At 47.2% G+C, this 110,550-nt stretch overlaps 7 protein-coding genes across 18 annotated transcripts; 1 reads left to right on the top strand and 6 right to left on the bottom strand.

Moving 5' to 3' along the window:
- The first annotated feature begins 1,095 nt into the window (after positions 1-1,095).
- Positions 1,096-2,930, top strand: INKA1 (inka box actin regulator 1). Of its 2 annotated transcripts, XM_081301865.1 has the most exons (3): positions 1,096-1,337; positions 1,703-1,891; positions 2,086-2,930. In XM_081301865.1, exons 1-3 carry the CDS (start codon positions 1,122-1,124, stop codon positions 2,887-2,889), a joined length of 1,209 nt encoding a protein of 402 aa, XP_081157991.1. In that variant the 5' UTR covers positions 1,096-1,121; the 3' UTR covers positions 2,890-2,930. The 2 variants fall into 2 exon arrangements, with proteins under 2 accessions (XP_081157991.1, XP_081157990.1); XM_081301864.1 differs by lacking the exon at positions 1,703-1,891 and having other exon boundaries at positions 1,097-1,337.
- Positions 2,931-2,957: 27 nt separating this feature from the next.
- On the bottom strand, positions 2,958-12,326 carry UBA7 (ubiquitin like modifier activating enzyme 7). Its single transcript, XM_081301863.1, has 24 exons — positions 12,145-12,326; positions 11,891-12,059; positions 11,661-11,795; positions 11,450-11,556; positions 11,067-11,157; positions 10,823-10,958; positions 10,531-10,628; positions 10,308-10,454; positions 9,428-9,598; positions 9,149-9,250; positions 8,920-9,000; positions 8,686-8,841; positions 8,435-8,600; positions 8,153-8,358; positions 8,007-8,065; positions 7,748-7,925; positions 7,600-7,674; positions 7,179-7,359; positions 6,406-6,488; positions 5,852-5,941; positions 5,568-5,759; positions 3,971-4,063; positions 3,795-3,895; positions 2,958-3,334 (listed from the first exon to the last, which is right to left on the bottom strand). The coding sequence occupies exons 1-24, from the start codon at positions 12,198-12,200 to the stop codon at positions 3,205-3,207; spliced, it is 3,003 nt and encodes a 1,000-aa protein (XP_081157989.1). The 5' UTR covers positions 12,201-12,326; the 3' UTR covers positions 2,958-3,204.
- A 13,588-nt stretch (positions 12,327-25,914) lies between these two features.
- Positions 25,915-55,580, bottom strand: TRAIP (TRAF interacting protein). The gene is made up of 15 exons (XM_081302235.1): positions 55,376-55,580; positions 43,197-43,254; positions 41,984-42,067; positions 40,048-40,087; positions 39,320-39,447; positions 38,001-38,095; positions 37,397-37,510; positions 36,427-36,514; positions 35,887-35,976; positions 34,775-34,863; positions 28,276-28,431; positions 27,236-27,284; positions 26,818-26,967; positions 26,663-26,713; positions 25,915-26,453 (listed from the first exon to the last, which is right to left on the bottom strand). The coding sequence occupies exons 1-15, from the start codon at positions 55,471-55,473 to the stop codon at positions 26,331-26,333; spliced, it is 1,413 nt and encodes a 470-aa protein (XP_081158361.1). The 5' UTR covers positions 55,474-55,580; the 3' UTR covers positions 25,915-26,330.
- Positions 55,581-56,375: 795 nt separating this feature from the next.
- Positions 56,376-73,230, bottom strand: CAMKV (CaM kinase like vesicle associated). 5 transcript variants are annotated; one of them, XM_081302416.1, is made up of 11 exons: positions 69,573-69,671; positions 61,219-61,322; positions 60,979-61,110; positions 60,735-60,809; positions 60,382-60,520; positions 60,115-60,235; positions 59,904-59,979; positions 59,679-59,815; positions 59,437-59,515; positions 59,129-59,216; positions 56,378-58,848 (listed from the first exon to the last, which is right to left on the bottom strand). In XM_081302416.1, the coding sequence occupies exons 2-11, from the start codon at positions 61,311-61,313 to the stop codon at positions 58,300-58,302; spliced, it is 1,491 nt and encodes a 496-aa protein (XP_081158542.1). In that variant the 5' UTR covers positions 61,314-61,322; positions 69,573-69,671; the 3' UTR covers positions 56,378-58,299. The 5 variants fall into 5 exon arrangements, with proteins under 5 accessions (XP_081158539.1, XP_081158540.1, XP_081158538.1 ...); XM_081302415.1 differs by having other exon boundaries at positions 56,379-58,848; positions 61,219-61,327; positions 69,573-69,985; XM_081302413.1 differs by lacking the exon at positions 69,573-69,671 and adding an exon at positions 73,101-73,230 and having other exon boundaries at positions 56,376-58,848; positions 59,904-60,235; positions 61,219-61,327.
- LOC308652693 (uncharacterized protein) lies at positions 72,906-76,703 on the bottom strand (the record flags this gene model as incomplete). The annotated part of the gene is made up of 1 exon (XM_081300730.1): positions 72,906-76,703. One exon carries the CDS (start codon positions 76,701-76,703, stop codon positions 72,906-72,908), a length of 3,798 nt encoding a protein of 1,265 aa, XP_081156856.1.
- Positions 76,704-83,607: 6,904 nt separating this feature from the next.
- On the bottom strand, positions 83,608-100,322 carry MST1R (macrophage stimulating 1 receptor). Of its 7 annotated transcripts, none has more exons than XM_081301868.1 (20): positions 100,135-100,322; positions 98,695-99,976; positions 94,970-95,158; positions 94,762-94,890; positions 94,426-94,596; positions 93,742-93,902; positions 93,215-93,380; positions 92,970-93,106; positions 92,221-92,382; positions 92,032-92,125; positions 91,662-91,871; positions 91,428-91,574; positions 91,183-91,348; positions 90,915-91,016; positions 90,632-90,838; positions 89,908-90,299; positions 89,697-89,806; positions 89,260-89,425; positions 88,710-88,846; positions 83,608-85,362 (listed from the first exon to the last, which is right to left on the bottom strand). In XM_081301868.1, the coding sequence occupies exons 2-20, from the start codon at positions 99,928-99,930 to the stop codon at positions 85,107-85,109; spliced, it is 4,338 nt and encodes a 1,445-aa protein (XP_081157994.1). In that variant the 5' UTR covers positions 99,931-99,976; positions 100,135-100,322; the 3' UTR covers positions 83,608-85,106. The 7 variants fall into 7 exon arrangements, with proteins under 7 accessions (XP_081157994.1, XP_081157993.1, XP_081157997.1 ...); XM_081301867.1 differs by having other exon boundaries at positions 98,695-99,995; XM_081301871.1 differs by having other exon boundaries at positions 89,908-90,089; positions 90,219-90,299; positions 98,695-100,322.
- A 3,656-nt stretch (positions 100,323-103,978) lies between these two features.
- MON1A (MON1 homolog A, secretory trafficking associated) lies at positions 103,979-108,864 on the bottom strand. The gene is made up of 5 exons (XM_081302082.1): positions 108,725-108,864; positions 106,831-107,316; positions 105,142-105,907; positions 104,308-104,455; positions 103,979-104,209 (listed from the first exon to the last, which is right to left on the bottom strand). The coding sequence occupies exons 1-5, from the start codon at positions 108,849-108,851 to the stop codon at positions 104,069-104,071; spliced, it is 1,668 nt and encodes a 555-aa protein (XP_081158208.1). The 5' UTR covers positions 108,852-108,864; the 3' UTR covers positions 103,979-104,068.
- Between the last annotated feature and the right edge of the window lie 1,686 nt (positions 108,865-110,550).

The following is a 110,550-nucleotide window of genomic DNA, read 5'->3' on the forward strand; positions in this document are numbered from 1 at the left end:
TTGATAAAGGCAGGAGCCTCCACTCTTATTACAGAGTTGTTCTCTCAAAGCAGCTGATATTATCAAACAGGAACCAGTCCAGGTCATTCACTACAAAAGAACTTGTTCTCCCTCTATTACTGAGCTATATCCTCAGCTCTTTTTAAAATCTTATTTTGAGATACGATCTCACTAAGTTGCCCAGGCTGGCCTCCAACTTGCCACCCTTTTGCCTCAGCATCCCAAGTAGTCAGGACTGGAGAAGAATGCCACCCCTACCGGCTAGAATGCCTGTCTTCTTGACCTCCTCACAATGACTAAGGTTGCACCCTGATGTCACTTGCTCTGAGAGACCTCTTCTTCAAACTACTCCATTGCCCCATATTTTCCTGTCTGCTGAAAGGTACAGTCGGTTTCCTGTTACACTATACCCTTGAACCTAGCCTGTGATTATGGAGTAATCTCAGCGGACAGGTTCTGATCATTCTCGCTAAAGAAGATCGTCGCTGTCTCCCTCAGTCTTTACACGGTGACAGTCACAGGGCTTGCGGATGGTCCGAAGTCGCTTCTGAACTGAAGCTAGGCGCGCGCTCCCCACTAGAGGGCGATCAAACCTAGCACAACACAAAGCGGGACCGCACTCGGGTGGGATTTCTGAAGCCTGGTTCTTTACGCTGCTATGAAGTCCTGCAATCCCTGAGTACTCAGTGGGGCCGAACCTCGCTCCTGTCATTTCCAGGGATTGTCGAGGCCAGCCTAAGGAACAGGTCATACCCCTAATGGGCCACAACATTGTCGAGTACAGGATCTGGCCCTCTGCTCACATGTGGTCGCCCCACGAGGCCCTGGTGGGAGGGACTGCTATTTCACGAGGGAACATATGGGGAAGGGGAGACCACCCTGGGGAAGGGACCTGTACTTCGTTACGCAACGAACACAGGGTTAGCTAAACCTTCCAAGGCATCAGGGGTCGCGGAATGGGCACCGTCCAGTTTCCAATTACAGCCTCTCCCCTCCCCGCAGAGCTAGTGCAGAAACGGGACGCCCAATTCACTCATCCCGCCAGGCTTCGGGGGCGGGGCCGTTTCAACTTCGCCCCGCCCCCATTGGCTGCGGCGCCGGGGGCGGGGCGTGGCTGCCAGATGTTGGGGCGGCGGCGGCGGCGGCGGGAGTTCAGCAGTGTGAGGATTCTCTTAGCAAGGCGCAGGGCGAGGGCGCCGCTGGCTGGCCACCCGAGCCTTCTCCGCGTCGCTCCTGCCCGGAGTCGAGGAGGAATTGGCAGGGCTGGCGGGAGCTCCGGCACCAACATGCACAGCGCTCGACTTGACAGCTTCCTGAGCCAGCTCCGCTGGGAACTGGTGAGGCTTGGGAGTGGGCGTGGTCGTGAGGACCTATGTGGGGTGCCCAGCTGCTGCCCTGCCAGGAAAACAAACGGGTGCGGGGTCGTTCGAGTGCCCATCCAGGCGGGATGGGGGCGGGGCGGGGCGGTGCAGTGTAGCTGGCCCAGATGGCCCGCCTTGAGTTTCTGGACAGTTGAGAGCTGTTCTGGGCATCAGGTAACAGCCGCCCCGCTGGCTGTGCCGCTGGGCAGCGGGGGAGGAGGATAGTGAGGAGGACTTCTTTTGAGGTGGGGCAGAGGCGCCAAGGATCTAAAGAGGTTCCAGCGTTGCTGTGGACGCCCCCTACCTCTGACCTGTACCTTGTTCCTCCACCCCTAACTTAGAAAGCACCAAGTCTTTCTTTGAAAGACGCTTTGGGGATATGCATCATCCAAAAGGCACGGGATGCCTCCCCTCCAGACCCTGGGCAGGACTTACTTCCCGATGCAGGCCCACAACCCTGCCGGCCCGCCCCAGTGGCGGGTGCCGACTTGCCCAGCTCTGCGTGCTGCAGCCTGCCAGACTGCCACCAGGTCTGCAATGGAAGCCACACGAGCTTCGTGTTTCTGTGCCCCCATGCCAGCCCTGTGCTCACTTTCTGCCTTGTTGCCCAGGCCAGCACACCTATCAAGCTCTCTTGGATGCTCTATTTTCATGGCTGGCCTGGCCAGGCAGGCAGGGGTGACAAATGATACCCCTATGACTTGTACCCTTTCTTCCCCTTCAGTTGTGCGGTCGGGATACAGGCTCATCCCCTATGCCTGGCCCCTTGCAGCCACCCCCTAAAACTGATCCTGGTGTGCAGTCTGGCCATCAACTTAGGGTTTCAGATGCCTTGGAAGAGGATTCTGTCTGCTGTGTGGAAGAGGAAGAGGAGGAGGAAGCCTTGGTGGCAGAAGATAGGGGTGCAGCCTTGAGGGGCCCAAGGGAGCATGCCCTAGACTGGGACTCTGGCTTCTCAGAAGTGTCAGGCAGCACATGGCGAGAGGAAGAGCTTTCTGTACTCGCGCGCCCTGCACTCCCAGCACGGCTCCCTCATACCCAGCGCCTCTCAGTCAGTGATCTCCCCCTGCTTAACAGGGCATCTGTAGCCAGCATACCACCTGCCCACCACCGTCCACGGCCCAAGTCTACTCCAGATGCCTGCCTGGAGCACTGGCAGGGATTGGAAGCAGAGGACTGGACAGCAGCCCTGCTGAACAGGGGACGTAGTCGCCAGCCCCTGGTGCTGGGGGACAACTGTTTTGCTGACTTAGTTCACAACTGGATGGAACTGCCTGAAGCAGCAAGTGAGGGGGGTGATGGAGGCATACCCCGTGCCCGAGCTCGACCCCCGCAATTTCTGCTTGGTCTCTCTGAGCAGTTGCGGCGCAGGCTGTCCAGGGCTCGTAGGGCAGCTATGGCAGGAAAGCGGCTGTCATGCCCACCTCGCGCAGAATCTGAACTGCCTGCGGACCTATCACGCTTTGCAGCCCTCATGAGCTGCCGCAGTCGCCAGCCCATCATTTACAATGATGTCAGTTATCTCTGACCCTGCCTTCTAGCCTGGGACAATAAAGGCCTTTTTCTAGACTGTTGGTTCCATACCCCTGAGGCTTGAGGAGGTGGTCCCAGCCTTGTGAGGCACAGTCCATGGAGGCAAATCTAAAGCCTTTTCCTCACTCTCCAGAGTGTTGTCTTGCCCGTGTCACTTGCCCATGTGATTTATTGCCCTGTGTTCTGTCATCCATGTTTTCCACTATGCCTTCCTTCAACAAGCATTTATTGTGTGTCTGCTGTAGGCTCAAGATGCAGCGCTTTTGGGCAGATCTCCATAGAGCCAAGTGGTAGGGCAGTGGCTGCCTTGTTACAATTCATAGTGCAGAGGTGGGAAGGCCATTTCTTCTTCCTCACCCTCACAGCTCAGCTCCAGTACTAGTACCTGAAGTCCAGGTTCAGGCACCTGGCCGGTCACCTGCTGAACCAGTTCTGTCACCCTGGTGTGTGTGGGGGGGGAAGCAGGTTAGTGGAGATTGGGTAGGTGAGCTGAGGTAGACAGAGGATAACTTGGCATGGACTAGAGGGTGCTACAGAGCCTTCAGGAGCCCAGACCACAAGCAGGAGCAGCTCAAGACAGGAAACATCTGAAACTATTTTAGGAGCAGCTGGTGGGCGGGCAAGAGGCAGGAAGCTGTAGGTCCCCTGGGAGTGGGCTGTGAAAGGGCAGCTGAGCAGAAAGGGTTGGGGGCTGGTGGAGCTGGCTAAGAGAGCTCCCAAAGGCCCCTCCTTAGGCTCTCGCCCTGCCCCCAGTCCATTTGCTTGCCCCATTTGGTGAAAGAATGCTTCAGGAAGGTGTGAGGGGCCTAGAATGGGGTTAGGAAAAAGAAAGGCTGTGTGTACCCCATCCTCAACCTCCAGGGGCAGGCAGGGCCTAGCTAGAGCTGGCTGTGGGCTCACCTGAGGGACAGGCGCTGGGCCTGCTTTTGAGATGACCATCGTGCCGAATAGAGCAGGGCTTGGTCATACAGAAGCATCCTTACCCTTAGTCCATATTGTTCCTAGACAGATACAGGTCAGATACCCACTGGGCCAGGCTGGGTTGGACTTGGGGGCAGGGTGGGGTCAGGGCACACCTGGAGATGGGCCAGCAGTGACTCCAGTGTCCTCTCAGGCTGTCCAGCAGGCACCTTCAGGCGGTCCCAAGAAGTCCACTTCAGGCAATTGAACTAGGGGGTGGGGGTGAGGATGAGTGAGAGTTTTCACATAAATGGATAACCCCTGTCCCAGTTACTAGCAGCCTTTTCTAGGGGAGGAGCTAGACTAGAAGCAGGAAGTGAGGGGGGGCAGAGGGTGGGATCTGGGCCCAGAGTCTCAGCCCCCTCCCTGCCCAGGCTGAGGCCAGCACAGGAAATGGGGCTATGGGGCCCACACAGGGAAACAGACTGATCCATCATACAGGCCAGTTGTTGGAGGGGGACTAAGGGGGTGGTGCTTCCTGAGGAAGCCAGAGCTAGGCTACTGGAGTCTCTGATAAAGCTGCTTGTTCCTCAAATGCAAGGCTAGGAGCGGGAGGATACATCCTATTCCCTCATCCTTACTTTTAGAGCCTTTGACTAGTTTTAGGCACACAGGAGTACATAGTACAGTGACTACTGGAGCCCTACTGGCCCAGAGATCCCAGCAGAGACACAGTCTATAGAAGCCTCCTGTTCCTGTCCAGTTGAGTTTCTGATGTCTAGAGTTGAGGACAGAAGAGTGGCGGACAGCCAGAGTCTAGGATGGGGGACCTTGCCAGCCCCTAAGAAAACATACTGGGGTCAAGATGAGACTAGGTTAGAGACTCTTCCTCCATTCCACAGACAAAGCAGCCTGTGTGCTGGTTAGAGGTGGGGTGTCTCACTAAAGGGCTCTACGTGTTGTGTCCAGAGGGACCCTAGGGCTGCTTGGCAAAGGCTAGGGCCTTTGTCAGTGACCTTTGACCTTTGGCTTCTCCCCTGACAACAGCATTCCCTCTATCCTCTTTCTTATGCCCCAAGGAAATACCACTACTACAAAGTCTGGGCACACAATTTGGAGATAGTCCCTGTCCTGCACTCACAGGAACATATGCACACAAGCCCAGGAACACCCACATGTATACCCACATACACATCCATGCATGTCCACATCGAGGAGAGCCTTGCATTCCCATCTGGCTCACAGATGTGCAAGCTTTCTCCCTTCACACCTACACACCAGGGAAGCCCAGACTCTGGTGCACTCACATCTGTGACAATCACACACACAGGGCTGTTGTTCCACATTGCTAGTGGCAAATCTAGTGCCCTTTAATTCACCTTGGAGGGGGCAGGCCAGGGCCCTACATCTTTCTAGGGGTGGGGCCATGATTCCCCTTACCTACAAATTCCCCCTCCCCACTATCTACCCCCTCAGGAAAACTTCTGGGAAGGAGGAGGTTGGGAGGATGTCTGGCTCCACTAATGAGTTAAAGCTGCACCACCCCCCCCAGACCCTGGATTGGAGTGGGGTGGGAGGAAAGGCTGATGGCTGCTTCCTGTGTCTGACAGGTCTCAGCCTGGCCTCATAGCAGGAAGGGGGCTGGAGGGAGTCTTGAGAACTCCTCCACAGTCTGGGTTCTGGAGTGAGGCCACAGCTAGAGTAGGGCCTGTTTGGGAAGATGCAGGAAAGCCCAAAATTAGCAGGGGTAAGGGTAAGATATCAAGGGCTCACCATCTGGGTAGCTGGAGCAGAAGGCACCCAACGCATGAAGTTGTTTTCAGCCAGGTGCAGATAGCTATGACGAAAGGCACTAAGGGGCCGTGCCCCATACACTACCTTATACAATTCCAGGCCCACCAGACCTGCCACAGCTGCTGTAGTGGTGGCAATGGCTGGTATAATCTGGCCCACAATTCGTTTGCTCTGTTAAGGACAGGAGATTTGGTTAGAAAATAAGCTGTAGAGCTAAAGTTTAGCCTCTACTTCCAGGACTGAGCCCTAAGGGGTCGGGTTACCTGAGAACAGTTGACTGGTATGATCCCATAGTTTTGAGATCGAAGGCTGGCTGCGGCTGTCACAAAGTCCATGTGAAAGTTGCTGTCATCCTGTGAGGCCCAAATCACAGTAGCATTAATACTAAAATGTGCCCATTCCCTTGGTCAACTGTGTGCCACTGTAGATGCACAGTTTTATTTTTTTGTAGTACTGTGGAGTACCCAGAAGTGCTTTATTCCGAGCTATATTCCCAGCCCTTTTTACTTTACATTAAGACAGGGTTTCTCTAAATTGCCCAGGCTGGCCTCAAACTTATGATCCCTGCCTCAGCTTCTTGAGTTGCTGGGACTACAGGTGTGTGAAGTGAGGCCCAGGAGGTCTTTACACAGTTTTGTAGGTAGGAAGGAGCTCACCATCTCCCCCTTGTCACACAGTGAGGCTGAGGTTCAAGGAAGGTGAGCTGCTTCCAGGTACCTACTGGAAGAGAACTCAGGGATTCTCAATCAACCCTCTGTTCCTCACCTTCGCCCACAACTTCCCTAGCCCAATACCTTACACCAACTTAAGATCCCACCTTCTCAAACATCAGAGGCTTCAGGGGAGGAAACTTGCCCCAGACTTCCAGAGCTTCTTGCAGTTTCTTCAACATCTCAGGGCCTATGAGGGGAGGGGATGTTGGGGTAGTCCTTAGCCCCTGTCTCCTACACTCTTCCTGGAGTCTAGTGCCTATTCTTGGTTTTTGCTAAGTCTGCCAGTTACTACACTCTTTTTTTCGAGGGGGGGGCATGGGGGGATACCAGGGATGGAACCCAAGGGCACTTAACCTATGAGCCCTTTTATTTTTTATTTTGAAGCAAGGTCTCACTAAGTTGCATAGGGCCTCACTAAGTTGCATAGGGCCTCGATAAGTTGCTGAGGCTGGGTTTAAAGAGTCTCAGTGTAAAAAAAAGAATTGGGATATGGAGTAGGCAGCAGGGAAAGGATCTACCGAGGGGCTAGAGAATGTGGCTAAGCCTAGAGGAGAGCATGGAAAGAGGGCTTGAGGGCTGGGGATGTGGCTCAAGCGGTAGTGCGCTCGCCTGGCATGCGTGCGGCCCGGGTTCGATCCTCAGCACCACATACCAACAAAGATGTTGTGTCCGCAGAGAACTAAAAAATAAATATTAAAAAATTCTCTCTCTCTCTCTCTCTCACTCTCTCTTTAAATAAAAAAGAAAAGGAAAGAGGGCTTGAGATGTACTAAGTTGGCTATAGGGCTCTCAAGCCCTATCTTGCTTCTCTAGGATAGGCTAAAGTCAGGGTCAAGCCTTTTAATGACAGTATGGGGGCCAGGGCCAAGGGTCTCACCAAACTCAGCAGAAGCCCAAGTCAGCTCTAGGTTATTAGTGAAGATGAGGGACAGGTGCTGGGGATCAGGCTGTGGTAACTTCAGCAGCTCCCTGAGTGCAGTTTGATCTGATGAGCCAGGAATCCCGTGCATCTGAGCATATAGGTTGGCAGCTGCCAGCACATAGAGGAGGTGCATATCCTGCAGCAAGACCAAGAGTAGCAGCAGAGACATGGCTGTGAGTGAGCATGTATGGGTAAATACAGGTGGTTCATTGTCCATTTGTGAATCTGTTTGAGCACCTGCTTGCCACACATATAGATACCCAAAAATACACAAACATGGCCATCAGAATCTGCATTTCTACAGAATGCAGAGATGACTTCCTCTGCTCTGAGGGCCATATCTCTATCTCAAGGCTCCCCAAGGATTCCCACTCACCTGGTTGGCATCAAATTCCAAGGGCTGGGGACACTGTTTGGGACTTGACCAGAATGGAGTTCCATCCTCAAGCACCTAGAAAAAGATAGGCTATTGGGCTGAGTCTGGTGCCCATGAACCCTCGACCACCCAACCCCTTGCCACCTACTTTATCAGGTGGGAAGTGTTTCAGTAGCTGTGTGATGCCATAATGGAAGCAGAATTGCCATTGGCCAAGGGCCCACACCACGCAGTCTTGCCAGATCTGTGGGCGCTGTCCTAGGACACCCAGCCGTAGTAAAGTCAGTATCTGTTGCCTATCCATGTCTGCCAGGGAAGTACGTGCCCTGTGGAGAAAGGAGGAAGTTTGAAGCTGAGCCCTGTGCTTGGAGCCCTAAACCTTCTTCCACCTCGCTGTGTGGCCTTACTGTAGGTTGATAGTCTTTGCAGATAGTTGAAAGAGTGCTTCAAATTCATTCCGGGCCCACTGTGGTGGAGGGAAGGACAATAAAGTGTCAGATAAAGAACATATATGCAGTTGAGAGCTGAGCTTAGTGGAGTGAGGTGTGCTCACCTGCAGGGAGTGCTCAGCTGTGCTTGGGAAGTATCGCCCAGTACAGACAGGGTGGGGGGCATCCTCAGAAGCTGAAGCTGAGACAGGGCCATTGTAGACCTCAGTTAAATGTGGTATAAACACTGAAGCACTGCCCCAGGTGCCCTGTGTACCTGCCTCCAACAGTGGCTTCAGATAGTGGGTACAGCGAGCAGCCACATAGTGCCCTGACAAGGGAGCAAAGGGTCAGGAATGAGGCTGACCTGCCTGGGCAAGGGGCTGAGCTCCAAATGAGGCACTCACGAGCTGGAAAACTGTCCAGAGCAGCAACCACACCATCTACATTGGAGAAGAAGTTGTCCCCAAAGATGTGCTCTGTGGTGGGATCTAGTGACCGAATGAGTGGAGTTACCCGTAAGTCTGGGTTCAGTTTTTGAGCAGCTTCAGCAGCCACCTCTGCCTTGGGCCTCTGGGAAGAAGGGAAGAAGATGTTGGGTATGGGATATTATGAGAGGGCAGTCTGGGACACGAGTGTGGGAGGGGCCAGCACTTACTCCAACATCGTGGGTCCTGAAGAGAAACTGACGGCTGAGATTGGAGCGCTCTACATGGTCCATGTCAGCAATAGTCACACCACCACAGCCTCCTGCTCCTAGGCCCACTAGAGCAAAGTCTTTGAGCAGCTCACAGCCAATGGCACCAGTGCCCACCTGCAGGTAGAAGCAACTTTAGCCTAAGGGCCTGACCTGGCCTCCCAAAGACACTCCCACCCCCATTCCACAGCTCACCAAGAAGTAGTGCTGGAGGCTCAGTTTCTTCTGAAAACCAGCCCCAAACACTGCGATTTGCCCATCATAACGGCAGCCTCTCTGGAGGACACAGACTGGGGTCAGTGATGGCTGCTGGCTTATGCTGCATCTCCTTCTTTCACTGAATCAGGACCTAAGATCCATTCTTCACATTTCTTCCCTAGCCATGATTTTGAACAAGGTTTGCACCCCTACCCCAGGAACTCACCGGAGCACAATCCTCAGGATTGGGAAGAGAATCTTCTGGAAGGCAATCAAGGGCGTCAAAGTATAGCCACTGGTCCAGGGGCATGAACTTCCTGGAGATTGCCTAGGGGACAGCACTTTACACCAAGGGTTTCTGCCAACTTCTAACCCCCTCAGATTACAGTTGAAGGCTGTACCTAGATTGGTGAAGCCTCCAGGGCCATGGTCTGGTAACTGGGTGTTTCACTGACCCACATACCTCCCCGTCTCCTTCCTCATCCCTGCCTGTGACTGTGCCCACCTTCAGGACTTCCTGGGCAGCCACTGCTCCCAGAATGGCTGCCATGGGACTCAAGTCACCAGCACTACTCAGGGCAATTGTCCGCAGTAGGGCCTCATCCAGTGGCTCTTCTTCTCGGCCCTTCAGGGGTTCCAGGGCCTGTGCCAGACCTACCACAATCTCTGCATCAGCCTGTGGGGTGGAAATCTATGGGCATTGCAATCCAGCCTGACTTGGAAACCCCCACACCTAAAGCCTTTAGGTAGCTATCACCCTGTTCTACAGAAGAGGAAGCAGAAGCCTAAGTGGGAAGGCCTAGTCTTATTTCTAGCCTGGGCAGCATAACCAGAGGATGCCCTGCACCAGAGAAAGGCCCAAGAGGCTTTACCAATTTGAGTGGAGCTTCCAACTTGGTTCTGATGGATTAGGACACAGCAGGGGTCCCCAGGCTGTGTGCCTGGCACTTCTGTGGACTCAGCCTCTAGTTTAAAGATAGTGATTTTCATCTCCTCCTTTTTTTCCCCCCTTTGGTACTAAGATTAAACTCAGGGATGCTCTCCACTGAGCTACATCCTTAGTCCTTCTTATATTTTATTTTAAGATAGGGTCTCCTTAAATTATCAAGTCCCCATCACAGAAGGAGAGTCTATTGTCCTCTTTTCTCAGAGTGAGAATGCCAGGGGAGCCCTGACCTTGAATTTGCAATCCTCCTGCCTCAGCCTCCTAAGTAGCTGGGATTTTAACTGTCTGTCACTGTACCCAGCTTCTTCTTCCTTTTTTAAATTTTTTTTTAAGTGGGGATATTGTTTCTGGGGTTCAAACTTGAATCTGTGAATTGTCACTGAGGTGAGGTCTCAAGTGAAACTCCAATAAGGCTAGGGGGTATAGTGGGACCACTCACATGATCCCAGGGTTGGGGCAGCCGGCCATGGAGTTGCTGGAATTTGTGCAGTGCACAGAAGGCCTGATGTAGGCAGTGGGCACGATGGGCTTGCTGGTGATTCTGAGCCACCATCCGGGGCTGGTGCAGGGCTATGTTCAGGGGCTCCTGCAATGGATACTTGGTTTAGGGTCAGGTCTAGAACACTTCAGAACACTCCCATCTCAGATGCACTTGAACTTACATGTATCACAGTCTTGGATCTCTTGACTTCAATAATAATCCCACCATGCAAGTAACGGGAAAAAGTTGTTGTGTCCCCGATCTCCAAGGACCCATCCTCTGAAAGAGATCTAACCTAGTAAATTATGATCCCTGAACCTGGGTAGTTTCCATATCCCATCCTGACTTCTGTGTCCCAGACCTTATTGCACCCTGGGAAAGGTGAAAGGAAAACCTATCCCCCAGGACCAGACTATATTTACTATCAATGAGGTCTTGGGCATTGAGCCCAGGGTGGGATGGGGTTGGCTTACCTTGTACATGGATGGGCCGGGGAGAACAGCCATTGAGTTCAACCATGCCCTCAATGCCTGAGAAAGTTACTAAGTTCCCATCACAGAAGGAGTTTCTATTATCCTCTCTTCTCAGAGTGAGAATGCCAGGAGAGCCCTGGGTGGAAGGTGGCTTGTCTCAGGTGTGCCTATTCCTGTTTTCCACAGGCTTTGGCAACCAACAATTCCCTAGACAGCAGGTAAATACCCACTTCTCAGTACTCACCTGGGAGATGTGCTGGATAGCAGCTGTCAGGGGCTCTGACTCTGTAGGGTCCTGCACAATGAAGTCCTCACCAAAGTCACAGAATAACTGCCTAGTGTAAATGGCCAGGATCACAGGTTGTAGTTAAGGATAGGGGATACTAGGAATGCTGGGAGAGGTTTGGAAACTAGATTTTTTTGTTTTTGTTTTTGTTTGTTACTAAGGCAGGTCTGGAGTCTGGATTAGAAGAACCACAGGGGTGGGACTGAAGACCAGAATTGCAGGAAGTTCTGGGACAGGCCTGAGGTTGGGTGGAGGGGCACTGGAACAAGCTTAGAATTGGGGACAGCACTGAGACCAATTGTTGGCTGTGATATATAGGCTGGGCAGATAATCTCACTCACCCCACAAGGCCCCGAGTATCAGCCACTACAAAGCAGATTCCATGCTTGTGGCACAAGGTGCCCACCTTCAGCTGTTCCTCCAACTTTGAGGCAGTTAGCACTACCACCTGGATAAACACCATGATCAGCAGGCCAGAACCACTGCCAAGGCCTCCCTTCTGTTGAGCGTAGAGCTGGAAACTGGCCTAGAAACTGGGACTGGAGAAGTTACCTGGAAGTTCAGCAGTAGGTCCTCCGTGATGTCACCTGTATGGACAAAGACCTGGACAGCTTCATTGAGTTGAGCCAAGTGTTTTTGAGAGGCATCAGCCCTGTTCTTTTCCAAGTCGTTCTCTGAAAGGAAAACCTAAGGAGAGATCCAGTGCAGAATGAGCAAAGAGATTTCCCTTGGGTCCTGTCCCCATCCTGGTCTGAGAGCCTGGAGCCCCTCAGGACCCTTACCTGGGCAGCCAGGTCAGACCAGCAGGTGGGATGGGGATCATGCAGAGTGAGACTGCCAATCCCCATCAGGACCAGGTTCTTGGCCACCTCAGCCCCCAGGCCTTTCAGGCCAGATAGCAGGACTTTGGCTTTCTGAATCCTCTGCATGGCAAGTGGGCCCAGCACATACCTGTGGATGGGAAGTAGGAGGACAGGCATCTAGAGATCAGAGAGGTCTGAAGGCCACCCCACTCCCTATCCACCTCAAGGCTCACAGCTGCCGGGAGTATATCTCCTCATCCAGCAACATGGAAGGCTCTGGGATATTCATCTTCAGGCCTGGCGCTTACAACTATAGTCTCTGTGTGGGAAGTGGCACCACACAGGTCTCAGGGGTTGTAACTAGAGCAAACAGGCAGCAAAGCCAAGGGACTAAAGAAAGCTGCTGGTTACCACCTCCTTCCTGATTCCTCTGTCATTTCAGGGAAAGCAAAAGTGAAAGTGAGAATATACTCTGAGCAGACTCCTGCCCAGCCTCCAGGCTAGGACAGATGCCCAACCTCAGTGGGCCAATTGCCAGGTCTATTGCCTGGGATGAGTCCCAGGATTATAAGAGGGTAGGCAGTCTGAACTGAAGGTAGGAAGCACAGAGCAGCCACAATCACACCATTTTTCTTTTAAACTTCTCTTTTGAAATAATTGTAGATTGATTAAAAGAAGTTACAAAAATAGGATAGAGAATTCCAGTGTATCCTTTATAGGTTTGTATTTTTTGTCTTAGCAATTTGGGGACAGTTGTCTGGAGAATGAACCACAACTACCGAAAAAACTCCACAACAGCTAAATCAAGGGCTGACATAAGTTTTTTTTTTTTTTTAAAGAGACAGATAATTTTAATATTTATTTTTTAGTTATTGGCGGACACAACATCTTTGTTTGTATGTGGTGCTGAGAATCGAACCCGGGCCGCACGCATGCCAGGCGAGCGCGCTACCGCTTGAGCCACATCCCCAGCCCCAAGTTTTTGGTTTTGCTTTTGTTTCAATTGAGGTGAAATTCAGATGGACTCTGGAGTACATGCCTATAATTCCAGTGACTTGGTAGTTGAGGCAGGAGGATTGAAAGTTCAAGGCCAGCCTCAGCAACTTAGCAAGATACTATCTGTTTCAAAATAAAAAATAAAAATAAAAAGGGATGGGGATTTATTTCAGTGATAGAGCATCCCTGGGTTCAATCTCCAATACAAAAACAAAAACAACAAAGAATTGAGGTGAAATTTGTATAACAAAATTAACTATTTTAGGGGCTAGGGGTATAGCTCAGTGCCTAGCATGCATAAGGTCCCTGGGTTCAATCCCTAAGATTACCAGAAAAAAAATTAACCAACTATTTTAAAGCATATAATTAGGTGGCATTGAGTGTACCCACAATATTAATATTATGCAACCTATACCTTTCTTTTTTTTTTTTAAACATTCATCTTTTTTTTTTTAAGAGAGAGAGAGAGAGAGAATTTATTTATTTACTTTAGTTTTTTCAGCGGACACAACACCCTTGCTTGCATGTGGTGCCGAGGATCGAACCCGGGCGGCACGCATGCCAGGCCAGCGCGCTACCGCCTGAGCCACATCCCCAGCCCCTCCTATACCTTTCTTTAGCTTCAAGGTTTTTCATCATCTCAAACACATTAAGTAATTACCACTCTTTCCCTCCACTCCCACTGTGATCCTCTAGCAAACACTATTACGCTTTCTGTTTCTAGGGGTCTGCCTATTTGGGATATTTCTTATAAAAGGAATCATAAAAAATGCCGAGCGCAGAGGCGCATATCTATAATCCAGTTACTTGGAAGGCTGAGACAGGAGAATCTCAAATTCAAGGCCAGCCTCAGCAATTGAGCAAGGCTAAGCAACTTAGTGAGACCCTGTCTCAAAAATAACAAAATAAAAAGGGATGAGGGTGTGACTCAGTGGTTAAGCACCTCTGGGTTCCATCCCTGGTACCAAAATAAATAAATAAATAGAAAAATAAAAAGGGCTAGGGAGGGCTAGGGTTGTAGCTTAGTGGTCGATCACTTGCCTAGCATGTGTGAGGCCCTGGGTTCAATTCTTAGCACCACATATAAATAAATAAATAAAAGGTTTACTGACAACTAAAAAAAAAAAAAAAAAAAAAACAGGGCTAGGGATGTAGCTCAGTGGTACCTGAGTTAAATTGTCCTGGGTTAAATCGTCCAGTACCCTACCCCCAAAATACAACTTTTTATGTCTGCTTCCCTTCATTTAGCATAATTTTTTTAGGTTCATCCAAGTTGTACCCTATATCAGTATTTCATTTCTTTTCATGGCTGGATAATATTCCATTGCATCTGTATATCACATAATGTTTGTCCATTCATCTGTAGATGAACATTTGAGTAGTTTTCACCTCTTGTCCACTATAAATAATGCTTCTGTGATCATTCTTTGTTTTTATTATTACATCTGTATTTCAGCATTTGTTTCTTTTTTTTTTAGAGAGAGAGAGAGAGAGAATGAATTTTTAATATTTATTTTTTTAGTTTTCAGCAGACACAACATCTTTGTTTGTATGTGGTGCTGAGGATTGAACCCGGGCCGCACGCATGCCAGGCGAGTGCGCTACCGCTTGAGCCACATCTCCAGCCCCAGCATTTGTTTCTAAAAGACAAGAACCCCAATTTTTTAAATATTTTTTTTTGTTTTGGTTATAGTTGGACATAATACCTTTATTTTATTTTATTTTTTTTAAAGAGAGAGAGAGAAGAGAGAGAATTTTTTAATATTTATTTTTCAGTTTTTGGCAGACACAACATCTTTATTTCTTTATTTTTATGTGGTGCTGAGGATTGAACCCAGAGCCCTGCACGTGCTAGGTGAACACTCTACCGCTGAGACACAACCCCAGCAAGAGCCCCAATTTTAAATATAAATACAATACAATGACCCACTCCACTTTCTACCCCTAGTCCCTCCAAATCAACAATTTCTTAGAATCACCAAATATCCAGTGAGATTCATATTTTAATGTGATCATTTTTGAACAAGTACTTGTTTGAGTATTTTTTCAATTATTTTGAGTGTATATTTAGGAACAACATTGCTAGGTCTTATGATAATTCTATGTTAAACTTTTTGAGGGACACCAAACTATTTTCCACAGCAACTATTTTCCACAGCAGCTATACCATTTTACATTCCCACTAATGTATACAAATTCCTATTTATCTCCATCATGGGCAACTAGCTATGTTTCTTTCCTTCTAAAAAAAATTATAATACTATAGAGTATAAACAGGTAGGTCATTGTGGTTTTCCTTCAATAGACATTTATTGGATGAGTCAGATGTATCAGGAACAGAAACCAGAGCCAGATTCTGAAATAAATTTCTGTCTTCAACATCTATTTTTAAATTTTAAAACATTAAAATAGGCCCGGGGCTGAAGTTGTGGCTCAGTAGTAAAGCGCTTGCCTGGCATATGTGAGGCACTGGGTTCGATTCTCAGCACCAATAAAAATAAATAAAGGACCACCACCAACTAATAAAATATCTTTAAAAATAAAAAAAGTAAAATAGGCCTGGTACAGTGGCACATGCCTGTAACTTCAGCATTTCTGGAAGCTGAAGTGGGAAGGTTGCTAGTTTGAGGCCACACATCGTCTTGGTAACTTAGTGAAACCCAGTCTCTCTCTTTTTTTGGTCCTGACAAGGTCCTCTTTATTTTGAGACCTTGTCACAAAATAAAAAAATATATAAAAAGGGCTGAGGAATTAGCTCCATGGTTGATTGCTTGCCTAATATGTGTGAGACCCTAGGTTTGATCTCCAGTCTCTAAATATAAAAAAAGGTTGGGGATGTAGTTCAGTGGTTGAGTGATACTGAGTTCAATCCCCAGTTAAAAAAAAAAAAAAGTCCCTGGTAACCTGTTCCTCTCCTACCCCATTATATTAAGCCCTTTTATGTTGCAATAAAAAAAATACCTGAAGCTAGGTTCTTATAAAGAAATTTATTTAGCTCACAGTTCTTGCAGGTCTTAGAGTGTAGTACCAGCTTTTGTACAGCTCCAGTGACGCCTTCATGGGGGGGGGATGGCATCACCTTGGTGGGAGATTATGAAGATTATACAGAAGACATCACATGGTATGGAAGCCAGGGAGATTCAGGGATCAGTCCTTGCTTTTTTTTTTTTTTTTTTTTGGGTGGTGCCGGGGATTGAACCCATGGCCTTACACATGCTAGGCAAGTGCTCTACCACTGAGTTACTTCCCAGTCAGTCTTGCTGATTCATTTTCTATGGAACTAACTGGGGTCCCCAAAAAACTACATTAATCCATTTGCAAAGCAACAACCCCAATGACCAAATCACGTTTCGTGTTAGTCAGTTTTCTGTCACTGTGACAAAATTCCTGACACAAACAACTTATAAGGAGAAAAGTTTTATTTTGGCTCATGGTTTCAGAGATTTCAGTCCATGGTTGCTTGGCCCTGTGGCTTTGGGCCTATAGTGAAGAGCAGGAGCATGTGGTGAAGGAGGCCTGCTCACCTCATCACAGCCAGGAAGCAAAGACTTGGAAGCCTGAAGCAGGAAAATCTCATTTGAGGCTAACCTGGGTAACATGTGAAACCCTGTCACAAAATAAGAAAAAAATATAAAAAGGGCTGAGGATTTAGCTCCATGGATGATTGCTTGTCTAGTATGTGTGGGGTCCTGGGTTTGATCCCCAGTTCAAGGTGGTAAAGAGAGAAGAGAGGCTAGGGTCCTGATAACTCCTTCAAGGGCATGTCCCCAAATGATCTAACTTCCTTCCACTAGGCTACACCTCTTAGAAGCTCCAATAGCACCATGGCGGGGTACTAAGCCTATAACATATGGGCCTTTGGGGGACATATTAGATCCAAATTATAGCCTGCTACTAGGCCCTACCTCTTAAAAGTTCCAACATTTCTTAATACCACCACACTGGGGACCAAGTTTCTAGTGCATGAATCTTTGGGGGACAAATCACATTCAAACTGCAATACTTATCCCTGGAAACCACCATTGTACTTTTCATGTCTGTGAATTGACTACTCCAGGTGGCTCTCATAACTAAAACCATACAGTATTTATTCTTTTGTGTCTGGCTTATTTCACTTAGCATGTGTCTTCTGGTGTAGCTTGTATCAGAATTTCATTCCTTTTTATAGTTAAAGAGTATTTTTCATTGTATGTGTGTGCCACATTTTGTTTATCAATCCATGGACCCTTAGGTTCCTTCTATCTTTAGGCTATTGTAAATAATGTTTATATGAACATTGGTATACAAATACCTGTTGAAATTCTTGCTTTCAATTCTTTTAGGTATATATCTATAAATGGAATTGCAGGATCATATGGTAATTCTGTTTAACTTTTGTTTTGTTGTGCTGGGGATTTAACACAAACCCTCACACAACAGGTAAGCACTCTATCACTGGGATACATCCACAATCCTTTTTATTTTTAAAATTTTGAAACACAGTCTTGCTAAGTAGCCCAGGCTGACCTCAAACTTATAATTCTTCTGCCTCAGCCTCTGGAGTAGTTGAGATTACAGGTATGTTCCACCATGCCCAGTTGTTTTTCTTCTTTATTATAATAGCTATTTTTTATATTTATTTTTTAGGTGTAGTTGGACACAATGCCTTTATTTTATTTACTTATTTTTATGTGGTGCTGAGGATCGAGGCCCAGGGCCTCGCACGTGCTGGGTGAGTGCTCTACCACTGAGCCTGAGCCTGAGCCCCAGCCCCAGCCCCATATGATAATAGCTATTCCAGTGTAAAGTAGTATTTCATTGAGGTTCTGATTTGCATTTCTCTAATGACTGTATTGAATTTTTTCATGTGTTTATGGTTATTTGTATATCCATTTGTTGAAATCCTTGGACCATTGTTTTTGTTTTGGTACTAAGGATTGAACCCAGGGATTCTTTACCACTGAGCTACATCCCCAACCCTTTTTTTTTTTTTTAAAGAGAGAGTGAGAGAGGAGAGAGTGAGAGAGAGAGAATTTTTAATATTTATTTTTTAGTTCTCGGCGGACACAACATCTTTGTTGGTATGTGGTGCTGAGGATCGAACCCGGGCCGCACGCATGCGAGGCGAGCGCGCTACCGCTTGAGCCACATCCCCAGCCCCCCTTTTTGTTTTTTATTTTGAGACAGAGCCTTGCTACATTGCTTAGGGCCTCATAAGTTACTGAGACTGGTAAAACTTGCAATCCTCCTGCCTCAACCCCCAAATTTCTGGGGTTACAGGAGTGCATCACTGCAACCAGCATTGGACCCTTTTCTTTTTGTGAGGGGTAACCAGGAATTGAACCCAGAGGCACTCAACCACTGAGCCACCTCCTCAGCCCTTTCAATTTTTTATTTTGAGACAAAGTCTTGTTAAGTTACTGAGATTGGCTTTGAACTTGGAATCCTCTTGCCTCAGCTTCTCAGGCCACTGGGATTACAGTGCAACACCATGCCCGGCTAATAAAGTCCATTTTATCTTTTTTCTTTTGTTATGTGTGCTTTAATGTTCTATTTAAGAAGTCATTGGCATGAAGCTTTACCCCTGTTTTGTTATAAGAGTTGTGTGTAGTCTCAGTTTTTACATTTAGGTTTCTGATCCATTAAAATAATTTTTTTTTTGACTGGGGATTGAACCCAGGGACACTCTACCACTGAGCTATGTCCCAGACTTTTTTATTTTCTGAGACAGGTTCTAACTAAGTTGCTGAAGTTGGCTTTGAACTTGAAATTCTCCTGCCTCCCACTCCTGAGCCCCTGGGATTACAGGTGTGTGCCACTACATTGGGGTCATTTTAATTTTTGAGCATAATGTAAGATAAGGATAAACTTCACCTTGTTTTTTTTTTGGTACTGGGTATTGAACCACGTTCTCACTCTCTTTATTTTTTTGAGACAGGGTCTCACTAAGTTGCTAAGGCTGGCTTTGAACTTGGAATCCTCCTGCCACAGCCTCCCCAGCCATTGGGATCACAAGCTTCAACTTCATCTTTTGCATGTGACTCTAGTTTTCCCAGCATCACTTGTTGAAAAGACTGTCCTTTCCCATATTGAATGTTCTTGGCATTCTTGTTGAAAATCAATGGACTATACATGTGAGGTTTATTTCTGGGTTCTCTATTATATTCCCATGTTCTATATAAGTATACTTATGCTAGTACTACACTGTTTTGATTATTTTGGCTTTGGAGTAGATTTTCAACTTACATTTTGTTTTGTTATTTGGTGTTGGGGATTAAAACCAGGGCCTTGCAAGTATTAGGGAAGTATTCTGAATAAATTTAGCTTTCTGAATCCTCTTGGTTCTTATTTTTCTAGGTTGTTTTAGCCATTAAGAATCTTTGGTATTCCATAAGAATTTTAGTATGGACTTTTCTATTTCTTAAAAAAAAAAAACAAAAAAACTAGGCATGGTGGCACACACCTATAATTTTAGTGATTCCAGAGCCTAAGGCAGAGAGAGAGGACTACAAGTTCAAGAACAGTCTGGGTAATTTAGTGAGAACACATCTCAAAATAAAAAAATAAAAAGAGCAGCTGGGCATTGGTGGCACACATCTATAATCCCAGAGGCTTGGAAGGCTGAAGCAGGAGGATTGCAAGTTTGAGGCAGCCTCAGCAACTTAGTGAGACCCTGTCTCAAAAGAAAAAAAGAACAAAGGTTAGGGATGTAGCTATAGGTAAAGCACCTCTGGCTTCAGTCCCTAGTACTACAACTTAATCACTCCATCAATTAATTAAATACAAAGAGCTATAGATGCAGCTCCATGGTGGAGCACTTGCTTAACATTCATGAGGCTCTGGGTTCAATCCCCAGCACTGCAAAATATTTTTTTTTTTTGAGAGAGAGAGAGAGAGAGAGAGAGAGAGAGAGAGAGAGAGAGTTTTTAATATTTATTTTTTTAGTTTTTGGCGGACACAACATCTTTGTATGTGGTGCTGAGGATCGAACCTGGGCCGCACGCATGCCAGGCGAGTGCGCTACCGCTTGAGCCACATCCCCAGCCCAAATAAAATTTTTTTTAAGTGGAAAAATTTTAAAACATCATTGGTTTTGATAGTGATTACATTCTGTCTATAGATCACTTTTTCTTATAATCATCTAAATATTAAGTGTGTGAGACCAACCTTGCACGTGACTGGGTCACACTCCCCAGCTGGGTGCTGAGGCGCTCAGTCACAGAAATGTGGCAGAGCTTTCCCCACCCTTCTTGGGTTTGAGGGTCGGTGTCTTGTGCATGGGTGTGTCTTGCTATAGCCCCATGGGTGAAGCTATGCTCACCTGTTCCTTTGTAATATAATCTCTTGCCCTGTTTAGGATAGAATCTTCCATGGAAGTGCGTGGTGTGTGTCCCCTTCTCTTACTGTGCCCTTGGGTGTGGCCTACCCAGGTGTCAGTCAACCTGCTGACAGTGGACATCATGAAGATAGATTCAGCCCCCTGAAACCTGACCCTTTGCCTCACTTGACTAGCTTCTCCTCAATAAAAGGGTCCTGCGGACCCTTAAGGTCAGAGGAGCCGTCACAGCAACCCCAAACAAAAAGGTATTTGTGTCTCTTGTGTGGTTATTTTGCGCAGCCCAGTTAGCCCAGTTTAACTGGAGTGACCCCTGAGCCTTTTAGTCACGAGAACAGAAACCCGGCAATTAAGTCTTCAGATTCACGCACATGTGATATCTTTCCAATTTTTTTTTTCTCTTTAACTTTTTTCAGTAGTGTTTTGGAGTTTTCAGTCTTTGTATACTGTATAAAAGTCACTTTTTTGGTTAAATTCATGACAAAATATTTCATTCTTTTTGATGCTAATGTAAATAGTTTCCTGAATTTCCTTTCAGATCTTTCATTAGTCTATAAAAATGCAACTGGATATTTTTATACCTTTATTTTATTTAGTTTTTTTTTTAATGTGGTGATGGAGATCAAACTCAGTGCCTTATGCATGCTAGGCAAGCGCTCTACCATCAAGCCACAACCCCAGCCCAATGCAACAGAATTGTTAATTTTGTATACTGCAACTTTGCTAAATTCATTAACACTTAACTTTTTCTGTGACTTTCTTTAGGGTTTTTCTATATTTAAGATTATATCATATGCAAATAGATATAATATTGTTTCTCCAATTCAAATAGATTGGAAGATTGGATTTTTTTGGGGGGGTACTGGGGATTGAATCCAAGAGCCCATTCAACTGAGCTACATCTCCATCCCTTTTTATTTATTTATTTTTGTAGGGTCTTACTAAGTTGTTTAGGACCTTGCTAAGTTGCTGAGGCTGCTTTAAATTTGCAATCCTTCTGCCACAGTCTCCTGAATTAGTTGGATTACAGGTGTGCATCACCATAGCTGGCTCCTTATTCTTGATTTCTTGATCTTAGGGAAAAGGTTTCAGTTTTTTAGCATCACATATGATGTTAGTTATGGGTTTTTCCAATTTGACTTTTCCAAATTCAGAATTCCTCTTCCAATTCTATATATATATATATAATTTTTTTTTTTAACCGTGAAATGGTGTTGAACTTGTCAAATGCCTTTCTGTGTCAGTTGAGATGATTCTATTTTTCCTTTATTTTACTAATGACACTTTTTTTCTTATGTTGAAACACCTTTGAATTCTGATAGAATCCTCTTGGTCTTGGTGTAAAATCTTCATGTGCTACTGGATTTAGTTGCTAATATTTTGTTGAGGATTTCTGTATTCATATTTTGAAGGCATATTGGCTTACAGTTTTCTGATCTTGCTGTTGGGGCAATGTTGCCTCATAAAATTGGTTTAGAAGTGTTTTCTTGAATTTTTTGAAAGAGTTTGAACAGAATGGTATTCTTTTTAAAATGTATGATAGAATGAAGTCATGTAGTCCTGGACTTTCTTTTTTGGGAGACTTGATTACTGATTCAATACACTTACTAGTTAAACTTCTATTCAGATTTATTCATTTGTAATTGTAATACACCTATTACAATTGCTTAAATCCAAAACATTGACAACACCAAATGCTGAACTCTCATTCAATGCTAGTTATTTTATTTTGGGGGGTACCAGGGATTGAATTCAGGGGCACTTGACCACTGAGCCACATCCTCATTGCTGAGGATGGTTTTGAATTTGTAATCTTCCTGCCTCAGACTTCTGAGCTGCTGGGATTACAGGCGTGTGCTCCCATGCCCAACCAGATTTTTTTAAAAAATATTTTTAGTTGTAAATGGACACAATACCTTTATTTATTTTTATGTGGTGATGAGGATCGAACCCAGTACCTCCCACATGCCAGGCAAGTGCTCTACCACTGAGCTATAGCTCCAGCCCAAGGTCTTTCTTTTAATTTAAGGTTTTATAGCTATAATTTTCTCTCTAAGCACATCTTTTATTGCATGCTACAAATTTTGGTGTATTATTTTAATTCATCTGAAGGTATTCTATAATTTCTTCTTTGACCCATTGATTGTTTAAGGTTGTGTTGTTTGAAAGTCATACCAAGACAAATGAAGGACTATAAAGTTCCACTAATCCATCCCTTTCTTGAAATAGTTGAGCATAATGGTATTACTTTCAAGTTCAAATTCCCATTGTTTGCTGCAGTATATAAGAAAGCAACCACCTTTTGTGACTCTAATGTATTTTTCACTTCAGGTATTTTATTTTACCCTTTTGTCAAGGATAGTTTTGGTTAAACTTTTTTTTTTCTTGTGAATGGATTGTAGATTCCTGTTTCATCATATACATTATAACTTTTTGTTGTTGTTGTTAAGAACTGGATATTCTGAATAGTGGCTTATCCATCATGAAGGAAAAAAAAAAAGAACTGGATATTCTGAGTATTATACTGTGTTAACTCTGGAAATTATATTTTTCTTTCCCCTCAGATTGCTAAATGTTTCTGTGCCATCTGTGACTTCTACAAACTATTTATATATATATATATTTTTAATTGTCAATAGACCTTTATTTATTTATTTATATGTGGTGCTGAGAATCAAACCCAGTGCCTCACACATGCCAAGGCAAGAGCTCCACCGCTGAGCTACAAACCAGCCCCTACAAACTATTTTTGTTCTTGTTGTGTGTGGTCACTGAAGTTCATGATATCACTGCAGTCAACTAGTGACCTAACAAAGACTTACAAAAAAAAAAAAAAAGGAACTGTCAAAATTCTGAGATATGGAGGGCAGGGGCAGACAGGAAAACTAAGATAACATCTCAGGGTACTACCAGGCCCACCAAAGTGCACAACCCAAATTTTGAAAAGATAAGGTCTCCCCTGCCTGCCTAGCATCAGCCAGTTGCTTTAGGAACTGGGACTGCTATCCCACAACCATGGTAGAGCTGAGGAATGGAGATGGTAGCTGCTTGACTCACACTCTTACAAAGAATAGCATTCTGTCACTTCACCCAGTACCCCCTGTTGTTAAATGTTTGATCAGAGTCTAGAGATCCGGGATAGTTGGATACAACTGCTTTTTTCCAGCTCAATGGTTGCTTTCATCAAAGGACTGACCCCTAGAGCTTCTGACTCCACTGCTATATATGATTGCATTCCATAGTGTTTGGATTACTAGAGCTTTATAGTATTTTTTTTTTCCTTCTAGTATTGGGGATTGAACCCAAGGGCATTCTAACACTGAGCTACATCTGGCCCTTTTTAAAATCTTTTGTTTTGAGACACGATCTTGCTAAATTGTTGAGGCTAGCCTCACAATTTGTGATCCTCCTACCTTAGCCTCAAATAGCTGGGTTTACAGGTATGTGACTGCCATGCGTGGATGTAGTAAGTTTATTAATTTGGGAAGATACTTTTCTTTTTAAAATCCTCTTGGCTATTTAGGACCTCTTTTAATTCATATGAATTTAAAGATCAGCTTTTCCATTTCTGTAAAACAAAGCCATTGAAATTTTGATAAGAATTATATTGAGGGCTGGGGATGTGGCTCAAGTGGTAGTGCGCTCTCCTGGCATGCGTGCGGCCTGGGTTCGATCCTCAGCACCACATACAAACAAAAATGTTGTGTCCGCCGAAAGCTAAAAAAAATAAATATTAAAATTCTCTCTCTCTCTTTGAAAAAAAAAAGAATTATATTGAATATGTAGATTGCTTTGGAGGAGTATTGCCATCTTAATACTGCTAACTAACTCACAAATACAGATGTCTTTTCATGTGTTTAGGTCTTTCACAAGTCTTTTTTTGGCGGGGAGGGAGGTAACCATTACGCCTATTTTTCATCATCCCAAATAGAAACTCTGATCATTAAGCAGTATTTCCCTAGTTTCCCTTCCTTTTAGCTCCTGGCAGCCTCTATTTTATTTCTGTCTCTATAAACTTACCTATTCTAACTACTTCATATAAGTGGAATCATACAGTAGTAGTTGTTTTTTTTTAAATTTTTTTCTTTACTTCTGGTTGGACATAATTCTTTTTTTTTTTTTTTTGGTGTGGGGGAGAATTTTTTAATATTTATTTAGTTTTAGTTTTTCAGCAGACACAGCATCTTTGTTTATATGTGGCGCTGAGGATCGAACCCAGGGCTTTGCACATGCTAGGTGAGTGCTCTACCGCTGAGCCACAATCCCAGCCCCAAGTAGTTGTTCTTTTTTATCTGACTTATTTCATTTAGTTGTTATAAATACTTAATCTAGCCAGGTGCAGTGGTGTACTCTTATAATCCCAGTGGCACAGGAGACTGAGGCAGGATGATCATAAGTTCAGAGCCAGCCTCAGCAATTTAGCAAGGCCCTATCTCAAAAAGGGCGGGGTGGGGGGGTGGGTGGCGGCATGCTGGGAATGTGGCTTAGTGGTTAGGCCCCCGTGGGTTCAATCCCTAGTACCAAAACATATATATATATATATATATATATATACTTATTTATTCTATTTCCTGACTCATCGGATCCCCAATAGTTGGCACTGTTATCCCAACCCTATAGATTAAACTGAGCACAGAAGGCTAGTTAATTCTAAGACCACTCAGTAGGTAAAAAGGGTGCTAGTAGCCAGCCTCTACTCTTTTCAACAAGATGCTGCACTTCCCCTCCCTAAAACTCCTGGCTCATGTCAGTCCCAGACATGTCCAACACACAAAAATCAAGGGCATCACATCCCTCCGTAAAGCCTCATGCTCCTTCAGATTTGGTGTCAAGCTGCTGAGGTAATAGTGGGAGAAGGAAGTTTAGGGGGCCTCACCCAGAACAGGGCCTCAGCCAGGCTAGGGCCACTACAGAAAATGCCCTTGGGGGCTGGGGGTGTGACTCAGCCGTAAAGTGCTCACCTAGCATGTGCCAGGCACTGGGTTTGATCCTCAGCAACACATAAAAACAAATAAATAAAATACTGTTTCTAACTACAACTAAAAAAATGTATGCTATATATTTAAAAAAAAAAAAAAAAAAAAGAAAGAAAGAAAGAAATGTCCTTGAATGCCAGGCACAGTGGTGCATGCCTGTAATTCCAGCGGCTCCAGAGGCAGGAAGATTGTGAGTTCAAAGCCAGCCTCAGCAAAAACAAGGTATTAAGCAACTTAGTGAGACTCTGTCGCTCAATAAAATACAAAATAGGGCTGGGGCGTGGCTCAGTGGTTGAGTGCCCCTCAATTCAATTCCCAGTACAAAAAAAAAAAAAAAAAAAAAAAAGTCCTTGAATGACCCAAAGGTTAGCAATTTGGTCACCAGTTATTTGTTGTGCTTGTTTTGAGTTCCCTTTAGGGACAGATCTTGGTTTACCCATTCATGTTCTTACTTATGGCTTTTGGGCTTTTCCCAAGTTACAGAATGTGGACAAAGCTGCAGTGATCTCATTTTGCTATAGTCTCTCTGTGCCCTTTAGAAGGCACATGCTCAGGAATGAAATGGCTGAGTCGGTGGCTAAAAGATGTTCCTGCTTTAGAAAACTATGCCAGTTTTTCCAGGTGTAAATTTATATTCCGAGAGCCAGAAAAAAATTATTTTTTATTTTACATGGAAATCTTTCCCTGTCCTCCCCAATCCATCATTCCCCATTCCCTACCCCCCACCGTGCTTGGACCAGGCCATGTTGGGATCAGGCCATGCCCAGCAGTGAGGGAGGCAGGCAGAAGCTCAGACTCAGGCTGAGAAAATCTCAAGCACTTTTATGCATACAGTCAACAAGTGATCCTGGTTTCCAGGACCAGAAAGAACCTGGCCACATTAGATTGTGGTTCTAAACAAGAGGCTGCAACCAGGAGCAGGCACTTGCTGATGGAAACGGTAAGCTGGTAGTGTCAGCATTACGTGACAGAACAGGGCAAGGTGGACAAAGGAAGTGCACAATCTCTGTCACTCTACCATTCATCTGCTTTCTGCCCAGGGCTCATCCTGGAAGAGGGGCCATCCCTCTAAACACTGCTGGCCAATCTTCTAGTTGAAGGCATGTCTGGCCACTCCTCAGATTCACTGTTCTCATTGCCACAGGAAGGTATCCAACTTGGCCTGGGAGGAAGGGTTTATAGTCCTCACCCTCACTCTCTGCTTAGCCTTCGTCTTGGGCTTAACAGGCAGTGGGCGAATCATGGCTGTGTTAGTCTGGAGGAGATGTCAAGGAAGAGGCCTGGAAAAAGGACTGGAATGCAGGGCAGGAAAAGCTCAGGTCTGATGGCAGGCAGTCCTGCTACACTGAGCAAGGCTCAGCTTTGTACACCTGAAGCGACAGACACTGGTAGTCTGGGGGTACAGGTGAGACATAGTATGAGCTCTATAGCTTAGCATAGCCCATTGCTACAGAACAAGGATACAGGCTGTATGAATTTTGTCCGGCCTCCAAGGCCATCAAAACCTGTTCTTACCTAGGGCAGAAAGAAGAGATGAGTAGGATATTCTAATGGGCTAAGAGGCTGGCTAAACCTTGCCCCAACTCTAAGGCAACTGGTACCAACCACTTCAAACTTACCACATCTGTGCTGCGACAGGACTCTGCTATGGCCCTCTTTGGCTGTTTCTGGCCCAGAACAGCATTCCGGATAAAGACAGGAAAGGCACCAGCCAGGTCCTCATCTGGCTCTCTTGCACAGTGCTGGCCACCCAAAGAGAGCTGGGACTTCTGCAGGGGAAACCCCAGAGCCAGATTTAAAGAGCCAGATGGCAGCAAAGGAGGGAGGGTAGTGGTGGTAGATAAGATTGAGATCCTCTGACACCTCAACAGGAGGCAGAGAGGATAATGAGTAGGGTCCCAATGATGACTCTGAAGTGTTTCAGTGCTAGGCCAGGAGAGAAAACTCTGTCTGATAAGACTGTTTTTCCAGAAGTCCAGCTTGTATACCCATCCCTGGTAAGTAGTGAATCCCATACTTCGTTTGGGAAGCCCTTACCTGCTTGGGAACTCTGGGCATCTTCTTGAGAATGTCCTGAACAGGAGAGCTACAAGAGTGAGACATGAAGGCAGGGGGCAGGTTAGCAAAACATGAGGACCAAGCTCAGCATATGCCCCTAAAAGAAGTTACCATGTAGCACAGCTGCTGTTAGGCTGTGTTCTGGGTGAGGTACCTCAGTGGTCTCCACCCCAAGTGCAGGTCTATGAACAACTGAACAGACAAAAGAGGCAGAGTCAAGGTAGATTGGACCTGTCCCAATATTGTGAATTCATTCCAATGTTTCCCAAGTCCTTGAGCACCTCACCATATTCCAAGCTCTACATGAAGCTGTGGAGCCCAACCAATTCACCACTCAGGGAGGAAGTCTAGTCATGCCCTTATATAGGCAGAAAGCTTGTAATCAGGCCTATTCCTATCTTCCCAGAGATGGGGGCATTACTTCCATGAGACCCTTCACAAGTTAGCCTTTCAGAAAAACCTTCAGTAAGATAGCCCATGAAGTTCTTTCAGAAGAGATTCCCTAAAGAATCTGTGCAGAAAGAGTCTGGGGCAGAATAGAACATGGCTTCACACAGCTCTTCATGCCTGCCCCTCTAGACTACTCTCTTGGGGCATGGGGTCCTGGACCTCATAGTTTTAGATGGTCTCATCTCAAGCCTTAAATGCACACAATGGAAGAGGAAGTTGAGAATCTTTTGCTCAAGAGTCTGGTAGGCAGGCATTGGGAGTTATGGGGAGCACTCACCCCAACTCCACCAGTCCAGACCTGCCTTTCTGGGACCCCTGCATCCTCTCTAATTCATACTCCAATACTTTACCTTGAAGGATGATGATAAGGATTAACAAGATGAGCAAGAAAAGGGCTTTGCACAGTGAGTGCTCAGGCCAGGGAAGAAAACGTGGCTGGAACCAAAGCCATAGCAAAGCCTAGGCAGCTCCACTGTGCCATCAGCCATTCAGAGCTATCAGGGCAAGATCTGAAGAGATGTCTCAGTTCTTTCTCCAAGTCATGTACACTGCCAGGGACTACCACTCACTGTGCCTTCTCAAGGCATAGCCTTTTGGAGTGGCCATGCTGGGAGTTGGAGGGCTGGGTTTGGGGGGTATCCACATTGAAGGAAGCATCGAGGTCAACATCATCACCGAATGATGGCCGGCGGAGCTTCAGGTTTAGCATCTCCACAGGAGCTGGGCTGAAAGCAGAGATAATCTAGTTACTTGGGACCACAGTAGCAGCCCAGAGGACCACAGCCCCTTAAGCATCAGACAATTCAAATCCAAAGGCCTGGAACCCACTCCTGACTCAGGATCACCCCCAAGCCCTAAACTCTACAGAACAAACAACTTGGCTCAGTCCTTCACATAGCCTTGGGACTGGTGAAGGTATGGAAGACAGAAGCAGGCAAAACCCAAATGAATAAACAGTCCATTGCCCTTTTACTATGCAGCCTCAGAATGCAGTGCAAGCAGCCAGTCAGAGACATCACTGACTGATGTAGAGGGCAATGCTTCCCAGTTCCCGACGATGTTGCTATTTATCACAGCAAATGGTACCCTAGGGGGCTGGCATTTCCAGACCTTAAATATTATACAGGCATGAAAGTACTTCTAGAAAGTACTTTTAATAAATGGGAAAACATATGTTAAGTTTAAAAAGCAATAGCAAATTCTATATTTAGTGCAACGCAATCACATGATTTGGCACACACATCCACCCTACCACCACCTTGAACAGAAAAAAGATGGGAAAGAAATGTACCACAAATCAACAGTAACTGCCTCTGTGATAACTTCATATTTTCTGAATTTTCTTTTTTTTAAAAATTGATTTTATTTTTTTAAATACACAACAGTGGAATGCATTACAATTTGAATTTTCAATTTATATAACTTTACCTTTATAATTGGTGTGGTAGTGGTGGGATTTCTCTTAGAAAACTACAGCCAATATATTTTCCTAGCCCATCCAGATCTGGCAGGGCTCTCCAGCTCCTATAATCTGAGGAGAACCCTGGGGAATGGCAAGGGCAACTCTAAGGATTCAAGAACTGTTCAGGGCTGTACCACAGTCCCAATTCCACTGGGTGTGCAGATCAGAGGAAAGGGAGCTACTTCCACAGATGTGAATGGGGAAGCAATCTGAGAAGCCAGGACAAACTTCCTTTCCCTGGCCAGCCCTCTGGAAGCTCTACTCTCCTGTTTGCATACAAGTGGAATTGAAGGTGGCACAAACCCACCTGAAACCAACTCCACACTAGTTGCTTTATTTCCCGCTCCAGGAACCACAGAATAAAGCAACAGCCAGGACCATTCATGCCTACTATGCAGTAGCTGTTGTTCTGCTACTATTTACTAACCTAGTAAGGGTTAGGAAAGGTGAACTCAAGAGGCAGATCTAGTCTGGTGAGGTGCAGATATTTTGCTCTCTAGGTGGATCAAGATCTTATTGTCATCCCCCCAGGATGCTCACTGGTGCTCAAGGCACATGTTCAGCCTAGTCTTAAGCTAAGCCAGTTTTCTTCACTTGCACCTCCTGGCCATCCATTGCACTAAACACAAGACTCAGGAGGTTCCTGGTGTCTCCTCTACATGCATATCTGGCTCATAGGGACACAGTGCTTGCTCTTTCTGCCAGGGGTCTACTTTCTTTCCTTCCCATCTTCTGTCTTATGAGGAAAAATCTGGGGCTCAGTAGCCCCTCCTTTACTAGCTGAGGCCCTGGTATGAGGCCCTCCTGGGTGATACCATCACTCACTGGGACATTCACCCATGGCCAACTTATACAGCTTCATGCCACAGAACTTAAGAAATAAGTAGGATACTTGCAGCCCCTTTTCCAAACCATAGCCAAGGCCCTGGGAAGATCCATTACCTGTGTGGTACAGGGTCAGTTAATATCTTCTCCATAAACTCATGGCTCCTGATAGTCCTACACTATATGAAAGCCTCCCTAGCTCTCTCTAGCCTAGACGTCAGGAGCCTTTTAGGTCCATGAGAGGTCTTCTTAACATCCTCTCTGTAGTTGGAGAGGTAGCTACCTCCTAAGGACATCCTAAAATGACAGGAGCAAAGGATAGCCCTACTACAACAAATGGAATGGGCAACCATCATTAGCACCTAGAGACTTCCATAAAATTCTGGGAGACTGTGCATGGTCAAGACGATAGGAGAATGACATACAGCCAGAATTCACAAGGAGGGGGCTATGAAGCATTAAGCAGGCCTGAAAACTGGGGCATTAGTAGAAGGTGTAAGCTTGGTCCCACTGGCAGAACACTAGGCAGCAAGGCAGCTAACTTGAGTCAATAAATGAAAGATGCTTTCCCCAAGACCCCAAACAAACATCCATGAACATCCATGCACAGTAACCTAGGTCACTCAATACTGACCTAACAGTAAAGCCTTGTGCATCTTGGATTCAACTAAGACTCACTATGATGCTGGCTCATGGCATACTCCACCCCCCTCCAAATTCCCACCTAGGCTGGGCTCTCAGGAATTCTTTCTATTACTTCCTAATCAGAGGGCCAGAGGCAGCCAAGGATTACTGAGCATAGGAGGAAAGCCCAATAGAAAAGCCATGATGTACAAACACCGACTCTGAGATAAACAGTAAATGTGAAAGCATAAAACAAAAATAGCACATATTACAAAAGATGTACTCAGCAAGAAAGAATGCTTGCAAATTTAAAATAGAATTATTTATTCAACCTAAAAAAGGAAGGAGATTCTAATATATGCTACAGTAGGATGAATCCTGAAGACATGTTGAGTGAAATAAGCCAGCCACAAAAGGATATTACATGATTCCACTTATGTGAGGTTGAATTGATAGAGTAAAATGGCAGTTGCAGAAGCTGATAGAGACAAATGGGGAATTTGTTTAATGAGTACAATATATCAATTTGGGAAGTTGAAAAAGTTCTGGAGATAGATGGTAGTAATGGTTGTATAGCAATGGTGAATGTACTTAATGCCACAGAATCACACTTAATAATAGTTTATAGGTAAATTTTATATTATGTATACTTTATAATAAAAAATATTGGTAAAGATTGAACATGGTGGTATACCCCTGTAATCCCAGTTACTTGGGGGACAAAGGCAGAAAGACTACAACTTTGAGGCCAGTTACTTAGCAAGACCCTTTTCCAAAAAAAAAAAAAAAAAAAAAGACTGAAGAGTATAGCTTAATGCTATAGTGCACTAACTTTAATCCCTACTACCACCAAAACAAACAAACATACAAAAAAAAAAAAAAAAAAAAAAAAAAAAACCTGTAACATAAAGCTGATTTGCAAAGCCCCAGAGAAATCTGGCACCCTGGGCTGGGGCTCAGTGGTAGAGTGCTTGCCTTCCATGTGTGAGGCACTGGGTTCGATCCTCAGCACCACATAAAAATATATAAAGATATTGTGTCTATATAAAACTAAAAAAAAAAAAAAAAGAAAAGAAACCTGGCACCCTTGCCACCAACCCCTCTCCTCCAAGCATACCCAGCTCAGTCATGCCTCAGGCCTTTACCCTTGCCATCCTCTGTGCCTAAATTACTCTTGCTTCAAAAGGCTGGATAAGAATGTGTCTATACATTGCCATATATTATAAAACTTTAGACTTCTTCCAGAGCAACAGCATCATGTCAGCTCTCAAGGGGAGAAGGCAAAGGCAGGGTCTTTGAGGTCCCTTATAGTTATGAGGGTTTTAGCATTAGAATAAAAAGAAAATAGGACAAAGCTGCTACTGAGGGGTCAACTACTACTTGTGAGAGCTTGGAGCCCTAGGAGGGGACTCTGGATTTAGAGTAGATTGTGCCAAGTTAAAAGAAGGGCTAATGCTAAATGCAACCGACCTGCTTCCACCCCACCCCCAACTTTTTTTTTTTTTTTTTTTTTTGTGGTGCTGGATACAAGGCGTTGTGCATGCAAGGCAAGCCCTACCAACTAAGCTATATCCCTAGCCCATTCCCTAATTTTTATGCCTAGAAAAATACTGGAGAAAAAAGAAAATTAAGTCATTCTGCATGCAGCCTGATGGAAAGCCCAGCCCAGCTTTGTACAGATTTAGGCCTGGCAAATGGAATGTCCTGTGGATTTGAAAGGCAAGGGAGAGGCCAGGGTTATGGATCAGTGGTAGAGCGCTTGCCTAGCATGCGTGAGGCACTGAGTTCAATCCCTGGCACCACATAAAAGTTAAAAAAAAAAAAAAAAAAAAAGAAAGAAAGAAAAAGAAAGAAAGGCAAGGGAGAAAAGAACTGTCTATGAAGCTTACTCAGAGTAAGGGAGATTCATCTCTATTTGGGAGCTCCAGACTAGATTCTGCTTATGTAGTGTGGAGCTGGTAGCTTTTGGACTTAAACCATCAAAACTCCCAGCTCATCTATTCCATAGGAACACAAGCTCCAAGAAGACAGAGAAGGTTTTAGAAGGCACTCAGTAAGGATCTGTTACAGGAGTCCAGGCCTCATAGCAGCTTGGGGTGGTAAACAAAGTATAAAAAAGCAGGTATACAAAGTCCCTAAGTATCTAGAGGTAGACTGTGCACTTTTCTCTTGTTATGAATGCCAGACACAAAAGGCAAGTGCATGGAAACACCTTGAGGCCTATAGAATTAAAGCTAGAGAGGAACTTGCCAGCTGTTAGTGATATACTAGGGGAGGGTTTTATACCCACTGCCTTGAGGTGGCTTTGTTTCCAAAGGTTTATCCATATTACATGGTTTCTGAGACTATTAGTTGAGGGTGTGTACTAAACCTGCTAAGCTCCTGATGGGACCCTTGTGTTCTCTGGGGCATCTAAGGAGACATGGTCAATGACTGAGGATAAGATAGGAAGAAAAGACCAGAAATAGCCCAGTTTGTCAAAACCAAATCCATGCTGGACCTCATGGCAATTCATGTGCCTATCATACTCCCAACAACCCTTTCTGGGTCCAATCCAAATGGAGGGTGGCAGGTAGGTAAGCAACTTTGGCTCTAGATAGACTGAAATAAGAAAGGGAGAATAAGACTGAAGATTTGAAGTACAAGAACAGAGAAAACTGGTCTGTGCATTCACTCTCCTATGTAGAAGCATATCATGTACTATGGGATGGGGTATGAATGTAAGAAAATTGGTGATGAGGGACACAGATTAAGAAGTGGATCTTGGGGGCTGGGGATGTGGATCAAGCGGTAGAGCACTCGCCTGGCATGCGCTGAGCACTGGGTTCGATCCTCAACACCACATAAAAATATTAAAAAAAAAAAATAAGGGTACCAGCTGGGACCATACTTAAAAAAAAAAAAAAAAAAAGAAGAAGAAGAAGTGGATCTTGAGGGCTGGGATTGTGGCTCAGTGGTAGAGTGCTCGTCTAGCACATGTGAGGCCCTGGGTTCGATCCTCAGCACCACATAAAAATAAATAAATAAAATAAAGGTATTGTTTCCAACTACTTTCAAAACATAAAAAATGTTTTTTTAAAAAAGTGGATCTTGGTCTACTCAGAGATATGTAGTACACATTGAATATGACTCTAGCATCTCTGTGGTCCATGGCACCTGGCACAGCATGTGAAGAAGTGCTACCTGGCATAGGAGAGTAAGCTAAGGAAACTAAGGCAGTCTGTTCAGGGCAGCTAACTCATTAGTTGAATGAAGCAAAAGCACAGAGGCAGGAGGGAAAACATGTCCTACTATTGTTGACATTGTGATTTGGCTAAAGCCTAAAGACCCACTGCAGCATAAAGACCCACTAAGATTCATGAGTGTCCCAAGGCACATCTGGGCAGGGTTTGGGCATGCAGCAAGGAGAATTATGTCCAGGATTATTTCGGGGAAAATTCTTTGGGGCTGACATGCTACACAGACAGGAGGAGCAACAAGATGGGTCATAAGCTTCACATGGAGAATAGTGCAAAGCAAGGGGTCAGAAAGCACCATACAGGCTAGTAAACAGGCAGGTACTATCAACTGATTGGCAGAGGGAGTATTTCACTAAAGAACAGTGAAAAGTGGCTCAAATAAAACATTGGGTCACTGACAGAAGTCTTCTGTCTGGCTCCCTGGATAGAGCCCTCTTACAGGCAGGAAGTAGACCTGAAAATGCTCTCCTATTTCTGTGAAATACTCAGGGGAAACAATGAATGCCCTCTACTGGCAGGGATGCCAATCCCTCTATCTCTTTGCTCCCTCTGCTGGCAGCTTTAAAGCACACGTTCCTGGAACCAGAGGGAGATTATTTCAGAGTGGTTTCAAGTTTGCTTCAGAATTTGGGGCAGACAGACACATGTAGAGAATCAGTCCATAAACAGGGTGCCTCAAGACAGTCAGTGCTCCTGCTCATTCTCTGACTAAGTTCCTCTGGCATTCCCTGGCCTTTCCTTTTAGAGCACAAAATTTGTCTCAAACTGCTTTCTTGCTAAATCTTGGCTGGCTCCCAGGGCAGGAGATCCACAAACTGCAGATCCACACATCCCTACCAAAGCCATGAAGAGTGAAGACCCTTCTCAGGGCATTCTCTTAGCTTGTGATCTCTGCACTACCCCAGGGGGTCAACAAACCTCTCTAAAACCAGACGGTTGACAGTCTCACTGGCCACTGGTGGCAGGTTCAAGGTTTCCTGCAACATCATTAGCTTCTTTTTCAGGCTCTTGGGAAAGAAAGAGAAGAATGTGAGAGGAGATAAGGCAAAGAATAAGCAGCATGCATAAAGGGCATTGGGAATAGGGAAAGGCCTGAAACTCAAAACACCAGGCTTCAGAAACCCTCTCTGGTAAAGTCTCTCTTCTGGTAATTAACAGTCTCAGAGAAGAAGGATTATGAGGAAAGACCCATTGTGCCATCTGACCTCTGCCCAAGAGGCCCAGGGTATAGACCATCAAGGTGTATACCCTAACCCACTGCCTGATCCAGGAGGATGCAGGCAGCTCAGAACCATCACCACTGACTAATGTACAGGTTCTTGGGAAGAAAAAAGTCTAGCCTTGCTCTTTTTTTTTTTTTTTAAATAATAATATTTATTTCTTTTTAGTTCTCGGCGGACACAACATCTTTGTTGGTATGTGGTGCTGAGGATCGAACCCAGGCCGCACGCACACCAGGCGAGTGCGCTACCGCTTGAGCTGCATCCCCAGCCCCCCCCCTTTTTTTTGTAATTTGTTCTAATTAGTTATACATTTAAAATTTTTTTAAAAAAACATATATTTATTTTATTTTATGAGGTGATGAGGATAGAACCCAGTGCCTCACATGTGCGAGGCAAGTGCTCTACCATTGAGCCACAACCCCAGCCCCTTAATTTTTTTTTTTTTTGCAGTTGTAGATGGACAGAATGCCTTTATTTTATTTATTTTTATGTTGTGCTAAGGATTGAACCCAGTGCCTCACACATGCTGAGCAACCACTCTGCCATTGAGCTACAGCCCCAGCCCAGTAGAATGCATTTTGACACATCACACATAAATGGAGTATAACTTCTCATTCTTCTGGTTGTACATGATATACAATTTTATGAGTTGTGTAATTATATATGCACATAGGGTAATAATATCTGATTCAGTCTACTATCTTTCCTACTCCCATATCTCCTTCCCACCCTTCTCTCCCCTCCCAACCTTGCTCTTGAAGGACACATAAACCATCCCTCATTCTCAACAGGCCAGGAATGTCCCACCGTGATTTCCTTTTCAGCATTCTGTAAATCCTTTTGGGCTGCTCTCAGCTCCAACTTGGCCTGATCCAATTCAGAGTAGACTGTCTGCAACTATAAGAAAGTATAGGGAGTAAAGGACAAGCCAAGTGGAGGCGATATGCCTTGCCCCCCACCTGTCATAGTTAGGGTCGCTTAGGGTCCAGAAGAAACTGGAGATATGGGAGGAGACCCCAGACATCTGTCTGGTGATGCATGTGTGGAGCTGCCTAGCAGCAAAGGCTGCTCTCTACACAGTGCATTCTGTGGATGCACTATGCCAGAAGTGAAAGCAGCAGTCCCAGGAGCGCTTCCACTCTAGGTCTGAGTGTAAAAAAACAGGTCTCTGAAGCTATCACATTTGGGGTTTGTACACAAAGCCACAGAAAGTCAGTGCCCAGTCTCTTGAAGCCATTCACCAGCCTCATGGAGTTAGCCATGCTGTCAGGCCAGATAGCCTGGCTCAAGAGTCTTGAGCAAGCCTGAACAAGCAAAAAAAGAGTTCCTTGCACTCTGCTCAGTTACCTTGCTTTTGGAGGAGACCAAGTCCTTCCTCAGTTTGTCAGCCAACTCCCCCGAGGCCTTCCGAGCTTCTTTTAGATTCTCATACTCTCTGTGAAGTGATGATGGAAAGAGATACCAGAATGAACACTCTGCTACTTAAGAGTCACAGCACCAACCTAGCACAAGTCCTTACCCAACCCCTCAGTTCATTCTCATTCTTCCTCTGACACCTGAGTCCAGCAGGGGCCAGGTGGCCCTATGGAGGGTCCTGCACAAAATGCAAGGAGTCTGGTGACACTGTTCCCTGTCTAGCCTGAAGGTATTTGTAACTTGAGAGGGTTGCAGGGAGCTCTGGCCTCACTAGGGGGCCCTCTATACCACTTGGTCCCTACAGAAGGAATTTTGTTTTTGTGCCTGTCAGCCAAGCTCCCTCCCTCCCACCAACCTCATACCACCATCGTGAAGAACAGGGGCAAAGTTTCTGATCCAAGACACGCAGGGTCAGTAATAGTACTGATGGGAAACAGACTCCAGATATCACCAGAGGGCATACAGCTCAGAGAGCTAATGTCAACTCCTTAAAAACAACACTAAAGCCAGGCATGGTGGCACACACCTGTAATCTTAGCAGTTTGGGAGGCTGAGGGAGGAGGATCTCGAGTTAAAAAACTGCCTGGGTTAAGTCCCCCTGGGTTCAATCCTCAGTATCAAAAAACAAACAAACATCACTTAAAATTCATACTCTTCTCAATGATTCTCTGAGGCATGTCTATCACTATCTTCATGTAGAAAGGTGAGGGTTCAAGAAGCCAAGAAACTGGCTCCAGGCTACTCAGCTGGTGACAGGTAGAGTCAAGGTTCAAACCAAGGCAGGATGGCCCCAGAGCTTGCCACTTAACTCCATCTGCTTTACAAGAGACAGGCAGCAGAGGCATGGCTGGGGACCCATGGCCTAGCTCCTGAGCTCACTGAAAGGGGCCAAAGTACGCACTTCTTGAGAGACACACAATACACAGCCAGTTGCTCCACCGCTGATTGTCCCACACCCATGTCTCGAATCATTTCCTCCACCTCAGGCCGCTGACTCTGGAGTAGGATCTCAATCCTGAAAAACACACATAGCCCACAGCATTTGAAATCTGGAGGCTGATGCTTAGTCTGCCTTCCTAGGCTGCTGTTGCTATGGCAATAGCCTGGGCTGCTAGGATGCTTTAGCAGGTGGGTGTGCCCAAGGAAAGGCTATATAGCAGAGCTGAGCACAGCTCTAGGGATGCTGCAGAGCAAGAGGTGCTGACAGAAGCCCTCAAGGTCAGGGATTTCCTATAGAGAGGTTACTAAAGGGAAAAATCTGCCAGGTCATCTGGCCATAGGCACGGGACAGGAAGGAGTATGGCAAGTACTCCTATGGAAATCAGAAGAGTCCACAGAGGCCAAGAAAGATTTGTGTCCATATGTAGCTGACCTGAGCCCTCCATGTCCTATGGGGATTTGAGCCATAGAGGTGACCCAACTTACTCCCTGCTGCAGTCCTAAGAGCTATACCATCTGGAGGCCCTGGGTATAAGGACACATACAGGCGCCAGCTCTAAACTCACTGCTCCATGGTCTTCATTTTGCTCCTGAGTCGGTGGGCTTCCTCCCGTGCTTGTTTAGTCTCATCTTGTTGCTGCTCCAAGAACTTCATCTGCTTCTAAAGAGTAATCAAACCCAAACATGGTGCTTGGGAGCCATGGCTAAAGTCACTGGAGAACTTTGCTCTAAAACTATCTGATCTTATCTTTTGAAAATGCTGATAACCATATGCCCCCAAAATCCCAGAGGTTAAGTGTGTCCCACTCTGGTCTATGCTTTTTCTGCTAAGAGGCCCTAGGCCCGCTGTTTCTTCACCTCCCTGCCTGGTTCCTCCTGAGGTTTGTCTTATTACAGTCATAATCCAATGTCAGCATATATAGGATAACTGTGGGCAGACAAAATCCTGTGGTCTAGGTCTCATAGTGCATATTGTACAGATAGCTAAAAGAAATTTTGAGCATAAACTCAGGCCTCACCAACAACATCCAAACCCATGGACTAGAGCATAATAGGACAGCTGAGTCAGCAGCAGCTGGCTAGACTGCCCTCAGCATGAGACCATTCTATCTCTGACCTGGGAGTGCTATGACAAACTTCAGCTCTGCAGCTAGGTGCTAGTTTGTTCCCTCCTACTGGCCGGGCCATGTGATCTAGCCATCCCCCAAGCAGGAATAGAGAAACCAAATATCCTGGGGCCTTGTCTGTTCACACGGATGGCTCCCATTCCCTTTCAAATGGCATCCAACAAAGACTGCTCCTGCCTACAAGGCCAGAATATCAATTGTGGGTTCAGATCAATCGCCTCATGTCCCTTGGAGAGCAAGAGGCTCACCAACCTAGGCTGATACAAAATTCATCTGGACCTAGGCTGCTTGCTCTATAGGCTTTGATCTGCCTGGTCAGCTCAGCACAGCTGACTTCAAAGGCCCCTGCTCCTCCCTGGGATGCTGTTTGATCTGGCTCCAGAGAGCAGCCCCATCAAGGACTGGAGTGCTAATGGAAGGTTCTTCAGGCTGGCTCACCAGTGGAGTGTGAGCCACTTTTGGAGACACAGCCTAGCCTCACTGAGGTCTTACTTGTGCCCCTTCTGTGAAGTATTTGGAAGGCTTCACTTCTTCAAATTACCTAGTACAAAATCCATAAGCACACTCATATGACTTTTTTCTTACGGCCTGGATGGGTACAGTATAGGAAGGCCTGGGAAGAAGTGATTTGCCTATATTTTATGAATTGCGCAAACCAAGTAATGACTGAGGCAGAACCAGAATATAAGCCCAGGATAATAAGCCTGACTAGAGGTCTACCTTCCCACCAACTCTGCCCACAGAACCTGGGGACCTACTTTGAGTGTAGAGCATAGCATCTCAGCCTTGCCTAAGGCCTTTTGCAGAGATTCCACAGTGGTGTTGCGCTCTTCCAGAGTGTCTCGCAGAGTGTCGATAATAACCTGGCTGTCCCGTTTCTCTTTTTCTGGAATAGAAGTGGAGGGTAGAGGGAGAGTCCCATCCATTCATCAGAATGAGATCCTGGGCCCTTAAGCTCCTGTACCTCATCCCTGAGTCAGGTAAGAACAAGCCTCAAGCCAAAAAATTGGTTGTCTTTGTCTCTCTCTGGCATGCACCAAATCAGGCAAACTGAGCCCCAGAGCCTTCGTCTAGGAAATAAGCCTTCTTTTTGCTACAACTACTGGGAAGATTTCACTGTTTTCCCATCCCTTGGGTATGGTTAATTTATTATTCCAGAACTCAAGTAGGTTACTGACAAATACAGCATCTGAGCCTTCTCCTAGAGATATTCTGTCCCATCAGGTAGCCTCCCATTCCCCAGCCTGGGTCCTGGGCTAGAATTCTTAGACGAAGAGAAGAGACGCACCTGGTCTAGGCAGATAGCTTCATTCACCTCCTTTTCCTCTCCTTTTCTGCCAGTCACAAGAGCCGGCAATACTCTTGACCGTATAAAGCAGAGAGAGCCTCTGGTTCTGCTAGAAGGTTTGAGGCCTTCCTTCTAGAGCCCCTCCCTCCAGTATCCAAATCAGGAGCTTTCCAGAGCGTCTGTCTCTTGAAAACTCACCTTTCTGGGAAAGCTGGGCTCTGATATTGTCCAGTTCATTCTGAAAAATAATACCCACAATAAACAATATGAATGCATCACAGCTGGTGTCCAGATGGCCTCCCATATGGCTGTGGGAACCTCAGGTTCAGACAATGAGAACTATAGGTCCAGGAAAGCATGGACCCTGGTATACCTCAAGGCCCAAGCTAAGCTAACAATTGAGAGATAAGCATTGCTTAATCTCTGTGTACCTTTTAAACCATAGCTAAGATGGAGAAAACTAATCCCAGAAGCAGGGCCTCAGAACAGAGAAATTTCTGAGTTAGAATAGATGCAAAGGAAGTGAACTAAGTCCACAGATCAGTCTCAACAGCACAAATTTCCATCACTTCCCTGACCCTGTACTAGCCTCACACTCTCTGAGTATCAGTTGCACTCACCAGGGACCCAGAACAGGGACGGCCAAAGACCTTGGGCCACCGCTAGTTCTCTCTACCCTGTGTCCTGCCTGCTTTACAGGCTACCTCCTTGAAAGCTCTAAGGTGACTTTGTGTAATACAAACATTTCAGCTGTAGAATCTAAGAGGAATCAGTAAGGCAGGACAGCTTTGCATTGCTAGATTGAGAGGGTCAAGTGAACTCCTCAATGGCTTGCATATGTTCCAGAACCACAGTAGCAGTACAGAGAAGCTGGGCAGAAGTACATGCAGCTCTTACTTGGAAGTCCAGAGAATTCAACACCCTTATGGGCAATCCTGGTTATGGAGGAACCATAATCAGGAAAATCAAGGTTTTACAGGACTTAAATGCTTGGTCAAGGGTCCATGGTTGTAGTTAGATGGAATCCCAGGCAAACCTTCCTTTAGGCAGGACTCTAGGGCCAGAAGCTTCTGGTTGCTGGGTTGGTCAGTGTAAGCTGAAGAGGTGGGAATAGAAATAGGGGGTAGGGAAGAACATGAAGGGTCTTCCTGAGAAGGGACACCAACCCAAGGCTGCTGCACCACTACCCAGGAAGTTTTCTAACCCCTTTCCAAACTACTTAAGGTGTTGCTTCCCTGTTTCATAGAACTGGCTTTGAAATATGGAAAGAAATAAAGCTGCTTTTGTTGTCTTTATCACAGAGGACACCACTTAAAACTGGGAGCAGTTGAATATACTGGTTCAAAACATAAAAGGTCTACACTCCCAGCACAGTGAGTTCCGAGGACATCATAACACCTGGGGCCCATCGTCAAATGAACTCTGATCTGACAAATATCCAGCAAATTAACCCTCAGGGTCCAGCAATCAAATGTGAAGCTCAGTCTGACTTCCTCAGGAGTTTTCTGCCAATCCAGCCTCCTGATACCCTAAGAAAGCTAAATTTTAGATTTGGGGCAGAAACGGTATAAGTATTGGAAGGAACCTGCTTAGCCCCCGCTGTAGTATGTGTTTCCAGTTGGGCTGAAAATCTTGATTCCAGGGGCTTTGCCCTCTATTACTGGTCCAGGGAAGACCCAGGCATCTGACTCTATACCAAGTTCCCTAGGCAATTTTGAGGCACATGCAAAGTAGGAAATAGTGGACCCATACATCTTTCCTGACTGGGAAGTCAAAGAATTTCCTAATCTGTCACCAACTAACCAGTAGCAAAGTGGAAGGCAGGAAGGCTACAGGCCCTTCATAAGGTAAGAGAACCTTGAGAGAGTCACTCTATCCTTTGGTCAGAATTGCACTGAAATCCAAAGAGGAGGTCTTCCAATCAAGTGGCCCCATTACCCTTTACAGTATATTTCTCTGATGACCGTGTCTCATCATCATTTACCCTCCGCTCTACTTGCCTCTGCCTAGAAATCTCTACCAGTCTTTCCTCCATAACCCTATCTCTATACTCTAGGAACCTTCCCTGTGTAGGAGTAGAAAGTGAACTCCCACAGAAATTGGAGTTCAGTGGAATGAGACACATTCTGGATACCTTTAAGAATTCTGCATCCAAGACACTCTCCTCCTCCTGGGCAAGGTCAAAGAAGAGCTTATTGATAATGGTTCTTTTGCCAACCTGGATGGGAAAACAAGATAGAGTATGACTTTCTTGCTGGGTCATGGGCAAGGAGAAAAGTTTGTACATGAATCCAACTGCCTGCCTAATATGTATACCAGGTCTGTTTCCAGACCTAACTTTTCAAAGTAAATGTTTTGAATTTAGAAGACCCCTTCATTCCTGCAGGTACCCCAAGATAGGACTTGTTTGGTTGCTGAAGTCATATCACTACAAACACACACTGAAAGGCTAAGGTTCGTCGTCGGAGATTAAAACGCACACACAGAGATAGCAGTGACAAAGATGAAGCACCTTATTGCAAGCTGGTGCTAGCTTATATAGAAAGTGAGAGTCAGTTATCTTAAACCAGGAAGCTCCCGGAGTCAATCATAGTAAAGGTCAGGTCATCACCTACGGTGCACGCACATCCGCCCTGCATAAGATTCATGGGGGGTACGAACTGTTCACGATCACAGAAGACGGGAGGACCAATTAGAAAATTCTCAAAACAACTTGTCATCCACCCACTGGCAACTTGCCCGCTGCCATGTTGCATTAGGGGCTCCTTATCTGTAAGGCCCAGGGAGTTCTTAGCTGCCCACTGGCAATTTTCCCGCCGCCATGTCTGAAAGGCCCAGGGAGTTCTCAGGGAGACTCCCAACACTCACAATGAGTGCTCAAAAGGCATTCAACTCTAGGTGCTGGAGCATTTTCTAAAGACAGAAAAAGAGGGCTGGGGATGTGGCTCAAGTGGTAGCAGGCTCGCCTGGCATGCATGCGGCCCGGGGTTCAATCCTCAGCACCACATACAAAACAAAGATGTTGTGTCTGCCGAAAAAAAAACTAAAAAATAAATATTAAAAAAAAAAAATAAAGACAGAAAAAGAGCCAAATATATCCAGGTGAAGACTGGCTCAGAAAAAAAAAAAAAAAAAAAAAAGGACCGGGCCAAGTGACAAGTCAATTCCCTGTGGGTGTACAATAGATCCCAGAGCAACGCAAAGGCATACATGAGACTCAACCTGCCCAAACCAGGAGGGTGAAAAAGGGTCATAATTACTATTTGGTTTTAGAGATCTTTCTACATTCTTGCTTCCTAGCAAGAAGACTAGGTCCAGTTGAGGTGGGCCCATCCCCATATTCTCACCTGGATTCGGCATTGTGGGCAAGTCCGACTTGGTGCTGTCTCAAACCACTGAATTAGGCTGGAATGAAAGTAGAACAACAGATATAAGGGTCAGGCAGCCACCAGATCAAATCACCCCAATGCCTGCCCACACAGGAGGACATGACAATAGTTGCTCACAGCACTTCCCACAGGCCTAACTGGTACTTGACACTCAGACCAACTGGCCATTTCTGGCCCTGTAGTATTAGCCTGAAGCTGTTCTGCCAAACTTCTGGGCCTTGACTGGGATAGAGTGACAATCAAAGCCCAGAATCTATCGTAGATAGGGACTCTGATAATACACTTACTTTAAGCTAGGACCCCAAAGGCTATACTTAGATGGTACAAGTAAATAGAGGTTAGCTTTCTATCTATCTGTGTGGTCCATCAAAACACAAATCTTAAATTTACAAAGTCTTCTCTGGAAGATAATACCATCATCCTAGGTATCCACTTTTGAATAACATGTACAACATATAATCTAAGCCAATCAGGCACAGTAGAATATAATACGCAAGGAGAATGAATGAAACAACTAAAAATCATTACGGATAAATCAGAAAAGTATAACACATAGGCAAATAAATCAGATGCACACAAAAAAATACATTTTGTAAAATTCCATTTACATAAAGGAAAAATATAGGCAAAATTCATCTATATTCTGAAGACAGTGGTTTCCTTCATATGGGGGACTTAAGGAGGGTTAGGTTGGTAGGAGTAGTTAAAGAGTATATAAAGACATTTCTAGATCTGATAATACTATGCTTCCCTTTCTTCCTTTCTTCTTTTTTTTAAATTTTGTTTTCAGTTCTGGGGATGATCAAATACAAATCCAGCGCCTTGCACATATATACTAAGCAAATGTTCCACCACTGAGCTACATCCCAAGCTTGTTTCTGGATCTGAATTCTAGCTATGTGAATATGTTGTTTGTGAAAATACTGCAGGCCATACACTGATTATATGTATATTTGTCTATAACTACATTATACTTCAATAGAAAAAATGTTGTAAAAAGTAAGCAGGCATGCAGGAAAAAAGCATATGTCCACAGACATGTATTAGAATTGTCAGACACACACCAAACATATTATGTTTTAAAAAATAAATATCAGTACAGAATCAGAAGCTAAACAGCAACATAGAAAAATTTTATTTTGTTTATCTATTTTTATGTGGTGGTGGGGATCGAACCCAGTGCCTCACAACATGCTAGGTGAGTGCTCTACCACTAAGCCACAACCCCAGCACCAACACAGCACAATTTTAAAAGAACCAAACAAAGCCAGATACAGCAGCACATGCATGCAGTCCTAGCTACAGGCAGGTAGATTGCTTGAGCTCACAAGTTTGAGACTAGCCTGGGCAACATAGTAAGACTCCATCTCAATAATAAAAACAACAAAAAGAACCAAATGGAAATCCTAAAACTGAAAACCAGCCAAAACTTAAGTCAATGAGTGGGTTTAATGGCAGTTTAAACAAAACTCAAGAATTAGTACAATGAAAGATAAATCAGAGGAAACCTCAAGAATTAAAGACAAAAAAATGTAGAGATGATAAGAGACATAGAAGATACTCAGAGAAGCGCTAGTAAATGTGTAAATGGAAGTTCTGGAAAGAAAGTGGTACGAACACTACCTCCACCAAAAAAGTTCACATCCTAACCCCTAAAACCTGTGAATATGTTAGCTTATTGTAGCAAGAGGAAATCTGCAGATGTGATTGAGTTAAGGATCTTGAGATGGGAAGGTTTTGAACCCAGGGGTGCTTAGCCATTGAGTCACTTCCCCAGCCCTCTTTTTATATTTTATTTAGAGACAGGGTCTTACTGAGTTGATTAGGGCCTCGACACGTTGCTAAGGCTGGCTTTGAACTTGAAATCCTTCTGCCTCAGCCTCTGGGATTACAGGTGTGCTTCACGGGACGGGAAGGGTTTTGCTTTATTTTGTTTGTTTTGTTTTTGTGGTGTAGAGATTGAACCCAGGACCTCACACATGCTAGGTAAGTGCTTTATCACTGAACTGTATCCCCAGCGCTGAGGTGGGGTAATTATCACAAGGACCCTTATAAGTAAGACAGGAATGTCGAGTCATTTAGAAAGGTTTGATGGTATAATGCTATTGACTTTGAAGATGGCAAAACGGCCATGAACTGAGAAAGGTACCCCTACTCATGCTTAGAGTTTAACCTAATAAGACCTAATGTAAGACTTCTGACCTCGAGAACTACAATGCAATAAATTTGTGTTGTTTTAAGCAATTGAGTTTATAATAAATTGTTATAGTATGTGAGAAGCCCTGGGTTTAACCCACAGCACCGCCCCCCCCCCAAAAAAAAGAAAGAAAACAGAAAAATAAATCCTGACATATGCTACAATTAACATGGATGAACCATGAAGACATTATGCTAAGAGAAGTAAGCCTGTTACAAAAAGGTAAATATACTATGATTGCACTTAAATGAAGTACTTAGAGAAGTCAAAGTTATAGAGATAGAAAGTAGAAAGGTGATTACCAGGGCTTTGGGACAGGGAACAATTGGGAATTACTGTTTAGGGAGTATAGAATTTCAATTCGGGAAAATGAAAGCTTTTTTATTATTTTTTATTTGGGGGGGGTACTGGGAATTGAACTCAGGGGCATTCAACCACTGAGCTAATATCCCCAGTGCTATTTTGTATTTTTATTTAGAGACAGGGTCTCACTGAGTTGCTTAGTGCTTCGCCATTGCTGAGGCTAGCTTTGAACTTGCAAATCCTGCCTCAAACTTCCAAGCCACTGGGATTATAGGCATTGCAACACTGCACCCAACCAAAGGCTTTTTTAAAATACTGGTCATTAAGGAGCGAATATACTTTCTTCTCAGCAGCACACAGATCCTTCTCAGTAGCACACAGATCCTTCTCTAAAATAGACAATATCTTTTTTTTTTTTTTTTTTTTTTTTTTTGGTGGTGGTGGTGGTGCTGGGGATTGAACCCAGGGCCTTATGCATGTTAGGCAAACACTCTACCAACTGAGCTATATATCCCCAGCCCCTAAACTAGACAATATTTTATGCCACAAAACAACTCTTAACAAATACCAAAAAAAAAAAAAAAAATAGAGTTAATACCTTGAATTCTATCAGATCATAATGGAATGAAATTAGAAATCAATGATAAAATAAAAACTAGAAGCTACTTTTAACATCTGGAGACTAAATACACTATTGAATCACAAATGAATAGCAGAAGAAATTAGGGATGAAATAAAAAATACTTAGAAGTAAATGAGAATAGTGATAAAACATGTCAAAATCTTAGCACTATGAAGGCAATACTAAGAGAAAAGTTCACTGCATTGAGCTCTTTCATTAAAAGATAGAAAGTCAACAAATAAAGACCTAACATTACATCTCAAAGCCCTAGAAAAAGAACAAATCAACATCAAAAGCAGTAAAGACAGGAAATAATTAAAATCAGAGGTGAAATAAGTGAAATTGAAACAAAAGAAACAATTCAAAAAATGGACAAAACAAAAAGTTGGTTCTTTGATAAACCCTTAGACACACTAATGAACAGAAAGAGAAAGAAAATTCAAATTACTAAAATTTGTGATGAAAAAGGAAATATCATGATGGACACTACTGAAATACAGAAGTTAATCAGAAACTATTGTGAAAATTCATACTTCAATAAAATAGAAAATCTTGAAGACATCAACAAATTTCTAGAGACATATGACCTACCCATATTGAATCAGAAGGACATATATGATTTAAACAGATCAATTTCAAACAACAAAATAGAAGATTTCATCAAAAGCCTATCAATTGGGGCTGGGGATATAGCTCAGTTGGTAGAGTGCTTGCCTTGCATGTACAAAGCCCTGGGTTAGCTTCAGGACCAGACTGATTCTCAGCCATGTTCTACAAAACCTTCAAAGAATAATTAACACCAATACATCAAGGAAAGAAAACTTCAGACCAATATTCTGATGAACATAGATGCAAAAATTCTCAATAAAATTCTGGCAAATTTCAAATAAAAACATCCTTAAAAGATAGTGCACCATGATCAAGTGGGGTTCATCCTGGGGATGCAAGATTGGTTCAACATATGGAAATCAATAGACGTAATTCATTACATCAATAAGACTTAAAGATAAGAATTATATGATCATCTCAAAAGATGTAGAAAAAGCATCTGACAAAATACAGCACCTCCTGGGGCTGGGGTTGTGGCTCAGTGGTAGAGTGCTCACCCAGCACATGTGAGGCCCTGGGTTTGATTCTCAGCACCACATAAAAATAAATAAATAAAGATACTGTGTCCAACTACAACTAAAAATTAATTAATTAATTAATTTAAAAAATACAGCACCCCTTCATGCTCAAAATACTAGAAAAACTAGGGATAGTAGAAACATACCTCAACATTATAGAAGCTATATATTCTAAACCCAAGGCCAACATCATGCTAAATTGAGAAAAATTGAAACAGAAAATAAGAAACAAGAAAAGTTCTTTTCAGAAGAACTCAAACTATCACTATTTGACAACATGATTCTATATTTAGAAGATCCAAAAAATTCCACCAGAAAACTTTAAAACTAATAAATTAATTCAGCAAAGTAGCAGGATATAAAATCAACACCCATAAATCAAATGTGTTCCTACACATCGGTGATGAATCCACTGAAAGAGAAACTAAGAAAACTACCCCATCCATTCACAATAGCCTCAAAAAAAAAAGAATCTGGGACTTAATCTAACAAAAGAGGTAAAAGACTTCTACAATGAAAATTACAGAACACTAAAGAAAGAAATAAAAGAAGACCTTAGAAGATGGAAAGCTCTCCCATGCTCTTAAATAGGCAGAATTAACATTATCAAAATGGTTATACTAGCAAAAGCATTATACAGATTTAATGCCTATTAAAATCCCATTGACATTCTTCATAGAAATAGAAAAAGCAATCATGAATTCATTTGGAAAAATAAGAGACCCAGAATAGCCAAAGCAATCCTTAGAAAGAAAAATGAACAGGAGGCATCACAACACCAGACTTTAAATTATACTACAGAGCCATAGTAACAAAAATGGCATGGTATTGGCACCAAAAGAGATATGTAGACCAATGGTTCAGAATGGAAGACACAAAGAAACCCACATAAATATAGTAATATCACACTAGACAAAAGCACCAGAAACATACATTGGAGAAAAGATAGTCTCTTCAATAAATAGTTCTGGGAAAACTGGAAATCCGTATGTAGCGAAATGAAATTAAACCCCTATCTCTCACCCTGCACAAAACAACTCAAAGATACTAGAACAGAGACCCTGCACTTAACAGAATAAAAAGTAGGCCAAATCTTCACCATGTTGGCTTAGGAATTGAATTCCTTAACCAGACTCCTAAATCAAGAATCAATAAATGGGATGGAATCAAACTAAAAGGATTTTTCACAGCAAAGGAAAAACTCAATAACGTGAAGAGAGGAAACTAGAGAATGGGAAAAAATAAAATCTTTACCACATGCACCTCAGAGAAAGCATCAATCTCCAGGATATATAAAGAACTCAAAAAACTTACCACCAAAAAAAAAAAAAAAAAAAAAACCAAATAACTCAATCAATAATTGGGCTAAGAAATTGACACTTCACAGAAGAAATATAATTGATCAACAAATACATGAAAAAATGTTCAACATCTCTAGCAATTAGAGAAATGCAAATCAAAACTACACTGAGATTTCAACTCACTTCCATCAGAATGGCAATTATCAAGAATACAAGCGCCAGGTGCAGTGGTGTAAGCCTGTATTCCCAGCGGCTCAGGAGGCTGAGACAGGAAGATCATAAGTTCAAAGCCAGCCTCAGCAACTTAGTGAGGCACTAAGCAACTCACTAAGTGAGTTGGCACTTAGTGGAACTAAGTGAGACCCTGTCTCTAAATAGAACACAACAGAGGGCTGGGGATGTGGCTCAGTGGTTGAGTGCCCCTGAGTTCAATTCCCAAAACTAAAAAAAAAAAAAAGAATACAAGCAACAGTAAATGTTGATGAGGATGTGGGGAAAAAGTACACTCATATATTGCTGGTGGGGCTGCAAATTGGTGCAACCATTATGGAAAGCAGTATGGAGATGCCTCAGAAAACTTGGAATGGAACCACTATTTGACCCAGTTATCTCATTCCTTAGTTTATATCCAAAGGACTTAAATCAGCATTCTACAGTGACTCAGCCACATTAATGTTTATAGCAGCTCAATTCACAACAACTATGGAACCAACCTAGGTGTCCTTCAACAGATGAATGAATAAGGGAAATGTGGTATATATACACAATGGAATATTACTCAGCCTTAAAGAAAAATAAAATTACAGCATTTGCTGGTAAATGGATGAAGCTGGAGAATATTATGCTAAGCGAAATAAGCCAATCCCAAAGAACCAAAAGCGGAATGTCTTCTCTGATATACAGACACTAATTCACAATGTGTGGGGCTAGGGAAGAATGGAAGTACTCTGGATTAGACAGAGGGGAGTGTAAGGAGGGGAGGGGGTGTGGAGGTAGGAAGAATAGTAGAATGAATAGGAAATTATTACCCTATGTGCATATGTGATTACACGATCAGTGTAGCTCTACATCATGTACAACCAGAAGAATAAGAAGTTATACTGCATTTATGTATGTCAAAATGCAGTCTTTTGTCATATATAACTTAATTAGAACAAATTTTAAAAAGAAATTTAAAAAATAGTTGTTGAAAAGATTTTATTCATCTGTATGCAGGGTATGAAGAATTAAGAGAATACAGGGCTTTGTTCTTGGTTTGGAAGATGCTATTTAATTGGAGCTCTCTGTTCAGAAAGCAATAACTTTTTGCATCTCAATCCTGTGGAGCTGAACCCTAAGATGAATAGTTTGTGTGGGTAAAACGGAGATTTGGAATTGAGCTTCATGCCTATAAATGTTTCCCAAATAATTGTATGCATATGAACCTGTATAATAAAAGTATTCTCCATAGAATCATGAAAAAAAAATAGTGGTGATGGTTGCACAACGATGTGAATGTGCTTAATGCCAAAGAATTGTACACTTAAAAACTATTCAGGGGCTGGGGCTCAGTGGTAGAGTGCTCATCTTGCATGTGTGGGGCCCTGGGTTCGATCCTCAGCACCACATAAATAAAATAAAGGTATTGTGTCCAACTACAACTAAAAAAAAAAAAAAAAAAAATATATATATATATATATATATATATATATATATATATATATATATATATATATATAAACTACTGAGAGCTGAGGTTGTAGCTCAGTGGTAGAGCACTTGCCTAGCATGCATGGGGCACTGGGTTTGATCCCTCAGTACCACATAAAAAAAATAAAAGGGCTGGGGTTGTGGCTCAAGTGGTAGAGTGCTCACCTAGCACACGTGAGGCACTGGGTTCAATCCTCAGCACCACATAAAAATAAAATAAAGATATTATGGGGGCTGGATATATGGCTCAAGCGGTAGTGCGCTCGCCTGGCATGCATGCGGCCCGGGTTCAATCCTCAGCACCACATACAAACAAAGATGTTGTGTCCGCCGAAAAAACTAAAAAATAAATAAAATTCTCTCTCTCTCTCTCTCTCTCTCTCTCAAAAAAAAAAAAAAAAGATATTATGGCCACCTAAAACTAACTAACTAACTAAATAAATAAATGGATAGATAGATAAAAGGTTTCACATCCATCTATAACTAAAAATATACTTTTTTAAATTATTGAAGTTGGGCATGGTGGCACACGCCTGTACTCCCAGGGGCTTGGGAGGCTGAACAGGAGGATCACGATTTCAAAGCAAGCTTCAATAACTTAGCAAAATCTTAAGCATGTTAGGGAGATCCTGTCTCAAAATACCTAATAAAAAGGGATGGGGATGTGGCTTATTGGTTAAATACCACTGGGTTCAATCTCCAATACCCAAAAAAAAAAAAAAAAAAAAAAAAATTTATTCAAAGGAGCCAGGCACAGTGGTACAGGCCTGTAATCCCAGCTACTTGGGAGACTGAGTCCTACAGATGTAGCTCAGAGGTAGAGTGCTCCCAAGTTCAATCTATAAAAGGACAAAAATAAATAAATGAAAAATGGTAGTTTTTATGACATGCATTTGTGCATATTTTGCCAAAATTAAATTTAAAAAAGGCATGGAGGTGTGTGCCTGTAATCCCAGCAACTCAGGAAAATGAGGTAGGAGGCTCTCAAATTCAAGGCCAGCCTTAGCAATTCAGGGAGGCCCTAAGCAATTTAGTAAGACACCATCTAGAAATAAAACAGAGCCGGGCGCAGTGGTGCATGCCTGTAATCCCAATGTCTTGGAAGGCTGAGGCAGGAATATCACAAGTTCAAAGCCAGCCTCAGCAACTTAGCAAGTTGCTAAGAAACTCAGTGAGACCCTGTCTCTAAATAAAATACAAAATAGGGCTGGGGATGTGGCTCAGTGTTGAGTGCTCCTGAGTTCAATTCCCAATACCAAACACACACACACACACACACACACACACACACACACACACACAATAGAAAGGGCAGGGGATAGCAGGATTCCATGGCACATGCCTATAATCCCAGTGACTCAGGAGGCTGAGGAAGGAGGATTGCATGTTCAAAGCCAGCCTCAGCAATTCAGCAAGGCCTTAAGCAGCTTAATGAGTCCCTGTTTCAAAAGGGAAAAAAGGGGCCTGGGATGTAGCTTAGTGGTTAAGTGCCCCTGTGGGATGGAGGGAAGGAAGGAAGGAGGGGAGGGAGGAAGGAGGGGAGGGAGGAAGGAAGGAAGGAAGGAATGAACGAACAAAGGGAGGAAGAAAGGAAGGGAGAAAGGGAGGGAGGGAGGGAAGGTAGTAAGCAAAATGTCATTTTAAATCCACTAGGATAGCTGTTATCCAAAAATGGAGGGCCATGTGTGTGGCTCAGTGGTAGAGCAAGTTCCAGGTGTATAAGGCCCCAGATTCAATCTCCAACACTGAAGAAAACAAAAACAAAAACAAGATGGAAAAATGACAAGTGTTGTAGAAACCTCATGTATTTTTGGTGGGAATTTAAAAAGATACAAGTAGTAGTATAACTCAGTTGTTGTAGAGTTCATAATTGTCCTAGGTTAATCCCAACACCAGAAATCATAATAAACAAATCATAAATGAATAAACAACATCGAAATAATAAACAAAATGAAAGAAACTAAAGTGATGTTCAAGATCAGCCTGAACAACATAATTAGACCCCATCTCAAAAAGGGGAAAAAAAATAAAAAAGATACAGTTGCTATGGAAAATAGTATGCAATTCCTCAAAAGCTAAAAGCTAAACATAGAATTCCCATGTATCAGCCTATCCATTCCCAGGTATATATCCAAAAAAACATATAAGCCCATTACATAGATGGCTGAATAAACAGAGAAAATACCAAATTCCTTACAAAGAATTCCAAATAGTGTAGAGCTTAGTTCCTTTCTACTTGAGTATGAATTGGTCCTGTAACTTGCTTCTAAAGAACAGAATTTTGAAAGAAAAATAATAACTTCATGATGGAGAAATCTGGTAGATACCAGCTTAACTAAGGGATCATGGTTAATACCATCAGAGATAAGTATGTTGTTAGCATGTACCCCTCAATAAGATACCATGAGAAGAGCACCTTGCCTCTATAGCATACTTCCCCAAAACCTATAATCCCAGTCAAATCATGAGAAAATATCAGAAAAACTCAAGTTGACAGACATTCTACAAAATACTTGACTGGGACTCTTCATTAAAAAAAAAAAAAAAAAAAAACTGGGGCTAAAGTTGCGGCTCAGTGGTAGAGTGCCCGCCTAGCACGTGCAAGGCCCTAGGTTCCATCCTCAGCACCACATAAAAATAAATAAAATAAAGGTATTGAGTCCAACTACAACTAAAAAATAAAAAATAAGTTAAAAAAAAAAAAAACTGGGCTGGGGTTGTGGCTCAGCAGTAGAGTGCTTGCCTAGCATATGTGAGGCCGTGGGTTCGATCCTCAGCACCACATAAAAATTAATTAACTAATTAATTTAAAAAAAAAACATGCTGGGTGAGGTGGCTCATGCCTATAATCTCAGCAGCTTGGGAGGCTGAGGCAGGAGGATCTCAAGTTCAAAGCCAACCTCAGCAATGGTGAGGCACTGAGCAACTCAGTGAGACCCTGCCTCTAAATAAAATGTAAAAAATGGGCTAGGGGCTGGGGATGTGGCTCAAGCGGCAGTGCGATTGCCTGGCATGCATGCGGCCCAGGTTCTATCCTCAGCACCACATACAAACAAAGATGTTGTGTCCCCCGAAAACTAAAAAAAATAAATATTAAAAAATCCCCTCTCTCTCTTTTTTTTTTTTTTTTTTAAATAAAATGGGCTAGGGATGTGGCTCAGTGGCTTAAGTGCCTCTGTGTTCAATCCCTAGTACCAGAAAAATAAATAAATAAATACTACCTGTACTATCTTTACAACTTGTCTGTAAATAAAAAATTATTATAAACAAAAAGTTTATTACTCAGAAAACAATAATGTAGAAAGAGTGTGTTAGGGGGCTGGGGTGGTAGCTCAGCAGTAGACTGCTCCTCCAGCACATGGGAGGCCCTGGGTTCGATCCTCGCACCACATAACAACAAATAAATAAAGAGGTTGTGCCCAGTTATAAATAAAAAATACATTAAAAAAAAAAAGAGTGTGTTAGTATTCTAAACTCTGAGTTACCTGGCAAGTGAAAAAGGTGTTGATTAATTTTGAATTTGGTATGTTAAGACTATATATAGTATAATTACTAAAAGAATGAAAATGGGGTATATGTCTTCCAAACTCACTCAGGGGAAAAAAGGAGCAATACAAAATATGTAACCAATTCAAATTAAAACAAGAAAGGAGTAAATAAGAAACAGGCCAAACAAAACAGAAAACACCAAATAGGATACTTAATCTTCATTCAGTAGTTGCATTATTATAATTTTATAATTATCATTATTTTTGTCTTTTGCTTTTTGTTACTAGGGAATGAACAATGGTGGTGGTGGTGGGGAGAGGTTTGTACCACTGAGTTACATCTCCATCTATTTTTTATTATTTTTTAAAATTTGAGACAGGGTCTCACTAAGCCTTTTTTTTTTTTTTTTTAAGAGAGAGAGAGAGAGAATTTTTTAATATTTATTTTTTAGTTTTCGGCAGACACATCTTTGTTTGTATGTGGTGCTGAGGATGGAACCCGGGCTGCACGCATTGAGCCACATCCCCAGCCCCTCACTAAGCCTTGAACATGTGATCCTCCTGTCTGCCACTGCACCCCCATTGCAACATTTTAAGTAGACTAAATGGTCCAGTTAAATACAAGGATTATAAGAGGAGATTTTTAAAGTCCACTAAAGGTTGTTTTCACATGTAAAACACAGAAAAGACTAAAGTGAAAAGTTAGAAAACAGAGGATATAACAGTAAATAAAATATTTTAAGAAGTGATCTTTCGTTTCTAATCAAACAACAATGGTTCCCTCAGCATGGGGCTCAGGCCATCAGCAACCCTGAGCTTTGCAAGTAAGGGGCACCCTGTAGCTATCAGGATGATGCCTAGCTACCTGCTCCCTGAGGCCTTTGGTCCTACGAGTTCCCCGTGACTATTACTATTACACTCAACAAAATGGTCCTATATAGTCAGCAGGATTCCTTGATAGGGAAGTATCTCCTTGCCTTTCCATATTAAATCGAGTTCGCTGGCATGGTGCATAAACTGGTGTATTTGGCTCATGAGATGATTCTAGATAGAATCAATCCACAACAAAACCTTTTGGGTGGTCAGAAGCCTGTTAAGTTTCTACCTTGAAGAGATAAAAGGGCTTGTTAATGTAGTGAAAGCTCAACTCTGCTCAGGCTAATAGTTTTGAAGTCACATCTCTTTGCACAAGTGTTCATGGAAGCCCATGCCCATACTCTCTTCACTACACCAATTCTGCCCTCTGGGGGCTCAGTTATCACCTCCGCCTTACCCACTTCAGCCCAGGTCTGGAAGCTCCCGCGGAGCTCAGTCTATTGAGGTCCTCACCGCCCATCTGGGTTGCCTACTCCCATAAGGCCCCGAAGCAGTACCAGGGCAAGCGTGGGCCCGTACACCGCTGTCACTCACCACTGAAGGTGGAAGGTGTGTCCACAGTGGATGGCCGCCACGTCGCGGGAGTGGTCGAAGAAGTCCGAGCAGATAGTGCACAGGGCACGGATAGGCATGATGGCTGGACTCAAGCGGACCAGGTAGCCAAGGAAACTGCAACAGGTCCAACTTCGTGGCCGCGCCCCCAGGTCTCAGCCTGCTTCAAATTTGGCTCCACAGCACGATTTCCGGGAATAAACCGGAAATGACGACACCAAACCGGGAAAAGAGCCTGAATGTTTAGCTCTGATTGGATTAACTCCCGGCGGGGCGGGACCATTGATGAGGTTTAGCGGCCCTCGACCATAGAGAATCCTGGGATTGAGCGCAGTGGCTCTTAAGCGATTTTTAGACACCTCCACCAACCCCTAAGACAAAGGGCACTGCCTTGGATTAGGGCGGAAAGCAGCGACGCTGCGAGATCACCCTTCTTCCAAGCAAAGCTGGCTGTTGTGGTACCAAGGTGGCGCGAAATGACCAGGCCTGGGCTGTCTCTTCTTTCAGCACTCAGGGAAAGTCAAGACTGCAGCCACAAGGGAACGGAACCATGGTCCCCATGGGTCCCCGGGGTTCTGGGCAGTGTTGAACCTCTTATAGTTCCGCTTATAGAACGCGCACTGGCAGCTTATAGTTCCCAGACCAAAAGAATGCCCCACCCTCTCAGCCTAAGATTATTAGTGATCTTGGAAAGATGGATACGTATGGCCCAACCAATCAGCACGACCCACAGTAACCTTGGCTTTATCTAAGTAAGAGCTAATGATCCCGGGGTTTGGAGATACTAGGGCCAGTAACTTAATTTAGCTCTCAGCTCCCAGGATTCATGCCTGAGAATGTAGTAGGGTTGCAATTTTGGAGGCACAAATGCTTCGAAGACCAGGAACTAACAACCCTTTTTATTATTCCCACAAAAGAATAAGTTATTCTTTGAGATTCTCCCTGAGAAAGCAGCAACCCTGGTGAGTTCAACTCTAGGCTAGAGCAAGACTACTTTGGGATCTTCAGCCGTTTTGACAGGGTTACTCTCTCTCCTGAAGAAACTTTGTGCAGAGCCCATGAGCTGAAGAAGCCACAGAGCAAAATCCCATTGGGCCTATGTGGAAAGCACAGGTGTTCACAGGAAGGAATCAACACACAGCAGTATAGAACCTTTGTGCAATGCCCATCCTATACCTTCTCCCCAGCTAAGGAAAGCCCACTTAGGCTATGAGCAAGGTTGCTGTGGTGGTTGGCCCTGGATGGGTTCTGGCTCTGTACCCAAGTTAAGACAAAGGCTCCTTTAATCAACAGAAGTCAGAACAGCAGCCCTTACTTGAGTTTTCAGCCCAGGAGGTATTCCTAGCTCAGAATGCACCACCCACATGGATTTCTAGAGTCCAGAGGACACCCACCACCACCTTTGTGGATCAACTGGTTGAGAGTAACCTTCACTCTCAGCTCAAGCAATCTACTGAGCATCAGCTACTACCTGTGAACCTTCTCCCAGCCTCTCCCCTCCCCACTGCCTTCCAGGGACTCTTCCTTGGTAGGACAGAGGAAGCAAAGGCAAGAGGGTGGCCAGAGGCTTTGCAGGGTGACGTTTATTTGCCAGGTTCAGCAGGCACACAATTAGCCCACCAACCTTCACGTACCAGAGCAGACCCACAGGCATGCAAGGAGAACGGCAGGACCACCATGGAATGCCAAGCAAGGGCGAGGACCAGTATGGTTGCCTGTCCAGGCTGTGGTAGTGTCTGACAAAGGGCACCTGTCAGGAGCCTCCCTCAGGGTACTAGGGAGTCTTATACTTCTTCATCCCAGCAAAAGCAACTTAACATGGCTCAGAGGCCCCTAGGCCTCTGATAGAAGCAACAGTAAAAACAGAGAAAGATCTTCTCCATGTTCTTGTTAAACTGAGAGCAGAAAATCCACCCCTCTGAAGGGCAAACCCCCAGATCATACTAAGGATTATCACCAATCAGCAGCCCCCCTGGGATAGAGAAGACTTATGGGCTGAGCCTGTGCAGGGTTAGCATACAGAAAGAGAATGGGGACATCAGCCCTCCCTGTTTAGCCCATGGTAAGGATCCAGCTAGGCTGGGGCACTGGGTGCTAGTCCTGTACTATGTTCTACCAGGTCTCATTGCCACATCCTAATTGCTTCTCCTTTCCCGTAGAGGCCCAAGAGGTTCCGGGTACAGGGAAACCCACTGCAGGACTCAAGAGGGCAAGAAATAACACAAGCATCTCAGGAGGGCCTTCCCAGGGACAAAGATGGAAGCTTCTACCCTCCTACTCATTCTCTTATCATCGCTCATATTTCTAAGGACCCCCACAGCTAGCATTTAGTGCCCCCAGCCAACACATGACCAATCTTGATTTAAAGCAAACTGCCCTAGATTTTTGGATACTCTGTACTAGCCAGCGTCTACTCCTAAAGCAGCCCACATACCACAGGTACACACCTTCATATGTAGGAGCCTAACACCACTGACAGGGCCTCGCTGGAGGACCAGCTCTCAGGGCAAGGCCACTCAATTTAGGGCCTGGGAAAGTATGGAACCTGCAGGGCCTGCCTGGGTGAATGATGAGGCAGGAAGGGAAGGAGAAAGAGAGCAGGGACCCCCTGAGATCCCTAGAGCAGCATCCCACAAGGAACAAAAATTCGTGAAGGTAGCAACAGACAGAAAAGCCACAAGGTATCCATGCAGGGGTTGGGGCTGGCCCTGCCTCTGGCCTGCCCACCACTTGCACATACACACAGGAGACAAGACTGCTCTCCCGTGGCCCCCAGGAATGCCCCACTAGGATGGGGAGCTTGGGGGAGCAAGGGCATCATGCCAGTGACTCTATGTACAATGAAAAGCCCCTCATTCACTCTCCCACCCTCCTGCCCGCCCGCCATCCCCCACCAGGCTGCCCACTCAGCTGGTCTCCTCTCTTCCAGACTCCTGGGCATAGCCAGTAGCCCCTTCTTTACTAGAGGGTACAGCCTGGCCTGTGGCACCCTCTAGGGTTGTGCTGTCCGGCTGGGCTATAGCCGGCTCAGGGGTGGCAGCTGCCTTGGCAGCTGGTGTGACACTGCTTTGGGTGGTGGGCACCATGCTCTCTTCTGTGGCTGGTGTGGCTCTCCCATCCGTGGCTGGAGTAGCGCTTCTGTCAGTGGCTGGGGTGACACTGCCATCAGTGGCTGGGGTGATGCTCCCATCAGTGGCTGGGGTGACGCTCCCATCAGTGGCTGGAGTGGTGCTGCCATCTGTGGCTGGGGTGGCACTACGGTCTGCAGAGGCCACATTTTCACTCTTGGTAGCACATGCAGCATCACCCTCTGTGGCAGATCCACTTGCAGCTGCAGCCCCACCTGCAGCCCCAGGGGTGGCAGTGTCTGTGGCTGAGCCAGACTGCACTGCAGCTGTGCCAGATTGCTCTGGTGCCCGGAGCCGTTTCATGAGGGTGGTCACTCGGACAGCTTTCTGAAAGGAGGACAGTGGAGGAGAAACTCAGGGTGAGGCTAGCTGGATCCAATCCCTGGCAATTGCTAAACCCAGCCCCTTCCATGGTACCCCAGCTACTTCTGACCACCTTAGACCAGGGATCCAACTGCTCAGTACTCCGCTTAAGGTCATGACAGCCATTCATGAGAACCTAAAGAAAGCTTGTCTATGGTTTTGCAGAGGTATGGTATGGGCAAGAAACTGGATATCAGAAAGAACACTTAGGACTGGGCCAAGAAAGAGAACAATCAAAACTTACCTTCCACTTGGCCCTGGCAAAGTTCTTTTCAATCTGGGCACAAACACCATCCTTGATGTTCTTATCAGAAGCAGCATTGCCAGAAATCCTGGGAAGGGTACAAGTACATCTGGATCTGAGAGATATGGGTCTTTGGGAAGATTCTGTCCAGTCCTCCCACTACAGATCCAAGACTACCAAGCAAAGCCTGTGGGCTGGCAGGAACTTGGGTCAAGGCCTCAGGGATGGGGACATTTAGGTATGAGGGGAATAGAAGTCAAGAGAAGCCTGGCCTCTCCTCCTTCAGTTCTCTCCTGGGCCTTGCTCACCATTCATGGGAGATAGCCTCTTCTGCAGTGATCCGCTGGTCTTGCTCCACCTCCATCAGCCTTGTGACCAGGTCTTTGGCTGGGGACAAAGCCAGGAAGGAGCTACGCATGGGCGCCCCATCTCATTGTCTAGAGGTGATGAATGGGCTGGGGGGCAGGAGCAGAATCCAGCAGAGAAGCTGAGAGCAGCGCCTCCCTTCCCACTGCCCTACACTCTACCCACATACTGAGCATCTCCTCACCTGCTTGAGAAATATCGTCCCAGTATGGAGAGTCAAACTCATAGTCGCCAGCCAGGATCTTCCGGAACAGATTCTTGTCATGGTTCTCATAGTCATCTTCTTCTACCTCCTCATAGAAGGGTGGGTTACCTGAAAGCCTATATGGAAGCAGAGTCACCCAAGATAGCCAGACATAGCGCTTCTCCCCACCCAGCTGCAAGCCTGCATGTCTACCCATCCACTCACAGGATATACATGATGACACCAATGGCCCAGCAGTCCACAGGGCGTCCATACCGTTGCCGGCCTACCACCTCCGGGGCTACAAACAATGTCCAAATGCTAGTCAGTATCAGGCCATCCACAACTACTACCTGAGATAGGGACATCCCCCTACCCAAAGTGATTCCCTCAAGGCTGACCTCCCCCAACCTGCCCCTGTCCCATCCCTGCTTGCCTAGATACTCAGGGGTCCCACAGGGCTCCTTGATGAGGCCATTCTCTAGCTTAGCCAGGTGGAAGTCGCTGATGACAATCTTCGAGTTCTTCAGCCGGTTGTAGTAAACCAGGTTCTCCAGCTGCTCAAGCCACATGTCATTTGGGTAGGCAGAAGAGGATACCATGAGGGCCTCAAAGTCTGGACCAATGCCCCAAGATACTTCCCATTGCACTCCAACCCCAGCTTGGCTGCAAATTGACCCAGTGATTCTGATCCTTGACTCACCTTGAGGTTCCTGTGCACAATCTTGAGTGAGTGCAAGTAGGCCACAGCCTCCAGGACCTGCCGCACCACATTGCTCGTGTCTCGTTCCGAGTAGTAGCCCTGGTCCAGGATCCAGTCAAACACCTCCCTCCCCGTGGCCCTGAGGGACACCAGCCCCTGAGCCCGGCGTGGGCAGGATTGGGGATGGGGCAGGAGTGTTTGGGAGGCCTCCCTTCACCAGGCAGCTGACTGGGCAAGGCACAGGGACTTAGAACCCCAAGGGTCCAGAGATGGGTCTTTCCTTAGTTGCCGAGGGCAGGACAAATAAAGACCCCAGGGACTAGGGAATCCTGGGATCCCAGACCCGCACTCACAGCTCCAGGAAGATGAAGTATTCTTTGCGGGTCACAAATACATCTACCAGCTGCAGGATGTTGGGATGCTTCACCCTAGAGGCGGGGAGAAGTCAGTAGTTAGAACTAGGAGAGTCCCTGGTCACTGTGGCAGCCACAGGACACTGACTAGCCAGAGGATGGTATTGCCTGAGTCTACCTGCCCTCTAAGCCCTTCCCTACAGCCTCCTATCCTTCCCTGCCCCCAGACCAGACCTCAACTCACATCTTGAGGATGCCGATCTCATTCTTGGCTGCCTTCCGCACCTTGCGGCCATCCCGCTTCTGAAACTTCTTGCAAGTGTGCAGCTTGCCTGTAGTCTTGTCCTTGGCCCGAAAGATTTCACAGAACTCCTCACTGTAGCAGGCAGGTCATCCACTCAGTCCTGGCCTTAGTGTAGGGTACATTCCACGCCCCCTCTGCTTGCCCACCCACCCATCTTTGCCCAGCAGGCCCAGCACTCACGTCTTGATGACCTGTCCCAAATCATATCTGTCAGTCACCTCCGATGGCTGGTTATAGTTCTTCTTGTCACCCAGAGTCACACACCCAAACGGCATTGCCAGGCTCTAAGCTGTGGGCAGGATGGGGATCTAGCTCAGCTACACCACTCTACTTCTCCCACATTAGATCTGCCTTTGAGAGACACTAGCCTGGCTCAGGCCAAGCCAGAGCACCAGAAAGGGCTCAAGGTAAGCAGGCTGAGACCCACTCTCTTTTCTGGCCATATATCCAATTACTCAGTTTGGCTGCCAGAACTACAAATGTGTTATGCTGATATATCAGGGAATAGTTCTATATTATATACACTTGAGAAGACTTATCAAACAACTTCTTTAAATTTTAGCTATTTTAGCCAAGTAGAGTGGCACCCGCCTATAATTCTAGCTACTTGGGAGGTTGAGGCAGGAAAATTACAAGTTCAAAGGCAACCTGGGCAACTTAGATCCTGTCTCAGAATAAAAAATAAGAACTGGGGATGTAGCTTAATGATAGAGTGCTTGTCTGGCATGTGCAAGGCCTTGGGTTTGATTCCTAGTACTGAAAACAATTAATTAATTAATTAAAAAACATAAAAAGGGGGCTGGGGATATGGCTCAAGCGCTAACATGCTTGCCTGGCATTCGCGGGGCGGCTGGGTTCGATCCTCAGCACCACATACAAATAGAATAAAGATGCTGTGTCCACCGAAAACTAAGAAATAAATATTAAAATATCCTCTCTCTCTCTAAAAAAAAATTAAAAATAAATAAAAATAAAAAGGGCAGTGGATGTAGCTCAGTGATGGAGTGCTCCCAGGTTTAATCCCCATGCCACAAGAAATAATAAATAAAAATAAATTTTAGCCATTTTACTGATTAAGGGGCTATAACCACCCATTTACCAGATATTCATCCCTGAAGATCTGGAGATAGCAAGTATTGGCAAAGATGTGAACAACATGGTAAAGGGCAACTCTCCCCTTTAAGAAACAGTTTGGTTGAACAGACATGCCTGATACACTGGTAAACATCTGCCCTATACAAACACATGCATTTGTGCTTCAGAACACTTGTACTAGAATGCTCATAGCAGCCATATTCATAATTGCCAAAAACTGGAAACAGCTCAACTATCCACCACTATAGGACATATTATTATAGAGTCACATTATACTGCAATGAAAATGAAGGAGCTACAGCTATATAGGACCAATTAATCTTACAGTGCTCAGTGAGAAAGGGTACAGAATATATACAGTATGATTCTATTGCCACAGAACTCAAAAACAATTCATACCATTCAGGGATACAAATGCACTATAATGAAAAGCTAGAGAATAAGCACCTTTGAGTCATATAATGGTTCCTTCTAAGAGAAAGGAGAGATGGTGACTGATTCAGGACATGTGGGGGCTTCTGAAGGGCTTCTTTCATGCATGTGGTACTAGGATTGAACCCAGGGGCATGCTGTCACTGAGCTACTTCTCCAGATCTTACTTTTTAAAAATTTTTAAAAATATTTTTTTAGTTGTTGATGGACCTTTCTTTATTTATTTACATGTGGTGCTGAGAATCGAATCCAGTGCCTCACATGTGTGAGGCAAGTACTCTACCAAAAAGCTAAACTCCAGCCCCAACCCAGTCATTTTTTGTTTTGAGATAGGATCTTGCTAAGTTGCCCAGACTGTCCTCAAATTTGCAATCATCATGCCTCAGCCTCCTATCCTGGATTACAAGTATGTACCACCACACCCAGGTAGAGGGCTTGTTTCTGAACCTCAATAGTAGTTACACAGGTTTGTGCCTTATAACAATTTATAAAAATGTACACGCTTGGAGCACATTCCTAGATTTTTATTATACTTCACAATAAAAGGGCATTAATAAAACTGGAGGCCAAAAAAAAAAAAAAAAGCCTAGAGGCCATCCACATTGAAGAATACTTGGTACCTATTAAGAATAAGGTGTGAGGGCTGGGGTTGTGGCTTAGTGGTAGAGCACTTGCCTAGCACCGGCGGGACCCTGATTCGATCCTCAGCACCACATAAAAATAAAGGCATTGTATTGTGTCCATCTACACCTAAAAAATAAATGTTAAAAAAAAAAGAATAAGGTGTGCTTCACTTTATTCTCAGTTGTTCAGTAAAAAAGGGTCAGAATGGTGGGTAAAGGGTACTGCTATTTGGGAAATATTTTAAAGTTCATACTGGTGTACTTTTACAACCCTACCCCCCACATAGCCGCAAATTATGAAGGATACCAAAAAAGAACTTTGGAAGGACACCAAAGGAAATAAGAGTTCTCTTTGGGACAGAGTTGGATACTGAAGGAACAGAACCCTCAAAAATAAAACTTTTGTTTCTGTTAGAATTTTTACTATGATGACTTTGATTGCTTTAGTAAGTATTGCATTTAGGCATGGTGCTTAGGGTATTCTTCTGAGGGAAAAGCTCCATCTGGGTGGAAAGGCAGAATTTGACTAGGTTTATATTCCCTGAGCCCAAGAGGAAGGATTGGTCAGAAGATATTCAGGGGTAATGGTGAGCAAAAGCAAGACAAGCCTGCCTAGCACTATACTACATTGTTGGGCCCATAGGGACCCAGCATCAGGTACAGAAGTGAAGCCCCAGACCAGATATAACTGTCTAAGTAGGCTCCAGGCACTCTTTGAACCTGGGGTATGGTGCCCCCAGGTCTGCAACTCTGTCAGCTGTGGCCCAGTCTTCATCTGTTATGTTGTGTGGCTGGTTCCAGCACCCAAAGGAAAAGATACTCTCAGTCCTTGTTCAGAGGTAGAGGACCTTTACAGACCTGACTCCAGAGTCTGCTCTATGATACCTGGTCAGTGTGAGCCTGGGCCTATAGCAGGTTCCACTCTGAGGATGCCCTGGAATTGCTCTGCCTCTGCTGTGTATGTATGTGCTCCCTTCACACCAACAGCACCTGCTGTGTGCAGGGCCTGACTGGGGCCTTGAGTAACCAGATGCTTCCCTGTTGAAGGCACTCACAACCCCAGGGCAGTGGTGAATGGAGAATGCCATTCTTAGAGGACAAAGCTTAGCGCGAGGGACTCTGCCAGCAGGGGCCAAAGCCTAGACACAAACAGGCCCTGACTGCTACTCACTTTTTCCCAGGCAGAAACCAGCCCTAATTCCCAGAGGCCAAACCTCTGGAGGTCCTCCCTTAAATGTGCCCTAGGTATAAGGGAACAAATTCTAATTCATCTGGGTTGCTTGGGCTCAGGGAATATAAACACATTTTGTCAGCACGATTCAAGGCAGAGTTTAAGCCATCTAGCGAGGCATCGCAGAGGCAAACAAGTGAGGCTTTGAAGATTGTTGCCACCATGGCCACAGCCCTGCTCCTGCATCTATTGAGGAAGAAGAGCATGTGGCTAGAATCCCATTTTTGCAGCTGAGAGCAGAGGCACAACTATCTACCATGCTAGTCACCCATCTCCACACTATGTAACATCTTGGGGAGGGGAACTCCATCAGACCTCATCCACTCTAATAGGCAGCAATTGCCCTCCCAGCCTGGAATCTGAGGGCCCTGCACTAGGCAGAAGGGTGATAGCTCAGCCTGGAAGTCTCCCAGGAGGGCAATGAGGGACCTGTGTCCCAGCTCCATTGCTTTGCTTACACAATTTGCTCTGACACAAATGCCCTTCCCCCAGAGTCTCCCATCAGAATCTTATTTGTCACTGCAGAGTTATTTATAACATTTAAAAAAAAGAAAAGAAAAAGAAAAAGCAACTATCTAAATGTCCAACAACAGGTAACTTGCCAGCTTGACTCTGGCTACTCAATGGCAGGAAAAGTGAGCATTGGCAAGGGTCCTGCCCACCTTAGCTTCCCTATGGAGCAGTCTTCACACGAACAAGGCGCTAGACCAGAGCTGAATTTATTCTCTCATTGTGATTTCTGACATTAAGGTTGTCTCTGCAACAAATTATTTAAAACAATTCTGATGTTCCACAGTCAGATGCAAAATGGCCCTTCTCTTAGATACCTTCTCCAATCTTTGCCCCACCCCATTCCAACAGCTCCCATCTCTGCCAGCATGGTGTGGGTGTGAGGTTTTGTGTATGCCTGATCCTGGTCCCAGCTTTTGGTTATGCATATGAACTCATGCCCACGGAGGCCCAGAACTGGTCTTGGGGTCTGTCTCCACCATGGAAAGCTTACAGTAACATCAGCCTGGAGCCATGTCCTGCAGACTCAATGCTAGGACAGGAACAGATCTGCCTCTCCCCTACTATGGCTGCCCTGATATCAACCAATTATTATCCACCTCATCAATCTAATTGAACTCACTGTGCCCCTGACCAGGCTTCAGGGTGAAGAGAGGAGAAAGGGGGGCCATATTTCCAATTAGCACTTTCATCCCTTCCATCCCCACCCACTACACCATCTGCTACCCACTGCTGAAACAGATTGAATTTGGGGGCCCCCTCTGAATTAAGAGGAACTTCCTCCTGGTGAGATTCCCCACCCCACCACCACACACACACACACACACACACACACACACACACACACTGACAGGCACCAAAAAAGATGGGAGCTGGAGACTGCCCACTCAGGTCTAACACAGGCTAACAAAATTTGCATAGGTTCATCACCTGCATTTTTTGTTCCCATATATTATAATTACTTCTGTAGGATGGGAAGAAACAATCTAGGTACTTCTCCCAGGTTTGATCAAACTGTTCAAAAAGCTCATATTTCCTTTTTCCATTTTTTTTTTTTTGCATATTTCTTCTATAGGTGGACAGCCAAATCCAGCCAGCCAGAATCCAGGAAGGGTCCTTGGGCTTGGTGGCCAGTAACATTGCTACTCCATGGGAGGCTGCAGATTGGGTGCGCCAAGCCCCTTGCATCTGTCTGCAAAAAGATGGACCCTGGCCCCAACGCTAGAGGAGCAACCAAGGAGTTTGCAATTATTAGCTCCGTTGCCTAGACCCAACAATAGAGAGCTCTGCTTCCAGCAACACAGGACCTGCCTCTTCCTCAAGTCAGATCCACATTAGCCTAAGGAGGGCACAGTGGCCCCACAGCAGCCATTTCCTTGGAGATATAGCTCCTTCCCCTCTCTGCAGGAGAAACAAAACAGTGTGCACCTGGGGCTGTCAAAGGGCACTTGAGGGGAGTGCAGAGCCTAGAGTTGCTACTGCCCTCCAGCTGGCTCTTAGGGAACCTGAGGGCCCAGCACTTCCCAGTTACTGCCTGCTTCCCTAGATTTGACCACTGGACTCAGGGAATTGAGTCTCAGGGAACCCTGAGGGAGCCTCTTTCCCTTGGTGCCCTAGAAATAACAGGTCCCATAGGGGCTTTACTGATCTTTAGTCAGTCTTATTCAGGGGATGCCCAAGTGAAACAGAGGACAAGAGGCCCCATATCAAAGTCCTTTCCCCTTCTCCATGGGATCAGCTTGATTTAGGATCCACCTTTCATAGCCATAACTAGGCATTTCCTGCTTGCTGCTCTGGCCCTTACCATGTGGGACTCTAGAGCTTGCAGTAAATATGAAGGCCAGGAAGGGTTCAGGAGGCCTCCAGCTGCCTCCCAAAAACTGTAGGCAACACCTCCATATTTAGTGGCAGCTGTGAACATCAGACTGCAGGCACCCCCCCTTCTCCTCCCCTCTCAGGGAATAGGGCTGGGTTTCCTGCGGCAATGGACTTGTCCAGGCCCAAGCCCTGTCTAGCTCACAGCTAGACTCAGCCACAGGCCCAGGTAGAGACCTCCTCACAGGTCTGGTATCAGAAGGCAGAGCCCACTGTGCAACTGCTTCAGGAACCTGTGTATGGAGCTACCCTGGCTGGCTATAATTGTGCCACAGTCAATAGTTCCTGGTACTACTCTCCCCACCTAATGAGGGAATATGGAACAGGGGGTCCTCTCCCACCCCCACCCCCACCCACCCCCCAACACCAACTTGCACGTGGGCATGCAATCCAGTGTTACCTACAGAAAATTCAGTCCTCAATATGCAGGTAGAATCAAGAGCCAACTGCACTACCACCCGTACCCTAGGACCTGGGGGCCTCCATTCTTTGAACCCCTGAAAGAGAATCCACTGACGGCCCTACTTCCTTTTGGTTGGAGGAGGGGAAATGCAGAGGAAGGCACTAGAGTAAAGGGTTGCTATGGTGATGGAAGTTTTAAAACAAGGAGAGGGGGAAGGGAAAGATGTTAGCCAGGTCCCTTCTTTAAGAATTCTCTCATGCTTTGACCTAGCTCCTTCCCCATGGGTTCTGTGACCCTGGTCCTTATTGAAGAAAGGGAAGTGGGGGAACTGAGAGACTAGAAAAGAGAAGGTGTAGAGGGTCAAAGACACAGACAAAAGCAGAACCTGTGATGGAAGAGAAGCAAGAAGGTGACAGTAAGAGGGGCATTGACACACGAAGAGAAAAGGGGAGGTAGGGAAGAGGCTTTGAAAGGACTTGAGATACCCAGCAGTACCCTAAGGTTTCCATGGCCCTGTGCTCTGAACCCCTGGGTCCTAGCTATCCCTGATATCTGTACCTTCAAGACTGAACTCTCCAGTATCCCTCAGACAAAGCAGCCAGATTCTTGGGGCATTTTGGTGGGGAAGAGGCCAGCTGTTGCAGTTCTCCAGCCAGGACAGTTCCCCAGATTCTACTTATCCCCAGACTCTCCTTATCCTTCCGGCAGCTCAGGTAAAGGAGGTCCAATATGTTGAAGACACAGAATAAGGGAATGGAAAAGAAGCTTGAAGACCTGGATGTTTCCCTTTACAATTCCTCCTTCTCAGCTAGATACCCCCAGCCATCTCTCCAACCCCCATCTGCTATCTTCTATAGGACTTGGGTCCCTAGAGCCCCTCTTGCAGCTCAGCTTCATCTGTCTGCCAACCCTTTGATGGATCTAGTCAGGAGGACCAGAAACAGCACTGTAAGCAACCCAGAATCAGGATAACAACTGCACAACGCCTCTGTGCCCCATGCCTCAGTTCCCTAAACAGAGATTCATAGGCTCTGTGGCCTTCTTCCAGGGCAGAGGATTGTCCATCTGCCTGAGAGTGGAGACAAGAGCATGGGATTAGAGAGGAAGGTCAGCAGCAGATATGTAAAGCCAGCCTAGGGCACATGAGGGTCCACACCAAATGATCTACAAGAAAGGGAGACCCCTGCCCCACCCTGGGGACCAGCCCAACTCTTAGAAGAGTGGAGACACTAATTTCCCAGTGAGAAAATTGAGGCTCAGAAGCCACTGGAACTGGCTTCCACTTAAGGGGAGGAGGGTAAAGCACCAGGTCCCTAAAGATTCTGGGGGACTCAAAGCCTGGGCTTTGAAGGAGGCGCAGAACAGGTTAGACTAGTGCAGACTCTGAGGTTTTGGTGAGGGACAGAGGACCCTGTTTCCTAGGAAGGAACCTAGTGGAGCAGGCTCTGTCTGGGGTCTGCAGATAAAAGCAGTTGGTGGGGGGTGGGGGAGGACGGGATAGGGGGGTTTGGGGCTCAAGAGTCTCCAGGGTCTCTGCCAGACAGTTCAAGTTGGGGAAAGCAGAAGCTCAACTCAAACCGTTCCCAGATATCCACAGTCAGGGGCCCTGCTCCCCACCATGGTGCCACCCTGACCCCCTTCCCCAGCGCTGCTGGCTCGCCCCCGCTGGCACAGCAACACACATGCGGGAGGCACACGTGTGAGCACCAAGCCCCGCACCTCCCAGCTGGAACATGTGCGCCCGGCACCCCCACCGCGCACGTGGGTCCTTGCTTTGGACCACCCCCCCACACACATTGTTGGCCCTCCGGAGAAGACTTGGAAGCTGGAACTTTGCTGGGGGGCTGCTGGTCCCCAGGAGCTTGCAGCCTCCTCCCCCAACTTCGCAGCAGCCCCGCCCAGCCCCCTCCGGCTGTCGCCCATAAAGAACTCTCCGTTGTCATGGAAATTAGTGACTGCTAAGCCCGAGGGTGGGGGCCTGGGGGCAGTTGGGAGGGGCTGGAGGCGTCTCTGGGAGCGGGGAGGGATGGCTCAGCCCTTGGCCCCTACCCTCATGGGGCACCACGATCTTCGAGGGTTAAGGTTTCCACAATTCGTAACCGCAAAGGCTTCCCCCGGGACCCCCACCCCCCACCCCAGCCCTCCGAGGTAATCGGGAACTTCAACGACCCCGCGCGCCAACCCCCCCCCCATCTGCAGAGCTCGCGAGCTGTGCTCCCGCTGGGACCCCGAACCCTCGCGCCACCCCCCTCCCCCGCACTCTGCGCTAGGAACCTCTAACCAGGAAAACAATCCCCCAAGGCCCCCCAACATGCGTCCAGGAGACGCCCCCCAACCCGGGGCCCAACCCTCCATGCTCCCGCACCTGCAGCTCTGGTTGGTCACAGAGAGGAAAAGATCGCGGACTCAGCAGGGCGCCGAGGGCTCCGAGAGTGGCGGGTAGAATCCGCTTGGGGCACGCGGGGCAGACGCGGCGCCAGCTGCAGCCGCTTCAGCTCGCGAACCTCCAGCATCGCCAGCCGCTAGCCGGCAGTGGATTCGCACCCCGGGCCGGGGGCGGGCTGGAGGCGGGGCCTCCTAGCTGGGCCTGCCCCCACCTTGGGATCTCACTCGCGGGAGGGCACTAGCGGATTGGTGTCGAAGCTGGTGAGCCCCAACCATGCTCTCAACGATTCCCTTAAGACCTCGGACTTCCAGATCGACCCAGCAACAGAGGCCAGAGGGGCCATCCTGGGCCCAATGTAGGTGGTAGGGAGTGGGGAATTGGGGAAAAGCCTAAACCCTGGAGCTGCACGGAAGTCTCTTAGCTTTTAGTACTTGACCGTAGTCTCTGGGGGACGAGGGCTCCACCCAGTTCCCCAAACCCAATCCAAAGAGCGGAACCCACGTAGGAGAACCAAATGGGCAATTGCTAGAGCATCCTCCTACCCAGGAGCAGTAAACACTCAGGGGTGTGTGTATGTGCAAGTGATCAGAAGATAACGCAACAAGGGCCCCAGACCATCCTAACCCCAACTCCTGCAACACAGAAGCCTTTCCCAGATGTAACAGCCAGGGTTGCTGGCCCAGTCTGCTCCCTCTTGTATGGTGTTGAATTTTCCAACCGATAAAAGTCACCTATGACATGGTGTGTGCTCTGTTTTCTTCCCACTGTAATCAACCCCGAACGCTTCATGAGCAACCCCACCCCATGAGCTGGGGCATGGGGTCACAGGAGAACTGTGGCACCAATGTACTCCACCAAGCCTGGACTTGGAAGGAGAAAGCTCAGAACTGCTAGGAAGAAGATTTGAAAGAAGTCCTTGACCTCATCTTCATCCTTTATACATGGAACCAATATGTGCCCCCATTCCCCTCACAAGCACTGAGGACCATTCCAGTATCTAAAAGGCAGACTTAAGCCTTTCAATATCCAGTAAGCCATCTGGCCCTGACTTCAGGGGTGGGGGAAGAATGGGATTATCCCCAAATTCTTAGGCATGTTGAGTGAGGTTCTTCTGCATGGCTACCCATAGCTGATGACAGGAAAGACTAAATGAAGAAATTGAGAATAGAACTAGAAAACTACCCTGGGAAATGACTACCTCAACCAAGGCCACTCTATGTCTTCCTCCAGATGGGGTATTGAGGAGCCTTAACATCTTTCCTTAGCTTTGATTCACCTTCTGCAGGCCCCTCTGTGCTCCCCAAGTTCTGGGTGGTCGCTGTGATGACACACATAACACTGCTGGGTAGGAATCTCCTGGCAAACCAGGCATGTGCAAGGCGAAGACTATCATCTCAGTATGCTTAGCTAATGTTTGCAGAATGAATGAATGAATGGCTTGGCACTGAGTCCTTCTTGCCATCTGCCCACTATCCTTAAAATGATGGGACTCTGAGTTGTATGTGGTAGCCAAGTCATGAATTGCTGACCCCATGTGTCATACACATTTTCTGTCTTTCCCAAGGATCATAACTATCCAGGCATGGGACCAACAAGAAGCTGAAATGGGGGTTTATAGACAGGGGAAGGGGTGGCTCTCTAGAGCTTTGCCTGATGCTGGCAGTACTCCACTTCTTCTTGGTCCTGTGCACACTCTGTATGCGTGTGGGTGAGAGCACGTGGCAGGGTGTGTGCGCACACGTGTATATGTTGTGTTCTTTTATGCTCAGAGAGATGGCAACAGCACAGTGTGTGCAGTGGTGCCCAGGGTCACGTGTGTCTGTATTCTGTGTGCACTCAGGCGTGCTTGCTGGCACGTGTATATTAACGCTGTAGTTAGTCCCTAGAGATGTGGATCCTTCTTTCTGCCTGACACAAGTCTCAGGATTGTGGAGGCTGAATCAAGCTATGGAAGCAGGATATAGGAAGGGGCTGGACCATTCCTGGGGGGTGGGCCAGGTCTGTGACATCCATAGATCATTATTTCCAAGCTCCGCACTAGGGCAGCCCCTTACTTTCAAGTATATGTGAGGGTAGATAAGTCTTTGTCATTTGTGGAAGGCAACCTGAAGACATGGCTTGTCTCTCAGCATCCAGCCAGGAAAAGTATGACCAACTTGAATGTTTGGTTTCAACATGTAGCTGCCCTCTGGACAGGGGATACTAACACCACTGAATGTCATTCATTCAGTTCTGGGTCATGCACTGGGTCAAACCCAATCTTTTTTCCTATTTTCCTCTTCAGAGCTAGGCAGTATCAACAGACATGGCTTCTAACTACCCACTAACAGGGATGATGAGAAGCCTTTCAGCATAGGACAGAGTTTGAGGCAAGAGCAGAGGTAGTTGGCACTGCATTGCCTCTGTGAGAACCCTCTTGAGAACCGTACTCTGGGCACCCTACAGGAAGGAGTTTCCTGAAGTGGGAGGCTAGGGAAAAGAAGGGAGTCCAAAATTTATAGTTCTAGCTTTTACCAAAGCTAGCAAATCAGAGGGGCAGGAGAAGACATGATCCTCAGAATCTACAGAGCCTACAGTACAGATCAGTGCTACTCTCCCCATCTCAGGTTGTGCCTCCCATCTAGGATCCAGGACTTATTGGCCCTCTCTACTTCCTACCCTGTGTTTGAAAGGCCAGTACTCCCAGGCCCTTGTTCTCTGACTGGACAAACACAGCACAGAGCTCCAGCCAAGGTTCAGACTCTAGGAGGTACCTGTGTTACCAGGCCAGCTCCTCTGAGAAGCCCAGACTGACCCTGACAAGGTCCCTCCCTTTAGGGTCAATGCCATATCCTCAGCCATCTTTAGAACTGCCCAGTTATTGTCCATGTTGCTGTCTTTAGCACCAGAAGAGGGTCCAAGATGTGGGAGGGCAAGCAGTCTTTCCTTCTAGAGCTAGGGGAGGGGGCTGACCCCCATCCCCCACCTCATGACTCACACCAGGCTGTGTGGGTTATTACATTATGTTTGAAATTGCCATGGCAACTAGCTGGCAATCAAGGATAATTACACTTGTCGTCAGAGCAACAGGGCAAAACCCACAGCAGCCACTCTCTGTGGTTGCCCTTGGGGTACAGTAAAGGTCAGGCCAGATCACAGCCAATGCCAGCCAAGGGGCCTCAGATCCAGAAAGGGCAGGTTGCCAGAGCCCATGGAGTATCAGAATGCAGGCCTCCATTCCTGATTCTGTGCCTGAACTCCTTTCCCCCCCACACCACACTATGCCTGAAACATGCAACATTGCTTAAAGCAAGCAGAACCAGAACTTTATGTTCACAGCTGGTACTTGTAGATAGCCCATGGGCCTTCCTCCTCATACTCACGGCGGCTGAGCCACAAGCTTTGGAAGGAGTCCCGGCATGCCATGATGGAACCCCCAAGCCAGGCAGCAACTGCACGGTGGGGAGAGCCCAGTACAGTGGCACCAGGGCCTAGCTCCTGTCTTAAGCGCTCAGGAAAGCCACTCACCAGGGTGCTGCCACCATCCAGCACCACATTGGCCAGCAGTTGCTTCTGCTGCTTGGCCTCTAGTCGGCTGATGCTTAGCAGGGCCAGCTGTGGAAGTCCTGGCTGGTTGACACCTAGCAGGTTGGGCTGGAAGAGAGCCTCGGGGCAACAGAAGCGCTCAGAGCCCAGTGTGACAATCTGCTTATCTGGGAGTACAAAGTCCACTTGGGCTTGGGTCTGGGTGCGGGCCATCTCAGCCGCCATGTCCATAGCCACATAGCAGCAGGACTCTTTAATTTGGTTGACGAACCCTGCCTTAAGTGGTGAACGGCCACCTGCCAGCAGCAGCTGAGCCAAGTAGTCAGTAAGGTCAGCACCAGCCACATCCAGCCGGTAGGTGTCAAGTGGCGCCAGATCCCCAGTGAGGATGGGTGCCACGTAGGAGGTGCCATGGCCACTGCCCAGCACCAACCCAGTGGTACGCCCATAAGCATAGAGTGCCAGCAGGGCCTGATGCACTGTCTGCATGGCTGGCACATGGAAACGTTCGAAGAGTATTTCTGCCACCTTTTCTCGGTTAGTACGTGGTGAGATGGGGGAGTCAGCCACAAGCACAGCCAACTCCTCAGGCTGTACCCCCAGCCTGCAATAGAACAGGTGCTGCCACAGCACCTCTAGTGCATCCCAGTCAGAGACCACACCCCGATTCAGTACAGGATAGGAGCCTTCCTGGTTTTCGGGCACTGCATACCGGGGCTGGCCCTGGGCTGGATGTTGCAGCAGCTGAACTTGTGAGGGTACCACATTGAGGACATGGTCCTCACCAGCCAAACCACATTTGGTGAATCCTGTGCCTGTATCAATCACTACAGCTGCCATGTTCTGGTAGGGGCTTGAAGAGTGACGGCAGAGAACTGGTGACCGCCCTGACAGAGCATCCATGGTAGACACCAGCTCATAGCAGGCCCCACGGAGCAGGCCAAGATGCGTGACCACTGATGAATGTGTAATGTCCTCAGCTGTCAGCTTGAAATGGTTCCCACTCTGAGATTCAGTATCCACCATGGCCATGGGCAAGACTTTGCAGCCAGTGCCAGGTGTGGTAAATGCAATCAGAGAAAGATGTTCTTCCTGGGCCCTGGGGGAGCTACCAGGTTGCCAGGATGAGAGCTGATGCATACTAGGGCTTTGAGCACTACCAATACCGACCATCTCTCTATTCCTATAGCTACAGGTCTCTTCTGGGGCCAAGGGCACTCGAAGTACCTCTACACGGGCAGGCAGATCCACGGGTTCATTTTCCTGGGTGGAAACCTGGCAAGACTCTCCAGAGGTGAGGGGCCCTGTTGGCAGGGTGGGATCTTTGGTGGTGGTAGGGGGGGGCATCCTGGTGAAGGGTACTTGCCCAGGGAGAGACAGCTGATTGGTAAGAGGGGTCTGCCCAGTGAAAGGAAGCTGACCAGTTTCAGGGAGTTGCTTAGTACAGGGAGGCTGACCAGGTGGAGAACCCTGTTCAGCTATGGGTAGCTGCCTAGCAAGGAGGTTCTGCCCACTGAGGAAACTCTGACCAGTGAGGGGGACCTGCCCAGCATCTTTGGTCTGAGGATTATCAGGGTGAGCAGTAATGACTTCTTTCTCATTACATCTGCCTACCTCCTCTTGGAATTGAGATTTGGGCATCACCTGCATATTGACAGATGAAGCAGGCTCTGAGTTCATCCACTGCAGTTTCTTGGGCTGGATCACAGAGGAGTCTGGCATCCTGGAGGACTCTAGCATCCAGATGGTATGACTAGGTTCATTTTTTTCAGCATCAGGTTTAGACCAGCCAGGATCAGGTACATGGGGCCGAATCCTCTCACCAAATTGGAGGGGTGTCTCCAGTGGAACAGGCCCAGTGAATATCCCAACCCTCATGGGTGTTTCAGGGGAGTCCCGTGACTCCAGGTTGTGCCTGGCCTCCTTGGGAACCAGGGCCACCTCTCGGTAGCTGGCAGATGAGAGGCTGGAGGGTACAGGGCTGGACAGCATGGGTGTGGTGGACCAGAAGCTGGAGTGATTGCTGGCAGGGGACACGTTGGGCCTGACCAATGACCGGGTAGATAGTATATTTTCAGGAGAATAGAGAGATGGGTGGCTGGGCACAAGGCCCACCAACACTGCTCGTGAGCCCATAGGGTCATGGCACAGCAGCCCTACCCTGGTGTTGCCCGTGGCCATATCAAACACCAGCACTTGGTCTTCCACAGCTTCCTGGAGCTTACAGGCTGGGGTACTGGAAGCAGGAATTTGCATGGCTTCCCTGGGAAGCTGGGGTGTGGACTGCTTGTGGCAGGTTACTTGGTGTGAAGACTGTGGCACACTGGAGTAGTTGTTGCAGACATTGGGGGGCTGCTTGTCAGGTTGAGAGCTGCTTACATCCTGGTTTCTCTTCTGGAACTTGGGAGTAGATGGAGGCTCTGGACATGGATTTGGGCTGCCTGGCTTGGAGGGATAGACTATGGGCTTCTCCACTGGGTTTTCAGGTTGCTCAGGTGGCACCTGCCTTCCAGTAATCTTGTGCTCCTGGGCATGGTCTGGGGACACTTCTGAAGCAGGTGCTGAAGTAGGAAGCTCCTCTTTAGGTTGGACTTTTTCCTGGCAGGATGGGGCAGTTTTAGAAGATTCCAAGAGGATTGACCACTGGTTGCCACATCTCCTGAGGAGGAGGTCTTGAGATAGGTCTTTGGTGACTGGAATGGCGTCAGTCAAGTGATCAAGGGTATAGGTATAAGGTTCAGCTGCTGCAGATGGGGTCGCATCCAGAGCTGGATTTGTAGCCTGAGCTGGAGTTGAAGGAGTCAGTGATGGCAAAGAAGAAGTTTTAACTGGGGCAGGAGCCTGAACCAAACATGAGCCCTTTCCTGGGCCCTGATCTTGGGCTGGAGCCTGTGCTGGAGCCTGGGCTGGAGCCTGTGCTGGAGCCTGTGCTGGAGCCTGTGCTGGAGCCTGTGCTGGAGCCAGTGCTGGAGCCAGAAGAGAAGCTTGGCCTTCAGCTGTACCATCCTTTGCTGAGAGAAAGTAGGGTAGCCATCGACTCTTCCTGGTGCCCAAGGGGGCCATCTGATCTGTGTTGCAAGGGCCTTTGCCCCAGCCTATCAGGACTTTAGCTGGAGCCTTGCCCTCCTTCCCAACCTGCACCTGAAGCCGGGAACGGTAGGATGCGCACCGGGTAATGTCACTGTTGTTGTTAACGCGTGTGCACGCTGGTAGGTTCAGGGTCCCATCGTCCATGACAAGATGCTGTTGGGCTGCTACAACGGGACTTGAATATGAGCCAGTAGAGGAGAGTCTTAGAGCATCCTGAGAGGTCTGCATAGAGCGGCACCTGGAGCTAACCTGAGCAGGGTCCTGGAGTTGCTGGTGAGTGGGCTCAGGGATGTGGGCCTGGGAGGCTGGGCCACAAGCTGCATCAGTGGTGGCCTCCGAGGAAAATGACAATCCCTGCTTGAAGTATAGGGATCCTGAGTTTATCCATGGTCCCTGGGACCCTCTGAGGCCACCCCTCAGCTGCTGGTTGCAGGCTGAGGGGTGGCCTTGGGGGCCCGATGGATCAGGGCCCCCCACCTTCTTGGTGGCTTCCATAGTCCTGCTCCATGCCCTAGGAGCCCTGCCCCCCACTTCATTGTCACGGCAACCCCACACATCACAGCCCCCAGTGACCTGGGAGGTGACAGTGTCGGAAGTCAGGGGCCCCACCCCTTGAGGAATGGGAGGTCTGCCCTAGGGACCTTGGAAGGCAGAGAAACCCAGAGATCTCAGTGAAGTTGGCCAACTATAGGCCAGCCTCCTCTCCCCTTATCAGTGAGTGACCACTCTGCCCAAGCCAACTCCAGAATGAAGGCAGTACCTCAGAGGGGGCAAGTGTAAAACCAGAAGAGAAAGGTAGGCAGGGAGACTCTAAGGAAGCCTCTGGCTCTGGGTCTTTTGGGGAGGTTGGCAAAGCCCCTTCACCACTTAGTGCTGGGAGACAGAAGAGGGTAAGGGGTCCAGGCTTAAGCCCAAACTCCCCTCCTATATATTCCCCAGCTCCTGCTCCAGGGACAATAGCTCCTTGGCAGTCTCTGATGCTCCAGATAGTTCTCCTCTGCCAGTGCTTCACAGAGCCCCCTCCCCAGAGCCACATGTCCCTGAAGCCCAGGACTAGTATCCCACTGGGGTGAAGATGGGGGTGGCAAGGGTAATGGTAGAGACTCTGCTCAGAATCCTCAAGCCAGAATGTTCTAGCTCTTGTCACATCGTGTCAGCTTCACCTTGCCCATAAAGGGGGCAGAGTACAGGGCACAGGGCTAGGCCACAGGGCCAGCCAAGTGGCAATTATATGATAGGGTGTGGTAGGGACACAGTCAGCACAGGGCTGGCCATACTGTGGGGAGGTCTCAAATGCTGGACTAAGCACATAATGGACACAGAGCTATGTGTATAGTAAGGACAAATTGAATATGGGCCTGGACATGGAGTATAAGAAATACAAACTATAGACCAGTTCCACCTTCTACTTCTTAGGTGGGGAAAAAATAAGGGAGGAGTGAGATGCTGGTCCTGGGCTTCAGGGACATGTGGCTTGGGAGAGGGATCTATGAGGTCCCCAGGCCCAGAGCTGCCCTGCAGCCACAGGAGACAGCCCTAGGGTAGTAGTTTAGAGAGCCAGCCACCAATTTTCATAAGCCTGGGTCTGGAAGTTCTGACCTGGGCCAGGGGCAGGCCCTTCTCCCTCTACCAACCAGTCCTGAGTTCTCTGTTTTCCAGGGCTGTGTCCCTTTAGGCCTCAGTGTTTCCACCCAAGAAACAGGTTTGTGGAGAATGCAGCTGTAGGTTCATCCTCTGAAGCAGTTTGTTTTCACAAAGGTTAAAAATAGTATTTACAGTTGGCCATGGGGTGTGAGGCTATGTGACTAGGGATCCAGGCCAGCACTACTGCATCTGCAATACTACATCTGCACCTGACAATGGGCAAAGCCTGACTCAGCCACATCTCATGACCCCTGGGCCCCCTCCACCTTCCCCTTCCCTGGATGAAAACTTCAATTAAGACAGATGGTTCTGACACAGAGGAGCTAAAATGCTTATCTTCATGCTATGGCCCAGAAAGGTAGCAGAAACCTAAGGGTCTATGAACTGTGCATGTGTGTGCATGCACTTGTGCACATGTATACTTGTAGAATATTATAGCTTCATTAATCTCTGAGAGCAAGAGTTGTCTTTTTGTGATACAGGTGCTAGTAGTTGCCTAGAATGCCTGTGCAGCATCAGGGCTGGGCTGTGCCTGGGAGGGCTGAGGAAGTAGAGTGGTGCCCCAAGAGACCCCTGTCATTCTGATTCCTGAACCATCCCCTATCATCTCCTACCTCTACAACGTAAGGCATAACCCTCGTTTTCAGGGCTGGAGTCCTTTATGAGTAATGGCCTGAGGTCTTCTGGAGGAAAAGAGCAGAGCCAATTGAAGGTTCTGGTCCAAAAAGGAAGGCCCAAATGAGGCAGCCAAGAGAGACAAGATGCTACCTGGGAAGCAAATACAGCTTATAACAATAACAATGACTGACACTGTCACTGGAAACTGAGACAGGGAACCTGCCTTGATCCTGCCTGTCCAGATTCAGCTGCTTACCCACGTAAGAAATAAGCAAACAATACAAAAAGGAAAAAGGAATTTTATGCAGTTTTATTGGTCAGATCCTCCTTCTGTGCCAGTGCAAAGCAGAGAATATGTAACCCATCCTTGCAGTAATTCAATGAGCTGGGCACTATTGTACCTTTATTAAAGATAAAGAAATCCATGACCAGAAAGGAGAGAGAGGCCTGTTCTTACTATGGTAAAGCCAGAATCTGCAGCCAGGCCATGAGGCTCAAGACCCATACTACAGAAACCTATGGTGCAATGACTGAGTGCCATGCCAAAGCCACAGACATGGGTCCTGCTTACATGCCTTCCTTCTGGGTGTTACAGCCCCAAGACGTGTCTTCCATGGACTTTCTCCTCCAGATAACTTAGCAGGTAGCTCAGGTGTTGAAGGGGTATATTCCTTGTTGATGCCACTAAGCCAGCGCCCTCCCAGGAACCTTGTGGTACTGAGTACAGGCCAGGTGTACATCCCTTTGGGCCAGGCTGAGTCCTTGTACTTAGAATTCTTGGCTGGAAAAAAAACCCATTCCCATCTTATCCAGCTGAGGGGAGGAGCAGCAGGCAGGTAGAGAGATTCTTAGTCTAGGCCCTTTCTTCCCAGACCCTGGAGAAGGTACCCCTGTACCTTCCCCCCACACTTGTTTTTAAATAGTCTCTCACCAGGAAGAAGGGCTTCCAATTCTATTTCTGATTCTGGGAAGTGATGAGGGCCATGTGTTGCCATGGCAACCTAGAACCCCTCCCCCAGGATGAGCCCATTCCTCAGACTGAGGGCTGTAGGGTGAAGAGCGGGTAGCAAAAGGAGCTGGAAGGAGCTCCATCTGAGGGGAAGATAGGATGGAGTCTCTCCTGTGAGGGGAGTACTGGCATTGCCTTCCTCCTTCCACTTCATCTATCCCTCCTGACAGGCTTGGGGGAAGGCCCCCACCCCTAGAGAGAGAGTTGAGTCCCTATAGAAAACCATTCTCTCCTATAGATCAAGCTGAAATCTTGTCACCTAGAAGGCCTTGGGGATGGTGAAGAGGCAGCAGGAAGGGCATCAAGGACGAAGCACAGCCAGGCACAGTGGCACATGCCTCTAATCCCAGCTTCTCAGGAAGGAAGATCGCAAGTTGGAGAGCAGTCTGGGCAACTTAGCAAGATTCTCCAAAATCAAACAAACAAACAAACAAAGAGGCTCAGGGATATAGCTTAGTAGTAGAATACTTGCCTCATACAAGTGAGGACCTGGGTTCAATCTGGGTTGGGAACAGATTATTATTTCTACCAGCGAACACGTAACCCAGCCTTGCAGTAATTCAATGAGCCCAGCACTATTGTACCTTTATTACAGATAAGGAAATCAATGACCAAAAAGGAGAGAGAGGCCTGTCTTAGCTATAGTAAAGCCAGAATCTGTAGCTAGGCTATGAGGCTCTAGACCCATACTACAGAAACCTTTGGTGCAATGAGTGCGTGCCATGCCAAAGTCACAGAGACATGGGTCTTGCTGGAGGGGAGATTACATGCCTTCCTTTTGGGTGCTACAGCCCCAAGCCCCACATCCAAGCTATGTCTTCCATGGACCCTCCTCCTCCAACTTAACAGGTAGCTAAGTTATGGCCTACTGGATCAACAAGGCTTGTTTCACCAACATAGACCTGTTTCTGGCTCCCAGGAGGAAGCTAGCTCTATTAAGTTTCCTGTTCTGCACTTTTACAGTCCACCTCCCTTCCATTCTCTGTGTCCTGAGAAGACTCTGGACATTAGGATCAAAAGGAATCTTCAAGGGTTCCAGTGTAGTTATCCTGTTGATAATGGATCAGAAAATAAGACCTGTTTCTCCAGAGGTCCATCAGGGCTTATACACCAGCCCTTCTGCTCCTGAGGAGGGAAGCATTCCAGTCAGGAGCACAACCTAGATCCAACCCTTTCTCAATACTCAGGAAACTGAGGCCCAGCATTGTGCCTTCCTCTCCTGATCGCCCTCCCAGAAGCTACCCAGGAGCCCTAGATCTCCTGCTTCCCTGAAGTTTCCCTTGGTCATGATATACCCATTCCATGGAGGTAAAACTATTTTGTAAAGGAGGTAGCTCCTCTTGCTCCCATGCCTCTCTGCCTGACCCAGAGGATGATAGCCAAGGACAAAGAATCCCATCATCCCTAGGGGAACCTATGGCAGGGTGAAGGGAAATAATCCACTCCTAATCTGTGATGTAGAAGGCAGAACCTACTAGTGCCAGGAGGATACAGCTTCTGAGCTCTAAGGCACAGGCAAATTTAAATAACAGATGTTTAAACAACCTTCCTTGCAAACCGTCAGTGCAGTGACCCCTCTGCTGTGATGTGTTGCAGCTTAAAAATAGCCTACAATGAACCGCTCTGAGCCCCAATTGACTCAAGCTTACGTAACTCTGCATGAAAGATGGCCAGCTGCACCAGTCCAGAGGGAGGGCAACAGCTCAGCCTCCCTGATTGGCTAGGTAAGTTCCTTACCCCCTTGGGAGCGGCCCCCCAACAAAGAGGAGATGAAGAAGTACTGCTAGAAGCACACATTTATTTCATGACTGCTGGGAAGAGACCTCCAACAACATCTGCAGAGGGAATGTGAGAGGAACTACTTTCCTTCAGGAACCATACAGAACCCAGGCCGGATAGAGGGTATAGGAACAGATGAATGTGTCAGAGAGATCGGGGTACAAGTTCATGTTGGCAGGTGATTACAGCTGAGCAAAAATATTTGTTTTCCCCTTTGAAGAGGAGGCTCCCTGACTTGGAGGTACTTGTCAGCAAGACACATGCTTGGCTGAATCTGTCACTGCTATGGAGCCCAGGGGTGGAATCAACCTCTTTGGACCCTCTAATTCTCCATGTCCCACATCCCAGGAGGGACCCATGAGGGAGGGGGCACTGTCTTCAAAGCTGATAGGATCCTGTGATCCTGGCCACCAGCTGCTTCAGACCCCATTCCCTCTGCCACCTTTCCTGACACATCTCAGATCTCAAATGCCCAGACAATGACAGTCTACAAGAGTGTGCAGGTGGCTAAACCAACCTGAAAGGGAGCAGAGAAGAGAGGTAAGGGTGCCCCTGGCATAGGGAGCTCTGGTGCTCACTGATCCTCCTGCCTCTGCCCATGCTGAGCCCTACCAAGGAGTCATCAGCTTCCTTCAACTACTTCCAATTGAGTTTAAAATAGGACCAGTGCTGGGCATGGTGTCACAGGCCTGTAATCCCAGTGGCTTGGGAGGCTGAGACAGGAGAATCAAAAGTTCAAAGCCAGCCTCAGAAACTGTGAGGCATTAAGCAACTCAGTGAGACCTTGTCTCTAAATAAAATACAAAATAGGGCTGGGGATGTGGCTCAGTGGTCAAGTGAGTACCCCTGAGTTCAATCCCCAGTTAAAAAAAAAAAAAAAAACAAAACAAAACAGGACCAGTCCACAGAACAATGGTAATGGGCTTGGAGTGGGGCTGTACCTGGCCTCAATTGTGACTCCCAGAAAACCTCTGGGACCCTGGAGAAATTCCCTGACATACTAGGGCTGAGACATATGGGTATCTCAGGCCAGACTAATGGTTCTCCACCAAAGCAGGTCAGTCTATCCTGTGTATACCTCTCTAGGTGCCCGATGACAGTAACACAGACGTTACAGTAACACAGATGTTACTGCTTTTTCCCCAGTCCCGCAGCCCCACTAGACTACTAAGGAGGGAGATGAGGCAGAGGGCCAGTACTAGCTCTTGGTGGAAAGGCTGGATTCTAGAGCCTTGGGAAAAACAACTTCCTACCCTATCCTCACCTATTGGCAAGCCTAGGGGCCACCTGCTGTACTGGAACCACTATTCAAGCCTTCCCCAGGGGACAGGCAGCCCAACCTATCCCAGACTTGGAGGACACTCAGAAGCCCCCTGGTCCCCCTAGCCCATCTGAGGGCCTAGAGTTGACCCTCTCTACCTATCCTCCCTGTCACCAATAGCCAAGTCATCAATTTGAAACCCTAAAATAGTTCTTAGCTCACAACATTCTGGATGCACTTGCAACTATCAGGTGACCCTAAAAATGGAGTTCTGAGCTTAGGGGCTGCAGAAGTTTGGAGTGGGGAAGCTGTGCTATAATCTTGTACCATAAGCGGGGCTGGGGATATAGCTCAGTTTGTAGAGTGCTTGCTTTACATGCACAAGGCCCTGGTTTCAATCCCCAGCACCAAAAAATTTAAAAAAAAATAAAAATAATAATAATCTTGTACCATAAGCACCTATTTAACTGGAGCCCCTCCCTGGAGCCAGAATTAGACTCAGAAACAGACCAAAAATCCCCACATTAAGGCTGTGTAAAAAATATCGCACCCCTTAAGCTCTCTTTTTCCTTTCTTGTCTAGGTCCCCTTTCCATACGAAGCTCCCCTCCTGGCCAGAGACCCCTTCTTCTCTGAGTCCCTGGGCCTTCTCCTCACTGCCTCCCTGCCTCACAACTGAGGGCTTAGAGTTTTGAGTGACTTTTAGATCCTCGGGATGGATTAAGAAGTAAGGACTGGGGGCTGATATACCCATTCCATGGAGGTAAAACTATTTTGTAAAGGAGATGGCTCCTCTTGCTCCCATGCCTCTCTGCCTGACCCAGAGGATGATAGCCAAGGACAAAGAATCCTAAGAGACTACTAAATGGACTAAGGGGGTGAGTTAAGTACACAAGCATGCAGCAGCTAGTGTACCACTGAGCTCAGTGGTAGAGTGCTCGCCCAGCACATGCGAGGTGCTGGGTTTGATCCTCAGCACCCCATAACAATAAATAAATAAAATAAAGGTATTGTGTCCAACTTCAACATTATATATATATATATAAAGAAGTAAGGATTGCAAGCTGGAGGGATGGAGACAGTCCTTTCCAACTGGTACAGGGACACAGCTGTGGGGTTGCTCCAGGATACTCCACTTACTTCTCTCCTAGCCTTGATTAAGACAACTATCACACACACACAGTGACCAAGCATGTAAGGCCACAACCTCCTTTATACCCGTGCTGAGAGGCATCAGAGGTATAGCCTATAAATAGGCAGACTGTTCCCACCCACCATTAGCTCAAAAAGCCCCTCATTTTTGGGCCCCTGCATTCCAGCAGAAGAGTCCCATTTTACAACTTACCAACCTATCCTCAGGGTCCTTCAGGTCCCTAGGTCTGAGTCTCTGGCCTGAGGTTCTTATTCCAAGGACCAGAACTTAACAGGGAGCTCCTGACCCAAACCAGGGTTCCATGTGTGACAGGGCACAGAGCTGGGGGTACAAAGAGGGGAGCTGCCCCAGCCCTTAGGGTGATCTAGGGTCCTAAGTAACGTGATCTATAACCTGAGACCAGACACCCTGGTACTCCAGCTCCCTGAAACTGGGCCCAGCTGTCTGTTCAGCAGTCAGGGCATCGGGGAGGAGCAGGAGGAGGAGGAACAACTTCTAGAGGAACATGCCCCTCTAGTGGCTATTGTGTAGTGGCCTTGAGGAGTATAAATAGCTTGGGCAGTTTGTGCTTCAAAATTGGCTCAGGCCTCTCTGCTGGTTCTTCTTTCTCAAGGTTGCAAGCACAATGCTGGCAGGTTTGGGAAGTGGGCAAGTCTCCATGTCCTGATTATGTGTATGTATATGGTGGGTTGTACTGCAGATGTAGAATGGGACCCTGAAGAAGTGCTGGGGTGGGGTGGGGTGCAGGCAACCTGAGCCATGGAAGAAACCATACTAGCTGCTGCATGCTTGTGTACTCAACTCACCCCCTTAGTCCATTTAGTAGTCTCTAGTAATCTGATCTGTGCCTTGCTTTTAGCTCCCAGTGCTTGCTTAACCTCCATTGCTTCTAGAGCCTTCTGGCTGACCAGCCCCTTTCAAGTTGAAGGGTCTTTGTTATACTACTCACGTTACCCAAAATTCTTTCCCCCCAACTCTGCTTCTGGCTGATATTCCCCACTTGATAAGGCCTCAGCAAAAATATCACCTCCTAGGAGACTTCTCTCACTTCTATTAAGTCCTCTTCTCCCTCATATCAGCTTCCTATTTTTCATTCACAGCATTTACCATAATTTGTATTTGAATATGCATTTATTTTTTTTACTTCAAGGACTAGTGTCTCTGTGGACACTGCTGAGTCTATGTGCCCAGCAGTCAGGATATACAACAGGCACTCCATAAATACATACTATAGAAGGATCTTCCTCACTGGCTCACTCTGTTGAGGGAGGGACCTAATGTGTCTTATTCCCCTCCCATGGTCTTAGAAGGTTAAAGGGTAGAGACAAGGTGGAGGTTCAATGCTCTCTGGCCTGGAATGGCCCAGAGGCAACTTGGGATTAGGCTCAAAGCTGCTAAGCAGGTCCAGCCCCTGTGGAACTTCTCAGGGATTAGGTCAAGTGGGCAAAGGTGGCTCTGAGAGGGGCCGGGGCCTCAACATGCTCCTGTGCACAGGTGGGGATTGTAGCTGTTCTGGAAGCACATTCACCTCATCCAATGCACAGGGACCCAGATTCACATAGGCTGCAGACAGCTGCACATAGTGGTCCCCAAGCAGTGAGGCCACTACCTGTTCTACTTCCACCACTAGTGCTCCAAAGGTAGGTCGTGCTGCCGGGTCCACCTCCCAGCATTGTTGCATTACTTGATACCTGTAAGAGAAGGGTAATGTCAAAGGCAGGGTCACCCCTACCCAGGGAAAATGCACAGCCCACCTGCAGTTAAACCCTGTCAGGCCAGAGAAAAGGACATGTGACAGGGCCTACTGTCCTTGCCCAGTCAGGGGCAGTTCTTTGCTGCAGTCCTACCTTCCCATCCTGGCAAAGGGCCACCCTGTTTCAGAGGTTAAGAGCTTTGGTGCCTGTAGACTGGGATATATGATCTTAGGCAATTTAGCAAGGCCTTTCTATAACTCTGAGTTCTCCTCTGTTCACAGAGAAGTAGGGGCACAGGGCAAGAGTGCCTGTGAAATTCTTAGCTAGGGCCACCTCACAAATTCTCATGATTATCTTCAGATGCATTGATTGACTGACTGACTGATTGCAAGTAATGAAGATTGAGGATTGAACCCAGGGTGCTCTACCCCTAAGCAACACCATCAGCCCTATTTATTTTACTTTTTATTTTGGGGGATACCAGGGATTGGATCCAGAGGCATTTGACAACTGAGCCATATCCCCATCCCTATTTTCTATTTTATTTAGAGACAGGATCTCACTAAGTTGCTTAATGCCTTGCTTTTGCTGAGGCTGGCTTTGAACTCAAGATCCTCCTGCCTCAGCCTCCTGAACTGCTGTGATTACAAGCACAGACCACCATACTTGGCCAGTCCTTTTTATTTTTGAGACAGGCTCTCACTAAATTGTAGAGGCTGGCCTCAAACTTGCAATCCTCATTCCTTAGCCTCCCAAGTCACTGGGATTACAGACATGTGCCACTGTGCCTGGCCCCAGCCATTTTGTAGTTTTTGAGACAGGTTCTTGCTAAATTGCCTAGATTGGCCTTGAACTTGAAATCCTCTTGCCTCAGCCTCCCAAATTGCTGGGGTTACAGGTATGAGCCATAGTGCCTAGCTCCCCAGCTCATTTCGGAGAAACAGTCTTGCTAATTTGACCAGATTGGCCTCAAATTTGTCATCCTCTGGTCTCAGCCTATTGAAAAGCTGCAATTAGGGCTGGGGATGTGGCTCAAGCGGTAGCGCGCTCGCCTGGCATGCGTGCGGGTGGCCTGGGTTCGATCCTCAGCACCACATACCAACAAAGATGTTGTGTCCGCCGAGAACTAAAAAATAAATATTAAAAAAAAAAAAGAAAAGCTGCAATTACAGGCATGTTCCATTGTGACTGGCTTTCACAAATCTTCCAGGAAGGAAGTAAAATGGAGATTAAAAGTCCTGAAAGAGGGCTGGGGATATAGCTCAGTTGGTAGAGTGCTTGCCTTGCATGCACAAGGCCCTGGGTTCAATCCCCCAGGCACTGCAGGAAAAAAAAAAAAGTCTTGAAAGAGGAGTATTTGGGACAGTAACAGTATTTGGGCACCATTGTTCTGCAGTAAGGGTTTACCTGATGGGTCAGTCTCAGAGCATGCCTCATCATTTGGGGGAAGTCATCCTTGCTTTAAATGGTAGTCTAAGTGCCCTACACATAGCATCTCATATATGCCTCAGATTCTTTATAAGAGTGGTACTGTTGGGGCTGGGGTTGTGGCTCAGTGGTAGAGAACTTGCCTAGCATGAGTGAGGCACTGGGTTCAATTCTCAGCACCATATACAAATATATATATATATATATACACACACACATATATATATATACACACAAATATATACACACAAATATATATACAAATATATATACATATATACAAATATATATACATATATACAAATATATATATATATATATATTCTTTTTTTTTAAAGAGAGAGTGAGAGAGGAGAGAGAGTGAGAGAGAGAGAGAGAGAATTTTTTTTTAATATTTATTTTTTAGTTCTCGGCGGACACAACATCTTTGTTGGTATGTGGTGCTGAGGATCGAACCCGGGCCGCATGCATGCCAGGCGAGCGCGCTACCGCTTGAGCCACATCCCCAGCCCCTATATATATATTCTTAAAGGTATATATATATATACCTTTAAGAATGGTACTGTCATCATCCCCACGTCACAGATGAGTAAATCACAGATGAGTAAATTGAGGCCCAGTGAGGAAAAAGGGCTTGCCTTAGTGTAGAAGACACTGTGGTGTGCCACCCAGCTCCCCTTCATTCTTCCAGAGGCTGGAAGTGCTATCTGCAGATGACTCTTGGCTTACGCCCTCCCTAGGAACTGATACTAAACAGAAAAGAAATGCCTCTCCCAAGCTCACACCCCCTCATCAGGCAGCCTGTGACCAGTATTAATTAGTGCCTTGTACAAAGATCTGGCCCTTGGTTTCAATTTCAGAAAATTCTGAAGGGCCATTCCAGCTCAAGCAGTCCCATGGATGGGTTGCATGTAATCTCTCCTGTGTCTGTCCAGTTCTGCTTCCCTCACTGCAACCTATCAAAGAAAACTTGTAGAGAAATCTCTACCTGAGTGTGTTCAGGCAAGCCACCCCAGATGCAAGTAGGCAGTGAGATAATTTCCCTTACTTCAAACCAAATGCCTCAGTGCATTGGATAATAAAGATCAAGCCCAGTGAGGCATGGTGACACGTGCCTGTAATCCCAGCAACTCAGGAGGCTGAGACAGGAAGATCACAAGTCCAAAGCCAGCCTCAATAACTTAGTGAGGCCCTAAGCAACTCAGCTAGCTTAAAGTAAAAAATAAAAAGTGCTGGGGATGTGGCCCACTGGGTAAGCACCCCTGGGTTCAACCTCCCAGCCCCTAGCATTAAAAAAAAAAAAAAAAAAGTCAAGCTCAAGAACTGTGAGGAAGGGCTACTCACACCCTTTCTGGAGCCCAGCCTGGAACAGGATTTCTCAATGCCTTTCACCTGGGGTCTGGTTCTTCCTGTTCTAACCACATAGATCTGAACATAGCTGAGACATGCCTGTTGCTTAGGGAGCCAAACCCACCCTGTAGGCACTGATGACAACACAGCTGCTGCCATCCCTCTGGGAATGAGGAATCTGAAACTAGATTGAGTGAAAAAAAAAAAAAAAAAAAAAACCCTAATCTGGAGATGCAGAGGGGCCAGTATAGGAGCCTGAAGGTTAAGTGAGTGGAAAAGATGGAAAACAAGCCCCCTTGGCAGGAAAGCGGGGAGAAGAGCAGGGAAACCAAACCACTGGCCTCAACCCAGACTGAATTGGAATGCTGTTACCATGGCAACTGTGAGGTCCTTTCAGCATTCTGCTCTGCATGGGGGTGGGACCAGTCCATAGATAAGGAAACTGAGGCCCAGAGAGGCTCCCTTTCCAGAAGGTCAGTCAGAAAGCCAAGTAGAAACTGTCTCCTCCCCTCCACCCCCATCTCTGGAGCACAGCTTCCACCTCATTGCCAGTTCCACATACTCACAGAGAATTGGGACAATACTCAGGCTGGGGCAGACGCCGACCCTGGGCCAGGAAATGAATGAGGTCAAAAGGGTCAATGTGGGGGTATGGTGGGGCACCCCGTGTCAGCAGTTCCCACAACAGCACACCAAATGACCACTGTGGGAGGGAAGAGAAGAGGGCACTCAACTCTCATCCCAAAATGGAGGCAGGTGGGTTCCCTCCTCTACCTCCCAGAATCCTTCAGCTAGAAATATAGGACCCACCCTCTACTTGGAGCTTATTTCTCAAAACCACAAAAGGTGTGTCCCCTTCCTTCTCCCACTACCTCAGACTTCCTAGAGTTGGAGCTGGGCAAGCTCTGAATTGTCAAAGCCAATGAATTTACAGCCTCTTCTTGCCCTGCTGGGTGTCAGGTTCTATCTCACATCTGTCCAAGAGGTGAACAAATGAGCTGTGAGGGTTGCCCAACCTGGGAATTCCCTAGGCTTGAATCAGGTAGAGCTGAATGGGAAAAGCCCAAGTGCTCAGGACATGGAGGCCCCAAGGACCTAGGGCACATGAGGCCTCACCACATCAGACTTGGTGGTAAATCGATAGGTCTGAAGGCTTTCCAATGCCATCCACTTGACAGGTAAGCGAGCATGGCGTTGCTGCTGAACACTGTAGTACTCCTTGTCCAGGACATCACGGGCCAGACCAAAGTCAGCCACCTTTACTGTGAATGATTCATCCAGCCTGGGAGGGGGAAATCACACTTAGAACTGACTCCCACCAGGCTCTGAATCCATCTGTTCCAGGGCCTTACAGAATTTCAGAGCCCCACTACCCAGTTCAAATCTGCACTGGGCAGGGCAGACAAAAAAAAAAAAAAAAAAAAGGTCCAGACCAGGAAGGACATGCCCAGGGCTTTACAGCAAAGCCTGGAGTGGGCTCTTCCCTGAGGTGGCCTTGTGCAGCTGCACACTCTCATGCCCTGACCCTTTGCTTCACCCCAGCTGCAGCTCACATGCAGTTCCGAGCAGCCAGGTCCCTGTGTACAAACTTCTGCTCTGATAGGTACTCCATGCCTCGGGCTACCTGCAGGCCAAAGCTGATGAGGTCCTTCACAGTGGGGTTCTGGGGGCAAAGAGTATTTGGTGAGCAAGAGCAGAATAGTTCCATTTGTAGATGCTGCCCAAAGCCCTGCCCCCTAGGGCAGCTGAGCACTGAGCACTGACCCGCTGAGGTGACCGGATGAACTGAAGCAGGTCTCCATGGCGCATATAGGGCAACAGCACACGGGGCAGCCCCTCAGGTGGCAGCATGATACCAATGAGAGCCAGAACATTTGGATGGTGCAGGCCGCGCATGAGCAGTCCCTCTCGCAAGAAGGCTTCTACTTCCTGAACCTCTGTGATGCCTGTAGAATGGCTTGGGTCAGGCCCAGTAGTCTCCTGCTCGGGATCACTTAGATGCCAACAAAGCAGGAAGAAAGACCCTCCTACTCTGGGGCTCCTCTCCCTGCCCATCCAACCTTTACCACACTTACGATTCAGCGACTTGATGGCACAGTGGATACGATTCTGAGCCTCATCTGTGTACTCTCCATGGTAGACAACTCCAAAGTGGCCTTATGAGAGGGTGATGGTGAGAGGGTTCCCAGTGCCCAAGCTAACAGCACTCCCTTTCATTGGCAACCAGACCTCAGACCAACAAACAGGCCAATCTGACATTAAAAATAAGCAGCAGCCACATGATGGCAGAGCCTGAAGCTCTCCCATGCCCACTCCAGAACCCACTGAAAATTAGGATTTTTTTCCTAATCCTCATTTTACAGATGAGCAAATGGAGGCTCAGAGAAGTTAAATGGTATACTCAAGGTGACACAGGTTGGTGAGAAAGCAGAGCAGAGCCCATGTCATCTCAGGACTCCTCTGCCCTAGCCCTACCTGGCTTTCATACCTTTGCCAATGACTCGATCACTGTGGGTGAGTACACGCTCATGGGGGATCAGTACATCCTTGACCTCAGCCAGGAGTGCAGAGTCCAGGTCCCTGAGCTTAATGGACTCTGTCCGCAGCAGTGGGACACAGGACCCATCCCTGTTGTCCAAAAAGGATTCTGCATGGACCCGAGTGGTAGAATCAGGACTATCAATAGCAGAGAGTTCTGTGGGGGAAAGGGAATGAGAGAGAGGTTTGTGGGGAAGGGGTGGCCCTAGCTTCTATCTCCTCCTCCATCTCACCAGGGCCATGTCTATAGTCAGAGCCTAAGTGGAGCATAGGCAGGAGCGTGGGTCCATTGGTCCGGTCCAGGGATGCCAGGTCATCGAGGTTGGGAGAAAGAACTGTGGAAAGACAACCTATAGTAATCAGCTTTTTCCAAGCTCCTGGTAGCTGACCCCAACAGGGAAGTATGGGAGACCCCCAAGATCTGGGCAGGCAGAGGTGGGGACTTGGAGATGCCACTATTTGGGAGTAAGGGCTAAGTCAGGATTGAAATGGGGAGCTCACCCAATTGTTTCCTCCGCCACCAGTAGTTGAAAACTAGCACAGTGGCCATTGAAGCCATGAGCAACAGCAAGGCGAGCAAGACAATAAGGAGTGTGTTCTGTGGGACCCCTTTTGGGCCTGGCTGTACCACTCTGCCAAGGATGTGACACTCACCATCCACGCAAACCTGGGGGCAGATGATATCTCAGGCCCAGCCTTAGGAACTCAACCCATGTTTCCTGTGGAAGACTAGCAGAACTGCCTACCTGCAGTGGGGCTCCATCCTTGCCAAGTTGTAGGTAGGTGGGCAGGGGACAGACCACCACGTCCCCCCGGAACTCGTGCTGGCAGCTCTCACCACCCACGGTCACGTTCACACTCACGCAGTCAGCCACAGCACCCAACCCAATATACTGCAGAGACAGTCATGAGGACAAACCAGTGGCCCAGCCCTCCACCTCCTAATCTCCCACTATCCCTTCCCCATCCTCCACACCTACCTCAAACTTAATAGTATGCTCTTCAGGCTTCAGTGGGGCTAGTTCAGCACTGGGTAGACTGGGTGGGGGTAGGAAGCGAAAGCCTGGCAGTGTGAAGCCAGCAGCTCCATCCCCCCAGGCACTCAGATTTCCTGTTACCCACTCCTGGTGGCCTCGGACCACATATTCAGGCAGGCGGCATTGATGCTGCTCTGGAAATTGCCCCTCACACTGTTGGGATGCACATGAGAATGGTTAGGCAGGTGCCCCACTTATGGCTGCCCCAGTCTTGTCAGCCCAGCCCAGCGCTAGTTTTCAACTACTGGTGGCATAGGACTGGAGCTCAAGGGATTGGTTCAGCCTTTCTCCTTCCAGTCTAGCAGACACTCACCCTGTTCTCCACTGTTCCTTGCCCATCATGGAATGATAGCACTAAGTGCCATGCTGAAGTCAGATACTGGCCATGGATAGTGACATGGGAGCCTCTGTGAAAGACAGCAGGATGGTGAGTTTGGGGTACTTTCCAAACCTGGCTCCCTCATTCCTCAGAGGCCAATTTGAGCAAAGAAGTAGCACTTACGGGTATCCACAGTTAGGGCTGATGTTCAGCACAATGGGGTCTTCCTGGTAGTGGAAGGTCCAGGAGCCAGGCACCTCAGCACCTCCCACCTGCAGGCGAAGGGGTACTCTGGCCGTGGCAGCCCCAGGGGGTGTGGCACATAAAATCTGCCCCTGGCTGACCCTGTAGGAATGAGGGATTGGGCTCAGGGGTACCCCCCTTATGACAGACAGGCTTACCTCCTTCAGGGTCTACTAATCCCTCCTAGTTCCTCTGTTGATTGTCTCCCCCACGTGCCCACACCCTCCATGGATCTGTCTGAAGATGAGTTGGTCCCAATAAGACTTCCAAAAGGGCAAGGAGGAAACAAGTCTATTAACCGGAACTAATAGACTCTGATAGACTCATTAGCATGCGCGTGCTCTTGCTTTCTCACTCTCGCGCGCTCTCTCTCTCTCTCTCTCTTTGGTAGTGTTGGGGATCAAACTCAGGGACTGTATGTTTGTGTGCCCAAGGGGTCCAGCTCACACTCAAGTTCCTCTACAAAGGAACAAATGTTCTACAATTGAGCTACATCCCTAATCCCAATGATAGGCTCTTTTGCCTCTGGGATGGAGGGGGCAGCAGATCCTTATTCCTGAAACTGTCCTCCAAACTGACCATGTGACTGAGCTCTCTTCTCTCCACCCAGACAAGATTTAGGACCCCACCTGCTGGCTCCCCTGGATGAGTCCCTGTGACCTCCCATCACCTTGCCTGATAACCCTTACCGTTTCAGCTGGCACTGGGTTCCATTGACCAACACAGCCCGGCTGGTGCCTACAGACAGGCCCTGGCCTTCAAGAGTGAGACAGGTGCCCCCTGCCCGTGGGCCAAACAGGGGTTGTACTCTTTTCAGCACTGGCTCCTAAGTGGGCATAGAGGTGGCTTAGCTGGAACAGGACTCCCACTCCAAGCCCTTCCCTTCTGGTACCACCCACTGGACAAAGGCACAGATAGGGCAAAATGTCCTTACCACAAAAGAGAAGCCTTCCAGCATGGAGATGCCTTCTACCCGGAAGTGCTTTCCCGGTGGCATATTAGTCACAATAAGGCTGATGTTGGTAGTTCCTGCTGCCTGTGTGCCCAAGGGGTCCAGCTCACACTCAAGTTCCTCTACAAAGTCCTTCCGGGGCACTGGACTAGGATGCCAGGGGACCCTTGAGGTCAGCCAGGAATCACACAGACCTGCCTGTATACCCACTACCAGTAACAGGGTTCCTCTGAGCCTGAGGATGGTGGTTCTCCACCCATGCCTTTCTCTAGGGCAGGTAAGATTGCATGGGGCAGGAACTAAGTTTGCCTAGTCCATGACTAAACCAATGGGTAGGCACATGCAAGTTCAAAACAGGATAGAGATTTCTCCCTAGACACAAAGCAACCAGACCCATTGCAGCTTACCCCATACCCCCTTGTTCCTGATAAGCAAAAGACAGGGTCTCACAGGAAAAGGGTTACTTGGTTGCTCCCATCGGGGATAGAGAAGGTAGGGCTGGCTTGTACCTGAGGTTTGAGGTGTCCTTAGGCAGCAGGTGGCAGGGACTTTGGCCCACAGTGACCTGATGTGTTCCCTCAGGTATAAGACCAGTAGGATGCAGGTAGAAGTTAGAGCCACACAGGGTCAGCTTTGTGCTGCCCCTTAGGGGTCCACTGTCAGGGTAAAACTGAAGTGGGAGGAACAGAGAGACTGAATTCTTGTGCAGGTTTGATTTCTCTTGGCCTCATCTTCTTCTGCTAGAGTTCCCTGCCATATCCCTTGTTTGCCCCATACTTCAGTCATTCTGGGTCACTTGCTAATCCTCATTCAAAGTTTTTTTTTTTTTTCCCCCTTCAGTATCAGGGATTGAATCCAGGGTGCTTAACCACTGAACCACACCCTCAACCCTTTTTATTTTATTATTTTGACTCAGGATCTCACTAAGTTGCTTAGGGCCGTGCTTTGTTGCTGAGTCTGGCTTGAACTTACAATCCTCCTGCCTCAGCCTTCTGAGCCACTGGGATTATAGATGTGTGCCACTGCACCCAGCTCATTCAAGCATTTTTCTTGCCTACCAAGTCTTTGCATGTTCATCCCTTTGCCAAGAATGCCCTCCTTGGAGATCTGCAGACATTTTGGGCCTGAGCAAGATCATGGTCAAAATTTGCTGACCCCACTTCAGGCCCTGCTTATCCTTAGGGATGTTGTACCTTGGTAAGCACAGGTGGACAGTGATCTTGTTGCCAGGAGCCGGGACACTCCTTCTGCCTGCCGCACATGTTCCCACACCAGCCACAGCCCATGAAATGCTGTGCTTGTAGGCAACGCCTACAAGTGAGGAAATGGTGGCATCCAGGCCCCCGGATAGGTACCTGGAAGACCTTGAGGTGACAAATAGGCAGTTTAGGGATGACTGGAGAAAGGAACTGGGCCCCATAGACCCTCCTATTCCCATTGTAGACTGGGGTGGTGAGACCTGAATGTCAATGCCTCCCGGGAATGAATAGAAAGGCTGTGATTCTAGACTCTGACCATGTCCACCTCACCTGGTCCCCAGAGGCAAAAAGTAGGTGGTCTCCAAGGCGTTTGACATCTCGATGGATGGACTGTCCATTGTTACTCAATGAGAAGTTGGATACATACAGCAAGTAGTTGAGTGATCTGACTAGCTCCACCTGGGACAAGTCAACTGTGAGAAAAATAAGCATGGAGACAGGAACAAAGGGCCAAGGGGTTGTGGAGTGAGAGACTTACCTGTAGGATACGCCCATCAGATGTGCCCATGTGGGCCACTGTGACATTGTCAAGGCGTGTCACATAAAGTGCAGTGACCTGCACTGATCCTAACAGCCCATTGAATAGATCCACACGTGGGAACCTGCGGCTAACCAGCAGAGGGAAGTGGTGGCAGCTGATGTTGGGGCTAGAAGCTTCCAGGACAGGCTGAGGAGTGTCAGGGAAGAGAGAGTTAGAATTTAGCCCTGTGCACTGACCTTTTGGGACCTCAGTCAGTGATCACAGCAGCCCCAAGCTCCCACCCCTCACCTTCCCTGATGAGAGACACCCTGGGCTTGCAGGTTATCTGCCCTTACTTCCCCCACAGGGCTCTTGGAGGTAGCAAGGATAGGGAAAGAAGGAAGCCCAGGCAGGAAGGTCAGCTCTCCCCGACTTTGCCATGTCCATTCTGGCACTTATCGAGTCTTAGAGAATCAATCCCACTACATCCTCACAACCACCTGTAAAGTAGAATCAAACTCAGAGAGGGTTGGCCTCTTGTCCAAGGCTTCAAAACACCACAGGAGAGGAACCATGGTGGAAGCCTGTGCTCTTACCCAGAGTTCTCTCCCACCCCCTGCTGGCTCTGCTGTGCCTCTGCAAGTGCACTTCAGGAAACCCTGTCTGAGCTTAAGTTTCTCCACTCACATGAGGGGTTGAACTCTGAGGTTAATTGGCCAGCACAAGGTTGGTAATATGGTCCTTCTCCTGGAGACTCTAAAGGTCCTCCTGTATCTCTCACTACCTCTGTACAGAGGGAATAAACCAAGGCCCTATGGCTTGGGTGCCAAGCTAGGCCCCAGAAGCTGGGAGACATTACCCTCTCTCAGGGCAGGACCATGAAAGCTTCTGGGAAAGTAGGAAGCCAGTTTATGAATTTAAAGTACTGGGGCTGGGTTTGAGGTATAGGCAAAGCCCAGTGGCTAGCCCCAGGTGCTTATGATTCTTCCTTGCCAGTCCTGAGGACACTCTTTAAAGCAGAAGCCTTGGAAGTCTCCATCAGACCACCTTTCTGATACCTCACTGTTAAGCAAGAGTCCTGGGAATAAGAGTAGGTGCAGAACTGGGCCTAGAAAGCCCATATACCCTAATCTGTAGCCTGTGTATGTAGGGACTGAGACTTTGTCTTTCCTTGAGAAGGAAAGGGGCCTGGCCCTAGCCAGAAGCCTGCCAGGTGTTTCCAGAATGACTCAGAGACAGGTGGGGCTCTGGAGTTGAAAAGAAGCCCCAGCTCAGCCAGGGCCACACCCCTGTTTACTTGTCGGTAGATCCAAGAATTTACCTTTGGGTCATAGGCTTGACTAGGGGCCCCCAGCTCCTGAAAACACTTGCCCTAAGTGTCCAGTGCCCATGGAGAACCCACACTCTACCTAAAACCATGGAGGGTAGGCATAAGCCCTGAGGTACAAAGTGGGTGCTGCCCCAGAAGCTGCAAGCCTAGTATCATTGACCAAATACTGGCTACACACCTCCTGGGAGCCTGGGAAGTCTGTGGGTAGGGCCCAATATTGGTCCTACTAGTGCCTGGCACTGCCTAGTTACTAGATGCTGGGTATATTCTAACCCACTGACCCTAGCTACATTGGGGAGAGGTTTTCACTTCCCAGAAGAAAGAAGATGGGGCCAGGCAGGGCTTTCCAGCCCAAGCAATTAGTATCACCCATAGGGACTCTCCATCCAGATGGAGAGAGACTAACGATTTCCTCTCCTCACACTGGATTAAAGTTCTCTCACCTTCAGGACATTAATAGGAGCTGGAAAGGCAGTCAATTGAAAGTGTCACAACAGGGCCAGGGGCCCAGGATGACCAGAGATTCAGAGCAACTGCTTGGTGGAAGACCACTCATCCAATGTTCCATCTAACCCATATGGGCTGGCTTCCTTCCTTCCTTCCTTCCTTCCTTCCTTCCTTCCTTCCTTCCTTCCGTACTGGGGATTGAACCCAGGGTGCTTAAGCACTGAGCCACATCCCCAGCCCTTTCTATCTATTTAATTGTTTATTTTTATTTTTAATACCAAAGATTGAGCCCAGAGGTGCTTAACCACTGAGCCACATCCAAAGCCCTTTTAAATATTTTATTTAGAGACAGGATCTTGCTGAATTGCTTAGGGCATCACCAAATTGCTGAAGCTGGCTTTGAACTCAGAATCCTCCTTGCCTCAGCCTCCTGAGCCTCTGGGATAATAGTTGTGTGCCACCACACCTGATCCTTTTTATTTATTTATTTTTAATGTTGAAATAGGTTCTCACTAAGTTGCTGAAGCTGGCTTTGAATCTGTGATCCTCCTGCCTCAGCTTCCCAAGCTGCTGGAATTTCAGGTGTGGGCCACTTTGCCCAGCTGGGTAGGGCTATTTCAGTGCCTTTAATGAGTTACTTTTGGTTTTGTTCTCAGGTTTTTTCTTTTTTTCAGGGGACTCCCATTCTAGGGGGGTGGCTCTAGAGATTGAACCCAGGGCCTCATGCATGCTAGGTAAGCACTTTATCACTGAGCTACTCAAAGTAGCATTTTAAGGATTGTCTTGTTTGTTTTTATTCTCACTCCCTGACTCTATGGCTGGACAGAACCTGGGTAAGGTCTGTTGGAAGGATCCCCCATTTTAGCATGGGATGTGAAACCTCCTGTCTGGGGAAGTTATGGTAGCAGGAAATATGGGGTTAAACAATTCCAAGCCCCTCCTAGGCCTTTACTCATCCCCAGATGTTTATAGTTGATTGCACAATATTGGGTTGAGGCTCCCAGAACCTTATAGAGCAAAGTTGCCTTCTCACTGTGTCCAGGGTCCTCCTCTAATCACCCTACAGAGAATGGGTTAATGAAACACAGGCCATACAGGTTTCCCAACAAACCCCCTGACTTCCAAAGCCTAGGAGGTTTCCTGAACATGGTGGGGTCAGGGGTTCTTTAGAAACTCTTGTCCCATGCCCTTAGGAAAGTAGAGCAAAACAAGTGCTCCCATAAGGAAAGTAAAACTGTGTTTGGTAAGCAACCCAAGTCTGTGAATATCTGTAAGCATCTGCCTGTCTGAGAATGTGTGCCTTTATGCAAACTTTTCTGTGTGTGTGTCTGAGGCAGATTGGGCAGATTGGGGGGGATGTTCATCATTTTACCCAGAATTTGGGAACGGTGCTGGCAGAGAGACAATTATACAACCCCATTCTGATGTAACCAAAAAACTACCTAAAAAACAAAACAAACAAACAAACAAACAAAAAACAGAAGCCATGATGGCTGAGACGGTGAAAACACAAAGTGAGGACGTATCAGAAGCTAGCATAGGCTGGGTACAGTGGTGCAGGCCTGTAATCCCAGCAGCTTGGAAGGCTGAGGCAGGAGGATTTCAAGTTCAAAGCCAGCCTCGGTAAAAAGAGACGTGCCAAGCAACTCAGTGAGACCTTGTCTTTAAATAAAATACAAAATAGGGCTGGGGATGTGGCTCAGTGGTTGAGTGCCCCTGAGTTCAATCTTCAGTACCACCACCACCCCCAAAAAAGAAATCCAGCATAGTTGGAAGATGAGCCTCCAGGGGAGCGTTTCTTTGGCTGATTTTTCACACCACCCCAAGCCTGCATGAACTGGGTAGAAGAGAATGCTTCTCTTTGCCTGCTCTCCCCCTCCCAGGTCCTCTCAGTGATAAAAGGGAGCAGCCTATGTTCAGACACCAACAGACTGTTCACAGGTAAAGTCCCCTTCTTTCTGCTTACCGGGTTAGGGCAAAAACTGGGCGACTGGAAGAAGTCAAGGCCTCGTGGGAGGCCAGAATGAACTGGGGACTCACAACAGTGTTCCACACCCTCATCAATTAGGGTGTCCAGCAGGTTGATGGGAAAGGCACAGACAACAGAGTTGGGACCCATGCCAGGACTGCCATTCCTGCCAGTGGTAAAGACTCCAAATAGCACTTCATTGCCCTCGGTGATACTCAGCTCAGCAGCGAGTTGGGTGCCCACCGAAGCAGAGTGGGCTGCCTGAAGGATCGGGTAGGACTGCTCCCGGTCTGGGACCCCACGGCGCCGGCGTTTAGGTGCAAAATGACAGTCAAGGACCAGTTCTCGGTAGTCACTCAAATCTGCCTCCAAGGCATTGAGCCGTGCCAGGCGGGTTTGCAGGGCACCAGGAGAGTCTATCACACTGGAAGGCTGAACAGTCAGCAGGTAAACAAAGGCTCCTGCATGGAAGCTATGAACATATTCTATATGGTAGGAGTCCAAATATTTTGGCAGCACTGACAATGAGGAAAAGCCTGGTTCGAATCCTGAGGCATCTGCCTTGAGGCGCCGGATGGACACTGAGCCAGGGCTAAAGCTGGTAGCCACCTTTGCATCCAGTGAGGATGCCACATAGAAGTAGGAGGCCTGGCCCTGCTCAACCACTGTCACACGGGTGCCCAGTGGGCTGGCCACACAGTCTGGACAATCCTCAGGCCGGTTGTGATGGGCTGAGAAAAGGCAGATAGGCGCTGCCAGGTGCAGGGTTGTCCCATGCATCTCCAGCTCATGCAGAAAGCAGCGGCCCTGCAGGCTTGAGCCACAGCTGACCAGTGCTGGCAACACCGGCTCTAGTACCAGCACCAGTGTGTCTGTGTCATCTGGTGGGCCATGGGGGCCGGGGCCACAGGCCGCACATGTCTGACAGCCAGGATCCCCGGTAGGGCCGGTGGCCAGACTCTCAATAGACTGCAGATTAGGCCCAAGTACATGCAGGTGATTGCGTGTGGCCACAAACACCGCACTCCCATCCCCGCCGCCCTCATAGGTGGCCAAGGCCTGTACCTGGCTGCCAGCAAAGAAGCTGGGCACTACATACTTCACATCAAAGTCGCGGGAAGCAGCGTAGGGTGTGCGAGGGCACTGCCAGTCCCTGTATGACATCGACACCGCAGTCAGCAGCAATAGCAGCAGCAGCAGGAAGAACAGTGGCAGTAGCTGAGGAAGCTCCATCGAGGCGAGCTGGAGCCCGTTGGGGATACCTGGTTTCAGGCCTTGGCTGGGAGCAGAGGTCTGAGCTGAGATCAGCGTTGAGGAACGGTCAGAAAGCTCTTGGATGGCCAACCTCCACCCTGGGTTTCTGTGAAGCCCAACCCCTTCCACTCGGAGCACCTGATGCCAATGTACACACGGCAAAGGAAGGAACAGCTGTCTCACCTGCCGCGGGGTCTGTGGCTTGGAATTACCGCGTGGAGCAAAGTCGACCCGAGGGCGCAGAACGGGTGCGGCTGGGCTGGGGGCGGGGCTACGGGCGGAGCCTTGTTGAAGGCCAGGCTCTCAGCCCATCTGACTCTTCTCAACGCTGGGCCCTACACTTTCTCTTGTGCGTCTATTTCTCAGGGGCCTGTGGGTGGGTGTGCGTGGAGTGGCCTGAAGAGAAAAGAGCAGGCCTGAGCCATTCCATTACATCCCTCCAACAACCGACCATGTCTAAGTAAAAAGTGGATAGGATAACCTGGTTCTTTTGTTCTGGTGGAGCTATGTTACAGCAACACCCTCAGACACTGGTTCCCATAGCCCATCTGGGGGACCTACCGTGTGGGGAAGAGACAGGGATCTTGTGGAGTGCCTCACTTCAAGGGCAGGGACAATCTTTTTAGTTGCCTGCCCTGAGCCTTGTCAGAGGAAAGTAGGTTGTGCCCTGATCACCCAGGGCCATATGAATTAAGGTATGAGACTCATTCCCTGGACAAGAGTCAGAGGAGACTATGTGAAGGTTTAACTCTACCTCTGGTCCCTCCACTGCAGCCTCAGTATGTGGAAGCCATAGGGGGTACAAATCATAAAACTGACCTCTGGAAAGACTCCCCCCAAAGGTTCTGCTCTAGTGCCCCGTGATATGGGGGGAGGGATGGGCTTTGGTTCCCAGGGCTTCTCTAATCTGCTCTGTAAGCCTTTTAGTCTCTGAGATAAGAATAAAGTCCTGGTTAGATGGTTAGCTAGAGTTTTCTATCCAGTCTGTAAATTGGTGGGTAGATCCTAGTTCTGCTTTGCCATCTCCTTCATTTGGACCTCAGCACTGTCTTTTGGCTAGTGGCCTCCCTCAACACTGGAGGTGGGGATCTATAACCAGATAGCCCCTTCAGCCCAGTAGGCCTGGACTCTAGAGGGAAGGGGTCCAGGCCTAACATCACTGTCACAGAGTGGTTCTGGGATATTATCAGTGGTTCTGGAGTGGGTAAGGAGGCTGGGTAAGGAAGGAGCCTGGACTGCAGAGCTCTACCTCCTCCACTCCCTACCCAGTGCACACCTCACTGCCTGTACCTCCTTCCTAACCTGACCTTTGCAATGCTATTCCTCTTTTCAGGAGCACCCTTTTTTTGTTCTTCTCTAAAAGCTGAGATAACACCTCTCCCAAGGAGCCATCAAGACCCAGGTCCCTCTCCTGGATCCCACACACTGTGCTACACACATTCCAGCACAGTTTACTCTTGAGTATTCCTTGCTTTCTCCATTTCCTGGGCAGGATTTTCCCTCCTTCCATGCTGGATCTTCTTGAGCAGCTGGTGACTGAGAGAGGAAATGGAACATAGAGCAGTCACACCCAGTGCAAGATACCATGCCCAAGGCAACATAAAAGGCACTCCCTTCCTGATCCAAATTGGCCCGGAAATGAATAAACACCCAGTGAAAATCACGGCACCCTTCCAGCATTCCATGGTCAACACATCTAGATATAGTCACGCAGGACAGAACTGAAACGAAATACTCTCCACCTGAAGTCCATCCCACTTCCAGATGTTGGGAGAGATTTCTACCGATTGGGAGAAGACTTCACAAGCCCTCCTAAATCATCTGCCCACAGGTTTTTAGGGGGTAAAAATGAAGTGCCATCAATTGGTTCTCTGCTGCCACCATGTGGCCACATGGTGGATGACCTTCTTTTATTTTTTTTTAATATTTATTTTTCAGTTTTCGGCGGACACAACGTCTTTGTTGGTATGTGGTGCTGAGGATCAAACCCGGGCCGCACGCATGCCAGGTGAGCGTGCTACCGCTTGAGTCACATCCCAAGCCCCGTGGATGACCTTCTGAGGCAGACAATCTCAATAGTGGGGTTCACAGAAGCACCCTTTCCTTCCTTCCTTCTTGGTTAGCTCTGCAGAAGGGGGCAGGCAAGGCTTGCGGGGAAGGTCTGCTAATAGTACAAGCGCTCCCCCAAGACTCACCATGCCTGGCCCATAACTGGTTTAGTAACTGCCCAATTACCCTGGCATCTTGTCACCATGAACAAAGTGGCTAGCACTTTGCCCTCTTTGGGCTTTCAGTCTCCTGTGAACACTGTTCCAGAAGACTGGGTCCAGTTTCTTTTTCTAATCCAGAGATCACTTTAGTGGCAGCAGAAGTTTCTCTCCAACTACAGTATGACCCCATCATACTGCAGCTTCAACTCTCTACTTCCAGACTTTTATCTGGAGGTTGAGAACCCCAGGTCTTATAAACTCTTCCAGCTTCATGAAAAATGTTTTGTTTTGTCTTTTTAAACCAGGTACTTGCCTTTGCACGTGATGGTTTCCTCTTTATTTGCCTGTCATTCTACCCTGATCCCCAAATAAGTAAACTGCATGATTCTAGGTGCCTATTATCCAGGTACACAGTTAGATAACTGTGACCCCTCCATCTCTGACATAGAGGCTGACTTTGATAAGAACACTAGGAACAATCAGGGACATCTGGACTGGCATCACTGTGTTCCCTGAAGCAGTGGGTTGGTATAATAATCAGGAGCAAGGAGAAGAACAGAAGCTCAAAAGAGGCAGAAAAGAGATCCGAGCATATGTGTAGGATAGCAGCACTTATCAAACCTGGGGCTACTCCCCAGGGACTTTGGAATCTGGGTAGGTCGCCTGCTGCCATGCTGATTTCAATGTGATCTAGTTTGGAGCCAATGACAGAAGATACGTTGCCATTTCCTGGGAGAGGAATACAACTCTCCCACTGTATCCTTGGCTGATGCTACCTACAAAGACAAATTCTCCAACATGGGTTGGTTTTAAAGATAGTAAAATCTGGGCCAAACTCTCAGGGGCTGCAAAAGGATGCTTTTGATCACATTCAGTGGATAATTTTCTCCCAGAAACACTTCCTAGGCCTTTTGCTTCCCTGGCCAATGAGAAGTTGTAGCAGAATGGGGAGAGCCCCAACAATAAAGATGAAGGCTTTCTGCACTGTGTCCTAGGCTCTGCCCCCAAAATTCTCAGAGTGAATGAGCCTTTACTACCAAGCCTCTTGGGATGTCCATGGAGTTTCATGCAGTTCTGGCCATGCCAGGCTAGGGAATAGGGTAACTGAGGAAGAACCAGTGCACCTAGTGACATCAGCTCTTATTAAGGCAGATGAATTCCTAGAGGCCCTGGAGGCCAAGGGGACCTCCTCTCAAATCCTCTAGCTCATTTTGGAGGCCATTCTGAGGAATGTGCTGGTTTAGGTAGGGGAGCTGAGGCAGATAGCCCTTCATGGAAAGGCCTATAGGGAGAGGCCTGTGGCTACAGGGAGACTAAACTCTAAATTTGTGCCTCACCAAGGGCTCTCACCCACACCATAGCCCAGATTACCCCACTTGGGCCATCTTTATTTTACTCAGCTCAGCCCATGCTGATCTATAGCAGTCTATTAAGCAGTCACAGCCAGAGCTTTGTTGGGTGGTCCTTCAGGGCATGCAACTGGAGGGTCCACCCTGGAGAGGGAAGACAAGTGCAGAGGCAGACTGGGTACAGAGGGAAGGTGCAGGGGTAAGGGTAGGACAGTAGGATGACTGAGAGCCTTTACATATGATGATTTCAGGTGAACCAAAACATCTGCAGCCAAGGGTCCAACTCTGAATGTGTGCAGGCTGATGCTAGTGCAAGGGCAGGAGAAGAGTGGCTTAAATATGCATGTGCTCCTGTATATGAAGAAGTATGTGCAGAACTAGGGAGGAGAATCCAGTGTTTGTCCATGATAGTAGATGGGTAAAAAAAAAAAAAAAAAAAAAAAAGAACAATGACATGGCTGCAACAAGTGTCTTCCCCAAAGTACTTTAATGCACACACCAACCCATGGCTTTCCACACCCAGTGGGACTGGAAGGGCTGAGTCTGCACACATTCCCATCAGTAGGTGAGGGGTGTGAGGATGAAGAGGCGGTCTTCCTCTTTACGGATCCAGCGCATCAACTTATGGATGGCACTGACAGCTGATGCCTTAGTCCCCAGAGGGCTGTAGCACATGTAGAGCTCAAAGGCGCCTGTCACCTGGAGAAGGGGGCAAAAGGAGGTCATCTAAGATGGATAGCCCTTATGGACCCTACCCAGGACCTCCATGAAGCCCAGCCTAATGAGGGCCACCTTACCCAGGCTAGGAGGTTCTCGTTGGGGCCTGTGTAGTAGATGGTCTTGAGTGGGCGGGAGGCATTGTGGGCACGACTGTGTAGGTACTGGTAGAGGCCCAGCAACCGCTCCTGTTCCTCTTCACTGGTGTATGGGGCCTCAATCTCAGGACTGCAGATGAGGGAGTGGGTTCACAAAGGAATGACTTCTATTGCCTTATCTGGAAATCTAGAAATTCTATTCCTAGACAGGGAGACTCCACCACATGTTCTACTCTCCAGATGTTCTCTAGGACAGGTTATTGTCATCATCTCCCCACTCCCTGGAAGAATTCCCAGGAGACTGGTCACACACCAGTCTGCCCCCTCACACACCCAAGGTCATGGTATTGTTTTCTCTGGAGAGGCCAATTTGAGTTTAGGTGACTAAGATGAATGATATGTCTGCAGTTGATAAAAGGTGTACTGGGAAATCCTCTGGGTAAAAGGAGGACAGAAGCTGCCTTATCTGCCCAGTTCCTTCCCTAGAGGAACAAGTGAGGGAAGACTCTGCATCCTGGATTGGACCAAAATGACCCCCTAGGGCAGAGTTGCTCTAGGGCAAGGGTCCTAGGAGACCTCTGTTCCAGCTTTCTTCCCTGTGTATATTGGTCAATTTCAGGTCTTACAGGTAATGAAATAGGTGTATGCTGGTGGCATGATAGAAGTCTGGGCCACTCGTACCACAGTAAAACAACTCTAGAATGCTGGTCCACTCCCAAAGGGGCTGTCAGCTTCAGAGCTACATCCTAGGACTCAGGACCAACCAGCCTCCTCCTCCCCACATCCTTGTGTCCCTGAACCAGTGTCCTCCCTCACCTGGTGAAGAGTCCTGAGCTCTTTGATTTATAGAGGAAGTGACGCAAATCAGGGATGCCCACTTGGGCAACGCTGTAGTAGGGTGTGCGTAGTGCCTCCCGCAGCGCGAGGTGAGCTCCGCGTTTGCGAAGGCGCTCCTGGAAGCGGCGGCGGCAGTCAGAGACAGCAAAAAAGTCCTCGCGGTCGGTGGAGACAAGTAGCAGGCAGAGGTCGGTGTCAGGCTCTAGGTAAGAGATGTGTGCGTGGAAGAAGCCAGCTGCATTGAATTTGGGCAGGCATACCGGCGTCCAGGCCTCACCCTCGCGGAAGGACGAGGAGGAACTTATGAGATTGAAGAGCAGGTGCAGGTCGATGGGGTGCAGGAATTGGTCCTTGCGGCGCACGAGCGCCACCAGCTGGTTGCGGGCCACTAGGATGGAGAAGACAAGGCTGCGAGCACGTGCCTGTTGCAGGCTGGCACTCACCGCATCTCGAACGGTGGCGGCCAGGGGCAGGCACCGCGCCGCCCCCATTAGGAAGCTGGGGTCTCTAGCCATTAGCTGTAGCAGATTGTCGGTGATGCGCTCGGAGCCTGAAAGCAGGCGCCGCAGGTCGTAGTTCTGCTTCTGCTGGAAGATGTGGCTCAATTGTGCCCCAGTAAGAAGGCTCAGAATTTGGTAATAGATGTAGAGCAATTCTTGTGCCAGCTCCTGTGCCGACTGCCGCGTTCGTGCCACTGCCACCAGCACCAATGGGCTCCGGCGCACAAATACCACCTTGTAGCCATCTGAAGATGGGGACACAGCGTCAGCCTCAGGTCCTTTCCCAGAAGCCATCCTGATAGGCCTTACCCAGATCTGTGCTGCCTTTCAATTTCCACATCTTTTTCTCTCAGAGCTCTCTGTATTCAGCTTCAGGATGAAACCACCACACTTTTTTTTTTTTCCATACTAGGGATTGAACCCAGGGGTACTTTATTTATTCATCCATTCATTCATTAATTGAGACAGGGTTTCACTAAGTAACCAAGGATGGGCTCAGAATTTGCCGTTGTACTGTAATCCCAAATCCCGGCAATTTGGTGAGTTCCACCAAACCAAATCCCTTGCTCTCTTTCTCTGCCTCTTGCTTCACAGATTCATTCCCTCAGAAACACAAGGTCTTCAGAAACAGAAAACATTCTTAAGGGAAATGCTAACTCAGCTGGGTGGGACTAAGGACATCCTTTTTTTTTTTTTTTTTTTTTTTTTTTTGGTATTAGGGATTGAACCCAGAGGCGCTTACACTGAGACACATCCCCAGCCCTTTTTAAGCTTAGAGCCTTGCTAATTTGCTGAGGTTGGCTTTGAACTTGTGATTCTCTGGCCTCTGCTTCCCAAGTCTCTGGGATTACAGGTGTGCACCACCATGCCCAGCTTTTTTTTTTTTTTCCCTTAATCACCCCTGCCCTTCTAGCCAATTTTCACCTGTTTTCTATAATAAAGCTATGTCAAAGCCATCATTAGCCCTCACCACAGCCCCATAAGACTGGCCATGTTGTTAACATATGTTCAGATGAGGACCTTAAGGTTCAGAGAGGTGAATGGAGGGACTTGACCCTCAACACACAGCACATCCCAACCCTCTAGTCTGTGGGGGTCCAAAACCTGCTATGAATTAAACCTGACCAGTGCAGCCTTCCCCACCACCCCGGTGCTTCAAGTGGCTCACCTGCATGGATGGAGCGGATGGCATTCTTGTCTGCCTCCAGAAAGGATACTAGTGCCACCATGACACCCATTGTGCTGGAAAGCGCCTCCTCAGAGCCATAGCGAGAGTACACGGGTTTCCCTGCCTCACTCAAGACAAAGACATGCTTCTGGTGCAGGCGCCATGCCTCCGTAGCGTCTTCTTCATCCCCCTCTGTTGTGCCCTCCCTCGAGGGCTCCGTGTCTGGTCTCCCAGTTGCCCCTGGGGGTTCCAGCCAGTCCTCAGAGCTTCCTGGCAGCATCTCCTCTTGTAGGTCTCGAGCCACACCTGTCAGCTGGGTGCTTAGCTCACTAAAGTCCTGGCTGATCTGGCGCATATCTGTAGGCAGTGATGGAGGACCCCCAGCACCCTCCTTGGGACTGTCCCCAGAAGCTGCCCCATCCTCTGACTCAGTCAGGTCCTCATAGGAACGGGCATGGACAAACATGGCACCCTCCTGCCCGGCACCTGTAGGCCAAAAGCACTGGTGCTTAGAAAGGGAACTGCTGGCAGACACTCTCTAACGTGGTTACTCTAACATGACTTTCTGTCCTGATGGGGCCATGCCACTGTTCCTTCCTGCCATGCTCATGCTTCTCTGCAATTTAGAGCCCATTGTTTTCCTCTCATCACACTGGCAATAAGACCTAAACCCTCATGGCAGCAGTGGTGACTGGTATTTACCTACCTCTTTCATTCCCATATTAGGCCCCCTCCCTAAGAGACACTGATGCTGACCTTTGTCCATTTGCTCTTTGGACACCTCAACATGCCCCAACCTACCTCAGGAGCTCTGCAGTTATATCTTCATCTTACCTACAACCTTAGCACTCTATCATATGATTCTCTGATTTCCTTTGGGACACTTGCCAATTATTTCCCTATCCAACTACAGTGGTAAGGTAGGAACCTGTTTGTTCACTGTTATATGCCCAGTACCCTGCCCTATGCCTAGAGCACTGCCCATACTCAGTGAATCTATTTCCCTGGGGGAAGACTCCTGTCCCATTCAGGTCACAGTCCCTGACTGACTCCATAGCCTATGGTTTCCCCATGACAGAGACCACATCAGTCTTCCTTTATTAATTCGTTTTTCAGCACTGGGGATGGAACCCAGGGCCTTAGGCATGCTAGGCCAAATGTTCTACCACAAAGCTACACTTCTAGTCCCCTTATTTTTCTTAAAGAGACACTATCTTACTATGTTGCCCAGTCTGGGCTCAAATTTGTGGATCTTCCTGCCTTAGCCTCCCAAGTAGCTGGTACTATAGGTGTGGTGCTACTGTGCCTGGTTCCTTTACTGATTTTCTTTTCTTTCTTTCTTTCTTTTTTTTTTTTGGTGGTTCTGGGAATTGAACCCAGAGCCTTGTGCATGCACGGCAAACATTCTACCAACTGAGCTATATCTCCAGCCCCCTTTACTGATATTTTTGCCAAAGTAGTTATAAATTCAGCACCATACAAGGCATTGGTAATATGAATGCCCTGTGCTCAAAGAGCTCACAATCTTGTTGGAGAGAGAGGGTAAACACATGCCGAAAATTACAAAATGACTAGTGTCCTGTACAGGGCAGGCCTAATTTGTGAGGAGGAGACATTTAACCTGAGAGCTAAGGAGGGGAGAAGGTTCCAGGATCCTGTAGACATAAACAGAAGGATAGCCAGACTAGCAGACCAAGAGCACAGGATGAACAGCACAACATGAAATGGAGAGGAAGACCAGATGTAAACTTAGTCTGGCTCCCTGCAATATCACTAGGATGAATACCCAATGAATGAATGAACAAATAATGAATGGTGGGAAAGAAAGAGTGGAAGAGCCAGAAGCTGACTGTTCCAGCTGTCAGGTGATAGGGGCTACTCACTCTGCCCATACCTGGTTCCATTCCCTGGGCCAGTCCAGGTGTGGGACTCTCTGCTCTCTCCACACTCTGTCCATCAGAAGGAGCCAATGTGCCATCAGGGCATTCACTACTTTTCTTCCTCTGCATATCAGCAGCCATCCTTTGGGCTTTCTGTGGGATAAACAAAATCAAGGAGAATAGGGAGAATGTGCAATTTGTAGAGTCACTGATGTAATTAACAGTGTGAAAAAGTGTCCCTTACCAGGACCCTAAATCCCTGAAAAATATTTTCTTCTAAAAATTAAGTATCACATTTATTTTCTGATTATAAAAGGAAGACAAATTTATTGTAGAAAACTTGGAAAAGGCCAGGTGTGGTGGCACACTCCTGTAATTTCATCTACCCAGGAGGCTGAGACAGGAGGATTACAAGTAGGAGGTCAGCCTAGGCAATTTAGCAAGATCCTCTCTAAAAACAGAAAATAAAGCTGATGTGGTGATGCTGGCCTGTAATCCCAGTGGCTCAGAAGGCTGATGCAGCTGCATGAGGTGGTGCACACCAGTAATCCCAGCAACTCAGGAGGCTGAGGCAGGAGGATCACGAGTTCAAAGCCAGCCTCAGCAACAGCGAGGCAGAAGGATGAATACCCAATGAATGAGTGAACAAATAATGAATGGTGGGAAAGAAAGAGTGGAAGAGCCAGAGGCTGACTGTTCCAGCAACTAAGCAACTCAGTGAAACCCTGTCTCTAAATAAAATACAAAATAGAGCTGGGGATATGGCTCAATGGCTGAGTGCCCTTGAGTTCAATCCCCGGTACCCCCCCCCAAAAAAAAATACACATTAAATGCAATTTCTTTTCTTTCTTTTTTTTCAGTGTTGAGGATCAAACCAAGGGCCCTACCACTGAGGTACATCCCCAGCCCTAAATGTAAACATTTTAACAGACTGAAAACAGGGGCTAAAACTTATTGGGTGTCAGGGCAGTGTGCTAAGAAGTTTATATGGATTGAGTTATGTAATCCTGAGCACTCCTCTGTGAGGGAAGTGCTTTTATTAAGCTAGCTCCATAGATGAAAGAACTGAAGCTGAGAGTTTAAGCAGCTTATTTAATGTTACTACAAGAAAGAAGCCCTGCATATGGGAACTAAAACAATTCTATACCTTCATATTTTTGCCTCCATGTTCTGCCATGAACATTTATTTCTCCATTAAAAACAAAGTTGATTGGGCTGGGGATGTGGCTCAAGTGGTAGCACGCTCGCCTGGCATGCGTGCGGCCGGGGTTCGATCCTCAGCACCACATACAAAGACGTTGTGTCCTCCAAAAACTAAAAAAAATAAACATTAGAGACCCTGTCTCTAAATAATATACAAAAAAGGGCTGAGAATGTAGCTCAGTGATTGGGTGCCTCTGGGTTCAATCCCCAGTACCAAAAAAAAAAAAAAAAAAAAATTAAGTTGACTGTCTGGGGTTGTGGCTCAGCAGTAGAGCGCTTGCCTAACAAGTGCAAAGCCCTGAGTTCGATCTTCAGCACCACATAAAAATAAATAAAGTATTTGTCCAACTACAACTAAAAAAATAAAAAAAAAAAAATTAAGTTAACAAAGAGTTCTTTTTGGGGGCTGGGGATGTGGCTCAAGCGGTAGCGCGCTCGCCTGGCATGCATGCGGCCCGGGTTCGATCCTCAGCACCACATACCAACAAAGATGTCGTGTCCGCCGAGAACTAAAAAATAAATATTAAAAAAAAAATTCTCTCTCTCTCTCTCTCTCTCCTCTCTCACTCTCTCTTTTAAAAAAAAGAGTTCTTTTTGCATATTTTATTTATTTAAATATTTTAGAAATTGTATATGG

The sequence above is a fragment of the Spermophilus citellus genome (assembly GCF_964194105.1).
Source record: "Spermophilus citellus genome assembly, chromosome: 7".
Classification (NCBI taxonomy): Eukaryota; Metazoa; Chordata; class Mammalia; order Rodentia; family Sciuridae; genus Spermophilus; species Spermophilus citellus.

Bases quoted from the DNA above. Each gene is read 5' to 3' on its own strand.
- INKA1 (XM_081301865.1), top strand. From the start codon at position 1,122: ATGTTGGGGCGGCGGCGGCGGCGGCGGGAGTTCAGCAGTGTGAGGATT. The intron at 1,338-1,702 runs GTGAGGCTTGGG...CCCCTAACTTAG, and splicing joins GCCAGCTCCGCTGGGAACTG to AAAGCACCAAGTCTTTCTTT. The intron at 1,892-2,085 runs GTCTGCAATGGA...CTTCCCCTTCAG, and splicing joins GCCTGCCAGACTGCCACCAG to TTGTGCGGTCGGGATACAGG.
- UBA7 (XM_081301863.1), bottom strand. From the start codon at position 12,200: ATGAATATCCCAGAGCCTTCCATGTTGCTGGATGAGGAGATATACTCC. The intron at 11,796-11,890 runs GTAAGGGTCCTG...ATCTCTCCTTAG, and splicing joins GGTCTGACCTGGCTGCCCAG to GTTTTCCTTTCAGAGAACGA. The intron at 9,251-9,427 runs GTGGGCACAGTC...GCTGTCCCCTAG, and splicing joins CTGCCCAGGAAGTCCTGAAG to GCAATCTCCAGGAAGTTCAT.
- TRAIP (XM_081302235.1), bottom strand. From the start codon at position 55,473: ATGCCTATCCGTGCCCTGTGCACTATCTGCTCGGACTTCTTCGACCAC. The intron at 38,096-39,319 runs GTAGGTCCCCAG...ATTACTCTTTAG, and splicing joins TGCTATGCTCTACACTCAAA to AAGCAGATGAAGTTCTTGGA. The intron at 27,285-28,275 runs GTGAGTGGTAGT...TCACTCTTGTAG, and splicing joins CTATGCCTTGAGAAGGCACA to CTCTCCTGTTCAGGACATTC.
- CAMKV (XM_081302413.1), bottom strand. From the start codon at position 61,313: ATGCCGTTTGGGTGTGTGACTCTGGGTGACAAGAAGAACTATAACCAG. The intron at 60,236-60,381 runs GTGAGTCAAGGA...TGGCTTGAGCAG, and splicing joins TTGTGCACAGGAACCTCAAG to CTGGAGAACCTGGTTTACTA. The intron at 59,816-59,903 runs GTGAGTGGATGG...GCTTCCATATAG, and splicing joins GGTGTCATCATGTATATCCT to GCTTTCAGGTAACCCACCCT.
- MST1R (XM_081301868.1), bottom strand. From the start codon at position 99,930: ATGGAGCTTCCTCAGCTACTGCCACTGTTCTTCCTGCTGCTGCTGCTA. The intron at 92,383-92,969 runs GTAAGGGTTATC...TCATTCCTACAG, and splicing joins ACCCAGTGCCAGCTGAAACG to GGTCAGCCAGGGGCAGATTT. The intron at 91,575-91,661 runs GTAGGTGTGGAG...CTGTCTCTGCAG, and splicing joins AGCATACTATTAAGTTTGAG to TATATTGGGTTGGGTGCTGT.
- MON1A (XM_081302082.1), bottom strand. From the start codon at position 108,851: ATGGCTGCTGATATGCAGAGGAAGAAAAGTAGTGAATGCCCTGATGGC. The intron at 107,317-108,724 runs GTATGGGCAGAG...TTTGGCCTACAG, and splicing joins GGCCCAGGGAATGGAACCAG to GTGCCGGGCAGGAGGGTGCC. The intron at 104,210-104,307 runs GTAAGGTGGCCC...CCCCTTCTCCAG, and splicing joins ACGAGAACCTCCTAGCCTGG to GTGACAGGCGCCTTTGAGCT.